This window comes from Pan troglodytes, chromosome 1 (genome assembly GCF_028858775.2).
Source record: "Pan troglodytes isolate AG18354 chromosome 1, NHGRI_mPanTro3-v2.0_pri, whole genome shotgun sequence".
In the NCBI taxonomy this organism is placed as follows: domain Eukaryota; kingdom Metazoa; phylum Chordata; class Mammalia; order Primates; family Hominidae; genus Pan; species Pan troglodytes.
The window spans coordinates 14,676,539-14,820,717 of record NC_072398.2 but is presented as its reverse complement, the minus strand read 5'-3'; the positions used below and the strand labels follow the sequence as shown (position 1 = coordinate 14,820,717).

The 144,179-nt window shown below is 42.0% G+C and overlaps 2 protein-coding genes and 1 long non-coding RNA gene across 9 annotated transcripts; 1 reads left to right on the top strand and 2 right to left on the bottom strand.

The window, feature by feature from the left end:
• Positions 1-12,922: 12,922 nt before the first annotated feature.
• Positions 12,923-13,496, bottom strand: LOC104004790 (uncharacterized). Its single transcript, XR_677829.2, has 2 exons — positions 13,374-13,496; positions 12,923-13,166 (listed from the first exon to the last, which is right to left on the bottom strand). It is a non-coding gene; the product is annotated as an uncharacterized LOC104004790 (long non-coding RNA).
• Positions 13,418-22,276, top strand: COA6 (cytochrome c oxidase assembly factor 6). Of its 2 annotated transcripts, none has more exons than XM_001152917.5 (3): positions 13,418-13,629; positions 14,178-14,337; positions 21,954-22,276. In XM_001152917.5, the coding sequence occupies exons 1-3, from the start codon at positions 13,418-13,420 to the stop codon at positions 22,047-22,049; spliced, it is 468 nt and encodes a 155-aa protein (XP_001152917.1). In that variant the 3' UTR covers positions 22,050-22,276. The 2 variants fall into 2 exon arrangements, with proteins under 2 accessions (XP_001152917.1, XP_001152790.1); XM_001152790.3 differs by lacking the exon at positions 13,418-13,629 and adding an exon at positions 13,637-13,800.
• Positions 22,277-29,540: 7,264 nt separating this feature from the next.
• Positions 29,541-120,945, bottom strand: TARBP1 (TAR (HIV-1) RNA binding protein 1). 6 transcript variants are annotated; one of them, XM_514281.8, is made up of 30 exons: positions 119,939-120,945; positions 114,433-114,530; positions 112,919-112,988; positions 109,240-109,388; positions 107,389-107,441; positions 105,583-105,680; positions 102,012-102,147; positions 100,984-101,080; positions 99,468-99,557; positions 92,588-92,726; positions 90,643-90,742; positions 88,969-89,141; positions 79,469-79,566; positions 72,712-72,873; positions 69,397-69,611; positions 68,729-68,990; positions 68,448-68,636; positions 66,890-67,080; positions 66,631-66,702; positions 64,986-65,106; positions 60,005-60,115; positions 57,384-57,533; positions 49,734-49,820; positions 45,174-45,370; positions 40,489-40,570; positions 37,705-37,876; positions 31,853-32,044; positions 31,569-31,693; positions 30,633-30,769; positions 29,541-29,963 (listed from the first exon to the last, which is right to left on the bottom strand). In XM_514281.8, exons 1-30 carry the CDS (start codon positions 120,867-120,869, stop codon positions 29,795-29,797), a joined length of 4,866 nt encoding a protein of 1,621 aa, XP_514281.5. In that variant the 5' UTR covers positions 120,870-120,945; the 3' UTR covers positions 29,541-29,794. The 6 variants fall into 6 exon arrangements, 3 of the variants coding, with proteins under 3 accessions (XP_514281.5, XP_009439951.4, XP_016796636.3); XM_009441676.5 differs by having other exon boundaries at positions 90,643-90,739; positions 119,939-120,924; XR_010149726.1 differs by lacking the exon at positions 37,705-37,876 and having other exon boundaries at positions 119,939-120,928.
• Positions 120,946-144,179: the final 23,234 nt, after the last annotated feature.

The window sequence follows — 144,179 nt, the reverse complement described above, 5'->3', positions numbered from 1 at the left end:
GTATTTCTTAAAGTGTTTTGGAAAAGTAAGGAAAGAGGCCGGGCACAATGGCTCACGCCTATAATCCCAGCACTTTGGGAGGCTGAGGCAGGTGGATCACTTGAGGTCAGGAGTTCGAGACCACCTGGCCAACATAGTAAAACCTCATCTCTACTAAACATACTAAAATTAGCCGGGTGTGGTGGCACACGCCTGTAGTCCCAGCTACTCAGGAGGCTGAGGCAGGAGAATCCTTTGAACCCGGTGGGTGGAGGTTGCAGTGAGCCGAGATAGCACCATTGCACTCCAGCATGGGTGACAGAGTGAGACTCTATCTCAAAAAAAAAGAAAAGAAAAGGAAAGAGATTAGATTAAGATTAAGTACCTACTTCCTCTCCCACTTCAAGTCCTGGAAATAGAGGATCAGAAATGTTGAGGAATTCTTTAGGATAGAAAGGAGATGGGATTTTACTTATGGGAAGACAGCAAATAAAGACTGCAACTTAACACATACACAGGTGAAAGTGTTAGCAAGAGTAGGAACCATTTGCTCTACATAACTCCAGAAAAAACTCATACTAAAATGAAAACATAAAGCAGGCAGTTCTGAGCAATTCCCATCCTTTCTCTATAAAAAGAGACACGGTACTAAATAAAACATAATTTAGCAATCACAAGCATGAACAGATAGACCACAAAATTTACCGAGCATTTAAGCAAGATCAACACTATGAATGAAGACATTAAACCAAAAAGTCAGAGGCACTACCATCTAAGGAAAAGGAATAAATTATAAATTAAAAGAACATAAGAGAACTAAAATAAGGTGTAATTAATGTTTTCAAAAGATAGCATAAAACAAGAGCAAGAACAAATTGCGTTATCATATGGGATCTAGCCTTCAGCTCTGAATGGGGGATCCTATTACTGACAAAGTCTGTCTTTCCAAAATGGGGTCTTTCTCTGTTCAGTTCAGAAGCCAATACACAAAAACAAAAGTGAGCATCAGGCAGTTCAGGTTTCGTTCGATGGCCATAGAATTGAGAAGTGGGAGCTTGGCTCACAAATCAATTTCATAGCTCTTGCAAGTGAGTATATCACAAATATAGGGCATCTTTAATGAAGGGGTTAAGCACTAAGAGCAAGAGGAGGAATATTCATGTCTTTTCTGGGAATGGGCAGAGAACCGCTCAAAACCAGAGTGCGCTTTCCTTTTTGTCCTTTCATGGTTTCCTCTGGCTGTTGTCAGGGTGATTGTCAACTGTCATGGCACTGGTGGGAGAGTCATTTAGCATGGACATTAGACTATAATGAAGTTAGAGGTTCTTCAGAGGTCAAGTGAGCTGCCATCTTGGATCCCACCAGTCTTAGTAAGTTAGATCACAAGGGGGAAATTCAGACCTCAGGCATCCTGTTTCCTAAAGATAAGCAGGGTTAAGACAGGATAGAAATTCACCTAGGTCATGTAGGCATTACAATGTGTAACAATCCTAAATATCAACTCTCATGACTGGCCTAGGACCTTGAAACAACAGGAACTATGTCCAAATACCATGAAAGTTTCATGTAGTATCAGTGTTAATGTCAGTATGTAGATTCTTTGGCTTGCAGGGAGGACTTGCGTGGCAGAAGTGCTTTGGTAACAGAAAAGAAAATTTAACTTGTTAGCTCTTTCTTCTCAGGTAGCACGAATGTAACAGACTCCTGTATGACAAAATATATTTTCCCAGGAATGGCAAGCACCCATTTTTGTCCAATTCATGGTTCTGGAGGTACTTACAAATTAGTGTGATGTTCATAATAGTTGCTCTCAGAAATTGCAGAACAGTTTGCAATTTTTTTTTTTTAAAGGGGTCTCGCTCTCTTGCCCAGGGTGGAGTGCAGTGGCGTGATCTCGGCTCACTGCAACCTCCGCCTCCCAGGTTCAAGAGATTCTCCCACTTCAGCCTCCTGATTTGCTGGGACAACAGACATGCACGACCACGCCCAGCTAATTTTTGTATTCTTTTGGTAGAGACAGGGCTTCACCATGTTGGTCAGGCTGGTCTCAAACTCCTGACCTCAAGTGACCTGCCCGCCTTGACCTCCCAAAGCGCTGGGATTAGAGGCATGAGCCACAGTGCCCAACCACATTTTTATTATTAAACAATTCATAATACTCTTAAAGATGTATGCTTAAAGGTCTAGAGTGAGACATGTTACCAATTTGTTATACTGACAGCCAAACTTTGTACACTAAACTTGTAAATATTTTTTACAAACACATTTAGTAAGTATGTAATTAAATGTTTAGAAAATTAAATAAAAACTCAACTCATTATAATAATAATGATTTATTGTTTCATAGACCTTGATTATCACTGGTTTTGCCTTATAGATTTTAATAGATAAGTTTGAATACTTTAGCATAACCACATCATGAAAATATGTAAAAATAACTTTTTAAAAATTCTTTACATTTACTTTAATTTACACTTTTTATAAATATATATTTGGTGTAATTTGAACACAATTATATTTACTTCTTAATTCTTTTAGATCTGTATACAAATTATGTGAAACTCCTTCTGTTTTTTATATTTTATTTTTTGCCTAAGTTCTACCTCAGGATCTAGAAACTCTTTCTTTTAACAACGTAATTAACAATTTTGCTGAAACAAAGGCAAGAAAGATACATTTTACAGAATACATACTTTTGAATAGATTATTTTGTTGCTGAATCAAATATTGCTGATTCATCAACAGGACTGTAATAATAATTAAATTCAGCCATCTTTGACATTTTGGCAACTTTATAAAAACCATACCTTTATACATCTTTTTAAATGTTGCTGTTATGAAGGTACACTTGTCAAGGTACAGGAAAAATCATTTTATTTTCAGCTTGATTCATAACTTTTAAGTACCAAGCATATGAGGCATGGGTTCTCATTTATACTCTTTTCCCTCCTACCAGAAACAGGCCTGGTCAGACTGGAATAATTTCGGATGCAACTGTAATCCTTGTAAATGAAAATAGGTTACAATCATCCATTAAGAACAGAGATTCTCAGCTGGGCGAGGTGGCTCACGCCTGTAATCTCAGCACTTTGGGAGGCCAAGGTGGGCGGATCACGAGGTCAGGAGATCGAGACCATTTTGGCCAACATGTTGAAACTCCGTGTCTACTAAAATACAAAATAAAAATTAGCCGGGCATGGTGGCGTGTGCCTGTAGGCCTAGCTACTTGGGAGGCTGAGGCTGGGGAATCACCTGAACTCCGGAGGTTGCAGTGAGCCAAGATTGTGCCACTGCACTCCAGCCCGGCAACAGAGTAAGACTCTGTCTCAAAAAAAAAAAAAAACAGAGATTCTCACCGAAGAATTTTCAGTGTCACCGTATGCTCTGTACAAGAGGTGAAACTAAAACTAAAACAAAATGACCCAAAAAAGGATGCAAATACATGATTTTTAAAAGATACGCTAAGGAAATGCTACAAAAATGAAAGGAAATGAGGTAATATTAATATCAGTTAATAAAATTCAAGGCCAGAAATGTTAAATGAGTAAATAAGAAATGTATGTTGATGGTATATATAATCATATATACCTAACAAGATAGCTGTAAGCTATAACTGTTAGAAATATAAACAGAGACAAATATATAATAATTGTGACATATTTTAATATACTTCTTTCAGTGATTAAGAAAGCATTTAATAACAGCAACAGCAATAAAAATGTGTGGGTTTTGAGTGAATAGCACAATGCAAGCTTAGCTGTATAGATGGATGATGGATGGGTGGATGAATACATACATACGGCTGGGCGCGGTGGCTCACGTCTGCAATCCTAGCACTTTGGGAGGCCGAGGCGGGTGGATCATCTGAGGTCGGGAGTTCGAGACCAGCCTGGCCAATATGGTGAAACCCCATCTCTACTGAAAATACAAAAAATTAGCCGGGCGTAGTGGCGCATGTCTGTAATCCCAGCTACTCGGGAGGCTGAGGCATGAGAATCGCTTGAACCCAGGAGGCAGAGATTGTGGTGAGCCGAGATCGCGCCACTGCACTCCAGCCTAGGCGACAGAGCAAGACTCTGTCTCAAAAAAAAAAGAATATATACATACAAACATATAGGTTGATAGCTAACTAGGTAGATATATAGATATACAGATACATATATAGTTGATAAATAGATTTGCTCAGCTATAATATTATAAACTATAAATATTACAAGCTCTCATGGATGAAACTGATATCTTAAATCAACGGGGAAAGAATGGAATATTCAAAACTGGTGTTGGCATATTGGACAATGGACGTGCGAGCAGGTTTTAATTTAAATAGGGAGAATTGCTTAGGACTTGATGAGCCAAGACTTGGAGGCGAAGAAGTGGTTGGAGAAACCACCCCAGGCAGAGGAACCCCAGGGGTCAGCCAATGCAAGGCTCTAAATTAGGAAGTACTCAGTGAGGCTGAGAACAATAAGGCACTAAGTTCTTTTAGGTTCTCAGGCCTTTGCACTTATCTCTGCTTCAAATGCCTCCTTTTCCCTTCCTATCTGGGAAACATTCACTCTTTCTTCAGTGTAGCCTCCAAGTTCACTTGCTCAGTGAAGGCCCCTCTGATTCTCCCAGAAAGGATGTGCTACCCCATCCTCCATGCTCACAAGCCTCAGCCCACAGCTCAGGATTAGTTTTTATTACAGTGTGACTTTAGGTTTTCATATCTGACTTCCCCACCAGACTATGAACAAATCAAAGGCAAAGACTGCATTTCATTGAGCTGTGCTTCCCCGAACATCAGGCATAGTGCATAAGACACACTCACTCCATAAACCTTTGTATGTCAAATGAGAGATATTATGTATTCAGCAGTCCAATTCCTCTTTTCACTGTGCATTCTTCATGCAAATGGCAGCTGTGTCTTAGGTGTTTCCCATATGTAGCGACAAGGTATTATGTACTATAGGGAATAAATGGGAAATTACCAAACCCCTTCTCTAAACAGAACTGAGGGCAGGGATTTCACATCAAACAGACCATGAAATAAATGGAGAGGGCTAATTTGTATTTATTTATATATTTATTTATTTTTATTTATTTATTTATTGAGAGAAAGTCTCGCTCTGTCGCCCAGGCTGGAGTGCAGCGGTGCGATCTCAGCTCACTGCAACCTCTGCCTCCCGGGTTCAAACGATTCTCATGCCTCAGCCTCCCAAGTAGCTGAGATTACAGGTGTGCGCCACCACACCCAGTTAATTTTTTGTATTTTTTAGTAGAGACAGGGTTTCACCATGTTGACCAGGCTTGTCTCGAACTCCTGACCTCAAATGATCTGCCTGCCTCAGCCTCCCAAATTGCTGGGATTACAGGCATGAGCCACCGTGCCTGGCTGCGGAGTGGGCTAATTACAGAACATGTTGTACTGGCTAGGAATACAAAAGCCATCAGGAAAAGGCCAAATGAGTGTGCTCTCCTGTCACTGAAGGCTTCTGAAAGGATATGGGCCAGTGCATCAGATTTTGTTGCTGAGCAGGTTGGAGAAGAGCATCAAAGGTGAGAGCAAAGGTAAGAACCAGCATAGATGTGGGAATGAATGGGTGGGTGCACCGGCCAAGAAGGGGCCTGACCGAAGGACCAGGGAACAACCAATAGGTTATGGAAGGCTGGAGTCAGATTGCAGAGACTAGAGACTCCTAATATCAGGCTGAGAAATCAAATAGCTGTTCATCATTTGTGCCTGAGGATGGATCAGAGCAACGTGATGAAAGTGGCGCTTGTGTAAGACTTGCCCAGCAGAGTAGGGCAAGGATGGATGCAAGGGAAAGAATCTGGAGCCTCAGGCCAAGAAGAATCAGGATCTGTTATACAAGGACCCAGGTATGGGGGCTTGAAAGCAACTTGGGGGCTAGGACTGTGTCTGGACCACCATGTGGCCCCATATTGGTGGTAGGGACTGAGTGTCTGTTGAATACGTGAATGTTGTGAATTAAGAAGAAAAGAGTTGAGAGTTGTTTTTAATCAAGGAACAGTAGGCTCTAATGATAGAGAGACCTCCTCACCTCTTTCCCACAAACCCCCATCCTGCACCCTATGTTCCAGGGATAGTAAGCTGTTCACTGTTCTCAAGAGACTGGTTCTGCCCTATCTCTGGACATTCGTATTACTGCTTGCTTTGCCTGGAAGGGAAGGGAAGACATTTCTGACTGAATCAAAAAGTGATTTAGAGGACTAAATATAAAGAAGTTTTAGGAATACCTTAATCAATTTCTGCTTTTATTTTCATTTTAATGTATTTAAAAGTATAATACAATGAAAATAATCCATGCCTAAATATGTCTAAATAGGTTTTAATGTTTAAGATAAAAATCTTAGGTAGGGCTGGGCTCACGTCTGTAATCCCAGCATTTCGGGAAGCTGAGGCAGGTGGATCACTCGAGGTCAGGAATTCGAGACCAGTCTGGCCAACATGGAGAAACCCCACCTCTACTAAAAATACAAAAATTAGCTGGGTGTGGTAGTGGGCACCTGTAATCCCAGCTACCTGGGAGGCTGAGGCATGAGAATAGCTTGAATCCGGGAGGCGGAGGTTGCAGTGAGCTGAGATCATGCCACTGCACTCCAGCCTGGGCAACAAAGCAAGACTCTGTCTCAAAAACAAAAAGAAAAATCCTCGGTAATAAAAAGCATTGTGTTATACTCAATTTGGCAATGTTTTTTCTTTTCTTAGTCGTATATAAAATAATGGTGCAGGCCGGGTGCGGTGACTCACGCCTGTAATCCCAGCACTTTGGGAGGCCAAGGCGGGCGAATCACAAGGTCAGGAGATCAAGACCATCCTGGCTAATACGGTGAAACCCCGTCTCTACTAAAAATTCAAAAAATTAGCCCGGCGTGGTGATACGCGCCTGTAGTCCCAGCTACTCGGGAGGCTGGGCAGGAGAATGACTTGAACCCGGGAGGAAGAGGTTGCAGTGAGCTGAGATCGGGCCACTGCACTCCAGCCTGGGGGACAGAGTGACACTCTGTCTCAAAAAGAAGAAGAAGGAGAAGGAGAAGGATAAGAGTGCAACTTATGATGAATGCATCTTAGATGAGATGAAACATTATTCTGTTTATAAGACTTCTCTTCCTTTAAGTCTAAGATAAAGTGACTTCTATAATACAGTAATATTAATAATTAACATTTTCTTTTTTCTTTTTCCTATAACACTTACCTAACATATTACATATACTTTATTTGTTATGTCTATTGCTTATTGTCTCCCTGCTAAAATGCACATTCCATGAGGGTAGGAATTTTTATCTATATGTTCTCTGATGTCTCCTAAGCCCCTAAAACAGCACATAGTAAGTGCTCTCTCTCTCTCTCTCTCTGTCTCTCTCTCTCTCTCTATATATATGTATGTATGTTGAATGAATGAAATTTTTTAATGTGCTAGACACTCTTCTAAGTGCTTTGCATGGCTTGTTTCATTTAACTTTCACAAGAAACCTAAGGTCTATATTACCACCCACATTTTCAGTCGAGGGAACCAATGTATATAAAGATTCAGTAACCTGACCAAGGTTGCACAGCTTGACACTGGAGGAAATAGAATTCAAGTGTAGTCTGCCTCTGAACACAATACTCTTCTCCATTCCACTGTGCTGTTTCTAATACCACCTGTGTTCCCCTTTTTGAGGTCTCTTGGCAAACTCTTGTTCTGGACACCCATTGCATTGGATGCCTGCCTCTATCATAGCTCTTATTGCCCTTTATTAGAGGATAATATGGTCCATGTCCTCCACTAGACTGAGCTTCTCAAAGGCTGAGACCTACCTTATTTGTCTTTTTTTTTCTTTTTGAGACGGAGTCTCGCTCTGTTGCCCAGGCTGGAGTGCAGTGGCACGATCTCAGCTCACTGCAACCTCCGCCTCCCGGGTTCATGCCATTCTCCTGCCTTAACCTCCTGAGTAGCTGGGACTACAGGCACCCGCCATCACGCCTGGCTAATTTTTTGTATTTTTAGTAGAGACGGTGTTTCACCCTGTTAGCCAGGATGGTCTCAATCTCCTGACCTCATGATCCACCCGCCTCGGCCTCCCAAAGTGCTGGGATTACAGGCATGGGCCACTGGCCTCTTATTTGTCTTTATCCCCAAGGCCTACCATGGAGGCTGGCACTGCACAGATGCATAATGTCTGTGAAATGAATTGGCTATGTAAATACAGAGCAGGGAGCATAAAAGAGAACTGGAAGGCTTCTAACGGGAAGACAAAGGACTTGTGGAACTGATGAAAAAGAACAGCTTAAGAAGAGCAGCGCTTCTAGAGAGAAAACATCGAGTCCAGTTCTGAACGTCTCGGAATGATGGAAAGATAAACAAGTGAAGATATCCAGTAGGGACGTGGAACAAGAAAACTGTCACAAAGGTTCTTTTAAGGACCAAAACATAGTCTTGCAAGTCTTTGTGACAGAAGTGCTAACTGAAACTATCAGAGTGAATTGACTCACCAACTAAAACAATGCAGAGAGAGAGAGAGGAGAGCGAGAGAGACAGAGAGAGAAATGAAGGGACAGCATCTTGGCGTATACCTATAGTTAAGGGGGTTGAGGAAGGCAAGGAGACAGCACAGAGATCTAGAAGAAATTCGGAAGATCGCTGTAGCAACACTGAAGTCAAGGGAATCGTTCTCCGGTCTGTGCCCGTGAGTAGGTGTCTGTGATAACTGCTTTGTAACAGTACAGATTATAAATAAAAGTCTGTGGGCAGCAACAGAAAAACAACACATACATTTTCAGTGCGACTGGGTCTGTCTGGCCCTGCCCACCAGTGGTTTGGGGATCTACTTCGTTCCGACTAGAGAGCACCCACTCAAAATTTCCTCTGGATGGCAACCCAGTACAACACGTCTTCCACCTCTTCACACTGACTCCTCCTCGCCTCCTCTCTCCTCCAAACATAGGCTGGGTGATTACACCCTCTTTGTGTCAAAACAGCACACTTGAAATCATTTTATGGCACCCACATTCTTCCATTTTAATCTTTAAGATTTTGTAAGGTGAAATGGTCTTTGCAATTGTTATCCTGTGTTAATTTTCTTTTTCTTGTCGACACCCCAAAATTCCTCTCTTCTAGTTTGTTTTTGCTCTGTTAGTGAAACCAGCATTTCCCAACTGGCGAACTAGACTTCTTCAGGGGTAGGGTGGGGAATGTTATTGCAACTCACTACATCTCTCTGGTAATAAGTTCCTTGTCTATCCCTTAAGCTTACCACAGACCACTAGGAATTGCTTAGGTGCACGGTGGCATTTAGCACTAGAGACCACTAACTTTTGACCTCGAAGAGCACTTAAGATACTAAATTCATTAAAAATTTAGTAATAACACTACAAATATTCTGTGTGACCACTATTTTTGCCTTTCTGTAAATCAAATTTATTAAAGATGACCTTCCTCAGGTCAATTACTCATTTTATTTGTTTAGAAATTGTGAGATATACATTCCTATGGAAAAGTGAATAAAACATATATGTACAGTTTATTTAAAGAATAATTATCAAGCGAACACTCAGGTCCATAAACAAAACATTCTCCACATCCCAGGAGCCCCACCATGTGCCCCTCCCTGATCATATCTCCTTTCTTACCCTAGAGAGGAACATTTGTGATAATCATTCCTTAGCTTTTCTGTATCGTTTTACTACTTATGACTGTTATTTTAAACAATACAGTAGAGTTCTGCCCATTTTTGAACTTTATGTAAGTGGAAACATTCTGTATTCGTTGGTTGTCTCAGTATGGCAATTCACCATGTTATTGTAAATAATCGTTTGTTTCTCTTTGTTGCTGTATTATATTTCACAGTATGACTATACCATAATTTATCCATTCTATTGTTGATACAAGTTTGAGTTGCATAATGGTTTCAGCTATTTAAAAAATGCATATGTACAGGAAATTCTGTAGAGTTGCTGAGTCACAGTGAATGTGTATCTTCAATGTTACTAGATAATTCAATCTTACTAGATAATGCCACACTGTTTTCCCTGATTGTATCAACTTATGCTACCACAGTGTATGAGGATATTCCTTGCTTCTTCCTTAAAACTTGTTTCTGTCAGACTTTTAAATTATTTTTTGATCTGCTGGGTGTCTAATAGTACTGCATTGTTATTTTCATGTTCCTTTCTATAGTTACTAATGAGAATGTTGGTCCTTTCATATATTAGTCATTTGCATTTGGTGCTGTGCCTATTTAAGCTTTTTGCCCATTTTCAAAATGGGCAAGTCTATTTCTTATTGATTTGTGTTATTTGTATATTCTGAATACTAATCCTTTTTCACTTGCTTCACGGTATTGTTTGGTAAACAAAAGTCCATTACTTTTATGTAGCCCAATATTTTTATGTATGTAATACATCTTTTTTTTTTTTTTTTTTGACGGAGTCTCTCCCTGTTGCCCAGGCTGGAGTGCAATGGCACGATCTCAGCTCACTGCAACCTCCGCCTCCTGAGTTCAAGCAATTCTCCTGCATCAGCCTCCTGAGTAGCTGGGATTACAGGCACACACCACCACATCCGGCTAATTTTTTGTATCTTTATTAGAGACGGGGTTTCACCATGTTGGCCAGGCTGGTCTCGAACTCCTTACCTCATGATCCGTCTGCCTCAGCTTCCCAAAGTGCTGGGACTACAGGCGTGAGCCACCGCGCCTGGCCACATCATTTGATAATTACTGAGGCTTTCCTTTATGGCTAAAAATTCCTCTTAACCTAAGTCATAAAGATTTTTTCTTATATAGGTCCACATAACTTACCTGAAATCCCTGGAGCCAGATGTTTGAAATATAGACTATTTTAAATATTAGAAGGGTAGTATGAAACATACAACATATATTGTATAATATTCTCAACAAGAACTGGGACAGTACCCATAATGAAATACATTAATATTTCTACAGAAAAGCATATGCAGTCACCTAAGTGATAATGTTAATAACAACTATAAAGAGCCTCATGTTACTTTAAGTCGTATTTTTCACCAAATGAGTTCCAAAGTGTGTGGTGTTTCAGAGGTTTGGGGATTTTATAATTAGTACAAAAGTTATGGTAGCCTTATTCAGTAAGAATGGAATTATTTCAAAGTTTGTAGGAACTTACTGGTGGAGCCACGTACCTGGGATTTGTATGAAGATTCTTCACTACTCATTCAAATTATGTAATAATTTCTCTACTTTTGAGTTACTTGTTTTTCTTGAAATTTGTACGGTCATCTAAATCTTATTTGCACTAAATTGTTTACAAGATTACCTAACTTTTTTGATGTCTATAGTATTTCTAGTTTCCATTCTTGATAAAGATTGTTGCCATCCCTCCTTTTATAGCTATTAGATGTTTGCCAATTTTAATTTGTTCTTTTCCAAAAAAAAATCAACTTTTGGTTTCTTTCAACCTATTCTATGCTGTGATGTGCTAGTGAGTTAGCTCCAAACATAAAATCCTGGCTTGTTTGTTGATTTCCATAGTGTAAACAGTCCCATCATGGTTGACTTCAAGCTACTTATTTGAATTGGCCCCAAACATAAAACAAAATCCTGGCTTGTTTGTTGAGTTCCATAGTGTAAACAGTCCCATCGTGGGTGACTTCAAGCTACTTATTTGATGTTATTGATCATGGAGTTGCCAAGAGGTGTGCACAATTGGCTCTCCCATGCCAGTACAGGCTGGCTCTGGTACACCACTGCTTTTATTTTTCATTTCGTTAATTTCTGCTCTTAACATTATTTCTGTCCTTCTATTTTCTGTCTTATTTTGCTGTCCTTTTTCTAACTTCTTGAAAAGGGATTTTCAGCTCAAGACTTTTCAGACTCTTCTAATACACTTAATTATGGCTATAAATGTCCCTGTAAGTGCTGCTTCAGTTTCATCCCACAGGTGTTGCTATTGTATTTTATGGTTCAGTTCAAAATATTTTCTCAATACCATTGACTCTGTCTCTGTTATTCAGACTTGTTTTTACAGTTCTTTATTGATTTCTATCTTAAATGCACTGTAGTAAAAAATGACAATTATTTCAATTTTCAAAATTTCTTGAGTTGCTTTATAACTAAGTATGTGGTTGACTGTGGTGATGTGTCTGCTTTCAAAAAACTGTACATTCTGATTTTGGTCGTGTTGTTCTGTACATATTAATTGCGTCATTTTTACATCATGTTATTCACGTTTCCTATATCCTTAATTTCTCTCTTGCTAGTCTTAACAATTAGTGAGAAAGCCCTGTTAAAATTACCCAATATGACCAGGCATTTTTTTCTTTGTAATTCTGTCGCTTCACTTTGTTTCATATGTATTTTTCATTAGGTACTTATAAATTTTAAATTTAAAACACATTTCCTTTTTAGACTCAGAAGTCATCTAAGACTCTTTCCTTTCATTCCTTTTATATCCCATCAGTCATATTTAAAAGATATCTATATGTAAACTGACGTCAATAGACATGATGTAAAAGAAGGGGGTGGCTCTGGTAAAGCTAAAGTAACTCCACTATGAGAGTGCATTAACTATGGGGGAAATACTTTCTATATTGCAGAACACATATTTGGTGGTACTTAGCCTCACATCGCCACCCGGAAAAGTCTGCATATATTGAATTTGGAATGGATCAAACTACACTGAGTGCAAAATTGTAAATTGCATCTTATATAAATGTTTTAGAACTAGATGATGGAGCAGATGGGATCTATTAAGAGAACGGGGTGCCAGATGACTGACCATAAACATGCTTTTTAATAAAGATTCTGCTGAGAGATTAACTCATATATATTTTCTAAAATTTTTATTTCTTGTTCATTTTGTTTCTAAGATATTCACTCACATATTAAAAATAACAACGTCTCAAAACATTTGAAGCAACTCTCTTCATCCCTTTTAAAAATACCTTGCTGTTTCGGGGGTTAAAAAAAGCCACAAGGGAGATTAAAACAATACAAATATTTATTTTCCCAACTCCCCTGCCAAGGGTTCTGGGACGTCACCGCCTCTTTCTGGGGCCCGTTTCATCCTTTTCTTTTAATCCAAGAAGCGATGGTGTTGTGCGCCTGTAGTCCCAGCTACCTGGGAGGCAGGCTGAGGTGGGAGGATCTTTTGGGTCCAGGATTTTGAGGCTGCAGTAAGCCGTGTTCTCACCACTGCACTCGAGACTGGGCGGAAGAGCGAGACCCTGTATCAAAAACAAAACAAAACGAGAAGGCATCGCGGCTCTGTAACACTCCGTCCAGCTCTCGCACTCTCAGATGCAAACTTCCACACAAACTCCTCGGCTCGCCTTGTCCCGCGGGACTAGCATATCAAGCCTTCCGGGACACACCGTGCGATGATATATACGTATATACCCTTCTTGCCCTTGAAGGCCGGAAGTCGGTCTTACAGATAAAAGCGAAACAGGAAGTCCCGCCCTTCTATGGAAAGTAAATGGTAGCTCGGAAGGGTCAAAAGAGTCCGCGGTTTCGCCGCGTGAATTGCTTTTTGCGGCTGGGGAGGTCTACGCTTCTAGAGCTCGAGCCAGCGGGGCGACCCTGCAGTGGCAGGACTCGGCACCGCGCCCTCCACCGCCGGTTGGTGGCCTGCGTGACCGTTTCCTCCCGTCGACATCGAAAGGAAGCCGGACGTGGGCGGGCAGAGAGGTCGGCTTGCTGATGGGTCCGGGTGGGGCGCGCGTGGACTATGGGCCCGGGAGGTCCCTTACTGTCCCCGAGCCGCGGGTTCCTCTTGTGCAAAACGGGGTGGCACTCCAATCGCCTGCTTGGTGATTGTGGCCCCCACACACCTGTTTCTACAGCGCTTAGTTTCGAACAGTAACCCTGTAAACTAGGCACTGCTGTCCCCGCTTTACTGGTGGGAAACGGGCTCGGAGAGAATAAATGAGCTGCCCTAAGCGACTGGGACAGAACCACAGTTCTCAGCCGGGCTTTCTGAGCCCACGCTGCCGCCCCAGCAGGGATCAAATCACACAGTGTGAGATAAGCCTCAAGAGCGGGTGGCCTTATGCTGCCACTGAGAACTGATTGGGTTCAGTTGCCTCATCAAAATCCCTAAGCATGGTTTTGTTTTTTGTTTTTTGTTTTTTTTTTTAGTTTTAAAGGAAGAGGAAATTGACAGTTTTCCTCTTTCCTTACCTTCTCTTCAGATTACAAAGTTCATTGTTAATCTCAAATATGATTTTGGCCAACAGCTTCATCGCAGTAGGAATGGCAGCCCCATCTATGAAGGAAAGACAGGTCTGCTGGGGGGCCCGGGATGAGTACTGGAAGTGTTTAGATGAGAACTTAGAGGATGCTTCTCAATGCAAGAAGTTAAGAAGCTCTTTCGAATCAAGTTGTCCCCAACAGTGGGTAAGTCACACTTTGATGTGTTTCTCTTCCCTGTTAAGATACATCGAGCTTATACTGTGAGTGGTAGGCTGACATGAAGCACTCTCTGAGGCATGTCAATTAACAGTTTCTTTGAGGCGCAGAGAAAACCTTGCCTGGTAATTCAGCCTTATTTGATGCACTTACATCAGCTAGATCTTTGGAGAATGTCAACTGACACATTAAAGAGCATCGAAAAACACAACAAACATATGAACAGTAACCAAAAAATTCCAGTTCATTTCACTGGTAGACTTTTCCAGGATCTTCTGAAGGGGTAGTATTTAATCTTGGGCAGGAGTTGGCAAAATTATTGACCTAGAGCTACTATCAGAAATAAAGCATTCCCAGTTGCTCACCCAAAATCCTATAAGTCATCATATACCCAAAATATAAAGAAAGGAGTTTGGTAAGCAGAAGAAAGAAAAGGTTCATATGGTGGATTCTGTCTCCCTGACAGGCATTCAAGCGCTGTATCCCCATCCTTAGTATAAGGGGGGATTGCAAAGAGGACTATTACTGAGGTTAGTAAGTGGCTGTGTGTGCTAAGTGCTTGACATTTTCATCTTCACCAGTACCTGTTAAGATAGGTGTTGTTGGCTGGGTGCGGTGGCTCACGCCTGTAATCCCAGTGCTTTGGGAGGCTGAGGCGGGCAGATCACGAGGTCAGGAGTTCAAGACCAGCCTGGCCGACATAGTGAAACCCCATCTCTACTAAAAATACAAAAAAAAAAAAAAATAGATGGGCATGGTGGCACATGCCTCTAATCCCAGCTACTCAGGAGGCTGAGGCAGGAGAATTGCTTGAACCAGGACCTGGGAGGTGGAGGTTGCAGTGAGCCAAGATCACGCCACTGCATTCCAGCCTGGGCCACAGAGTGAGACGTTGTTATTCTCCATCTCCAGAGGAGGCAGCTGAAGCTCAGAGCATTGAAGTAACTCGCTTGTTATTACTCAGCAAGTGGCAAAACTGTAATTTTAAGGCAGGCCTAACTGGCTGGTGTGGGATTTGAACTTGGATTTGCCTGTGCTTTTTCACTGTCTTATGCTGCTCCAAAATATACCATGTAGTTGGAAAACAGATACTTTTAGAGTTGAAGTGGTTTTAGGGGTTTTACCCTCTCATACCTCAAACCTTTAAAAGGCTCTGAAGGAGGCCACAAGAAGGCTGTGATGCAGGGAGGGGTCGTATTGGTGGCTGAGCTGGGGATGAACACAGTGAACAGAAATTACTTTATTTTTCTTTCTTTAATTTTTAGAGACAGGTTCTCAATCTGTCACCCTGGCTTGAGTGTAGTGGCGTGATCATAGCTCACTGCAGCCTTGACCTCCTGGCCTCAAGCGATCTTCCCGCCTAAACCTCCTGAGAAGCTGGCACTATAGGCATTTGCCACCATGCCTGGCTAATTTTTAAAATTATTTTGTAAAGACAGGATCTCACTATGTTGCCCAGGCTGGGCTCGAACTCCTGGGCTCAAGTGATCTTCCCACCTCGACCTCCCAAAGCACTGGGATTAACAGGCGTGAGTCACCACGCCTGGCCAGGCATTGCTTTAGATGAACTCTTCATCTGTAAAACCAGCCTGTTACAACCTATCTCATGGGATTGTTATGACAACAAAATGCATAACTTGACATGTAAACTGAAAACTGATCAGTGTGGGACTCTATGATTGAATTAGATAATGACTCCAGAAGGAAATATTATACATCTGTAGTTTTCCCATTAGGCAGATGCATTGAGAGGAACTCCAGGCTTAAGGAGTTCCCCTTCGATCCCACTTTTATCCTCTCTCTCCTCCTGCAACCCACTGCTTTTTCTCCAGCCTGATGGCTCCCACTCCCACACTTCCGGGGCAGCTTCCAGTCTGTGTGTCAGAAAGGGTTTTTACAACCAGCCATTTGGTTCTTGATTGTATGTACATCTCTCTCACTCAAGCAGACTGGGTGCCATCCCCTGAGGCCCCAACCTCTCTCCAGGTCACTGCGTCCTAGTCACCGCTAACATGAATTGAGCACATCCTCTACACTCTACACTCTACACACTTGAAATGTGTCATCTATCTTATTTATCCCTCGTGGAACTCTCTTAGCGGTTTTATAGGTAAGGGCACATTGACATGAAGTCACTTGTAGTAACAGAGCCTGGATTTGAACTCAGTAGTCTGATTCCAGACCCCATATACTTCTTCCTATGCCTACCATGCAAGAAAAGGATCCATGAAAATAGCTTGCACAAGTCTCATGTAGTTCTAGAAACTGAGTTATCATTCAAGTCTACTTGAATACAAAAGCCCTGTCTCCTTGGGTCCCTTTACGGTTCTCTCACCCAGTTTCTTCATTCGTGTCTGGCAGCCACCGCTCTTTGGAATGCCTTGCTGTGAGTCTGTTAAATGCCCGTGTTCATTAGAGCTCCCTTCTCTGCTACTCACTCGTCCAAGGCAATCCTGTTTACAGCCATGGCTTGAAGTCCCAGCTTATGTGTTGATGCCTATCTTAGCCCAGGCTGTCATAACAAAATACCTTACAGAAATTTATTTCTCACAGTTTTGGAGGCTGGAGGTCTGAGATCAGCATGCCAGCATGGTCAGTTTGTGATGAGGGCCCTCCTCCTGGCTTGTAGACAGCTACCTTCTTGCTGTGTTGCCACCCAACAGAGAGAGAGAGAGAGAGGTCCAGTCTCTTTCTCCTCTTTTTTTTGTTGTTGTTGTTGTTGTTGTTGAGACAGAGTCTCACTCTGTCACCCAGGCTGGGGTGCAGTGGTGTGATCTCAGCTCACTGCAACCTCTGCTGCCCAGGTTCAAGCAGTTCTCCTGCCTCAGCCTCCTGAGTAGCTGGGATTACAAGCACCCGCCACCACACCCAGTGACTTTTTGTAGTTTTAGTAGAGATGGGGTTTCACCATCTTGGCCAGGCTGGTCTTGAACTCCTGACCTCTTGTTCCACCCGCCTCGGCCTCCCAAAGTGCTGGGATTACAGGCGTGAGCCACTGCACCCGGCTCTTCCTCTTCTTATAAGGACATTAATCCCATCAGGTTAGCAGGGCCCACACTCATGACCTGCACCCAGTAGGCCTCTCCTCCCATGCTTCCAGCTTCAGTGAAAGACACCAGCATCAACTTAGGACCCGGGACCTGCGTGTCAGCCTTGACTGAATTATTGGAGTGTTCTCGGGAGGGAGACTAGATAAGTTAGGGCTGTGAGCTCAGCTGCTGTCCAGCTTCACTCTGATCCTTCTGGAAGCTCTGGAGTGTAAATTGCACCATAATTCATGGCTTTTGTGCCTGCCAGTCATTGGCATTGGCTGAGGGGCAGGTCTCTGGAGAAGGGGGCAGCCATCTGGTGTTAGCCACTGCCCAGCACAGCGGGGAGTGGGTGCATGGGTCTGCAGAGGGAATCTGGACAGAGGCCCAATAGTGGCCATTACCTCACCTGTCCAGATGCAGGCAGCATGAAGCTACCACAGCACCCCCACATGGGGTGTGTACCTATAAAACTCACCCGTAGAACCGCAGAGCTGAGTGCAAGCTCTCTGTAGCCAGTCTTGCTGCCAGGGGGTGAAGGAGAGGAATGACTGTGTTCATCATCAGTTAAAGCACTTGTGTTGTCCGGGGAAGGAGTATTACAGTTAATGGATCTAGAGCGGAGACTCAGTGTTCCCCTTCTGACAAGAAAAGTACATTCACGTGTTTTGTAAAAAGAGTATTTATTAAAGTTCAAGAACACATAACCTGCCCATTTTAATGGAATGATAGAGAAAAAAAATCTCCCAAATATAGATGATGGCCCTACTTCAGCTCCATAGTCATTTTTTTGGTGCATATCCTGTTCATTTAGTCATTCCACAAATATCTATTGAGCACCTCCTATGTGCCATAGGAAAATACAGCAAGGAAAAATAGACAAAGTGCTCAGCCCTCATGTAGCATACATTCTAGTATGGGGAGAGAGACAAGTAGTAGAATTAAAAGGATGTTATATGGTGATAAGTGATAGGATGAAAAATCAAACAAGGGTACAGGTTTAAGTAAGATGGTCAAGAAAGGTTTTATTTATACAGTAACTGTTTTCACAAAGTTATGAAAAAAGTTAGGGAACAGATAGGCAGATACCTGGTGAAGACGATTCCAGGCAGAGAGAATGAAACAGCCAGAAACCTGCACTGATGGGCCAGGCGCAGTTGCTCATGCCTGTAATCCCAGCACTTTGGGAGGCCGAGGTGGGCGGATCACCTGAGGTCAGGATTTGAGACCAGCCTGGCCAACATGGCAAAACCCAGTCTCTACTAAAAATACAAAAATTAGCTGGGTGTGATGGTGGGCACCTGTAATCCCAACTATTTGGGAGGCTGAGGCAGGAGAATTGCTTGAACCCGGGAGGTGGAGTTTCCAGTAAGCTGAGATCATGCCACTGCACTCCAGCCTGGGTGAGTACAAGACTCTGGTTTTTTTTTTTTTTTTTTTGAAAAAAACAAAACAAACAAAAAAAGCAACAAAAACCTGCACCGATGTGTTTAAGGGACAGTAAGAAGAAAATAGCATAAGTTAGAGCCAAGAGACGGGAGGCCAGGGAGGTAATTTTTTAATTTTTTTTTTTTTTTCCCCAGACAGTCTCACTCTGTTGCCCAGGCTGGAGTGCAGTGGTGTGATCTTTGCCACTCCCAAGGCAGGTGGATCACCTGAGGTCAGGAGTTCGAGACCAGCCTGGCCAACATGGCGAAACCCTATCTCTACTAAAAATACAAAAATTAGCCAGGCGCGGTGGCACGCGCCTGTAGTCCCAGCTACTCGGGAGGCTGAGGCAGGAGAATCACTGGAACCTGGTAGGCAGAGGTTGCAGTGAGCCAAGATCACGCCACTGCACTCCAGCTTGGGTGACAGAGTAAGACTCTGTCTCAAAAATAAAATAAAATAAAAGGCTCCTATTGTTCCTAACTTAGGAGCAGGGATCAGGCCTATCATTCTAGCATCATCTAACAAAGTTCCACAAACAGAGCAACCAGATATCCAAGATCTTTGATCTTAATATCAAATTCATATATTGTCTTTTTTCTATAAAACTTTGAAATGTCTCAGAAATCCCAGTATTTTGGCATTCACACTACTGTCCTGGGTCTTATTCAGTGGTTTAGAGACCACTCGCGTATGTGTATACAGTATTTCTCAATGAATCCTTGTTGATTCATTAGCCTTTTAGAGAAAGGACCGTGTGTTGAGGGTTTAGGCTGTTGGTTGAAAGAGAAGGTGAGGGCTAGGGAGGAGAGCTTTCCAGGCAGAATGTGGTAATATGCAAAGGCGTGGAATCAAGACACACAGGAAATGAGCATGGGGTAGCTCTGTAGGACAAACAGTTCAGGGACTGCTGGTAGATTCAGAGAGGATGGACAGGGGCGCAGGGATGAAGCCATCAGTGGCCTTCTTTGTCTTACAAACCTTAAAGGCAATATGGATACCTTGAAAGATCTTCAAACAAGCAAGTGACCTGATCAAATTTGGGTTTCAGAAAGATTATACTCTGGCAGCCTGGGACAGGTGAATTAAGGATGGTTGAGCCTAGAAACAGAGAAGCCAGTGAAAGAGCTGTTACAGCAACCCAAGTGAGAAATGATGAGGGTTTGTGCTGTGGCAGTGAAGAAGGGAAAAGAGATGTAAGTGTCTAGGTGGATGTGATGCGTTCATTGAAATAGGTATTGGAGGAGAAACATGTTTGGAGAGGAGCAAAGTTCTGGACAAGTTGGGACTGCAACGTCAGTAGGACCTCTAAATGGAGTTGTCTTAGGCAGTTGGAGATGTGACAGGAGATGCAAACATCTATTAATTTGTCACAAAAATGTTAAGGGCAATGTCCACTTCTTCCTTTGGTATCCTTATATAACATCCATCCTAGCCCAATCAGCCTGAGACCACCAGGGATGAATGTATAGTCTGATTTGTGAATGCTTATAACCAGGAAGACCACACACCAGAGAACTGTGGGCATCTCACCAACAAAGAAAAAGAGAGTTATTAGAAGTTTAGGGGAAGAATGGAGTTTAGGTAAAATTTAAATGAAATGGTGTTTTGACAACCTCAGTACAAAGCATAGGTGTCGTCGTCAGCTCTGGATCGAAAAGTGGACCAGGGTTTTCTTTCTTTGAAGTTAAAAGATTGAGTGTCATGTTCATGTTGAGAAATGTTATTTGACATCCTGGAGCTGGGTTGGAGATCAAGGCTGCTTCTGTGTTAGGGCGCCGTAGATTTTCTAGACAAAAGTGGGATGTTTCCTTCTTACAGATCAGACTTCAAACAGCAAGTTTCTGGTAGTTTTTGATTTTAGAGAACAAGATTTCCCAATGAATAAGAAAGCAGTAATCACTCAAATAACGGATCTATTAGCACACTCCGTGGCTGTCGTACACCCTCGGGAGACATGTTTCCTTTCAGCTGACTTTGTGTGTGTCTGTTATCCTAGCTTGATTGATACAGCGCAGGGCAGATTTTTACATTTGCAGTCCAAGATAATTTTTACTTACAAGCACCACTGAAATATTTAAGAATTAAATCCGAAGAAAGGCTTTTAACAAAAGAACTAGTGTTTTCTGGTCTGACAATGAAGATGAATTTAGAGTTGATAAGAAAAATGGTCCAGGCTCAGTGTGGTGGCTCACGCCTGCCAGCGCTTTGGGAGGCCAAGGCAGGTGGATCACTTGAGGTCAGGAGTTCGAGACCAGCCTGGCCAAGATGGCAAAACCCCATCGCTACTAAAAATACAAAAAAAGTAGCCGGGCATGGTAGCAGGTGCCTGTAATTGCAGCTACTTGGGAGGCTGAGGCCAGAGAATAGCTTGAACCTGGGAGGCGGACGTTGCAGTGAGCCGAGATTGCTCCACTGCACTCCAGCCTGGGTGACAGAGCGAGACTCTCTGTCAAGAAAGAAAGAAAGAGAGAGAGAAGGAAGGAAGGGAGGGAGGGAGGGAAGGGAATGGAAGGAAGGGAAGGGAAGTAAGAAAAATGGTCCAATGTGTTCTCATTTGAAGCCTTCTGACCTACCTGAGAGCTCTGTGGACTCTGAACTCGCCAGCAAGCCTGACCTGTGTGCACATGGGTCCATTTCTTGAGAAGGTTCCTGAGTTATTCAAATTCTCAATATGGTCTATAATCCAAAAAGGATTAGGATTCACTGGTCTGTACTCTCCTCAGAGACTTATTCATCAAATGCCTCAATTCAAAATGGTTCTAGACAATGAGAACACATCACAGGAAAGGGAACATCACACACCGGGGCCTGTTGTGGGGTGGGGGGAAGGGGGGACAGATAGCATTAGGAGGTATACCTAATGTTAAATGGCGAGTTACTGGGTACAGCACACCAACATGGCACATGTATACATATGTAACTAACCTGCACGTTGTGCACGTGTACCCTAAAACTTAAAGTATAATAAAAAAAAAGAAAAACATCATTCATAGTTACAACTGACACACACACACACACACAATGGTTCTAGAATATAAATCACATAAATTTATGTTGAATAATATGTTACATTTAAATCTGTGCTTTTGCTTATCTAAGCTGCATAACTTGCCCTTATTTCAAATCCTTTTTTTTTTCCAACAGATAAAATATTTTGATAAAAGAAGAGACTACTTAAAATTCAAAGAAAAATTTGAAGCAGGACAATTTGAGCCTTCAGAAACAACTGCAAAATCCTAGACTGTTCATAAAGATTGAAAGTATTCTTTCTGGACATTGAAAAAGCTCCACTGACTATGGAACCGTAATAGTTTGAATCATAGTGAACATCAATACTTGTTCCCTATATACGACACTTGATAATTAAGATGATCAAGAACCAGAAGATCTGTGAAGAAATGAAATAAAATGGTATTTAGTAAGAAATCTCTATTTTAAGAAAAAAAGTAAAACCTGTTATAAACACATGCACTTTTGTTTTGTTTTGTTTTTAATTAGAGGATGGGTAGTAGGCAGATAAAATTTATAATATACATAGAAGTGAAATAAATGGGAGTTAGCATTTTAATACAGGCAAGAGCTATTACAACAACCCAAGTGAGAAATGATGAGGGTTTATGGAAGGTTTATAAGGAAGAAGGGTGAACTTAAAATATCCAAGTAAAATAATAAAAGCCATCTATAAAAAAGCCCATAGCTAATATCAACACTTAATGTTGGGACAGTAACTGGATGTCTAGCTAGTCCAGTGAGACAAAAAAGAAAAAGCATACACACTGGGAAGGAAGAAAGAAAACTAGCTCTACTCACATATAATAAATACTATCATCTTGTAGAATGTACCAATGGATGCACAAAAAGAGCTCCTAGAACTATAAGTCAATCATAGAAAGGTTGCAGGAAACAAGGTCAATATACACAAGGAAAATTATATTCCTATATATATCAGCAATAAACAACTGGAATTTAAAACTTAAAAATACCATTTGTGAATAGCACCAAAAAAAATTAAAGGAATACTTTTAGGTATAAATCTAATATATGGAGGCCTCTATGCTGAGAACTAGAAAACACTTGGAAGCAGACTACATCAGATTAAATGGAGAGGTACACAGTTGGCCCTCTGTGGGTTCTGCATCCATGGATTCAACCCCGAAGAGAAAATTTTTGGGAAAAGGAAAAACAAAACAGTAAAAATAATAAAAATTTAAAAATCCAGTATAACACCTATTTACATTGTATTAGGTATTGTAAGTCATTGAGATGATTTAAAGTATAGGCATACCTCAAAGATACTGCAGGTTTGGTTACAGACCACTGCATTAAAGTGAATATCACAATAGAGTGGGTTACACAAATGTTTTGGTTTTCCAGTACACATAGAAGTTATGTTTATACTGTTGTCTAGTAAGTGCAATAGCATTATGTCTACTCAGTGTATATGCCTTAATTTTAAAATACTTTTTGTTACTAAAAAATGCTAAAGATTCTCTGAGTCTTCAGCGAGTTGTCATCCTTCTGCTGGTAGAGGGTCTTGCCTCGATGTTGATGGCTGCGGACTGATCAAGGTGGTGGGTGGTTGCTGAAGTTTGGGGTGGCTGTGGCAATTTCTTAAGACAATTAAGTTTGCTGTATTGATTGACTCTTCATTTCACAAAAGATTTCTCTGTAGTGTGCAATGCTGTTTGATAGTATTTTACGTATAGTAGAACTACTTCCAAAATTGGAGTCAATCCTCTTAAACCCTGCTGCTGCTTTATCACCTGAGTTGATGTCATATTCTAAATGCTTTGTTATTCCAACAGTATTCACAGCATCTTCACCAGGAATGGGTTCCATCTCAAGAAATCATTTTCTTTGCTCATCCATAAGAAGCAACTTCTCATCCATTCAAGATCATGGGATTGCAGCAATTGTCACATCAGGCTTTTTTTTTTTTTTTTTTTTTTTTTGAGACAGGGTCTCACTCTGTCACTCAGGCTGGAGTGCAATGGTGCGATCTTGGCTCACTGCAACCTCTGCTTCCCGGGTTCAAACGATTCTCCCACCACAGCCTCCCAAGTAGCTGGGATTATAGAGGCGTACCACACCTAGCTAATTTTTGTATTTTTTGGTAGAGATGGGGTTTCACCATGTTGGCCAGGCTGGTCTCAAACTCCTCACCTCAAGTGATCTTCCCACCTCGGCCTCCCAATGCTAGGATTACAGGCATGAGCCACCACACCCGGCCAGGCTTCACTTCTAATTCTAGTTCTCTTGTTATTTCTACCACATCTGCAGTTCCTTCCTCCAACCTGAAGTCACCTGCTGCATTATTAGCCCCTAACAAGTTGCCTGTCCTTTAAAACTTTGAAGCCAGGCATTGACTTCTCTCTAGCTCTGAAAGTCCTAGATGGCATCCTCTTCCAAATGAAGGCTGTTTCATCAACGTTGAAAATCTGTGTAGTGTGGCCACCTTCATCAGTGATCTTGGCTAGATCTGGATGATTTGCTGCAGCTTCTGCATGAGCACTTGCTTCTTCACCTTGCTCTTTTTTGGAGGTAGTTTCCTCACGCTTCATTAACCAATGTCTGCTAGCTTCACAGTTTTCTGCTGTAGCTTCCTCACCTCTCAGCCTTTATAAAATTGAAGACAACTAGGGCTTTGCTCTGGATAAGGCTTTGGTTTAAGGGAATATTGTGGCTGGTTTGATCGTCTATCCAGAAAACTCAAACTTTCTCCATATCAGCAATAAGACTTTCACTTTCTTATTTATGTGTTCACTGGAGTCGCACTTTTAATTTCAAGAACTTTTCCTTTGCATTCACAACTTGGCTAAGCATTTGGTGCAAGAGGCCTAGCTTTTGGCCTGTGTCAGCTTTTGACATTGGCTTCCTCACTAAGCTCTTTCATTTCTAGCTTTTGATTTAAAGCGAGAGACGTGCCACTTTTCCTTTCATTTGAACACTTTAGAGGCCATCAATAGTGTTATTAATTGGCCTAATTTCAATATTGTCTCAGGGAATAGGGAGTCCTGAGGAGAAGAGAGAGATGGCAGCCAGTGAGAGGGGCAGTCAGAACACACAATTTTTTTTTTTTTTGAGATGAGTCTTGCTCTGTCACCAGGCTGCAGTGCAGTGGCATGATCTCGGCTCACTGCAACCTCTGCCTCCTGGGTTCAAGCGATTCTCCTGCCTCAGCTTCCTGAGTAGCTGGGACTACAGGCGCGTGCCACCATGCCCAGTTAATTTTTGTATTTTTAGTAGAGACGGTGTTTCACCATGTTGGCCAGGCTGGTCTCAAACTCCTGACCTCAAGGAATCCACCCGCCTCAGCCTCCCAAAGTGCTGGGATTACAGGAGTGAGCCACCGCACCCAGCCAGAACACACACATTTATCAGTTAAGTTCACCATCTTACATGGGTACAGTTTGTGGCACCCCAAAGCAATTATAAAAGTAACATCAAAGATCACTGATCACAGATCACCATAATAGATGAAGCAATGAAAACATTTGAAATACTGTGAGAATTAGCAAAACTAACAGAGACACATGCTGTTGGGAAAATGGCACAGATAGATATGGTTGACACAAGGTTGCCACAAACCTTCAATTTGTAAAAAATGCATTATCTGTGAAGCACAATAAATCAAGTGCAATAAAATGAGGTATGCCTGTATAAGGGAGGATATGTATAGATTATATGCAAATACTATACCATTTTATATAAGAAACTTGAGCATCTGCAGATTTTGGTATCTGCAGAGGGTCTTGGAGCCAATGCATCATGGATACTGAGGGACGACTACACTGTGTTCATGGATTAGAAGACTCGCTATTGTTAAGATATGGTTAAATTCTCTCCAATTTGATCTATAGGTTCAATACAACCCCAATCAAAATCTCAATAAGCTTTTTTGTAGATATTGACAAGCTGATTCTAAACTTTATATGGAAAAGTGAAGGAACTAAAATAGTCAATTCTAAAAGGAAGAACAAAGTTGGAGGATTCACATTACTTGATTTCAAGACATATTTGGAAGGTAAAGTAATCAACACAGTACGGTATGGGCAAAACGAAAGATATAGTTTAATGGAACAATAGAGACCCATATAATAGTCAACTGTGTTTGGACAGAAGTACAAAGGCATTTCAACAGAGAAAGGATAATCTTTTCAACAAATAGTGCTAGAAAAATTGGATATCCAAACACACCAAAAAATAAACTTTAACATCCTTACGCTTGGTACAAAAATTAACTCAAAATGGATCATAGAGCTAAATGTAAAACGTAAAACTATAAAACTTGAAGAAAATATGAAGAAGTTCTGCATGATCTTGTGTCTGGAAATGAATTTTCAGATAAAGCATCAAAAGCACAATCCATACAAGTAAAAGCTAAATTGGACTTTATCAAAACTAAAAACTTTTGCTCTGCGAAAGATACTCTTAAAATAATGAAGATAAATTACAGACTGAGAGACAATGTTTGCAAATCATATATTTTATGAGGACTTGCATCCAGAATAAATCTTGTAATTCTCAAAATAAGAAAAACAATCCAGTTTAAAAAATAAGATTTTGTACATACTTCTTAGAAGGTATACTCTGAAAAATATATGAAAAGATGCTCCATGTTACTAAACATTAGAGTAATGCAAATTAATACCACAATGACATAATCACTACACACCTATTAGAGTGGCTTAAATTAAAAAGTTGACAACACCAAGTGCTGCCGACGATGCAGAGCAACAGTCACTCACTGCTGCTGGCTATGGAAAAAATAAAACCCCGTTGGAAAACAGCTTTTTTACGCAGTTAAACATACACTTACCTTATGACCCGGTAATCACACTCCTAGGTATTTCACCAAATGAACTGAAAACAAAACCTGTATATGAATATTTATTCAAAGCAGCTTTATTCATAATCACCAAAACCTTGAAACAACCCAGATGCCTACAACAGAGGAATGGATAAACTGCGATACATCTATGAATGGGATACCACTCAGCACTAAGGAAAAATGAACTTCTGATTCACACAACATAGATGAGCTTTAAATGCACTTTCCTATGTGAAGAAGCCAGATCCAAAAGGCTACATATTATATGCTGCCATTTATAAGATTCTGGAAAAGGTGAAACTAAAGAATAGAGAACAGATCAGTGGTTACCAATGGTTGGGATGAGGAAAGGGGTTGACTATGAAGGGGTTACCCAAGTAAACTTTGGGTGACAAAACTATGGCACTGTGGTGACAGATTCATGAGTTCACACTTGTCAAAATCGAGACTGTTCACTATAAAGAGTGACCTGAATGCACAAATAAAATCAACCAGGATATTGGGGGGATTACAAGATGGAATGCAGGTTGTGATGAGTCTAGTTGTATTATAAAATATATGACATAACCCTTTTCAAAGAGGTGGGTAAGAAAGGGACTGACCTAGGTAACTGGAAAATGGTGTTTTGACCAGATACTGTAAGGCTACGGACAAAAAGAACTGTACACAGTTGCTAAATCTGCAATTCTGAAACTACATTTATATTAGGATTGAACAAATAAGTAAATATAGATAATGAGAACCAGGTCTAGGTCAGAAAAAGCAGTTAAAAGAGGTGAATGTTAGAATGAATCCTGTGGTGCTGGATTGTGTCAGAGATGTCAGTACGAAGTCACGTTTATGTTCACCTATCTAGACTGATAAAGGCAGAAACATCTATAGATATGACATACATGGGTTGGTAGACATACACAGATCCCCTAGTTCCATCCACTGACAGGGCTTGTAATTTGCATAGCATCCACATATTCCCCTAAATATTAATTACTGTGGTAATTTTAACAGGTGCCCCTGAATTCTTTGATACTCCTCCCTCCCACAGAGTTTACATTCCCTACCCTTTAGTATAGACTGGGCTTAGTCATTCACTTTTTTTTTTTTTTTTTTTTTTTTTGAGACAGAGTGTCACTCTGTCACCCAGGCTGGAGTGTGGTGGCACGATCTTGGCTCACTGCAAGCTCTGCCTCCCGGGTTCACACCATTCTCCTGCCTCAGCTTCCTGAGTAGCTGGGACTACAGGGAGCCACCACCATGCCTGGCTAATTTTTTGTATTTTTAGTAGAGACAGGGTTTCACCGTGTTAGCCAGGATGGTCTCGATCTCCTGACCTCGTGATCTGCCTGCCCCGGCCTCCCAAAGTGCTGGGATTACAGGCGTGAGCCACCGCGCCCACCCTAGTCACTCACTTTTAGCAGACTAAGAGGACAGGTAGCAACTTCACAGAGAAGAATGTGGCAAGCGCAGCCTTCATCCACTGATGGGGGTAGTCCATCCTGCTGGTGCCATGAGCCACCTAACACGATGTGATGGGAAGGCACCTGACCACTGGCATGTTCTTCCTTAAAACCCACAACCTCAGTCTAATGAGAAAACACCAGACAAACCCAAATTATGGGACATTCACAGAATACTTGGCCAGTACTCTTCAAAAGTGTCCAGGTCATGGAAAGACTGAAGATCTGTCAGAGATATGAGGAGACTAAGGGGACATACAATGTGGTATCCTGGGTTGGCTCCTGGGGCAGAAAACAGAGTGGAAAATGGGAGATCTGAATAAAGCCTATAGTCTAGTGAAGAGAACCACTATCAATGGTTACTTTCTCAGCTTTGATGAAGGTTACCATGGTTATTAAGATCACATTAGAGGCATGTGGGTGAAGGGTGTATGAAAACTTTGTGTACTCTCTTTGCAACCCTTCTACAAAAGTTATTTCTAAAGAAAACTACAGAAGAAAATATTTACAGGTAATGGGCTCAAATTTAAATATTATTTAAAAGGACCCAGATATAATTGAAGTTCATTGCTGGGTAGTGATAAATAGTTACTCATAAATAATTAAGTAATAAATGCCAGAGGAAAAAAATCGAAAGAACAGAAACAGTCATTCAACACTTACAGGTTCCATTCTGTTGCGATAAAGATATACAGGAGTAATTCAACTCCTTTAGGTCCATGTTCATAGTTGTCAGAATATAGACTATTTCTAACCACTATTTGATCTCTGTGTGCAAAGGTGATATGAAAAACTTCATATAACCTTTTTTTTTTTTTTTTTTTTTTGAGATGGAGTCTCATTCTCTCATTCAGGCTGGAGTGCACTGGCGCAATCTCAGCTCACTGCAGCCTCTGCCTCCCAGGTTCAAGCAATTCTCCTGCCTCAGCCTCCCAGGTTCAAGCAATTCTGCCTCAGCCTCCCAAGTAGCTGGGATTACAGGTGCATGTCACCACACCCAGCTAATTTTTGTATTTTTAGTAGAGACAGGGTTTCACCATGTTGGCCAGGCTGGTCTCAAATTCCTGAGCTCAAGTGATCCACCCGCTTTGGCCTCCCAAAGTGTGGGAGGCATGAGCCACAGCACCTGGCCATAAACTTACTGTAAATGATTATGGCCTAGTTCATGGCTTTAAAAATAAATTAAAGCCTATTACCTGAGCATTCTGAGCCTCACAGGGACGCTGGCTCTGCATCCTGCCAAACGTGCTTCCCGAGGGGAGTACAGAGACGGAAAGCGGCACAGAGGCTGACGACCCCTCTTCATTCGGAACCTTTGCCTCAACCTCCCCGGTCTCCGTGTGACTCAAGGGTATGAGTGTTCACAGATGATTGCTGCTTTAACTCTGCTTTATCATAGTCCACACTTCCGACAACAGGCGTTTCTAGGAAATAAATTACCTCTTAAAAAATCCATTGTTTTATTTCCACAATTGCTTAAAATATTTTATTAAAGGAAGAATACAATTTAACAAAAAGTGTTTATTAAAGGGGAAAATATATAGTAATATGTTTAAGGCACATGGCAAACTTTTGGCATTAAATTGCAAGAAAAAAGAAATACAAATTATCACAATAAATTTCAGAATCTGTTTCTTTAGTCCAAATAGTTTTTTTAAAAAAAGTCTGAACAGCAGCAGCAGTTCACTGAGGAAGGCACATCATGGCTTGGTATCTCCGTGCGAGAGCAGCTGCTGCCTGGTGTACTCCCAGATCAGCAGGGCTCCACTCACGTGGACGTTCAGGGAGCGGATAATGCCCTGTTGAGGAATTTCCACACAAACGTCCAACTGTTGGATCAGATTTGCTGGAATTCCCTCACGTTCATTTCTGAGGAAGAAAATGGAAGAAAGGTTAGTTTTCCTGTAACAAACAATTTTTCTCTTTGATATTCTTTTTATTTTTTGTTTATTCACTTATTTTTCTCTTTGATATTCTGAATGTTACTAAAAGAAACATTAACAAATGAAGTTAAGTCTGTAGTACCGGGAAATAAATAAGAGTGTAAAAAAAAAGACTGATGGGTCAATTCCATGTTCAGCTGGCCATGCCAGAGAGATGAAATAAAAGGAAAGCCCAGGGAGCTTCTTATAAATGTTACAAATCAAAGAAAAGTGCAGGTATGAGCAGGAGTCAGGGTAAACTGTAAAACAGAAAAGTAACATCTTCTAGCCAGGCACGGTGGCTCACGCCTGTAATCCCACCATGGAGGCCAAGGCCGGAGGATCACTTGAGGTCAGGAGTTCGAGACTAGCCTGGCCAACATGGTGAAACCCTGGGTCTGGTGGAGCATGCCTGTAATCCCAGCTACTTGGGAGGCTGAGGCCTGAGAATTGCTTGAGCTGATGAGGCAGAGGTTGTAGTGAGCCGAGATTGTGCCACTACGCCCCAGCCTGGGCTACAGAGTGAGACTCCGTCTCAAAAACAAAAAAAACAAGGTAACATCTTCCAGTAGTCTGGGGCTCAGAGAATATACTATGGACACGAGAAGCTTCTTACCCCAACAAGAGTAGAGATTTCTCAGGAAAGCAATATTGGGTTAGGTCTAAACTTCTGGCAGTTTGTTCCACTCCAATGATGGTATAACCTTCTGTTTTCTTCTGCTGCAGATAGTCAATTAGCTGAGGTGGTTTTACCTGGATAGTAGTTTAAAAAGAACAGAATATTCATTCAGTTATAGCCCTGCTTGGAGTAAATTAGAGTTAAAAAACGTATTAACCTAAACTTAACTCTTTAAAAGGAGAGAATTATACATTATAAAAAATAACTCTCCCAACATGACATCAATTTCTTTTTTTTTTTGGAGGTGGAGTCTTGCTGTGTCGCCCAGGCTGGAGTGCAGTGGTGCGATCTCGGCTCACTGCAAGCTCCGCCTCCCGGGTTCACGCCATTCTCCTGCCTCAGCCTCCCAAGTAGCTGGGACTACAGGCGCCCACCACCACGCCCGGCTAATTTTTTTTATTTTTTATTTTTTAGTAGAGATGGGGTTTCGCTGTGTTAGCCAGGATGGTCTCGATCTCCTGAGCTCGTGATCCGCCCGCCTCGGCCTCCCAAAGTGCTGGGATTACAGGCGTGAGCCACCGCGCCCGGCCACCATGATATAAATTTCTAAGAATTATTCCTAAATCAAGAGTGGGCTGTAACAGGATATGTTTCACTGAACAGAATTCTACATTATTGATGATTTCTAAAACTGTGACCTATAAAAAAATAAGTAGAAAAACAGAAGTGAGCTGTATGATATTTTTAAACACTGTTCTTAAACGATTAAAGACTGCACTATTATAAATTATGCAAAAGGACTAATACACAAAGATAGAGCACTATAAAATATTTTTACAAATACAAACTTTTTTTTAAACTTTTATTTTAGGTTCACGGGTACATGTGCGGGCTTGTTTTAAGAACTTTAATAATAAATTACTTTCCACCCACCTCCACTAGAGGAAGCCACTGTTCTGCAGAGACACTGAGGTGCTGAAACTGTTTGTCGCTGATACACTGAAGGCTGCCAACAACGAGCACTGAAGCCCCAAATACCTCACAGGTCCTGCACAGTCCTGCACAGAACACCTGGAATCATTAAGATTGTTCCCAGCACAATGCTAAGCTCATCATGTCGCATACATTCCTTTGAAGCTCCCGTGGCAGTGGATTAATTAAAAAATGTTGAAGACCAAAAGCTTTCAGGCAAAGCTCCCGGAAAACTCCAACTTTACCTCCTAAATTGGTCGGTTTGTCGATGAGCGAGGCCACGACGATGAGCCTACTAATTGACTTTCCAAGTCTGGCAGCACGATCCTGAAACAGGAGCTCCAGGTCTAAGTCGGGAACACGACTGTTCCATGGGATAATCTTCTTCTGAACGTCGGTCCACTCCGCTTGGTTATCTGCTTCGACCAAATTAGTACCTGGGAAGGAAAAAGAAAACAATCCCACATATAAATAAATCTGAATTTCTATATATTTATGTATACATGTATATGTATTTTTAAGAATGTGAAGTAATTTAGAATGAGATAATTTAAAATGAGATTTAACAAAGCATTAAGTAAAAAACTTTAGTTGGATTCAGACACAATTCCCATTTGTAGTAGTAATTTTAAGTTTTCAAAATCAGCTTTATTAACCAATATATTATGATACTTCATGGAAACATGAGATACACGTTTTTTCACGTTTTAGCATATCTGAAATTGAGACACATCTTAGAGTCCAGAGTATCATAGTTTGGTAACCTTTTTTTCCTTGGAAGTACACAAAATAATGATGTATCTTACAAACAGCAGTATATTAGATTGGGATTTTCTATGGAAAGACTATTTCTGAAAACGACATAATAAAATATCTAAAATAATTTTAAAAGTGCTTGGAGTAACTTTTCTAAAATGAAGGATGTTGTATAAAGCAGTTATCTCTTGACAAAAGTGATGAGGACACAGAACATTACTAGCCTATCTGACTGCAGTGTTTTCATCTCTGTAGTACAGGACTGAGACTCTACCTCTCAGGCTCTTCCTCAACTCTGTCCTACTCCAAACTGCTTTCTGAGCAATCAAGTGGCACTTAGTTCACTTAGGATAGGACAGACATGCAAATAACTGTAACACAGTACAACAGTGAAGGTAATGCTCACACAGAAAGGGGTTACTAATGTCTAGGCGAGGGAGAAGCAAAGGGTAAGACCCCGGAAGGCTCACGGGAAGGAAGGTAAAAGTTTGCAAAGCAGACAGTAGATACAGCATGTGCACATGCATGGGATGTAGAAGCAACATGGTTCAGACAGCAGCAAGTACCTTGGTTTAGTGCACAGCCTGCAATGGAGTGGAGGGAGATGGCTCAAACCAAAGGGCTTTGCATACAATGATAAAGAATTTATTCTGTTGGCCAGGCATGGTGGCTCATGCCTGTAATCCCAGCACTTTGGGAGGCTAAGGTGGGAGGATCACCTGAGGTCAGGAGTTTGAGACCAGCCTGGCCAACATTGTGAAACCCGACTCTACTAAAAATACAAACATTACCCAGGCGTGGTGGTGGACGCCTATAATCCCAGCACTTTGGAAGGCCAAGGCGGGAGGATCACCTGAGGTCAGGAGTTTGAGGCCAGCTTGGCCAACATGGCGAAACCCCGTCTCTACTAAAAATACAAACATTAGCCAGGCGTGGTGGTGGATGCCTATAATCCTAGCACTTCGGGACGCCAAGGCGGGAGGATCACCTGAAGTCAGGAGTTTGAGGCCAGCCTGGCCAACATAGCGAAACCCCATCTCTACTAAAAATACAAACATTAGCCAGGCATGGTGGTGGACGCCTATAATCCCAGCTACTAGGGAGGCTGAGGCACAAGAATCGCTTGAACCCGTGAGGCAGAGGTTGCAGTGAGCTGAGATCGTGCCACTGCACTCCAGCCTGCAGCCTGAGAGACAGAGCGAGACTCCGTCTCAAAGAAAAAAAAAATTATTCCACAGTTAAAAGCCATTAAAAAATTTTAAGAAGGAGAGTAACAGTACTGCTGTGTGTTTTAGAAAAATCTCTTTTAATAGCTATGTGGAGGCTAGAAAACCATTAAGGGGCTTTTGTACTAGTCCAGGTAAAAACAATGCCAGTCTAAACGAAGACAAGGCAAGAGGGGCTAAAGAAGAGGCGGAGGAGGCAGCTTTGGGAAGTGAAATCGCCAAGACTGGGTAACGGATGTGGCAAGAGCAAAAACAGGACAAGAACGACTTCCACGATGATTGAACGATACCATTAATAGGGCATACAGAGCAGGCACTTTTGGGCAGAAAGGCAAACTGAATTTGGATATGGTGATATTTCAAGAGCTTAAGGAATATCCCGGTGCTAATGTCCAGTCTGTTCAGGACAGAGGCTGGGCAGCAGATAAGGATTTGAAAGTTATAGTTACACAGGCGGTGGTTTCAAGTTGGGGACATTAATAAATGTGTTCTGGGAGAGCATGAAGAGTGAGAAGAAGACCGGGCCCGTGAAAACCTTCAGTGGCAGGAGGAGAGGTTGGTCAGAAGATACAAAGTTAGTCAGTCAGGAATAAGCTCTTGTGTTCTAGTACACAGTAAGATGACTATAGGTAACAATAATGTATGTATACTTCCAAATAGCTAGAAGAGAGGATTTTCCATGTTCTCATCACAAACGTGAGAGGTGACAGATATGCTAATTATCCTGATTTGACCATTACACAATGTATATATGCATGAAAACATCACACTGTACCCCATAAATATGTACAATTATTATTTGTCAATTAAAAATGAAGTAAAACTTTTATAAAAAAGAAAAAAAATTAGGGGGATACTAACATTTAAGCCTCAGCATGGAAAGTCTATTACAACATGCCCCTTTACCAAAAACAGGCAGAACAGACAGACCTCATTAGCCATTCTGCCATTCCAGTAACACTGTATTTCCCTGCTCTGCTTTACGCAGAACTCGACAGCTGCCTACAACGCCATCTCTCTTCCCTCTCTCCCAGGCTCTACCCAACCACACTGGGAAGTGCCTCCTGTCACTGTCCTTTGCTTTAGAATCTTCACAGTTGCTCTTCCTTTTCCAGTAAAGCTCTCGCCGGGACAGACCTTGCCTTGCCTTGCCCGTACTTCCTTGGGGTCTCTGCTCAATGTCAACTCCTTAGAAAGGTCTTTCTCACCCTCCGTCCCTCTCTTCACCCTGCTTTGTTTTTTCACGGTACTTCTACTACCAGACACTGTGTTAGGTACGTGCTCCCTGTTGTCTCCTCTGTAAGAACGTGGGCTCTGTGAGGCAGGGACTGGGTCTCATGTCTAACATGCAGGAGACAATCAATCTTTGTTGAATGAATAAATTTAGGATAGTATGTCTTAAAACACATTAGTGAACCATCCAGAGGCCTGACAAAAATTGCATTTTCCCAGAACTCTCCTCCAGAGATACTGAATTAAACTAAGGGTGGTTCCAGACCCATAACTGTCCTTTAAAAAAAAAAGAAAAAAAAATCTAAGGGTGGGACATGGAATCTGAATTTTCAACAAGTCACATGAGTCCTGAAGACATGGAAAGTTTGGAGAAGCACCGATGTCAGGGGCATGTGGGGGACTCAGAATGAGAAGGGTCAGAGTGAGGAGGAAAGGCAGGATGGCCGGAGACTGGCAAACACGTGGCACAGAATGGGCAGGTGCAATCTGAGGGCAGCGTCCATCTGTCTACTCGGACTGTGTAAAAGAAACCGAAAGAAAATTTCTAATTTCCTGAAAGAAGTTTCAAAGGTGGTAATTGGTTGGGGAGAGTCAGAATGAGGCTAAAATGTGAGTGACAGACTGATAGGAAGATAGCCTACAGTCATTAAGACGGTCATTTTTAAATTGAGTTAGGGAACCTGATTCTTGGGTTTTTAGGACAGCTTGACTATGAAGGGGAAGAGGAGGAGGAGGGGGAGGAGGGGGGAAGGGGAGGGGATGGGAAAGTGGAGAGGGAGGGAAGGGAGTAGGGGAGGGAGAGGAGGGGGAAGGGGAGAAAGGGGAGTGGGAGGAGGGGAGGGGGAGGATGGGGAGGAGGGGTGAGGGGGAGGATGGGGATGGGGAGGAGGGGGAAGAGGGGGAGGGGAAGGAGGGGGGAGGGGGAAGAGGGGGAGGGAGGAAGGGGGATGGGGAAGGATGGGGAGGAGGGGGAAGAGGGAGGGGGAAGGGGGATGGGGAGGATGGGGAAGAGGGGGAGAAGGGGGAGGGGGAAGAGGGGGAGAAGGGGGAGGGGGAAGAGGGGGAGAAGGGGGAGGGGGAAGAGGGGGAGAAGGGGGAGGGGGAAGAGGGGGAGGGGAAGGAGGGGGGAGGGGGAAGAGGGGGAGGGAGGAAGGGGGATGGGGAAGGATGGGGAGGAGGGAGGGGGAAGGGGGATGGGGAGGATGGGGAAGAGGGGGAGAAGGGGGAGGGGGAAGAGGGGGAGGGGAAGGAGGGGGGAGGGGGAAGAGGGGGAGGGAGGAAGGGGGATGGGGAAGGATGGGGAGGAGGGAGGGGGAAGGGGGATGGGGAGGATGGGGAAGAGGGGGAGAAGGGGGAGGGGGAAGAGGGGGAGAAGGGGGAGGGGGAAGAGGGGGAGAAGGGGGAGGGGGAAGAGGGGGAGAAGGGGGAGGGGGAAGAGGGGGAGAAGGGGGAGGGGGAAGAGGGGGAGAAGGGGGAGGGGGAAGAGGGGGAGAAGGGGGAGGGGGAAGAGGGGGAGAAGGGGGAGGGGAAGAGGGGGAGAAGGGGGAGGGGAAGAGGGGGAGGAGGGGGAGAAGGGGGAGGGGGAGGAGGTGGAAGAGGGGGAGGGGGGAAGAGGGGAAGAAGGGGGAGGGGGAGGAGGGGGAGGGGGAAGAAGGGGAAGAGGGAGGGGACGGGAGGAGGGAGGGGAGGGGAAGATGGAGGGGATGGGAGGAGGGAGGGGAGGAGGGAGGGGAGGGGGAAGAGGGGGAGGAGGGGGAGGAGGGGGAGGAGGGGGAGGGGGAAGAGGGAGGGGAGGGGGAGGATGGGGAAGAGGGGGAGAAGGGGGAGGGGGAAGAGGGGGGGAAGAGGGGGAGAAGGGGGAGGGGGAAGAGGGGGAGAAGGGGGAGGGGGAAGAGGGGAAGGGGGGAGGGGGAAGAGGGGAAGGGGGAGGGGGAAGAGGGGGAGAAGGGGGGGGAGGGGGAAGAGGGGAAGGGGGAGGGGGAAGAGGGGGAGAAGGGGGAGGGGGAAGAGGGGGAGAAGGGGGAGGGGGAGGAGGGGGAGGAGGGGGAGGGGGAGGAGGTGGGGCAAGAGGGGGAGGGGGGAAGAGGGGAAGGAGGGGGAGGAGGGGGAGGGGGAAGAAGGGGAAGAGGGAGGGGATGGGAGGAGGGAGGGGAGGGGAAGATGGAGGGGACGGGAGGAGGGAGGGGAGGGGAGGAGGGAGGGGAGGGGGAAGAGGGGGAGGAGGGGGAAGAGGGGGAGGAGGGGGAGGAGGGGGAGGAGGGGGAGGAGGGGGAGGAGGGGGAGGAGGGGGAGGGGGAGGAGGGGGAGGAGGGGGAGGGGGAGGAGGGGGAGGAGGGGGAGGGGGAAGAGGGAGGGGAGGGGGAGGAGAGGAATGTGGGTCCCAGAGGAAGCCGGTGGAAAGGAGTCATTGTACAGGGAAGGATGAGACAGAGGAGAAGGGATAACATGAAGCGGCGTCCAACCAACCAAGAGGGGACTAGAATCAAGAGCTCTGCTTTATTCCTATGAAGGACAAAAAAAGAGATTTCATCATTTGGTCCTTTTGGAAATGTTTATTTTTACAGAAATATATAGTAGAAAAGCAATGAGTGTTAATGAACAATACTACTTAAAAGGGAGGCCACTGGCCATCAGCTTTATATAAAGCAGATCAGGCTTTCTTTGGCTTTTTTTTTTTTAAATAGCTTTAAAGCTAAGTTTCACTAAAAGTGTTAGTCAAAGTTATACCACACTTTTTCACTGTCTTTTCCCTAAGTGGAAAGGCAGAGTTCACCATGTCAATGAAAGTGATATTATTATTAACTACCTGTCCTTAGTAACTTAAATCAAAAAAACTAACCAGATCAACAAGGGGAAAAAATAAAATGAAAATTATTTTTTACCTATGTCTTGCTGAGACCAGTCACCTGGTTTTAGTTTACTAAGTTGAGTTTGAGAAAGGTACCACTGAAATCCCGCAGCTAAAGGAACATCAGTGAATCTGGTAAATTTATCAATGGTGATCCATTCATCTTCAATAAGGCCTGAAAGGCGTGGAAGGATGTAAAATATGGTCTGAAAAGAGAATTATAAAATCTAAATTTCTTCCCTTAAAAATAACAAAGAAATATATAACATTTAAAATACAACTTAATTATTAATGATATATTCTCCAAACTATTACATCTGATCAAACTATATACTTTCATTTATATCTTATAGCAACTGTCTATATATATTTCTCATCTTCTCAGAAATTAGGGGATTAATTTAGGGAATCCCTGAGAGGAGGCAGAACTTGTACTCTGGTACTTCTAACTGTGTGTAATAAACCAGTATGTGCCTAATAAAAACAATGTTTCAGAAGTAATCAGTTCTAATGATGGACAGTATTTGGATAAGTGCAATTTACTGACAACTAAATACCTCCAAAGGCAATCAAGTTCAAGCTCTTTTCATGACAAGTCTTTTACTCTCGTACCCATTAGATAAATTTAGAATCTGAATTCTGGTTTGACTAATATAATTAGTTGTGTGACGTTAGGCAAGTGATTCAGCCTTTCTTGGCTTAAACTTCCTCATTTGTAAGACGAGGATAAAATCAGATTACAACAGCATATTAAAGCGTTCGTGAAAACGGCATAGTCTGACACCACTGTAAACAGTCATCGCATAAGCAATCCTCCTTTGCTTTTCTTACCTACTAAAAGAACTGCACCATAAAAATGACCAACAGTGAAAAAAGTACATAGGAAGCAGAGGCACAGGCAACTTAAAAATGAAACAATACTCTTAGCAGCAATGCACATGTCTTCATGAAAGGTTTTAGAATGAATATGGTTTTCTTCACACTAGCTATATCTGTGCAAACTTAAACTGGCACAATGATCACGACTACATGTTGATTAAGGGGGCACCAAGTAGGGGGCACCAAGTACAGCTCCAAATACATGAAGACTAAACTAGTTCAACCATTGTGGAAGTCAGTGTGGCGATTCCTCAGGGATCTAGAACTAGAAATACCATTTGACCCAGCCATCCCATTACCGGGTATATACCCAAAGGACTATAAATCATGCTGCTATAAAGACACATGCACACATATGTTTATTGCGGCACTATTCACAATAGCAAAGACTTGGAACCAACCCAAATGTCCAACAATGATAGACTGGATTAAGAAAATGTGGCACATATACACCATGGAATACTATGAGGCCATAAAAAATGATGAGTTCATGTCCTTTGTAGGGACGTGGATGAAATTGGAAATCATCATTCTCAGTAAACTATCGCAAGAACGAAAAACCAAACACCGCATATTCTCACTCATAGGTGGAAATTGAACAATGAGAACACACGGACACAGGGAGGGGAACATTACACTCTGGGGAGAGGGGAGGGATAGCTTTAGGAGATATACCTAATGCTAGATGACGAGTTGGTGGGTGCAGCACATGACCATGGCACATGTATACATATGTAACTAACCTGCACATTGTGCACATGTAACCTAAAACTTAAAGTATAATAATAATAAAATAAAAACAAACAAAAACAAAAAAACCAAATACATGAAGAGATACAGTTCCTGTGAACAATTAAGCCCCATTATTTTATTTACACATACACCTTTAATTCATTTCATGACTGGAGAATAAATCATAAAACATATGAGAGTGAGGTGGTCAAAGGTAAGGATGAGGGAGGGCAGGAGGGAGGCAAAGGACTTACTCCTGTTGGAGGACTGAATAGAAAAAGGTTGACTTAACACTAGAGTGACTAGAGGAGTCCTGCAGAAAGATGCCGGACAAAGCATTCTGGGCGCTAAAGAACACAGAGCAGAGCATATTAAAATCTTTGAAAAATCCTAAATGATATTTGCAGTGAAGCAGCAGAAAATACACATTAGTGTTCTAGGATGCATATCTTGCAATATATAGATCTATATTTTTTTAAAGATCAGTTTATCAATAATCTTAGTAATCCACCAACAAAATTGCTTATGCACAGCAGCCTAAGTTACCAATAACTTATAAGTTCTTCAGAGGAAAAGCCCTAGGTCAGTGATTTAAATTCAAGGGCAGCACATTATAATTACAGTTGAAAAAGGGAGAAGGTATCATAATTTATGCAATGTCTAATGATTTACATATTGAATTAATTTACATGTTAATCATAATAAGCATGTTTATGGTTCTTAAAATTATATAAGCACATTTTGTTACAGTCAGTGAGGTGATGTATCATTTCCTATACAATTCTCATTACCCAGAACCTAAAAATTGCCATTAACAAAAAAGTATATCTTTTTGTTCTTTCATTAACAATGGGCTTCAGTACAATGAAATCTCACCTGCACAAATGTTCTCACTCATTTCCTTTTAATGTCAGAACAGATTTCTGTTTAGAGTTAAATATTCCCTTCCATTGTTTACAAGCCAGACACTGCCTGAGAAATAGAAAGTGAAAATGACTAGCCAATTTTCACTGCTTAAGAGTGAAATGAAAGCAAGTCATCTGCATAAAGTGACAAAGTTAAACTTAGAACTTTAAAATGTTAAGGTGATGTTTGTAAGCAAGAAAAAAACTTTACCCTAATCACAACCCTTCAACAAAAGCAGAAAGGAAGCATCAGGATTAAAGATACAATAGAGAATTTACAAATGATATTATTCTCTACTCACCTCTAGACAATAATCCTTGAGTGGGTGAAATGCTGCAAAAAAGAAATGCTCTTGAATGCGTTGCCAATTCTTCTTGGCATTCCTAAGGATTAAAAATATGGTATGAGCCACAGACAAATGAAACAACTCTGGTGAGGGGAGAATCAATTCAGTATCTTAAAGGGTGGCTGCAGAGTTGAGAAGGAACAGAAAATTTTATGAACTTTATCCTAAGATTTATACACACCTCTCCAAGATCAATACATACTTTAAAAACTGACACTTACTAAATTTCACATTTTGAAATGGAACCTTAAACCTATGTCTGGCAGAAAACTCTTTTTTCCAGGAGAGAAAACCATTACATAAAAGTCACCTTTTCTACTCCAAAGACTCATACCATGCAGCCAAGTTGTACCTACTTTCACAAACGAAACAAATTTACTATGAGCAGCGTTTAAATTTTTAAAACATCTGTTGTCAAGTTTATGTTTTAAAAGGCAAAAAAGGTAGGGATAAAAGTTATACAATATGGCAGGCAGGTTTCAGATAAAATTCATGATCATCAACCCATAAACTAAGCAGCAATTTCAAGACACTTTTCTGGCAAGATCACGCTCCTGCCCTGACCAATGTGTCTTCTTCACTCCCTGGAGTTCCTATGCCCTCCCCGACCCTCTCACTATCAGCAGACAGCCATGCCTCACACATCACAGCAGACAGGAGTGAGAGATCTTTCTTCTTCCTGCCACCTCCTTACCCACTTGTCCTCTTTTCTCCTTCACTGTCAAGAGTCTCTCTTCAAAGGGCAATACCCTGCCCCGCAACAGATCCCATTCCCCTGGGTTGTGCCCTATCTCCCCCAACTTCCGCATCTCCCCTCTTCTCTATTCTAGCCTTTCCTTCAGCCTTTTCAAAAGGGCTTTTGTATCTAGTCTTAAAAAACAAAACAAAACCTTATTAAAGTGTCCATCAGTAATGGACTCAAGCGATATCCTAAGGCAAATGGAATATTAGGTAGCTGTTAAAAGAAAAGCAAGTTTACTGGAGTTTCACCTTTGGTGGGAGAAGGAAGGAGACTGTCTCGTTTTCATTCGATGCCTTTCCGCACTGTTCAACTTCCTGACTATGAGTATCACTTAAAAACAACTAATGTTACCGAAAATGAAACAGAAGCCCTCTTTTGACAGCACCCCCACCACTAGCTGTTGAACTTCCTAATATACTATTTTTTGAGAGAATTTTCTAAATAAGTTGACTCTGTCTCACCTTCATCACCCATTTTTTGAAAAGTTAAAGACATGAAATATTTTAAATATTCCGAATATTCAGGTAAAGAAAATTATAGACACCAGTAAACCTACCACTCTGATGTAATATATGTTAATGTATCATCCTATCCACATTTGGACTTTGTTTGTTTGTTGTTGTTTTTTTTTGAGACAGGGTCTCACTCGGTTGCCAGGCTGGAGTGCAGTGGTGCGATCTCCGCTCGCTGCAGCCTCAACTTCTTGGGCTCAGGTGATTCTCTCACCTCAGCCTCCCGAGGTGCTGGGACTACAGGTGCATGCCACCATACCCTGCTAACTTTTTATTATTATTATTATTATTTTATAGAGAACGGGGTTTTGCCATGTTGCCCAGGCTGATCTTGAACTCCTGGGCTCAAGCAATCCACTCACCTCAGCCTCGCAAAGTGCTGGGATTACAGGCGAGAGCCACTGCACCTGGCCCCCTCTTGTACCTATTTTAATTTGGTTTCAATCCCCTAATTATGCTATCGAATGGCTCTTGATAAATCCAGTAAGTACTTTAGGCCCTTGTTTACCTTACCTCAAAGCCTGTCCATTTTTCTGTCCCTCTACTAATCTCACACTAATCTAAATCGCAATTTTCCTCCCACTCTCTCTTGCTCACCTCCGATCTGCTCTTCACACTTTAATGCAAAAGAAAACTGGATGACGTCATTCTCAAGTTTAACTTTTTGCTGGCTTCCCCATTCACTCAACATCAACCCAAGCCCGGCCCTGGCTCCCTCCATCTTGGGACTGCTCTGTTGCCTCCCTCAGCCAGACCAAGCTTGCTTTAGTTAAAGCTCCGGGCAAATCAAGTGGGGCTGGCCGTTCCCAAACACAGTGTCTTCTGCACAGAAATCTCTTTCCTGCAGTCTTCATTGACCTAGCTCCTATTCATGCTTTAGATTTTAATGTAAACATCATGTTACTTAGAAAGGCTTTCCCTAAACCACCCAGACTGAATAGTCTGTATTTCCTCATCACCACATTTACTTTTCTGTGATTTATTTTAAAACTTTAAAAAATCGCTCTGATTACTTGATGTCTATTCCCATTTGACTGTGAGTCACATGAAGAAAGAGGCTCATCTACCTGGCTAACCCCCAGCACCTGGCCTTGTGCCTGTCACAAGCCGATCCCAAGGAGGTATGCAATCACAGAACAGAGGTGGCTTAATGCCCAGGGTGCCTTATTTGTTTATTTATTTTTGAGACAGAGTCTTGCTCTGTTGCCGAGGCTGGAGTGCAGTGGCGCAATCTCGGCTCACTGCAACCTCCACCTCCCGGGTTCAAGAGATTCTCCTGCCTCAGCCTCCCGAGTAGCTGAGATTACAGGCGCCTGCCACCACACCCAGCTAATTTTTGTATTTTTAGTAGAGACAGACAGGGTTTCACCATGTTGGTCAGGCTGGTCTCAAACTCCTGACCTCAGGCGATCCACCTACCTTGGCCTCCCAAAGTGCTGGGATTATAGGCATGAGCCACTGCACCCAGCCGGATGCCTTATTTTGATTGGCTATATCTCCTACCTGGTACTGAGATTTTTAAAGTTATTTTTTAAAAGTGCATTTTATTGCTTAATAAAAAATATGACTGGAGCCAATTGCTTTTAGAAATCAAAACACAGCTACCAACAAACTTAGAATAGGATCAACAACCAGGATCGAAATGTCTCAATACCAAATAATCACTCACCATCGAATCATAGAGACAGCTACAAGCTGACAAATGCCTATCTGCGTGTTAAATTAGGGCAATTCCCTCAAACTCCCTTCCATTAAGGAAGGGCTGAAAGTCTATGGGGTAACTATACCCTCTGTCCCCTGGTTACCTATCTCTAACCATCAAACACAAGCAGCACGTAAGTTCATTAAATTACATAATAAAATATGATTAGCAGCAACTTTGGTAGCTTGAGTTTGGATTATTGCATGATAATGCAAATGCGATCCTGAGAAATATTAATGTTCAAATCTACACATGTAAACTCAGCCATGTATTCACCAAATAATATAGGAAATACACCATACACCAAGGAGAAATAAGACATTTAAGGTCCCTTGAAAAGATCAAGATTTTTAGTTTTCAGAGGACAGTTGGAATTGTAGGGGTCCCTGGCAATGCTACAGTGAATGACTAATTTTGATGACCAGCCTTTGCTGGGCCAGGCACAGGCAGGTCATTCTCCAGTACACAGAACTGTGCATGATGTACCAGGAATCCATTCCCGCCTCTGCTCTCTGTCCCTCCTCTGGAACCCATCTCCCCACAGCTAACTCTCTTTTTCTCCTGCTACTCCCCTGTTTTATCTCATGCTATTTACTTTTTTCTCCATTTTAGTATTTATTTGTATTTATCAAATATCTTTCTCCCAAGCCCCTAAAACCTCCCTTACCCACTTAATGCCCAAATGCCTCTTTTCAACAAATGCATCGAAAGTGAAGGGAGGTAGAAAGGTACATTGCAGCCAGGGAGGTACCCTCGCCCCAGCCCCATATGAAGCTACACAATGACTCAGTCTTATTTGTACCATGTACAAATAACTTAATGGTCACGACCAAGACTTCTACATGTTACTGGTTTTCCAAATGCTATTTCATTTGCCTATTATGCTGCTTCCAACACTTAACCATTTGTGTATATAAATTAGTGGGTGCTTTTTCAGCTTTTAAGATGAAAATTCTTTTATGTTGGTTGATATTGCCTGTGTCTCTAAAATTAAAAAAAAAAATCCAGAATTCCTGGATGGCAATAATCTATGATAATAATAAAAAGGCAAAACAGCACCACCTCAGAGATAAGGAAACAAGCGCAGAGACCTGGAGATGCTTATGACACTGCAGCCTGCTTCTGCGCCGTGACAGGTGCGGGGAAAGAGAGGCAGAGACATGGGAACCACCGTGGGGGCTTCACAGACACTGGGTCCTGCACCGCTCCCTCACCCCATCCACGTCACTTGCTTGATACTGAGCTTCCATGTATGATTTTGTCTGAGGAATAGGAGAGTTCTCTTAGAAAAGAAAAAAGCCTTTAGCTATAACTAGTATAGCTGAGAGATTAAGAGTATGTCTTTAAAGTCAGGTCGTGCCACTTCTAAGCAGTTCTCAAACAACAAAAGATGACATTTAGCTATACTGAAGAGAAACATGTACAAGTATGTAGAAGATTATTTGTACAATAAAGGACTGAGGATAAAAGGGCAGTAAGAGGTCAAGGTGGAGCTGACAATGAACTGTAATTAACTACACCCCAAAGTGAGCTGCTTAGGCCTGGCCCAGTCCAAGCCCTTGATGCTCCAGGACGGCAGCATGAGGATGTGGAAGGAGCAGCTGACACGGCATGGGCACTGCCCCCTCCCTGTGGGCCCTGCTGGAGGAGAGTGAGGGCGATGAGGTTGACGAGGGCTCCTTACCCTGCTCCGTGCATGCTTTCCACTTGATGGAGGCTGGATTCAATCACAGGAGTCAGGGCATCAAATTCTTCAACACTTAACACTTTACACACAGTCCAGAGTTTCTTAAGAGCAACTAAAGCATACAGTCGAACACTAAAATTGTGATTGAAACACCACTGCAGCACAACAATAAGGGCTTGCTTCAGAATTAGTTTCTGAAAAGAAAGGCAAAAAATTCCTCAAAACACAGACATGGACCATTTCACTCTCACTTGTATGACACAAAAAAAGTACACGAATGATACAACTGCTCCTAGTAAAACTTCTTCCACTGGCTTTGCTACCAGGGCCTCTCATTCTTCCCTCCTGGTCAAATGCGGTGCACTGGCATTTGCAATTTACTCAAGGAAAAACACATTCTCCCAGCTCTAGTTTTCATTAATGCTGCAGTACATTTCCCCCCGCCCCCCATACTCTAGTACCTGAGTTAACTTGAAAAAAGTATGTTTTATGCTAACCATTATACAACCACAATGTTTTTCAAATGGAGCCTCCATCTCCTATTATCTTAATTTGTGCTGAGAAAGTCAGAAATAGTCTTCAAGAGTCCCATTTCTGATGGCTTGAAAATGCTCCTAGAGCAAGATACCACACAAAGTGCTGTCCTCCTCCTCACTACTGATTTCTGAGCTACTCTGTCTTCCCTAATTGTGATCCTGGACCCACACAGTACTGAGTAGTGGCAGGAAAATTAAGAAATGAGGGGGAAAATAATAAAACTGTTTAAATTTCCTTGTAGTCTTTTCCTGTGAACTTTAGTCTTCACAGCCTGGAGATGTCAAGCAATCCCTTGCTTTCTAAAATCACATGGTTCAATAGACACTGAAGGTCAAAGGAAGTGACATATACTAATGAAGGAACCAGACGAACCCAAACTTTTAATGAAATATCAGAAGCTATTTTGATGCTCCTACCAAATGCACTTCTCCCCTAAGGCTCACATGGAAATGCTTACCGGCTGCGCCTGGCAGCCCAGTTTCTACTGACCAATTCAAAACAACCGTATTCACACAATAGTTTACCAAAGGCATCAGCATGGCTGATAACACACTTCAGTTACCCAAAGTTTCTCTGAGAAGGATAAAAACAGAGATAAACAATCCTCTTTCTCTCATTCCTTTACTCAACATGTCATCAACATTTATCAAAGGTCAGTGACTGTACTGCCAACATTACAAGGTGTGATGTTATGATATACACTGGTTTTTGTCCACAATTCCTGTCTTATAACTCCCATAGCCTTTGTTACAGTCTTTTGTTATAACGATCCCATATGGAAGGAAGTCACTTGTGCAGCCCACACTAAAGGAGTGAGAAGTCACGCTCCCCCTCCCTCAGGGCAGAGCTTCTATAAAAATTACTTGTAATTTTTTTTACAAGAGATTTGTCTTGTCCATCCCTCTTTTTTTTTTTTTTTTTTTTTTTTTGAGATGGAGTCTTACTCTGTCGCCTAGGCTGGAGTGCAGTCCTGCGATCTTGGCTCATTGCAATTTCTGCCTCCCGGGTTCAAGTGATTCTCCTGCCTCACCTCCTGAGTAGCTGGGATTATAGGCATGTGCCACCATGCCTGGCTAATTTTTGTATTTTTAGTAGAGACGGGGTTTCACCATGTTTGCCAGGCTGGTCTCGAACTCCTGACCTCAAGTGATCCGCCCGCCTTGGCCTCCCAAAGTGCAGGATTACAGGCATGAGCCACAGTGCCTGGACTCATTTATTGATTCAATCATTTATTTATATCGGTGTGGGCTCGAGGATATTTATTTTATTCTTTGGGTTGTGATCCAACACTGCTTTATTTTGTTGCTCACACTGTTTCAGCTTCAGCCACTGGGAACATCTTCCCTCTGCATGCCCATCTCACATCACTGTATGTATAAAGTTCTGCATTGCTCTCTGACTCTACAAGATGCTCCAGGCTCATCTTGTATACTTTCTGCCCTAGTTTTAGAATCAGCTATTTCTCCAGCAATCCCTGGTTCGTTTTATTGGAGAATGGTGTTAGCAACCAAGATCTTGGAGCTAGGTATACATTACTCGTAAATGAAAAAAACCCACTATAATTCTCAATAGGGAAAACAGTGCTTCCTATGGAGCCCACACTCAAAAATGTTGGCACTGCCAGTGATCGCTCGGCTGGAGCTTTCAGGACGTAAATGATGCTTTCATACATATCAGTGTAAAAAGCTCTGCTCGTGAATTCTCAAGTCCGCTCATTTTACATAACGAGCAAGCTGACAGGACAATACACAACTATGAGCATAATTAAGAAAGGTTTTTTTTTTTTCCTTTTATAGGAACACTTAGTGCTCTGATTCTGAAACCGCCTTTGCAAAATTGTAACTGAGGTGGGGAAAGAGATCTGACCTAACCAACTCCATCTTGCTTCTAACCTCCACGCTGTCCTTGTTCATTCCTGGGTGTAGGCTCAACTAACTTTGGGAGAAACTTAGTTTAGTTTATAGTTTAAAACAAAGATGATAACAGCCCTTTCCCAAGACAAACCCCCTTCTTGTCTGGGGACTAGATTTCCTTTGTAGGACTAAGAAATTAGCCTCAAGATTAGAAATTATGGTTTAGGAGTCATGTAGCTGGAAGCTACAAGATTCTGACCCTCCCTAAACTGCTCCTATGTCGGTGCTCGAGATATTTTGCAGACCTGCACTCGACGGATCAGCTGGCACCACCCAGATCGATTAACTGGCTCATCTGATCTCATGGCCCCCACCCTGGAACTGACTTAGCACAAAAGGACACCTCAATTCCTTATGATTTCATCTCCAACCCAACCAATCAACACCCTTGACTCACTGGCCTTCCCCCTCCCACCAAATTATCCTTAAAAACTCTGATCCCCAAATGCTCAGGGAGATCGATTTGAGTAATAATAAGACTCCAGTCTCCTGCACAAGCAGCTCTGTGTACTCTTCCTCTATTGCAATTCCTGTCTCGATAAATCGGCTCTGTGTAGGCGGCGGAAAAGGTGAACCTGTTGGGCGGTTACAACCTCTGTCGTGTGTGACAGTTGTTTTGAATCTCTAATTGCTCAGTACAGATCCCACATGCAGGTTAAGTAAGATGCTTTGAAGAAAATGGAAAGTCTTAAGTGATTGCTTCCAAGAAATCAAACCTACATTTATCTAGGTAACAACGGACTTTACATATCACAAATGAAGAGACTGACAAAGTAAATCAACTTGGCCTTTTCTTAGGTATGTCAAGTCAGTTTTTTTTTTTTCCTAAGGTGTTGAAATGGAAATTATTCCATTTTACTAATTAGCATTCCTTTTTGGATGTTTGGAAAATAAAAAATAAATCTAAAATATGTAATAAACGGCAAGTACAAAAAGGGCTTGATGGAAAAATAACATGTTATTTTTCCCAGATCTAACATGAACATCTTCTAAGGTAAATTCATTTTCAGAATTTGTCTAAACTATTCTTAGGCTATTCATCTACCCTGCAACAGGACAATGTCTGCTCTGTTTTAGCTTTCTCAATAGATTGTAAGCAAATCTCTTTGCTGCACATATTTAAAACAGAAAGACAACATTTGATCTTATCTGATGCCAGAGGCTTCTTGATCTTACGGAAGACGTGAACGAGTTTTCCTGGAACTGTAACACACTGCCATCTGGCTGATACACACTGGAAGACACCACCAATTTAAGAGTGTTATCATGATTTTAGAGGTTAAAATGTGGTGTGGAGAAAGGCCTGTCTTTGAATGGATGAAATAGGTTAATAAAAAACATCACTGTTTAAAAACTAGAACACTGAAAAATTCTAGGAAAGCTTATTTTCCCTTATATTTTTAAGGTACTTTCAACACTTAATAACACTATTTCAATTAAGTTTTCTCCTAGAGTTTATAGTATATCAGTACATTCTTTTCTGTGGATGCAATAATATAGAATCTTATTCCAAATCTTACTGGCAGGTTCTCTTAAATTCTTCAATGGCTGCCATAGTGATTAACCAAAATTAGTTAAGATTTCTGCCTATCTGTCTGAGAACTTACTGGGGAAATTGTTCTAAACCTGAGGAACATAAAGTAACTGTACTGCACACTCCAAATGATGACAGTCATTTTATATCACCTTCAATTACCCAACAGCTTTTAATAGTCTGGCCATAAGTTTCTTTGCATGAGCATTTGTTAAATAACTACCATTCAGTCAAAGAAGGTAAGGGAAGTCCTGTTTAAAGAATCCTAAGTAATCCTAATCCTAAGAATTATAAATAATTATTAATTTTATACAAGTATCAACAAAAACTTACCCAGTAGTTTGTCTATAAATTTGGTATGTACTCAAGCACACCTCAGTGTGTATGCATGTAAATGGGTAATTCCCATTTACTGGGTATTTGTGTCTAATACATGTGCACATTAGCAGGGCAGTGGAAAGGAAAGGGAAAAATTGCAAACATTCACAGGAATGCTCTACATGTAAAAAATTGGTACAAATACATACAATTCTTTTTTTACAGTCAAGTTTAAATTCTTACAAACAAACTTACCTTTTCTGGAATATTTTGAGTAATAATGTCCAAATGTGATAAAACTGCTAAAAATGTACAAATGCTTGTTTTAAGATTTTCTTCACCCTGAAAAAAATAATCAGATAAACAAATATTGATTCAAAGCTTACTGTGAAACATGCACGTGAAAGCGCCGTGCTGGACTCTATGAGGGCCCAGGACATGAGGCAGCCTCTTCCCTGGAACAGCCCGGGGTCTGGGTGGGAAGGGGGCTGCGGCAACAGGCACAGGACTGAAAGCAAAGGAAATAATTTCCTAGAGCCAAATGCCAGTGCACACAAAAATCAGCAGGTCACATAAAGTACCGAATAACTCAGCTCTAAGTACAGCGGGGCACAGTGGCTCACGCCTATAATCCCAACACTTTGGGAGGCTGAGGCGGGTGGATCATTTCAGGCCAGGGGTTTGAGATCAGCCTGGCCAACATGGTGAAACCATGTCTACCAAAAAATACAAAAATTCGCTGGGCATGGTAGCGCACACCTGTAGTCCCAGCTACTGGGGAGGCTGAGGTAGAAGAATTGCCTGAACCCAGGGCAGGGTTTGCAGTTAGCTGAGATCGTGCCACTGCACTCCAGCATGGGCAACAGAGCAAGACCCTGTCTCAAAAAAAAACATAAAATAAAGTAAAGTACAGTGTGCCCTCTGTATGCACGAGTTCTGCATCTATGAGTTCAACCAACCGTGGATGAAAAATATTTAACAAAAAATTTTTAAAACACAATGCAATTAAAAAGTAATACAAATAAAATTTAAAACTGTATAACAGCGATTTACATAGCATGTACATTGTACTAGACATTATAAGTAATCTAAGATTATTAAAGTACATGGGAGGATACACATCAGTTATGTGCAACTACTATGCCATTCTAAACAAAAGACTTGAGCATCCTCAGGTTTTGGCATCCGTGGGGGGCCTGGAATCAATCCCCCATGGATACCAAGGGTTGATTATCTGTGGCAGAGCCAAGGGCATGCTCACTTCAGGAGAGGTGAGGCCTTCAGGATGGGAAGGACTGGCCTGGAGAAGGAGCAGGAAGGTTAGAGAACAGATAAGTGAACAAGAACAAAGACACAGAGGCAAACTTAAGGGAAAGGCAGCAAGAGGAGACAAAGCCAGTTTGGCAGAGAGTGATGGAGATAAGGCTCAAAAGTTAAATGGAATCATACTGTAGAGGCTTTAAAAAGCTATAGCGAAAAACCTATAGAAGACTTAATCAGCTATCTTAGGGAAAATTTTTAAAGAAAACTGTTCAACTGGAATCTGGAAACCTCTGATTCCAGTTGAAAAAGACTGTTCAACTGGAATCTGAAACTATTATTATTTCATAATCTTAGTGGTTTTGGAATAATACATTATTTTAGTGATAATAAACTGATAAATGCCAGACAGATTGGAAAGAAAAGAGCATATAAGCAGGAAGACCAGTTTGGAAACCAATCCAAGAGGCAAATAATTTATTATTATTTAATTCCTTTATTTAACAGTTACTGAATGTCTTCTACATGACAGTTACTATAGAAACAAGTTCCTGTAACTTAAAAATCTACTGGAGAAGATAAAAATCAAATCAGATTAAAATCCTAACTGTAAGCAGTACTATTTATGTGCTATGAAAACCTAAAATAAGGGGATCTAAATACTTGGGGAGGTAACTTCCTTTAAGAATGACAATATGGGCCTGGGCGCTGTGGCTCATGCCTGTAATCCCAGCACTTTGGGAGGCCGAGGCAGGTGGATCGCAATGTCAGGAGTTCGATACCAGCCTGGCCAATATGGTAAAACCATGTCTCTACTAAAAATACAAAAATTAGCTGGGCATGGTGGTGGGCACCTGTAATTCCAGTTACCTGGGAGGCTGAGGCAGGAGAATCACTTGAACCCAGGAGATGGAGGTTGCAGTGAGCCGAGATCACACCACTGCACTCCAGCCTGGGGGACAGAGACAGACGCCGTCTCAAAAAAAAAAAAAAGACAATATGGGCCAGGTGCAGTGGCTCATGACCAGCCCAGGCAACATAACAAGACCTCACCTCTATAAAAATTTAAAAATAAATTGGCCAGGCGTGGTGGCAGGTGCTTGTAGTCCCAGCTACTTAGAGGGCTGAGGCAGGAGGATCATTTGAGCCCAGTTGTTCAAAGCTGCAGTGATCTATAATTGCCGGGTGACAGAGCAAGACTCTGTCTCAAAAATAAATAAAGAAGACACATGAACTGAGATGTGAAGGGAGAGAGAGTTATCTAGATAAAGAGAAGAAAGAAGACCATTTTGTGTAAAGGGCACAACATGTGCAATAGCCTGAAACCAAAAGGACTGGTGATAAGCAGGAAAGACTGAAAAGGTCAGTGTGGTACTCAGTTATCTCGGGTGACCCCCGGTCAACCAACCCTCCCTACATATGCCCGATGCAGGCCCCTTCCACCCCAGCAGGGATGGTCATGTGATTTGCTTTGGCTGGTGAACATTAGCAAGCCTGATGCATCCAGAGGTTGGATGAGCACTTGCACGTCAGGACATGACCCGCCTGCGCCCCCTCGACCCCCGACCCGCCGGAATGCTCATTCTTGGAGAACTGAATATAAAGAGGTCCAGCTACCCTGCTGGAGACACAGAGTGGGAGCGATGCCTAGCCACCAGAGCTGCTCCTGCCATTGCAGCTGAGGTGACAAATATGTGAGCGAAGGAGCCATTTGGAAGTCCCAGCCCCAGCAGACACCACAAGGAGCAAAACTGCCCAGCCAGGCCCAGACAACACACACATCATGAAAAAAAAGTAGTGGCTCACCCCTGTAATCCCAGCACTTTGGGAGGCTGAGGTGACATGGTGAAACCCCATCTGTACTAAAAATACAAAAATTATTTAGCTGGGTGTGGTGGCATGCACCTGTAATCCCAGCTACTCGGGAGGCTGAAGCAGGAGAATCGCTTGAACCCGGGAGGCAGAGGTTGCAGTGAGCCGAGATTGTGCCATTGCACTCTAGCTTGGGCGACAAGAATGAAACTCCATTTCAAAAACAAAACAAAACAAAACACATTGTTTACACCGCTAAGCTTTGGAGAGTTCTAGCAACGGAAAACAGACAATCAGTGTGCCTAGCGTAGTGAATTGAGAATAGACCACACAGAGAGACAAGAGAGGAAAGAGGCCTAAGATCACGCAAGCCTTACGGGACACTCCGAGGAGCACAGTCTTCATCCTGAGACGACGTAAGACACTGTGTTCAGCAGGTGGGGTCACCTGTTGAAATTCTCACCATGGAAACCCTGCCTGGGCTTCAGGGTGGAAAGCAGATGGAAACAGAGCCAAGAGTGGATGTAGGCAGCCCAGTGAGGGAACCACTGCAAGGATGACAGTAGCGTCGACTGAGATACAATGGCAGGGACAGAAGAGGGAGAACTCAGAAATATTCAGGCAGAAAGATCAGGACCTGGTCACGAATCAGATACAGAGCATGGAAAGTGTCAAGGTTTCTGGTTTGTGCAACTGTATAGATGGTGGTGGTATTCACTAGAGTAGGAAGCAGATCAAGTTTGAGGGAAAAAATAAGGCACTCAGTGTTACACATCTACGTTTTAGGTGATTTAGTCTAAGGGAAAATCATCTACAAGGAAAACGTCTACAGCAAGGGTCAGAAAACTTGTTCTGTAAAGGGCCAAGCAATACACAAAAACATGGCTTTGTGGGCCACACAGTCTCTGCTGCAACTGTTCAACTCTGCCATGTTAGCTCAAACACAGCCACAGACAATGTGAAAATGCATGGACATGGCTGTGTTCCGATATAACTCTGCCAGGCCAAATTTGGCTGTAGCTTGCCAACTCCTGATCTAGAGTCAGGGGAAGATGTGTGGCATACAAATACTAATGAGTAAGTCATTCGCATTAGGTAATATGTGAATCCACAACACAGAGAAGACTGACTATAAAAATAAGAAAATAATAATTAAAAAAAAGCCTAGCTCTAGAGAAGCACCACCATTTAAGAGGTAGGCAGGGAAAGAAAAGCCTGGAAAGGACACAGAAAAGAGGGCAGGAGGAACCAGAGAAGTGTGTGTCACTAGAAGCAAGAATAAGAAAATGGTCAGCAGCATGCATGTGGCTGACAGAAGAAGACGAAGGCTGACCACTGACTCGTCAGTCAGTCACTCTTGACTCCTGCAACAGTGTCTTCTGAGAAGTAACTGAACTGGAAGCTGGTCTACCATGGATTCAAGAGTGGGTTGGGAAGGATGTGAAAAAATAAGGCTGGGCGCGGTGGCTCATGCCTGTAATCCCAGCACTTAGGGAGGCCGAAGCGGGCAGATCACCTGAGGTCAGGAGTTCAAGACCAGCCTGGCCAACATGGTAAAACCCATCTCTACTAAAAATACAAAAATTAGCCGGGCGTTGTGATGCACACCTGTAGTCCCAGCTACTCAGGAGGCTGAGGCAGGAGAATTGCTTAAAGCTGGGAGGCGGAGGTTGCAGTGAGCCGAGATCGCACCACTGCACTCCAGTCTGGGCGACAGAGCGAGACTCCGTCTCAAAAAAATAAATAAAATTAGTAAATTTAAAAAAAACTAAACCTCTGGAACACAGGCACCTCTTTCAGGAAGTCTGATGATGAAATAGTAGAGAGCCAGGGTGATTATAGGAGAGGGACGAGAAAACATCCAGTGTAAAGATCCACAGAAAATGGATGCAACTCGAGCCTGCTGAAAAGCCAATGGGACCATTTGGCTAAGGAGAGACTGAGGATAGAAGACAGGCTGATAGCAACAAACGCCTGAGAAGACAGGAGGGAAGAGGGCCAAAGACCTAGTGGAAGAATTACTCTGGCACTGGAGAAGATTCTACTCCTTTATGGTAAAAGGAAGAAATCTCAGATGGATACTGACATAGGCAGATTTGTCTGATTGCTCTAGAGAAGATATAGGTATTCCTAGGTGGCAACTGTTATTTTCTCTAAAAAAATAAAGGTTAAGGTAATTTGCTTTGAATAAAGGAGGAAAAGGGTGTAGTGGATAACTGCCCCTTTCTTTGATATCTATCCTGAATCCCCTTTCCAAGTTTAGGGAATTCTTCCATCTTATGAGTGTTGGGGGACACTGAAAAATGCCAGGTATTCATCTTCCCAACCTCCTTGCCACTAACAAGAAGGCACCTGACCTGGTTCCAAAGACCCCATTTCTGATTCCTAAATTGAGAACTTACAACTTAGAGAAGCCGAGCTCACAGAAAACCCTCCTCCACTGCAGGCAGCAGAGACAGTAGGTATAGAGCTGGCTATGGCAAAGCCCTGCTGAAGGCACCGTGTGTCCAGTGGGGTAATGTCCCCAGTGAACTAGCTCTCTCTGGCCTGCCTGTGGTTGCATTTCTGGAAGCCACTGAGCCTCCCCTGTTCCTACCAATTTTCCAGGTCTGATTCTGTAGCTTTCCCGGCGTTCTGTAAGCTACCTACTACTCCCCTCTTCCCCACTACCTTTTTTGAATCCCGTTTTGATTCCATCAGCAAAAGCTTCCTTTGCCTACATCAAAAACTCTGTCTGATGTCCACAGGTAAAATCAGATTCGAAGAGAATATACAAGGTCTAATGACGAGTGAGAGGCTGAGCTAAGCAAATAAAAGTAACAACTGGCACTACTGTGGATGGGAGCACCAGGAAGTTTTGGGGGTACACCAGAACCAACCTGCCCTTTGTGAGAATTCCTGGGGCAGTGCTAACCCATTTGAGAGGTGACATAAACAAACTACATTAATAAAGCTATGGATCTAAAAGGCAACTCAAGGAAAAATAACAGAATCTGTTTCTTCATTATAGGAACATGAAGATGAAAAAGAAGAGCCAGAGGAGCCTGGAAAGACATGAAAATTTTTGAGACGGAGTCTCACTTTGATGCCATCTGGAGTGCAGTGGCATGATCTTGGCTCATTGCAACCTCTGCCTCCCTGGGTTCAAGCTATTCTCCTGCCTCAGCCTCCCAAGTAGCTGGGACCACAGGCATGCACCACCCCACCTGGCTAATTTCTGTATTTTTAGTAGAGACGGGGTTTCACCATGTTGGCCAGGCTGGTCTCAAACTCCTGACCTCAAGTAATTCTCCCGCCTCAGCCTCTAAAACTGTTGGGATTACAGGCATGAGCCGCCACTCCTGGCCAAAGCATTGTCATTTCTTAGTGGTGTGATGACTCACTTAATCGTTGTTTTCTTCATAAGGGTAAAAACTCCAACCTGTCTTTGAGGATTATGGTGAGGCTGCTGTTTCTGCTGCTTATGGTGACACCCAGGTTTTAAGCTAGGAGACTGGGAGAATGAAAGACATCAGAAAGGGGAGCCAATTTCAGGGCCAGATGCTGTTACCAGTTTAGTTTAACACAGGGTGAAGTTTGAAGTGATTATGGAAAGGCCCTGCAGGTGGCTGGAGAAGCAGGGACCGGCTGAGATGGGCTTTACTATGCTAAGGAAGTGCAAAAAGAGAAGCAGACAGGCTAAACAGCGACTCTTCAGATAAAACCAAGCATAAGGGTTGGGAGAGAGAAGCAAATATGTGAAGGAAATAGAGAAGTTATCAGCACAATAGGAAGGGAATTATGAAGTTGACTGCAGTGTGAGGATCAGCTGTGGAGAAAGCCACTACCAATGCGAAGGTGTGAAATTAAAGTGGGGAGCATGGAGGAAAAGAGAAAGGCTGTCTGCAGCTCAGATAAAATCCTTGATGTATCACTGTTGAAAATGGAGTGGACCTCAGTGATTTGAGGAAGGCAAAGATCACACATTGAAGTTTAACAGTAAAGAAAGGAAGACACTGGATGATAGCTGGGTGGAGGAAAAGTCAACAGAACAAGCGTGAAGAATTCGGTGAGGTCCCAAAGGAGACACAAACAGGTCACCGGGGATAGATGTGAAAAAAAAGAATAAGGATATCTTTCCTGAAATAGGAAGAAATAGAGAAAGGATATTTTGAGGAATGCACCTCCATTTTCACACAAAGTAGAAGACAAGATCATCTATTATGAAAGGGAAAGGTGAATTTGGAAACCAAAAGAAAGCATTCCAGATTTAGAACTGATTCTTGGAAACAATTTGCTCTTTGTCAGGAAGCCAGCAATGATAAACTCTATCACTAATTTTAGTATCAATTCCTTAAAAATGATTTTCAATATATGAGAAAAGTTGGAAAGCGATTAGGGGAGTGTGTGAGGGTACAGATGAAACAAGAAAGGAAATGAACTGATATTACTTCTATTCTTTCTACGTTATGTTTGAAATCTCCCAAAACCTTTTTTTCAATTTTAAGGAATGCAATTAATTCCTCATCGTTCATATTTCTAAGATCAAACAAAGACATTGCTTGGTAAATAAGAATACGGAATGCACCTATTTCCCTTACTTCTTAATGACAAATGCCTTTTCCATCTTTATTTTGTTGAATAGAACAGCTCTCAAAAACTATGAAATATTCAAAATGAATGCCAGGGATTTCTGTCTTCTGAATTAATTCAGATCTTGCAAAACATAACTTATGATGTCAATACAATAGGGCAACTGAGAGTCAAAAACAACTATTTAAGTGAAACAAATCTCCCAGCATTATCAAAATCATGTCTTGGTTTAAAAATATATAAAAAATATTCTTTACTTACATAAGAAAAACAATCCCAGAACTTTGGAAGAAATTGAGGGAATTTATGAAGAATCAATATAATAATCCATTCTATAAAATATTTTATGGATGCTTGATTGTTGGTGAAACCAGCCTGGAAAATCCTGTCAATAATTCCATTCAAGAAATTCTGAGAAAAAAAGTTCACAATTAAACAGTTACAGTTATTCATTTTAATTTAAAAATAATCTCCATTTAAAATAAAATAGCTTAAAGTTTTTATCATAAGTAATTTATTGGATCTACAACTCTCCGAGCAAAGACTCTAAAAACTACTGATTAAAATATAATGATGAAGTACCTTCATTCAGTACTTTATAATTTACCTGGACATCAGTTCTATCTATAAGGAAGGTTATTCATCACCTGTATTTTTACAGGGAAAGGAAATGACTCAGAAAAGCTGAATAACCTTCCCAAAGTCACATACCTAGTAAGTGGAAGAATTCAGGTTCAAATCAAGCAAATCGAGATTTGCCAAGATGCCAGGGCTTAAACCTTGTAACAAGGGATGGTACAGAGACTGAAGTCAGCAGGCGGGAAACAGCATCCCAGAGGGGCAGGTCTTGGGCCACTGAGCCCTCTGTTCAGGCTCGTCGTCCTCCTGCCCTCATGGTCTGTGTTGGCCCACAACTACTGCACTGTTCTCTGGCTAAGACCTTGAGCTCCAAAATCATCTTTCCCTCTTCCAACCTCTCCTCTTCAAAACTGTATTTCCATCGGGGGACGGAACCTATCTAAGCAGCAGGTGAAAAACAATATCTACTTATATAAGCATATAAAAGTAATATGTATTGGCCGGGCACGGTGGCTCACGCCTGTAATCCCAGCACTTTGGGAGGCCGAGGTGGGCGGATCACAAGGTCAGGAGATCGAGACCAGCCTGGCTAACACGGTGAAACCCCGTCTCTACTAAAAATACAAAAAATTAGCCGGGCGAGGTGGTGGGCGCCTGTAGTCCCAGCTACGTGGGAGGCTGAGGCAGGAGAATGGCGTGAACCCTGGGAGGCGGAGCCTGCAGTGAGCCGAGATCGTGCCACTGCACTCCAGCCTGGGTAAAAGAGCAAGACTCCGTCTCAAAAAAAAAAAAAATAAATAAATAAAATAAAATAAAAGTAATATGTATTATGTACATGTCTTTATTTTAAAGAAGAAAAATCTATCTTACACGAATTTCTACTTAGTTGAAAAAGAGCAGAAGGGCTCATTTTAAGCCCTGAGATAGTGTCATAAAGTGGAGCATACATTTTGTAGTTAGGCTTGATTTTGAATTCCACCTCTATCTTTCGCCACTAGCTGTGTAACCTCTCAGGCAGGACACCTAACCTCTCTCAACTGCAGTGCTCTTAGAGGCAAAATGAGAATATGTATGGCCTACCTTGGAAGACTATTATGAAGGTTAAACAAAACCATAAGATATAACAGTTTACAACTCTGAGCTCCATAACAGACTGCTAGCTTTCCTTTTCCTTGCAGGTGTGCCCGCTCAGACATTTCCCCACCCTCTCCAACATTACCCTTCTCTCTAGGAGACCCTCTCCACCCTAAGAAAAAAATGCTCTCAGTAATCTAGTTGAGCATTTCTAAAATGTTTCCTTTTTTAATGCATCCTTATGTTTAATGACATACTTTAAATCAAATAATACTAAAAGACCTATGATGAAAAATAGCAACCTCCCCCACCCCCCACATCCATCAAAACTACTCCCCAGAAGCAATTCTTTTAGCTATTTCCTCTTAAATTATTCCAAATAGTTTTATTTGAATATACTGATATACTTACACTGTTACTATTTCTCTCTCACAGATATAAGACTTCATAAGATTGTAAAGAAAGAGGCTAGTATATATATTTGTAATTCTCTCACACATTTAAAAGAAGGTAGGGAGGACAGTAGGAAATTTTCATGTCTGAAAGATGTTTTTTGCATTGAAAACTGTTTTTAAAAATTGCATGAGTTATATACCATCACTTTCTCATAATGATGATCTATTTTCTCAACAGGAATATTAGGCAAAGATGGTTAGAAAAATCAGATCGTCCATTCAACTGTTTCTTGCCTCCTCAGGGAAGAAAAGGGAACTTTGGATAAAGATACTTTGTTGTAAGATACCTGGCCTTTCCTTAGCTAGTTTGTATGGTCACACTATTCATGAAGTTAAGGGCAAGGAAATCCACCATGTGAAACAATATTCCCATCCCAAATGATACAATTTGCCTGGTTTCTACAGTACAGATAATCCAAAACAGTGTAACACTCCAAAATAACGTAGCTACAGAAAATTAGGAGTTAAGTATTTGCATTTTCTAATCAAATGGCAAATCAGACTTTAAACAGTTAAAATGTCACATTAAAACACCAAAGGGAAAAAATATTAAATGGGGCCATGTAAACCCACTTCTAACTTATTTCTACAATACCTAATTGCCTTGGTATTCTCTCTGTTAATACAAACTTTTGAATAACTTCAATTTTAAGAACTGTAGAATTCTAAACATTATCTTTTTCAATTTTAAAATAGTATATGATAGTTTCTGCAAAATAGTTCAGTCATGAAATCATATGCTTCAAAGGTACAAATATAATAAAAATATGATACCTGATCAAGTCTAGGGAAAAGTACCAGCAGAGTCTGCCACACTCGGTTTTTCACTCTGTGCTGTAGAGAATTCACATAGTAGCGTTTTTTGGACTTGGACACTAATTCATCCTGGAAAGGAGAAGGGAGGGAGTCAACATTAAATTATCTATTGAATTTGTGATTAATGAAAAAATCAATGACAACTTGAAATGTAAGAGGCTTAAATTAGGCACAGGGTCTTTTTGTTCCCCCAAAAAGCAGTTAGGAGGATGAGAAAAAGAATGGCACCTTAAAATATTTCAAACATTGACATTTTGGGCTGCGTGATTAAGAAAAATAAAAAATTTTTTAAATAAAACACTTCAAACACTGAACTTAGTTGCTTTTAACTTACATGTTTTTTGTTTGTTTGTTTTCTTTTTTGAGATGGAGTCTCACTCTGTTGCCCAGGCTGGAGTGCAGTGGCGTGATCTCAGCTCACTGCAACCTCCGCCTCCCGGGTTCCAGCAATTCTCCTGCCTCAGCCTCCCGAGTAGCTGGGACTACAGGCGCCCGCCACCACACCTGGCTAACTTCTGTATTTTTAGTAGAGATGGGGTTTCACCATGTTGGCCAGGCTGGCCTCAAGCTCCTGATCTCAGGTGATCCACCCGCCTCAGCCTCCCAAAGTGCTAGGATTACAGGCATGAGCCATGGCGCCTGGCTAAGTGTTTTTAAAATTAGAAGAAGGCCAAAAAACTGGGAGCTATGGGTTCCAGGGGCGAAAAGAGATTGAGATACTGGACATATATTGCCACATACTACCATGTACCTCACAGGCACTTCTCACCTTGTGCCCCCGTGTCATATTCACATTTGGAATACTGGTATCTACAATCTGATGCAAACACCACTAAGAAGCCACCCCAGTACATGGACAGTGCAAGGCATCTCTACGCATGACGTGTCTCTAGACACAAGAAAATGGCAGCACTGAGCCTTTCCTAGTAACAGAGAGCTCTCTCTGGCTTTTCATGGCTTGTGCCGCCTAAATTCAGCCAGCTGCAAGGTTTGCTTTTATCACCATAACTATTAGTGCTTTGGCCATAAAGCAAGATGGCACTGAAGAGTATGTCAACATTCTCAAATGTCTTAAAGGTGAAAAGTCATTCACCACCTCCAAAACCATTTTCACATAGTGTAGATGATCCTCATCTACTTCATAACTTCTCTGACCTTTCTTCTTCCATAATCTCGTTCTCTGCATTTTAGTGTATATAAAGTTTCATGACAATAGCTAAATTAATATAGATTTTAATGACTCCAATGCTGTTTAAAATCTCATAATCTCTATATAATTTCTGTTAAGAATTTTCTTCTGATATAGGTGTGTTTAGGTTTCACATACTGCTCAACCTCAATGCAACTAAAAATGGAATCAGTAGAGTGGATCATTCATGCATTCAGAAGAAGCATCTTCATGTCAAGAAAGCTGCCCTTAGGACCTCACCAAGTCACCACCCTCAACTGGAAGTTGAGAATTCTAAAATTCCCTTTCAGCTCAAAATCTTCTTCTGTCTTTCTGCTTGTTCCACTCAGTGTGCTCCTTTACTCAGAATATCTTTTCTCTACTAGTCTGTTTAACTCATGGCCAGGTACTACTGAAGAAAATAAAAATCACCAGCCACAACTGACTTCATTAAAAATATGTATTCCACACAATGGAGTAGGAGTACTATTTGGCCATAAAAAAGAATGAGATCCTGTCATCTGCAACAACACGGATGGAACTGGAGGTCATTATGTTCAGTGAAATAAGCCAGGCACAAAAAGACAAACTTCGCATGTTTTCACTTATTTGTGGGAGCTAAAAAATAAAACAATTGAACTCATGGAGATAGAAAATAGAATGATGGTTGCCACAGAGGCTGGGAGGGGTAGTGGTGGTAGTGGGAGGGTGTGGGGATGGCTAATGAGTATAAAAATATACTTAGAATGAATAAGATCTAGTATTTGATAGTATAACAGGGTGGCTACAGTCTACAGTAAGTTATTGTACATTTTAAAATAACTAACAGTATAACTGGATTGTTTGTAACATAAAGCATAAATGCTTGAGGTGACATATCTCATTTACCTGATGTAATTAATACACATTGTATGCCTATATCAAAATATCTCATACACCCCATAAATGTATACACCTACTATAGACCCACAAAAATTAAACATTTAAAAATATGTATTCCAGCTGTATCTGGGCCTTCATTATTGCTAGACCAATAGTTCTTAAACTGTATCAGCTCCAGAATCACAAGGGCTCATTAAAACAGAGTGCTGGGCACCACCCGCAGAGCTTCTGATTCTGTAGACTGGGGGCAGGGCCTAGGAATATGCATTTCTAACAAGTTCCCAGGGATGCTGACGCTGCTGATCCAGAGACCACACTTTAAGAATTACTGCTCTAGACAAGAATTCTGCTTTTTCTAGTCCGTTTTCCAAAGCAGCTGCACCGTTCTGTATTCCCATTAGTGATGCAGGAGGGTTCCAATTTTGCTACATCCTCACCAATGCTCATTATTTTTAGTTTGTTTTCTTGATAGCCATCCCAGTGGGTATGACTGGCTAGTATTTTGCCTATGTGATTATTGCTGGCCTCTCCCTGTCATTTTTCCCTCTCTACTGCACCACTTCCTTCAACATACAAACATGCTCTAATTATCTCCCATCTTTAAAAAGCCCCTTCTTTAACTCCAGGTTCCCCTCCAGGAACGACCCCTTTTATTCCCCCTTTTCTAGGGCAAACTCCTAAGAGACTCTATACTCACTGTCTCCACTCACTAAACTCCCATTTTCTTCTGAACTGTTTCTACTTAGATTCTCATCCCACCATGAAACGCCTTTGTCGAGGTGACCAAGACAGCTGAATCCAACAGCCGGCCTGCAACCTCCTCGTCCTCCACGCAGCACTACCTTTCCTCGCTTGGTCTCCGGACAGCATCCTCTCCAGGTGTCCTCCTTAATTCATCCAGAGCTCGGCCCAAATGTCACCTGATTAGACCCTCCTGACCCCTCTCTCTTTTTTTCTGAATTTTTTTTTTTTTTTTTTTTTTTTAGAGACGTAGTCTCACTCACTGTGTTGCCCAGGCTGGTTTCAAACTACTGACCTCAAGCAATCCTCCTGCCTTGGCCTCCCAAAGTGCTAGGATTACAGGCGTGAGCCACCATGTCTAGCCCTGACCCCTTATCTAAATAGCTAAATATATATTATAACATGTATTTTTGTTCTGATAGAATACCCATACCCAGCTCCTATCACTTTAAACTCTACTCATCTTTTAGAAAACCAATAACATACTATTTCCTCTGGAACATCTTCCTTGACTCCAACACTACAGAGAGGGAATTGTTGCATAAAAAATATTTCCAAGGTTTTATATAATAAAGCTGACCTGCTACCTTCAGAAAATAAAAGTATGATGAATACTCCTGTTTTAACAGAGGGACTTCCATGAGTTCTGTAGTCATTCATACATCCACACCAAGGTCAGAAAGCAGACCAGGCACTCCGCTGACCTCGGCTTTAAATGACAGGTAACTGTATCTGTCATTTAAACATTACATGGGGAACAGAGCACCATGCTCAACTCTAACCCTTCCTATCTAACTTGTCCCCAGATTTATTAAACCTGTTCTTCAGACACTAGAGTGTTCATTTAGAAATGATTTTGCAGGCTCAAAAACAACCTAACTGCATTGTTTTTATCTGAATAAATAAGGAATTTTCATCAATCTTAGACAAACATCACACACCCAGATCTAGAAATAACAATATATTACAATGGAAGCAAATCCTGGGGTAATCTTTCACGGGCTCTCAAATCACAGCAATCAATTCCTAACATTTGATGCCATTTTCTCAGTTTTTACTTTTTCATTCCATTTCTTACAGAAAGCCATATATGAATATAGTACTCTAAACATAACTGGGGCCAAGCACAGTAGCTCACACCTCTAATCCCAGCACTTTGGGAGGCCAAGGCAAGAGGATCACTTGAGGCCAGGAGTTCGAGACCATTCTGGCCAACATGGTGAAACCCTGTCTCTGCTAAAAATACAAAAATTAGGCCAGGCACAGTGGCTCATGCCTGTAATCCCAGCACTCTGGGAGGCCAAGGAGGGTGGATCACCTGAGGTCGGGAGTTCGAGACCAGCCTGACCAACATGGAGAAACCCCATCTCTACTAAAAATACAAAATTAGCCGGGCATGGTGGCGCATGTCTGTAGTCCCAGCTACTCGGGAGGCTGAGGCAGGAGAATCACCTGAATCCGGGAGGCAGAGGTTGCAATGAGCCAAGATCGCACCTTCGCACTCCAGCCTGGACAACAAGAGCGAAACTCCGTCTCAAAAAAAAAAAAAAAATTCGCTGGGCATAGTGGTGGATGCCTGTAATCCCAGCTACTCGGGTGGCTGAGGCAGGAGAATCACTTAAACCTGGGAGGCGCAGGTTGCAGTGAGCCGAGATCTGAGATCATGCCATTGCACTCCAGCCTGGGCGACAGAGCAAGACTCTGTCTCAGAAAAAGAAAAAACAAACAAACAAAAAACGTAACCGGGTTTGACTGGCACTGGAAAATACAGAGTGAAGTACAGATGGTACACGAAAAAATTACCATTATTGTTCTCTAAAACCAAACTTGAGTTGGACAATTACTAACCAAGATTTTTTTTCTTTTTTTTCTTTTTGTAGAGACAAGGTCTCACTATGTTGCCCCAGCTGGTCACAAACTCCTGGCCTCAAGCAATTCTGCTGCCTCAGCCTCCCAAAGTGCTAGGATTACAGGCGTGAGCCACAGTGTGACCAGCCCTAATCAAGACTGAATTAAAAATACAGAACATAAATTTTGTGTTTTCTCCTGACAAAAGATATTTAGAAGTACATATTCTAGCAACATAAAGAGCAAATGTTGACCTCTGACTGTTGAAAACAAAGATAATTTAAAGTAAAATACACTTACTTTATCTAATAGCTTGATTGCAAGATCCTCCATAAACAACTTGTGGGACATATTGGAGCCATCTAATAAACACAGGAATTTGACAGCACAAATTCTCACATAATGGTCTTCTCTCTTAGTACTAAAAAAATTAAATGATAAATTATGTTAATACATTTTGAAAACAGAAAAATAACATCAAATATTAGTTTCAAATATCATTACATGATCAAAACCTCTCAAAGTTTTCTAAAATTAAGTAGGTCCATACTTAATGACAATACTTTTTAATTTAGAATAGATAACAGAAGATAACAAATGAATATATTACAAGGAGGGTCTATACAGAAAGTATGAATGAGCACAAATTCATTCAGATTTCTGGAGAATCAATGCACACGCTGCTGAACCTAGTTCAATAATACCTTATCTGTGGACAAAACAGATCACACAGCTCATGAGCCTATCCCTGAAAGAGGACCACAGATACCTCCATTCACTCAGGGGCATGATACACATCAAACACGTCAATGGCCTGTCTCTACCACGCACTATCGGTGCACATTCTCCAACTGAGGGGCAAACTCAGGAAGCACTGTGTGCTCTCAACACCCGGCATTTTCAGTAGCCAAATGTGGAAAGATAAATTAAGTGAAATCGTCACATTCCATTATAATTGTTCACATTCCATTATAATTGTTATAATGTGAATAAATATTTTAATTTAACAACAAAGTAACTGCCTAGTAGAAATCAAAATCAAATTATTTGGCAACCACCAACTAGAAAAATTGACTTTTATTGCCACACTAAGCCAGCCAAGAAAAAATAACTAAAAACAATGAAAAAAATGTATATCTTTCATGAGAAGTGACAGATGATTTACAACATGGTTAGGACTTTCAGAATAATAAATACTTTATGATAACTAAATATTATAATCATTTGATGTCCTAAACTCTAAAATTAGAGTGAATGATACAATGCTATTTTAATCATCTCTATAAACACACATACACATTTTTGAAAGCCATGTGAAAAAATAAAACTTGAAAAAAAGCTATTTGACAAGCTCCAAAAAAATTAATTCAGTGGTTAGATAAATAGTTTTATCCCAGAAATCAAAACTTTAGGGCCTATCCCCACACTCATCAAGTTGTACACATTAACTATGTACAGCTTTTTACATGTCAATCATACTTCAATAAAGAGTTTTTAAAAAACCAAAAACTTTAGAGTCTGTTCCAAGAGTAATTCTATTTTTGTGTGTAACATACCAACTTGTTAAATGGTGAATTTTAATTTCATATTAAACTTTACTGCCAAAAAAAAGGACTGGAGAATAAAGTGTCTGGGCTGATAATCATCCCATCCCCGCAAAAGAAAGACAGGGGCTTTCAGCTCTCCATAGTCATTTCTTTGTTTACGCTGGAGTCTGCACTAAAAACTTTTAAAATTTTATCAAATTCTAGTGAATACTGAAAGATGTAAAGACAATATATTAGCAAGGGACTATAATTTCTAACATACTTTTAAAGGCTCATCCCATCTTATTAATATTTTAGATGTCACTTATTAAATTTAGCAAGTACAGAATGTTTGTCATATGATGTTAAATTTTTAATATCTCATTTATGTGAAGACAGAGAAAATCTACCATACTTACTTTTCCATAACAATATTTGCCGCACAGTCATGTCCAAGGTTTTCTATGAAGGTCTGTACATCCTGAACAAGTCTTTCCATAAAAAACATTTGACAAAGAACAACAGGTTTTAAATAGAAAAAAAATTAAATCCCCAAGGTTAAAGTTAACTAATAATTTATATTCTTTTAATTGAAAGCCTCAAAACAAAGACATAATTCTATACCCAAGTAGGCACTTAATACAAGTTATGACCAGTTGAAATAATAGCATCTTTTACCTTTGATCACGCCTAAACACAGTTCCAAATATACAAGCCTCAAGGATAAGTTCGCTATAATTTTTAGCACTTGATAAAGATCCTTGGGACACATTTGAAGCAGACACTACCCAAGACTGACAGCAGTAACTTATCAGTGTATTGAAGACTCCAGTCTTTATAGCAGACATTTCAATTATCTTGTACATAATCTGGAATAAAATACAACGGTCATTTTATCCTTGATTTAGTTTTTAAAAAATCAGTGCTGCTAAAAACTGTTACTGAGTTTCAACATAATCATGAACAGTCTAAAAACTGTTAAATTCATTACTGTTAGAATAACTTTGCAAGATGATCAATAATCAGAGAATGCTATTTCATCTCTTGATAATAAAAATAAATAAAATTTTACTGATAGTGATATTCATCCAGGACTCTTCAAGAGAAACAACTGCCAAAGCAGTAGAATCAAAGAGGAAAAACACCTCACCCCACACACATTCAGCTTCCTTTGTTTGCATTTTGCCAGTGGCCTTCCTTTGGCTGAGGCAGCAAAGACCAGCGTCTCTAACTATGTACTGTGGGGCAGAAAAGGACCAAGAAAGGCAGCACAGGGCTGCAGAGAAATAACGGAATCTGACTCTCCCTGTTCCCCTGGGGATCAGGAGGTACACTGGAACTCCACCTTGGTATGTTCCTATCTCAGTGGCTGCAAATGAAAATACCTCCAGAAACCAGCAAGACCTTTTGATAAGGGTTACAGTCAGAAAAATATTTCTCTACACACACACAAAAAAAACCTCAGCCAAAGTGCAATGACAAATGGCGCCTGACATTTGCCTTCAAGTATCCGGGTGAAATGAGACTGATTGTGGAAAGAGCATGCCAACTCCTACTCAACCCAGCAATCAATTACATTGTCACGGAAGAATGACCAGTGTTGCTAGATTACCTCATTTCCAAGAAATCCAGTTTTTCATACAGATTTCCCAACTTTTTTTTTTTTTGAGATGGAGTCTTGCTCTGTTGCCCAGGCTGGAGTGCAGTGGCGTGATGTCAGCTCACTGCAACCACCGCCTCCTGGGTTCAAGCAATTCTCCTGCCTCAGCCTCCTGAGTAGCTGGGATTACAGGCGTGCGCCACCACACCTGGCTAATTTTTGTATTTTTAGTAAAGACGGGGTTTTGCCACGTTGGCCAGGCTTGTCTCGAGCTCCTGACCTCAGGTGATCCGCCCGCCTCGGCCTCTCAAAGTGGTGGGATCACAGGCATGAGCCACCCCGCCTGGCCAGATTTCCCAACAATTAAAAGTTGCCAGGTAATCAAAATTTTAAACACTGTATGAACCAAACAAACCGTTTCTGAGGCAGATGTGGCTCCAGGCTACCGTTTTGTACCTTCTCTTCTACATCTGTCAGATTTTCTCATTCTTACTCTTGATATTTAAGAAGGTTCAAAAATATTTTTGACTGAAGTAAAGAGCCAAAAATCTAATTGTGAATACAACTCTCATGTTCCTCATGTGCTGAAGCTCACATACATGAAAAGAAAAGCAAAAAGAAAAGAAAGTTAGTTACCTCTTTTATTTTGAAATATGCCTGGCCCTTGATTTTGGCAGCAATGGTAAGAACTTTGTTATCAAAAACAAACTGAACAAAAGCTTTTAAATTAGGCCAGAATATCAGCTGAGTGTTGCTTAAAGAAGATATAATTTTCCAAGCCATGTCAAAAGACTCTATGCAGAGTGATTCAGAGGAAGTCAGAAGCTGGTAGGAAAAAAAAAAAATACATACTTATTTCAAAAACTTGATCGCCACTCCTATAGTTACTGCTCAATTCATGTTTCACTCTATCTTACCTTGGGAACCAACACTTTCAAGCAATGGAACACTGGTAAAACTTGATCAGAAGAAAGAACTGTGAGGGCTTCTAGTGCAGACTGCAAAGTCCTTATTGGCATCTGAACGGCAGGTAGAAACGGTTCCAGAATTTCACTCCCTGTGGTTGGTATAAGGGTGTGATATTTTTTCAACAGGAAAGAGAGGCACACCCATTGATCATGAATATATTGTGCAACTATTTTTCCCCATCCTTGGGAAGATGACGATTCTTCCAAAACACTGAAATAAAAAATAAAGTTACTAGGCCATACTTCCCCAATTTGCCTCCACGTCTTTTGCACGTAGCACACTATCCTTTCTAAAGGTGGGCGGGGGGCAGTGTACAGATATAAATGGTCATTATCAAACAGCCTATCTACGAAAAACTAAGGAAACCACATAAACCTTAACTTTCTAACTTCTCTGAAAGTAGGTACTTTTGCTCATCTTAAATGATTCAGTGAAAACTAGATGCAGAAAAGTCAGCAAGTCTCCAGTAACAGAGATGAATAATGTTATACCACACTTTCATCCTGAATGGAGCTTCAGCCCCAAAATTCTATAACTTTATAAGCCATGTTGGGCAATCATGAACTCACGATGACAACAACAGAAATGGATTTTTAAGCCTTAACCTTCCCTGTACCTGCTGCACTCCGAGGGGTGAGCATAACTGCTCTGCTCCTCTGCGTGGGGCTTCTGCAGCATCTGATTGAGCTGAAGAGAGGAAAGGAAGCTTTCCAGGGGCCCAGCATGGAGAGAGTCCAGCTGCAGCTCAGGCTTCTGGTCTATGGCCTCACACACCATGGCCAAGGCAGCCATGCTCACTACTCTCTGAATCTGACTTCCAACTGTTGGCTCCTGAAAAGGAAATGTGACAATGTTTTATTTAATATGCGCAAGTCTTAATCAGTAATGACCTCAGTTGCCAGTCTACGGAAAGCTCAAGCTCTCCTTTTCCCTCTTCCTGCCTGCTCCTGAATATCAGGAGAAATAAAAGGAAATCCAATACACATCATTCACTTCCTCTACTTCTCTACAGATTGGCAGTGAACAATTTTAAAGTAGCAATAAGAACTCAGCAATTTAGATTAAGACAACAATGGGATCTTTTCATCTGGTAAACAGGTACCTGGAACTAGTACATGACAGATTCGCTACGTACAGAACCCAAAGCTGTGTGTAAGTCCTTCTTGACCTTTCTCCTACTCGCATACACATCTGCATGCAGCATTCCTATGGGTGAGCCTTATTTTAACTGTCTGCTGAAACATGTTAAAAAAAAAAATAAAAGGCTCCAGGTTACAAATAATTCCTTCTATCAGCTGCACGCTACTTTTGGAGAAGTCACGTAGTCCAGCAGTTAAGAGCTGGACTCAGGAACCACAAAGTCCAGGTCTGAATCCTAGCTCTATGCTACTACCAGTATGAGTGTAGACATACTACACCTTAGTTTTCTCATCTGTAAAATGGGGACAGTAACAGAATCTACTTCACGGGGTTATTGTGAAGATTAAGCAAATGGGTTACTGCATGTAAAACACTTGGAACTCTACACATAGGAAAGGAGGGTAGCCAAGACAACCTGGTCTATACTTAAAGAGAAAATCGACAATCTCTCACCAAGCTAGGAGTGCAGGCAAGAAGTCAGACACAGAAAACAACAGCACTGAGAGATTACAGCAGTTCCCTCAAATACTGCCAACCAGTAATGTCTGTATCAGAAAGGAAATTTCTACTTATTCCATACCCCTCTCTCACTCTCCAAAAATAAATCAACCATCTCTACAGAAAAATTTTACATATCAACACTGCCAACATATGAAATAGAATTTAGTGTTACCTTTGAGCCAACTATCCTCCCTGCTAACCTTAATGTAATTCAGTGAATTACTAAAGGAAGCTGATTTTTAAGAATAAGAGTTACTGTGGCATGGTTCATGGTTTGGTTGTATATTTAGAACTCACAATGTTCTTTCATAACACTAACAGACTAATAGGTACTAGACAGGATGCTGAAATATTAATCATCGTCTTTATCATTTCCTCCTAGAATTAAATTATTAAAGCAATCGAGTATCTTCTTTGTTTTTCTTAGTAGCCTGGACTAGTTAGACTGATTGAGTTCAACTTATTAAACACTTACCACATGTTAAGTGAAAATGGCTAACTTTTATTGAGGACCGTCTATCTGCCAGGTACAGTTCTAAAGACTTAACATGAATGAGCTTTCTTTAATTCCCACATCAACTCTATAATCCCCATTTTGCAGGTGCAGTAAATGAGACACAGAGGGGTTAAATAATGTAGGTCACACAGCAAAAATAAAGCCAGAATTCAAACCCAGCAACTCTAACTCCAAAGCCTGTGCTCTTCATTACTAAGCCTTAGTGTACCATGTTTAAGAAATGCCTTGGCCAGACGTGGTGGCTCACGCCTGTAATCCCAGCACTTTGGGAGGCCGAGGTGGGTGGATCACCTAGGTCAGGAGTTCGAAACCAGCCTGGCCAATATGGTGAAACTCCATCTCTACTAAAAACACAAAAATTAGCCGGGCATGGTGGCGGGCACCTACAATCCCAGCTACTCGGGAGGCTGAGGCAGAAGAATCGCTTGAACCTGGGGGGGCGAGGTTGCAGTGAGCCAACTGCACGACTGCATTCCAGACTTGGCAAGAGAGCGAAACTCCGTCTCCAAAAAAAAAAAAAAAGCCTTGAGGCCAGGCGCGGTGGCTGACACCTACAATCCCAGAACTTCAGGAGGCTGAGGCAGGCAAATTGCTTGAAGTCAGGAGTTCGAGACCACCCTGGGCCAACATGGCAAAACCCCATCTCTACTAAAAATACAAAAATTAGCTGGGCATGGTGGCACACGCCTATAGTCCCAGCTACTCGGGAGGTTGAGATAGAATTGCTTGAACCCAGGAGGCTGAGACTGCAGTGAGCCAAGATCACGCCACTGCACTCGGTCTGGATGACAGAGCGAGACTCTGTTCGAAAATATATATATATAGGAAAAGATATATATGCATACATTACTCCAAAAACAAGAAAGATGGGAAATACACACTATGAATGAGGCATAAAGAGCAACAGGAAGATGAAAGAGAGTGAGATACTAATCGAAGAAGACCTCTAAGAGAAAAGAGATTCCAGTTGGTCCATAAAAGGGGAGACCAGATGCTGCCAAGTATATGCTGGAGGAGAGGGCACTCATTTTCCACGGAGGGACCAGACTGAATGACAGCCTCCATGAGGAAGATAGGACACATGCTTGTGATTTGTAAAACTCTAAGTAGCCTAGAGTGGCTGCAACGTCACGGCACTGTGGGAAGGAGGGGGAAAGACAGTGGACAGCTAGGCTGAAAAATGAGGTAGGAAGCCAAGCATGGAGGGCAATGATGTCAGACTATAAAATGTCCTTTACTGGACAGGTTTGGGCAAAAGACCTAGTACAGGTGAAATGTCTATATCTAAATGATTTTAAGATCGATGCCTCGTATATGTTTAATATTATATTAAGAGTATCACCTGTAATCCCAGCACTTTGGGAGGCCAAGGCGGGCGGATCACGAGGTCAGGAGTTCGAGACTAGCCTGGTTAACATGGTAAAACCCGTCTCCACTAAAAAATAGAAAAATTAGCCAGCCATGGTGGCACACACCTGTAATCCCAGTTACTCAGGAGGCTGAGGCAGGAGAATCACTTGAACCCAGGAGGTGGAGGTTTCAGTGAGCCAAGATGGTACCACTGCACCCCAGCCTGGGTGACAGAGCCAGACTCCATCTCCAAAAAACAAAAAGTATCAATCTTAACTACATCTTATCACTAGAGGGTACTACTTTAAAACTGAATTTTAGTTAACGCTTTGTATGGTATCAAAATAGTGTATAAGAACTGAATATGTATTCCCTGTATGCCTTATTCAAGATAACTACAAACCTTGAATCAAAGAGGCTTACCTGTCCACTGTCCATCTCTTGAAGATGCTGAATGGATGCATTTTTCAAAAGAGAAATAACTCTCCAAATAGGGTTACCCCTTTTCCACCCAACCTTCAAATGCAGATTTATAAGCTCAGTTAACACCATCAGGTATAAATGGCAACGATCCAGATCTGAAACCTAAGACAAGGATTAAAACACTTAAGGGTGAGAGAAGGACTGTGTGGTAGATAGAGCTCCCTCTCCCCTCTCCCCTCTCCCCTCTCCCCTCCCCTCTCCCCTCTCCCCTCTTTCCACGGTCTCCCTCTGATGCCGAGTCGAAGCTGGACGGTACTGCTGCCATCTCAGCTCACTGCAACCTCCCTGCCCGATTCTCCTGCCTCAGCCTGCCGAGTGCCTGCGATTGCAGGCGTGCGCCGCCACGCCTGACTGGTTTTCGTATTTTTTTGGTGGAGACGGGGTTTCGATGTGTCGGCTGGGCTGGTCTCCAGCTCCTAACCGCGAGTGATCCGCCAGCCTCGGCCTCCCGAGGTGCCGGGATTGCAGACGGAGTCTCGTTAACTCAGTGCTCAATGGCGCCCAGGCTGGAGTGCAGTGGCGTGATCTCGGCTCGCTACAACCACCTCCCAGCCGCCTGCCTTGGCCTCCCTAAGTGCCGAGATAGCAGCCTCTGCCTGGCAGCCACCCCGTCTGGGAAGTGAGGAGCGTCTCCGCCTGACTGCCCATCGTCTGGGATGTGAGGAGCCCCTCTGCCTGGCTGCCCAGTCTGGAAAGTGAGGAGCGTCTCTGCCCGGCCGCCATCCCATCTAGGAAGTGAGGAGCGCCTCTTCCCGGCCGCCATCACATCTGGGAAGTGAGGAGCGTCTCTGCCCGGCCGCCCATCGTCTGAGATGTGGGGAGCACCTCTGCCCTGCCGCCCCGTCCGGGATGTGAGGAGTGTCTCTGCCCGGCCGCCCTGTCTGAGAAGTGAGGAGACCCTCTGCCTGGCAACCGCCCCGTCTGAGAAGTGAGGAGCCCCTCCGGCCGGCAGCCACCCCGTCTGAGAAGTGAGGAGCGTCCTCCCTCCTCGTCTGGGAGGGAGGTGGGGGGGTCAGCCCCCCGCCCGGCCAGCCGCCCCGTCCGGGAGGTGAGGGGCACCTCTGCCCGGCCGCCCCTACCGGGAAGTGAGGAGCCCCTCTGCCCGGCCAGCCGCCTTGTCCGGGAGGGAGGTGGGGGGGTCAGCCCCCCGCCTGGCCAGCCGCCCCGTCCGGGAGGCGAGGGGTGCCTCTGCCCGGCCACCCCTACTGGGAAGTGAGGAGCCCCTCTGCCCGGCCAGCCGCCCCGTCCGGGAGGGAGGTGGGGGGGGTCAGCCCCCCTCCCGGCCAGCCGCCCCATCCGGGAGGGAGGTGGGGGGGTCAGCCCCCCGCCCGGCCAGCCGCCCCGTCCGGGAGGGAGGTGGGGGGATCAGCCCCCCGCCTGGCCAGCCGCCCCGTCCGGGAGGGAGGTGGGGGGATCAGCCCCCTGCCCGGCCAGCCGCCCTGTCCAGGAGGTGGGGGGGGCGCCTCTGCCCGGCCGCCCCTACTGGGAAGTGAGGAGCCCCTCTGCCCGGCCAGCCGCTCTGTCTGGGAGGGAGGTGGGGGGGTCAGCCCCCGGCCCGGCCAGCCGCCCCGTCCGGGAGGGAGGTGGGGGGGTTAGCCCCCCGCCTGGCCAGCCGCCCCATCCGGGAGGTGAGGGGCGCCTCTGCCCGGCCGCCCCTTCTGGGAAGTGAGGAGCCCCTCTGCCCGGCCAGCCGCCCCGTCCGGGAGGGAGGTGGGGGGGTCAGCCCCCCGCCCGGCCAGCCGCCCCGTCCGGGAGGGAGGTGGGGGGGTCAGCCCCCCGCCCGGCCAGCCGCCCCGTCCGGGAGGGAGGTGGGGGGTCAGCCCCCCGCCCGGCCAGCCGCCCCGTCCGGGAGGGAGGTGGGGGGGTCAGCCCCCCGCCCGGCCAGCCGCCCCGTCCGGGAGGGAGGTGGGGGGGTCAGCCCCCCGCCCGGCCAGCCGCCCCGTCCGGGAGGGAGGTGGGGGGGTCAGCCCCCCGCCCGGCCAGCCGCCCCGTCCGGGAGGGAGGTGGGGGGTCAGCCCCCCGCCCGGCCAGCCGCCCCGTCTGGGAGGGAGGTGGGGGGATCAGCCCCCCACCCGGCCAGCCGCCCTGTCCGGGAGGTGAGGGGTGCCTCTGCCCGGCCGCCCCTACCAGGAAGTGAGGAGCCCCTCTGCCCAGCCAGCCGCCCCCTCCGGGAGGGAGGTGGGGGGGTCAGCCCCCCGCCGGGCCAGCCGCCCCGTCGGGGAAGTGAGGGGCGCCTCTGCCCGGCCGCCCCTACTGGGAAGTGAGGAGCCCCTCTGCCCAGCCAGCCGCCCTGTCCGGGAGGGAGGTGGGGGGTCAGCCCCCCGCCCGGCCAGCCGCCCCGTCCGGGAGGGAGGTGGGGGGGGTCAGCCCCCCGCCCGGCCAGCCGCCCCGTCCGGGAGGTGAGGGGCGCTTCTGCCCGGCCGCCCCTACTGGGAAGTGAGGAGCTCCTCTGCCCGGCCACCACCCCATCTGGGAGGTGTACTCAACAGCTCATTGAGAACGGGCCATGAAGACAATGGCGGTTTTGTGGAATAGAAAGGGGGGAAAGGTGGGGAAAAGATTGAGAAATCGGATGGTTGCTGTGTCTGTGTAGAAAGAGGTAGACATGGGAGACCTTTCATTTTGTTCTGTACTAAGAAAAATTCTTCTGCCTTGGGATCCTGTTGATCTGTGACCTTACCCCCAACCCTGTGCTCTCTGAAACATGTGCTGTATCCACTCAGGGTTGAATGGATTAAGGGTGGTGCAAGATGTGCTTTGTTAAACAGATGCTTGAAGGCAGCATGTTCGTTAAGAGTCATCACCACTCCTTAATCTCAAGTACCCAGGGACACAAACACTGCGGAAGGCCGCAGGGTCCTCTGCCTAGGAAAACCAGAGAACTTTGTTCACTTGTTTATCTGCTGACCTTCCCTCCACTATTGTCCTGTGACCCTGCCAAATCCCCCTCTGCGAGAAACACCCAAGAATGATCAATAAAAAAGAAAAAACAAAAAACAAAACAAAAAAAAAACACTTAAGGGTACAAGCAAGGTCCATGATTTTCACAAAACCACAAGCCTTCAGGCAGGAGAAGTTTACTTAAAGGACCACAACAAGACACTGATGAGAAAATAAGTTCTTTTCTCCAAGCAGCCTTCCATAACCTCCCACGCAGAGCTAAGGACTTCCTTCTCTGTGCTTACACAGAGCCTGTGCATTCAGCACAATTATGGTGCATTTCACAGTTGAGTCATCTGTCTCCCTACCTATGAGGGAGACCTTAGATGGCAGAAATTACCATCTACCAATTCTTTTGTCCCTAGGGCTAGTACATCATAAATAATAATGATAATGGTAATAGCAATGACTACTTCCACTGTTTACAAAAATCACTTCTCACAAAAAAGATCACTGTCCCACTTTCATAAGACAACTAGGTTTCAGAGAGGTTAAACAACTTAAATGCAAATTTTTTGACTCATAAACCCAGAAAAAAATGGGTTCAGCTCTACCATGCGCCAGCCCTGTGACATAGGACAAGTTATTTAACTCTTTACTACTAAGCCTTATTGTGTTAAGATCTCATAATCCAGGTGGGGAGATGGATGACTCAATTGTGAAATGTGCCATAATTGTGCTGAATGCACAGTCACTGCCTAACCTTGTCCTTGTCCATAATATAGAGATAGTAATATTTATCCATCACAGGATTTCTGAAGGAATCAATGGGAGAAATTATTACTATATTAATATATCACTACTATACCAGAAGAGGCCTCCTATGGCACATAGAAAGCACACAGGAAGTAATTTAATCAGTTTTTACTGAGCAACCACTGGACACCAAGCACTTTGCCAGGTGCTGGGATACAGTGCAGACAGAAGGTAACGATTACAAGACTGAACAAAAGGGCAAGAGTGAGGGATGAAGGTGCCAGGAAGGATTCCTAAGTTTTTGGCTTAAGAAACTGGCAGGATGGTGGGACATTCACTGCGACAGTAACCTGGAGAACCTCCTGTAGGAATTATAATGAGGGAGTCAGTTTTGAACAGTGTGAGAAATTCGACTGACACCATCATAGAGCAAGCAACTATGGGCGTTAAGCTCAGAAGGGTGGTCTGAGGTAGAGACAGAGATTTGAGGGTCCCTGGCAGAACTGAAGCTGGGGATGTAGATGAGATCATCAAGTGACAGGGGAGAGAATGAGAAAAGAAGGGGTCAGGGACAAGCTTTAAAGAGCTCTGGCTTCAAAGGTTAGGGAGCAGAGAATGGACATTCAAAGAAGAAATGGAAATAATGGCCAGAAAGATGCAGGGGCTGGGGCAGGAGAAGCATGAGAGAATGACATCATAGAAGTTAAGCAGTGTTTCAAGGGGGAGGTGGTCACCAGTGTTCGCTGGAACTAAAGAATAAAGAAAAATACAGTTTGGAAAGTATCCATTAAGTTTATGAAAAAGAGTCGCTGACATCTTTAGTGAGAGTCATTTCTGTGTTGTAACAAAGATAAAAGTCAAATTAGAATTAAATTGAGTCTGCTTAAAGAGAAGGACATAGGGCGCTAGAAGGGAACATGAAATTGAGAGAGGGTTCTTTCAAAATGAGGGACCCTTGGCTGGGTGCAGTGGCTCACGCCTGTAATCCCAGCACTTTGGGAGGTCAAGGCAGGCAGATCACCTGAGGTCAGGGGTTCAAAACCAGCCTGACCAACATAGTGAAACTCCGTCTCTACTAGAAATACAAAAATACAAAAATCTACTAAAAATACAAAAATACAAAAATATTACAGGTGCGGTGGCGCACGCCTGTAATACCAGCTACTCGGGAGGCTGAGGCAGGAGATTGCTTGAACCCGGGAGGTGGAGGTTGCAGTGGGCCGACATCATGCCACTGCACCACAGCCTGGGTGACAAAGCTGCTTATTTATTTATTAAATAAATAAATAAAAGGATGCTTAAACCTGTTAAAATGCTCATGAAAAGAATTCAGGAGAAAAGTAGTAGTTGAAAACACAAGAAAGAAGACAATCAATAGTGTAAAATGCTTAAGAAAATAGAGATGGATGAAATCCCAATTTCCTTACTCTTTTGTAACAAAGGGAAGACAGGGAGGATGAATTCAGGTGTGGCTGAGCATATAGCGTAAGTCCATACATCTGGCAACTGGAAATTGAGAGCATTCCAGCCTGACAGCCACTATTTCCTCTGTGAACTAAGAGAGGCAGCGGCGTAGCAGCAGACCCAGCTAGCATCGCAAAAACCGAAGATCATATCTCTTTCCAACTCAGTGGCCTCACATTGGTAGGTTGAAATTGGCCGTGGGAATTGGTAAATACTACAGAGGCAGGCTCTTTTTTCCCTAGAGAGTCAGTCATTAAACACTGACCAGCACACTGCTGACAGGGGAAAGTGTGGGAAGAGGATTTTATTAAACTCTAAGCTACTAAACAAACGTTACTTAAGTGAGAATTCTAATTAATTTATTAAAGAATGGCTTTTTCAAAACAACTTAAAACTATCATATATGGAATTACTTTTTAAAATCTTTGCATCTAAAAGATAAAATAACATCAAGCTCTCCCTTTATTTTTAGCTTCAAAATCCAAACAAACAAAAACATGTCATATAATGGGTCATCATACAAGCATAAGGGAGGGTCATTAAACTTCTTTTGTATATGTTTGGAAATTTTCCATAAAAACAGGTAAAAATAATACTGAGGATAAAAAGTGGTATTGGAGCAAAACTTAAATTTTAAAGTTACTTAGATATTTAAATGACTTCTTGGTTAAATACATACACTGATTCTGTACCCACAAAAATTAAAAATAAATAAATGCCTTCCTAAAAATGTAGGTGTACTAGAATTCATATTAATGATTGCTTGATAAAAATTAAGGAAGATATAGATAAATATTCCCCACTCCAAAGAGATTTTCATAATAGCTTCCTTGCCTTTCTATAATAAAATCTCAAGTCTTTCAGTCGAATACTTGTATTTTTATATTTTCATACCTGTGTAAGCTGTCAAACAAATGTATTAATATTTAATTGGGTATTTAAATAAAAGTTCTTAAAGTAAGAATGCTTTCTCATTTTATTGGCAATGTAAGCATTCAAATCATTTCAACATTTGTCCCTAGAGATTTTAAACAAACAAACAAAAAATTAAGACATTCATATAAGAACTGGTATTTTCAAGGTATTCTTTAAGGGGAAAAGCTTGTTTAGATGTCCCAAAAGAACAAATTATACACAGTCTAGAGACAGAGAAGACAGCTACAGTCACAGAGCATCCTCTACACCTAAAACCTAATTGCATTTAAGAATCACTGATGGAGCTTTAACACACATGCACCCCCACTCAGGGTCCGGTCTCAAAGCTGCCACATCAGAATCTTGGGATTGGGCCCCAAAATGCATTGAATGTGTGTAGTACTTCAAATATGTTACATCATTTGAAACTCTCCAAATCCTTGGATATAAATGGGGTGAGGCTCAGAAGATCTATGTAACTTGCCCAAGGTCATAGCTAACAATACAGATGGAATTGGAACTAGGAGACCCCAAAGTCTAAGGTTTTTTTTGCTGCTTCCTAAGACCGCTTCTTGAGAAAATTAATTTTTCTTTTCAATTTAATACAGTGTCAGTAATCACTCCAATATTGGTGAAAAGAATGAAAGAAATGAAAAAGAAAGTTATTCCACTGAATACTTACACTATTTAGCTCATTCATAGTAAGTCTTCTGAGAATAAATTCAGAAATGCTCTCTGTAGTAGACATGAAAAAGTTCTGAAGAACAGTAGACACCTCATCTGTATGGGGGCAAAAAGCATGCAACTAAAATGACAGCAGTTCTTTGGTACAAAACACACCAGATATTCTAGTAAATGTACAACTGGGCTAAGCACGTGAATCACTTGCCAAAAATAAATTGCAATAATATAATAATCATTCACCCCATGGGGAAAGCTATACTTAATCTTAAGTCACTTAGGAGTTCCAGTTGTGGGTAGGATGGATCAGGGACACTCTTCCCTCCACCACTGAACACAGCTATAAAACCTAGACAGAATGCATGACGCAGCTATTTGAAAACTCTACAAGGAAAAAATAGCAGGTGGATTCAGAGAGAAGTAACACTGAACAGTGGTGAGTTTACTAATGTTTCTCCCTCTGGTCCTCCTCCCAATTGTAACCAGATGCAGAAGCAGTCAACAAGGTGGGCAGCAGAATGGGCGCCAGCTTTCTGGTCAGGGAACGAAACAGGAGAACTCCAGGAGAGCAGACAGTGAGTACTGGATTCCAGACAGGGAGGGATGCAGGAAAGTGGCCTCGGAAAGCTGTTTATGAACTCCTGGGCTCACCTCCAAGCTGCACATGCACGGATCTGATGCTAATCAGCACACCACAGACTTTCAGGACTGAATGAACAGAGTTGCCCACTGGCCAGTTCCCAGAGTGGCCAACAGATGGAATGCATGTGGCATGGGTCCAAAGAGCATGGCAAAGGAGGTGAAGACAAAACTGACAGCAGAAGCAGCACCCACAGAAGCTAAGTCAGAATGTGAGGCCTCAACCTAACCAGGTTGACTGTGTACTGGACAACAGTATCAACATTCTCCACAGGATTTAAACAAGATTCAGAGTTTCATATTATAATATTCAAAACAGCTAGGATATAATCCAAAATTACTAAACATATGAAGAACCAGGAAAACCCCAGCTGATATGGAAAAAAAAAATCTAGAGATAACACCAATAAGATGACTTGGGTGTTAGAACCGTTTGACAAAAATCATTAAAGCAGCTCTAATAAAAATGCTTTAGCAAGCAATCAATGACAATCTTGAAGGAAATGGAAACTAGAAATCCTCAGCAAAGAAACAGAAGATATATAGAAAAACCAAATAGAAATTTTATAATTGAAAAGTACAATAACTGAAATAAATTCACTGAATGGGATGAATAACAAAGGAGGTGCGAGAGGAGTCAGAACTTGAAAACAGATCAACAAAAATATGACATCTGAACAACGGAGAGAAAACTGGTTGAAAAAATAAGAAGCAGAACTAGACATCTGTGGGATAATAACAACGATCTTATTTTTTCATGCCATCACAGCCCCAGAAGGAAAAGAGAAAGACAGTGGGGCTGAAGAAGTATCTGAATAAAGACACGGCTGAAAACTTTCCAAATCTGATAAAGGGTATAAACCTACAGATTCAAGAAGTTTCAGGGAAATCTAAAAGGATACATCCAAAGAAATTTATGCCCAGACAAAGGGCAACCAAACTGCTAAAAACAAGCTTGATGAAAAAACAATCTTGAAAACAGAGAAAAATGACATTGCCAAAGAAAAACCTGACTACTATGGAGTTCTCACGAGAAACCAGAGGCAAATGGAACAGCATTTTTAAACTGATGAAAGATAAGATCTATCAAGCCAGGATTTTATATCCAGAAAAAATATCCTTCAGAAATGAAGGTGAAATAAAGATATTCTCAGATGAGGGAAACTAAGAGAACTCACTGCAACAAATGTGTTCCAAAAGAAATGCTAAAAGAAGTTTTTTTGAACAAAAAGGACATGATGCCATAGGGAAATTTGGAATATCAGGAACAAAGGAAGAGCAAAAGAGACCTGTAAACATCTAAGTAAATATAACAGGCCCTTTTCTCTTGAGTTCTTTAAAATTTGTTTGTTGGTTAAAAGCAAAAATTATAACGTTGTCTTGTAGGCTTTTCAACAAATGTAAATATAAGACAACTACCATAGACAGGGGAAAGGGGGAAGGGCCCTATCAGAAGGGAAGTTTCTATATTCACTTCAAGTGGTAAATATTAATTCCAAACAGACTGTACAAAGTATATGTACTGCAATCCTAAGGCAACCACACACACACAAAAAAAGGCTGAATTTAAATGGAATACTAAATAATGTTCAAACTGCCCAAAAGAGAGGAAAGAGAGAAATGAAAAACAAAGGCCCAGTGTGGTGGCTCATGCCTGTAATCTTAGCACTTTGGGAGGCCAAGGTGGTTGAATCACCTGAGGTCAAGAGTTCGAGACTAACATGGCCAACATGGTGAAACCTCATTTCTACTAAAAATACAAAAATTAGCCAGGCATGATGGCGGGCACCTATAATCCCAGCTACTCGGTAAACTGAGGCAGGAGAATCGCTTGAACCCGGGAGGCAGAGGTTGCAGTAAGCCAAGATCACACCATTGCACTCCAGCCTGGGCAACAGAGATTTCAAAGTTCCTCTCTCAGTAATAGATATAAGGAATAAATAGAAAATCAGCAAGGATATGGAACTAAAAAACACCATGAAAACTCTTGGATATAACTGACATTTATTGAACACGTCAGCCACTAGTAAAATAATATTCTTTTCCAGAGTACATGAAACATTCACCAAGATAGGCCATATCCCACATAAACTTAAAACAATTTTAAAAACTGAAATCATATGATATATGCTCTGCGACCACAATGTAATTAAATTAGAAAGCAGTAACTAGGAAAGTCTTCAAAGATGTTCTAAATAATTCATGGGTCAAAGAGAAAGCTTCAAGGAAAGTTAGAAAATATTTTGAGATGAAAATGCAACATGCCAAAATTTGTGGGATATAGTTAAAGCAACACTTGGAGGAAAATTAATAGCACTGTCATTTCAGAAAACAAGAAACGTCTAAAATCAACAATCTATGTTTCTGCCTTAACACTAAAAGGAAAAAAAGGCAAAATAAACCAAACCCAAGCAGAAAGAACCAAACAACAGAAATCAATGAAATTGACCAAAAAAAAAAATCTATAAAAAAAAAATCAATGAAACCAAAAGCTGGTTCTTTGAAAAGGTCAATAAAATGATAAACCACTAGCAAGCCAGAGACAGAGACAGAGAGAGAGTGCACGTGAGTAAGCACGCACACACACACACACACAAATTATCACTATTAGGAATAAAAAGACAGAGCTTACACTACAGACCCGACAGGCATTAAAAGGGTAAGGGAATACTACAGACAATTCTACTGCCCCTATTCACAGATGACATGATTGTCTACAAAGAAAATCCCAAGGAACCTTCAAACGAACAAACTCCTAGAATTACGTCCTTCAGCAAGGTTACAGGATACAAGGTCAACATACCAAAATCAATCATATTTCTATATACTAGTAACACACAGTTAAAAATTGAAATTTTTAAAACTATCATTTACAACAGCTTCCCCTCAAAAGAAATAGTTATAAATCTTACAAAACCTGTGTAAGATCTATATGCTGAAAACTGTAAAACTGATGAAAAAAATCACAGACAACCTAAGTAAATGCAGACAGGCCAGGCGTGGTGGCTCATACCTGTAATCCCAGCACTCTGGGAGGCTGAGGTGGGCAGATCACCTGAGGTCAGGAGTTTAGACCAGCCTGGACAACACGGCGAAACCCCATCTCTACTAAAAATACAAAGATTAACCAGGCATGGTGGTGAGCACCTGCAGTCCCAGCTACTTGGGGGGCTGAGGCAGCAGGATTGCTTGAACATGGGAGGTAGAGGCTGCAGTGAGCTGAGATTGCACCACTGTACTCCAGCCTGGGTGACAAAGTAAGACCCTGTCTCTAAATAAATAAATGTACGGAAATACCATATTCATGCATTAAAAGTTTCAGCATAAGAAAGCAATTCTCCACAAACTGATCTATGCATTTAATGCAATTCCAGTCAAGATCCCAGCAGGACTTTTTTTTTGTAGGTACATATAAGTTGATGATATAATTTATATGGAAAGGTAAAGGAACTAGAATAGCTAAAAATATTTTTGGACAAAAACCACACTACCTATTTTAAGACTTATTATAAAACTACAGTAACCAAAACCTTGTGGTATTGGCAAAGGAATAAACACTTAGATCAAAAGAACAGAACAGAGTCCAGAATTACATCAACACAAATACAGCCAAATTAATTATTTGTCAACAATTTTTTGAGATAGAATTCACAGAGCATTCAATTCCCCCTTTAAAGGTATCTAATTCAATAGTTTCTTGTACAGTCACAGATATGTGCAACTATCACCACAGTCAATATTAGAACATTTCATCACCTCAAAGAGAAACCTCATACCCTTTAAATCATCGGGCCCTTAACCCCTATTTTCTCCCTGCCCTAAGCAACCCCAATCTATTTTCTGTCTCTAGAGATTTGCCTATTCTGGACATTTCATTTAAATGAGATCATACAATATGTGGTCTTTAGTGATCACCTTTCCCTTGAGATAATGTTTTCAAGGTTTATCCACGTTGTAACATATATTACTACTTCATTCCTTTTTATGGCTGAGTATGTATAAACCACATATTATCCATTCATCTACCCATCTACTTTGGATTGTTTCCATCATGGCCAATTAATTTTTGACAAAAGTACAAAACAATTCAACAGAGAAAGGATACTCAGTCTCTCCAACAAATGGTGCTGGTGCAACTACACCAGCAAAGGCAAAAAAATTAACCTTGACCTAAACCTTACACCTTAGAAATTAACCCTAAAAATATCATAAGTCTAAAAGTAAAATAATAAACTAAGGAGAAAAATCCTGTATGACCTGGGGCTAAGGCAGAGTTCTCAGTCGTAATACCTACTGCATGATCCATAAAACAAAACAAAAATAAACTGGATTTCATCAGAATAAAAACTTTGGCTCTGCAAAAGACACTGTTGAGAAAATGAAAAGATAAGCTGCAGACAAAAGGAAAATATGTGCAAACCACATATCTGACAAAGGACTAACTTGGCAGAAGATTTAATAGACACTTCATAAAATGCTGTATCTATCACTCTGAGAAGTGTTCATTAAGAGATTACATACATTAAAAATTAATTTTAAATTTTCATGTTACCCAGGGGCTATATTATATAGCCTCTGGAGTATCTCATGAGTCACTTGCCAGGTCAAGAAGCCACCAGCAAATGATTGGAAAGTAAAAGCCTTTATTAAAAAATTAAAAACTATAACCAATGAATATGGGAAAAACAGAATACTCTTGTCTTGCATATTCCATACTACTCTTTCTGCCTTTTCTTTCTCCTATATACATAGTCAACTCCTTAAATATCAAACTTACATTAATAGCATAAAATAGATTTACTTTCCTCATATATAATCAAACCCATTCAATTAAAATAAATTTGAGATTTCAAGGGAAAGCTTAGGCCTTGGAGAAGAGAGAACAAAAAGACTTGAAGAAAAGTAGCTGCCTTCAAGGCATCCAATATTATCATCCCTACCCCAGTGGCTCCTCTTAATTACCGCAATACAGAACAGCCTCTATCTCACCCTCAAGGCACATTCCCTGGTCACTGCCACATCTCTGAATTTAACACCCTGTCACAATATACAAACTGTGGGCAAAAGTTCAAGCCAGAATAAAAATTATGGTTTGGGGCCGGGCACAATGGCTCATGCCTGTAATCCTAGCACTTTGGGAGGCCGAGGCAGGCGGATCAGCTAAGGTTGGGAGTTTGAGACCAGCCTGACCAACATGCAGAAACCCTGTTTCTAATAAAAATACAAAATTAGCCAGGCATGGTGGCGCATGCCTGTAATCTCAGCTACTCGGGAGGCTGAGGCAGGACAATCACTTGAACCCGGGAGGCAAAGGTTGCGGTGAGCCAAGATCGCACCATTGCACTCCAGCCTGGGAAACAAGAGCGAAACTCCGTCTCAAAAAAAAAAAAAAAAATTATGGTTTGGTTTCCTAGTCTATGCCTCATATAATTTATAGTAGTAAACTGAATCCCAAAAGAAGTGGTACCAGAATTAGTCAAAAAGCAATCACAGTCAAAATCATGATGAAGTAGCACTTTATACCCATTAGGATGGCTATTATTTTTAAAAGCCCATTAATGAGTGTTGGAGAGGATGTGGAAAAACTGGAACCCTTGTGCACTACTGGTGAAAATGTAAAATGGTACAGCCACTGTGGAAAAGTGTATGGCAGTTCCTCAAAAAATTAAACAGAATTACCATATGATGCAGAAATTCCACTTCCAAGAGAATTGAAAGCAGGGACTCAGACATTTGTACACCCACGTTCACAGCAGCATTATTCACAAAAGAGAAGGTGAAAAAAATCCAATTGTTCATCAACAGATGAATGGATAACCAATTATAATCTAGCCAAACAACAGAATATTATTTGGCCTTTAAAAGGAATCAAAGCATGATACATGCTACAACATGGATGGACCCAGAAGACACGATGTTCAGTGAAATAAAAATAAGTCAGACACAAAAGGACAAATGCTGTATGATTCCACTGCTAGGAGGTACCCAGAGGAGTCAAACTCATAGAGACAGAAAGTAGAATGGTGATTGCCAGGGCCTGGGGAAAGAGGAAAATGGGGAATTAGTGTTTCACAGGTACAGAGTTCCAGTTCAGGAAGAGGAAAATTGGAGATGGATGATGGTGATGGCTGCACAACAGTGTGAACGTACTTTCTATGTCACAGAACTGTACACTTAAATATAGTGAAAATGTAAATTTTACTTTATGTATAAAACTATCTATGCATAAAACTAACTATGTATAAAAACCTACGTCAGGAAGAAAAGTTCCAATAGACAAGAGATTACTCCCACAAAAAAAGCGAGACTCAGCAAAGAAGACCAGACCCACCAAAGTGACAAATTCAGCCAGTAGTGAGGACAGAAGCAGTAATAATTATTGAAGGCTCATATAACCCAGTGTAATGAAAGGGAAGCTATATTGTAACTAAAAGTATGTTTCCTCAAATTTAAAAGTAAACATTATACAGTTATTGCAGATTAAACATATAATCATGGAAACATCATTTTAGAAAAACTGTATCTGCAGAATGACAATCCCTGAATCTCATCTGATTAGGTACAGTAAAGTGGTATTGCACATCACAGGCTGGAGGAAAACACAGCCGTCTGGACTACCGTCACTGTGAATTCACGATCGCAACCTCAAGGGCGTGCTCAGCAAGCCCAGCAATCCTACAGCACTGCCTTAGAGCACTCACAAAGCCTCTTTCCCAGACAGATGCTTATACCCTGTCCTCACACTGCCAACACTTCCATCCCCACCCTCACTCTATCTCCTCTTTCCTTAAAAAAAACAGAATAAATTAGAAAAGAACTTCTACGACCTCCTATATCTACCCACCTACCTGCACCTACCTCTATCAGTGCTCCTTCTAGAACCTTCTAGAACCACTTGTGCCCTGGATTCCATACACTCTCACCTATGCTTGGATGCCAGTCAGCAAATACCACCCCTTTATGTCTTCAAATCTTCCCTCAATGAAATCATTTCCATCAGCACATAAACATGGTTATATTCACCTCTTAAGGAAACAAAAACAACTTCTCGTTCCTCACCACCAACGGCCCCATTTCTCTGCTGCTCTACATAAAAAACTTGCTATTTTACTCACTATTTTCATTTCTCTCCGAGTGGCCCCCACTACTGCCCCAAATTGCTTCCGTTGAGGTCGCCGCTGATTTCCATGTTGCTAAATTGGATGGTCAATTCCCAGTCCTTCTGTTAGGGCATCAACAGCCTCTGGTGTGGGATCCCACCCTCCTCCCGGAAACACGTTCTTCGCTGGCTTCCTGGTTTTCCTCTTCTCTGGCTATAAATTCCCCTAGGTACCCTCTGCTGTTCCTCTTCACCTCACTAACCTCTGGACATTGAAGTCCCCAAGGTACTTGGACCCCTTCTCTGTCTACACTTGCTCCCCTAACACTCTCATTCAGTCTCATGACTTTAAATATCACCTGTATGTTAATGGCTCCCAAATTTCTATCTCTAACTCATACTTGATAAGAGGGCAGATCTTAGGTTAAGTCTTCTTATTACAAATAGTAATAATAATAGGAGAGGGAGGAAACTTTGGGAGGTGAAGGATACGTCTATGGCCTTGATGGTGGTGATGGTTTCAGGGGTGTATACCTATCCCCAAACTCATCGAGTTGCATACATTAAATATGTAAAGCCTTTTAACATGTCAATTATACCTCAATAAAATAGTTAAAAAAAAATCTTCTTGAGGAATATCTATATATGAGCTAAAAATCCTTTTCTAAAATTCATGGATGTAATAAAATTCAAAATAGGAAGACAAAGAGTAACAGGAGGGCACTAAACAGGTAAATTCGTTCTTAGGTTGCATGTGAGCACACAGGTGTTTAATTACTTTGCATCCTAACTTTTATATAACTTACATATCACACATTCTTTTGTTTGTATCCAAAATTATGGCAATTTTTCAAGGGCACATGTGACCCAGTTCTACACTGAAAGCACTGAGCATAGGAGTAGTCAGGACAGCTCCAATGAATTCAAATGTATGCCCTTAAGGAGTTGAAAGTCTTATAAAAAGTTACTGTATTTTCATAGCATTTGGTTCTGCTACTATCATTATAAAAAAACAGGATATTTCATAAGCACATATTAAAATATAATCGTATCAATTTTATTCTCAGGTTCAACCTAATACTAATGTTCCTCTAGAATTTTTAAATATGAAATTTCTAAAACTGCAAGTGAGACTGGTCAGGAAGGACTGGGAGGTTCACCTGTCACTACTTTCATCTCTGATGTCTACGAGTTTTCAACTGCTGTTTTACATACCTTAGTTTAAGGAGAGAACAAAGAGCTCAATGCTTCTACTATTATCACTAACTTTCTCTGTGAAGTATTTTCTACTTAAAAGGTACTCGGAGATGAACATATTTAAAAACAAGTAATTATAAAATTACTGCCATTCTCATGCTTTAGCAGAGTGGCAAACAGAAATGGATCCTGCTTAAACATATACAAGACAGTGATCATTTTAAAAGGTCTAGAAATCAATAAGCATGCATAAATTTTTTAAAAAAGCAAATGAAATTACATTATAGTAACCAACACATGTAAACCACTAGAATGTTAACTCACGAGAACAGATGGTTGCTCCTTCACCACTGTATCCCCAGCACCACTGGGAGATACTCAATAAATATTTCTCTTAAATTATATAATTTCTTAATATATAATTATATAATTTCTTAAATATACATAATTTCTAAATTATATAAAAAGTTTTCTTTTTATTTTAAAAAGACGGAAGTTTCCTCTCTAGAACTCTAAATACCAATGCTATATCAAGCAAGATACCAAGAGAAACAACTTATCCTCACCATCTTGGGCACTGGAACCTTTCAACCTGCATGTGTTCAACAGCTTCAACAGCAACTGGAGGCATCTGTCAGTCTTCAGCAAGGGCATGTAGGCATTGGTACCAAACTTCATAAGCACATCCAGAAGAGGGTCTAAGAATATCCGCAATACATTCTCTGTTCTCTGCTTTCCGCTAGACATTAAAAGACATGCCAAAATCAACCATTTCAAAAGCATAAGCAAATTGCTTCCCACCTATAATTGGGTGAAAACTGGTTAGCTAATGGATCCAATTAGACAAAGTTACTCTCATGAAAGACCCAGACAACCAGCAGCTATGAGGACTCATCTTCTGGTCCATGCTTTCCCGTGAGGGTGGCGACTCACTAAAGAAAGCACAGGGAAGAACCACTGTCCTCGATGCCAGGCACCAGCAGGAAGGAAATCCTATACCCAATTAATGTGTAAATTAAATTAATGACACCCTGCTTCCATAATACAAAAATATAAAACCAAAACAAACATAAGCTAGTCAAGGAACTAGAACATGTTTTTAAAAATCCAAAAAAAAAAAAAAAAAAACCTAAGGATTTATTAAAAACTGTTAACCAACTTTTTTTTTTTTTTTTGAGATGGGTTCTCACTCTGTCGCCCAGGCTGGAGTGCTGTGGTGTGATCATAGCTCACTGTGGGCTCAACCTCCCAGGCTCAAGCGATCTTCCCACATCAGCCTCCTAAGTAGCTGGGACCACAGGTGTGAGCCACCATGTCCGGCTAATTTTTTAATTTTTGTAGAGACAGGGTCTCACTTATTTTCCCAGACTGGATAACCAACTTCGGTACAAAATCTTTGTCTAGAAAAGAGATTTGATGTAAATCAAATTAACTGTATGTCACGCAAATATCCTACCTGATCTACCTAATGATGCTGCTTATTGCAAAACAATAATCTAGTGAAAACTGACCTGCTTCCATTCTCACAAAATATAAATGAGTGTTTTATCTTTATTACCATTTTTTTAAATTATGTATTTTACAAAGGAGTCAAATCCAGTAAATCTCTTTACCTAAACTTATACTGGAATCTTGTAATCTACTTCTAATGTTCTGATATAAAACCAGTGACTATTGTATATGGTTTTTTAATCTTCTCTAATTTAACATTAAATGTTTTTCAGATGAAGTCTCACTCTGTGGTCCAGGCTGGAGTGCAATGGTGCAATCTTGGCTCACTGCAACCTCCGCCACCCAGTTCAAGTGATCTTCCCGCCTTAGCCTCTCTAGTAGTTGAGACTACAGACGTGCACCACCACGCCCGGCTGATTTTTGTATTTTTAGTAGAGACAGGGTTTCACCATGTTGGCCAGTCTGGCCTCAAACTCCTGACCTCAGGTGATCTGCCTGCCTTGGCCTCCCAAAGTGCTGGGATTACAGGCATGAGCTACTGTGCCTGGCCATCTAATTAACATTAAATTGTTAAGCTTAACATTTAATTTACCAATTTAAAAGCACTAATATGCCCCTATTCCTATTTGTTATTAACTTTAAACATTTCTTCAGTATACTGTTAATGTTCTAGTACCCTCCCTTGACACCTTGTGGTCAACTAAGTTCAATCATTCAAAAATCTGAATACACATCATAATTCTCATCAGGATTTTTAAAATAGGCTTTTCAATTACAGAAACAATTACCTATATTGAGTCTTCATTCCTTCCACATCCACAGCCAGCAAGACCATCAGAGAAACAAGCTTGGCTTCAAACCAATCAGGCATAAAGCAGTTTTCTCCTGCTTAAATAACAACAGTTAAGGTTTGCAAAGCATTAACAAAATCCTTCAAGGATGATGCTTCAAAAAAACCCACTAAATGATTATGCCTTATTAATATTAAATTATGAGAGAAATACAACCGAGATGAACTACAGCAGAACACCCTAGAGCATGGCTCATTATTATACATATCTATTTCAACAGGAACAAAAAAGAAATTTGTGTGCCTGCTACATGCCATGCAATTACCTGGATGCTGCAGACACAGTGTTTCCTGTGCTCATGTAATTTAGAGTACAGGAGAAAAGCATTATCAAAGAATACATAGAAAAATGCAATTATAGTGAGGGCTACGAATGAGAAGTACATGGTGCTAGTGGAGTCTACACTAGGGAGACGTGCCCTCATCCAGAGAGTAAGAGGAAGTTTCCCTGAAGAAATGACAATTGGGCTGAGTGTGACGACTCAAGAGGAAAGATGAAGGGACACAAGAACTTTCTAGACAGAAGGAAGAGCACATCAAAGGTCTTCTAGCAGAAGGCATACCATATTCCAGAAAATAGGAGGATGCTCATGTGTGCACTAAGTGACAGGGAGCAGCAAAAACTGAAGTGGCATAAACAGGCAGGGGAGAGACCAGGAAACCTTGCAGGCCATGCAGAGGACCTTTGTCTCTGCCCTAAAGGCAATAGGAAGCCACTGAAGGTTAAAGGGAATATATACAAAGAAGTGGAGGAAAAATGTCTAAAATCAAAATTTATATTTTGAAAAGATTTATCTAGGTACCATGTGGAAAAGATATTGTAGATGAAGCAAGAGTAGATGCAAGGTAACTCCATAAGAGGCACTTCTAGTATTTCAGCTGAGATGAGTGTTCCCTAAAATGTGACCAGAAATGAGATTAAATGAATGAAGCCACAAAGGCCATGGTCTCTCAGACCTCTATCTGACCTCCCAGTTTATGTCTACTTTAATAGAGACTAACATATTTACTTCAAATAATCTTCCAATGTAACAGCATAAGACATTTACTAGACACAGACAGACCAAAAAAGACTAAAAACACAAAAGAGAAATGTTCCAAGAAGAATAAACTCATGCATTTTGGAAGGATAATTATCTGATCATTTAAGACCTATTCCATGGTCAGATTAAAGAAATCAGGAGATGAAAATGACTTTGTGTGAGACAAAGCTAGGAAATTTAAGACATGTTAAATTTGAAGATGCAATTTTCCTAAATTATCACCAATGACTTTAATGAAAAGGAAGCATTAGGAATGTAAAAAGAATCCTAATTAATGTATCTGTTAAGAGTGCTTCTCTAATGTTGTCTTATATATTTCCTCAAAGAAAGGATCTTTGTAAAATTGATGTTGCAAAGTATCTGCTGAAAAAGAAACTAACAAAACTATCCTTTTAAACACAGCTTTTGTTTAAAATTGTTTTTCATAATCAGTTCATACTAAACGTGCTTTAAAAATGAAAAAGATAAACACGTATTTCCAATGCACATATTTCCACTACAGAGGCTCCAAAACCATATCTGCAGTATCTAGTTCACAAGGACCCAGTAATTGCAGAATAAATAAATAACTTTGCATCTACTTCTTAACTCTGGCAACTTATTAGTTTCCTTAAACATAAAATAATTTAGAATCTCAAGTCTCAGAACAGATAAAGTATTAATACAAGTTAGGAGACAGTATCTTTACTTTTTTTTCACATTATTTTACTGAAATACAAGTTTGGCATCAATAAATCATCATATATTTCGTAAAGCCTAACTCTCAGTCTGAAAAACTAGTTAAAAGTTCTTTGAAAATATTTTGGTTATATCAATCCATAAAAATGACTGCAGACTTACTTTCCCAAGCAGATGACTTAACATACTCTTGAACAATGCTCTTTACATAAGCATTTAAAGATGTCTTGTGAAGTCCAATGGAGCTACACGTAGGGGATGGCTTAAAATAGCTTTCATTAACACGTAGCCAGTCACACAGCTGGAAAAGAAAACAGTTATTACTTTATTTTAAAAACCTAACCAAACAAAGGATTTCTAATCTCCTTAAGCCACGTTTCTTTCTTTCACGATAAACCAAATTTAAATAATTGAATACAAAGTAATAAACCATTTACTATCATACTTGAGTTCCACAGACAGTAAAAACAAAAAAACTATGTGTGTATATATGTATGTATGTGTATATGTATGTGTGTGATATATATATGTGAGATATATATATATACACATATGTGTGTGTGTATGTGTGTGTGTGTTTTCTAATCTCCTTCAAAGAATGTATAAATTTCATTAACAGGCAAGAATTTCTAATGTACCTTATATAAAATGTACACTTTAATGAGGTAAAGATCTCTATAAAAAATAACGCATTACATAAAACAACTTACAACCTTCAACTAAAACTTCTTCCAGCTTCACATGCTAAAACGAGAAGTTTTATCTTTGAGAGAATGTAGAATTTGAAATTTAAGTTATAATCAAAGTTCCTACCCTCCTCACAAGTTTATTTTCTATCATACGTGCATATTAAACTACTGCATATTAATTTAAAAGAGAAACACTGTCCGAGGCCTTCTCCATTACATCTCTTAGAAGGTTTGCAAATAAAAGTCACATAATTTCACAACTCATCTTTGGTCACGTATAATGGTGAAACTTTTGTTTTAAAATCTAAATATGTTCTCAATTTCCTTTTTATAATATCTGTCTTAATAAGCAAATTCAATAACTGAGTTTAAATATGAAGAAAATAATTATGAAATGAGTCTAAAAAGTAAGCATTTTTGAAAAATTATTTTTTGTGTCCATTAGGGTTACCCAAAGTTTACTATAAGGAGGCAAAGGAAGAATACATCACCTGACCAAAGATAAAACTGATGAATGACTGGATCAACGAAGTGGTCAGGACTAAAAGACACCACACAGGTACAATGAGTGAGCAAGTCAATGACGCTAAAGGAGGTTGTTCTGTGTAGGTCTTTATCAAGTCGGATAATCTTAAGATATTATTGTCTAACAGTGAGGTCAGCTGGTATTTATCTTTTAACAGTATATACTTTTCTTTGCATGCCTCTAAAACTGGCCAGACTGCGTTGCCTAATTATTGCTACAAAATACGTGAGGCTTTTCGAATCTTGTATTTCCACAGGCATGATTCTGCTGTACCAAAATTATTTTTGACAACTAAACTCTAATTCATATTTGATTTTTTTCTTTCCCTCTATCAAATCTGTCACAAAATTCAGAATATTTTCCCTTCAAAGACTTTTCATGTCAGACTTATGGTTTAAAATGACATCTAAATGGCAGTCTCTGGGTAGGCAGGTTCCCTTGATTCCCCATTAAAATACAAGTCTCAAAAATCTATTTGGACACATAAAGAGAATGAGAGGACAAGCCACAGACTGGGAGAAAATATTTGCAAAACACATATCTGATAAAGGACTGGTATCCAAAGTATTCAAAGGACTTTTAAAACCTCACCATAAGAAAACACACAACCTAATACAAAAATGTGCAAAAGAACTGGATACCTCACCAAAGAAGACATACAGATGGTAAATAGCATATACAAAATGCTCAGTATCATCTATTTTCAGGGAATTTGGAATTACAACAATAAGACACCACTATATAGCTACTGGAGTGGCTAAAATCCAGAACGCTGACAAACCAAATGCTGAAGAGAATGTGGGGCAGTAAGAACTCTCATTCTTTGCTGGTGGGAATGCAAAATAGTATGGTTCGAAAGACAGCTTGGCAATTTCTCTAAAACTAAACATAATCTTACCACTCAATCTGGCAACTGTGCTCCTTGGTATTTACCCAAATGAGTTGAAAAGTTATGTCCACACAAAAACCTGCACAAAGATGTTTACAGTAGTCTTACAACTGCCAAAACCTGGAAGCAACCAAGATGTCCTTCAGTAGGTGAATGGATAAATAAACTGTGGTACATCCAGACAATGAAGTCTTAGTAAGCACTAAAAAAAAAAATGAGCTATGAAGCCATGAAAACACAGGAAGGAACCTTAAGTGCATATTACTAAGTGGAAGAGCCAATCTGAAAAGGCTGGGTCCTGTATGATTCCAACTATGTGGTATTATGGAAAAGACAAAACTATAGAGAGTAAAAAGATCAGCTGCCAAGGTCTGGGGGAAAGGAGGGATGAACAGGCAGAGCACAGAGAATTTTTGGGGGCAGTGAGACTATTCTGTACGACACGTCTGTCAAAGCCCATGGAATGTACAATGTGAAGAGTGAACCCCTAATGTAAACTATGACCTTTAGTTCATAGTAGTAATCAATATGGGGGTCATCAATTGTAACAAATGAACCACACTAATACCAAATGTTAACAACAGGGGAAACTGTGTAGGGATGGGAAGAGTGGTGTGGGAGTATGTGGAAACTCTCTGTACTTTTTCTGTGTGGTTTTTTTTTTTTTTTTACATTATTACTTTATTTTTAAAATATACTGAGACAGGGTCTCGCTATGTTACCGAGGCTGGTCTTGAACTCCTGAGCTCAAGTGATCTGCCCGCCTCGGCCTCCCAAAGTGCTGGGATTACAGGCATGAGCCACCATCACTTTGTTTAATTTTTCTGGAAACCAAATACTGTTTCAAAAAATAAAATCTATTAATTAAAAAACTATTTAGGGTGAGCTACATGAAAACGCCATTTCTATAGGTTTAAAATGACTGAATATCAATGATTTTACATGACTTAACATAACTAGATAATTAGATAATAATGAGAACACTACATAACAAAAGTTATAGGATACAGTCAAATTTACACTAAAATATATATATATACATATATGTAAGTGCTTTCAAACAAAAAAAGAATTGAAATCTGGATTCAGCTATAAACCACCAACTATAAGCCTCCTGAGGGTAGTCAACATGTTTCTCTCACTGACCACTGTATTACCAACACTCAGCACAGTGGCTGGCCTGTGGGAGATGTGCAATACATAGTTCTCAACAAATGACTCCAAGACATTAGGAGACAGGCAAAACAAACGAAAGGAGAGTCAGAGATGAAAACAGACACTGATGCATTACAGAACCGAAAAATTAAGGGGAACAGATGAAGAAATCTAAGAGCTGGCTCCTTAAAAACAAATAATACAACAGGCAAATACCTCACTCCTTAAACCAGGGTGAAAAGACATTAGTAATATTAGATATTTACATTAAATATGGGCTAACCCGTAGCCTAAAGCTTTTTTACATGAATTTTCTCTTTTAAACCTCACAACTCATACAACAAAATAAATTCCAGCTGGAATAGAGTCCACAATTTTAAAGCTATGCCTACTAGCTGCAGTGAATAGGCCTTATTTGAATACCTGAACAAGCAAAATTGGACATCTGACCAAACAGAAAGAAAATAAATTTTAAAAACATTTCTTAGTTTTTTTAGGTGTGATAAAGGCTTATTTTTTAAGCCCTTTAAACTCCTTATCTTTTAGCAGTACATATTCAAAAATTTATAGATGAAAAATAAGATTTGATAGGATTTGATTCAAAATAATTGGGACAGGAAGGGAGAGTAGGAGGTCCAGGTCAAAGAAGACCGGCCATGAGCAGCAATGGTAGATGATGGGTGATGGGTACATGAGAGTTCATTATACTCTTCTAAGAATTTTTAAAATTTTCATAAGTAAAAAGCTACCGGGAAAAAACTAAACAAAATCAAAAATCAAAATGAAACTGAAAAGATGCCTGAACTTACAAATTATAAGAGAATGATAAATTAAAATTATACTGAAATGCCCTTTCCCATCCTTCAGACTGGTAAAAAATCCCGCTTCACAACAGGCACTATCATACCCTGTGAAACTCCTGCAACCCTATGGTAGGCCCCAAAGATACCGAGGTCCTAATCCCGGAACCTGTGAATGTTACTTTATGCAGCAAAAGGAGCTTTGCAGATTTAAGTATTCTCAGATGGGGACATTATGCTGGATTATTTGAGGGGGCCCAATGTAATCCTAAGTGTCCTCATAAAAGGAAGGCAGAGGCAGATTTGGCCACAGAAACAGAAGAGAAGAATGTGATATGAAGATGAAGCAGAGATCTCGAAATGCCAGGCTGCTGGTTTTGAAGATAGAGAAAGGATCATGAGCCGAGAAATGCAAGCAATACAGCTCCAGAAGATGAGGCAGTGGACTCGCCCCTACAAGGAAGCACAGGCCAGCCAGAATCTTAATTGCAGACGAGTGAAACGGATTCCAGACTTCTGGCCTCCAGAACTGTAAGGGAATAAATGTATGTTATTTTAAGCCACCAAGCTGGTGGTAATTTATTACAGCAACCATAGGAAACTATGGAGGGAAACCGGGCAATCCCCAGAAAGATTACACGGCACCCAACCTCTGACCAGCAATCCCAATTCTAGGACTCCATTCTGCAGATGTACCTGCAGACTATTCATTTATTGTGGCATTGTCTGTAAAAGCCACAAGACTGGACAACTCAACAGTTCAGCAATGGGGAAACTGAATAAACAATGGTACAACCACCAGATGGAATACTATGCAAGCTTTACTTTACAAAAAAAGACTAAGAAGGGTCTTTGCCTACTGAGATAAAGAAATCACTATGAATATACATTTTAATGAAAACTTGCAAGGTAGTAAGCAGAGTCTATATCAAAAACACCTTTGTTTGGGGATGGGGTGGGGTACGATAAGGATCAAGGCAAGATAGAAGAGCAAAACAGAAATAAGACACTTCTGACCAATAGTTTTAATCTTCAAATCACGTAAATTCATTACCCATTCAGCAAGCAAAGCTAAATTTTTTAAAAAGGAACTAAAAAAAAATTATTTGCAGTAGGTATAACAACTTGTCAATACCCTTAATATAAAAAGAGCACTTACAAATCAAGTAAAAAAGAAAAAAAAAACACTAAAATCCCAAAACAAAATGGGGAAAGGACAATAATAGACAATTCACAAAATACTACAAAGACATGAAAAAAATGTTTTAAAAAACAGCGATCAGAGTAATGCAAATAAAGTCACCGAATGCTGTGTTTTATCTACCAAAGTGGCAAAGAATTTAACATGCTGATACATTTGGTATTGTATCACTGTAGATAAAGTGGATGTCCACTGTCATACTTTGAAACCTCTCTCAATCTGTATCAAGAACCTTAAAATTATTGAAATACAGCAAATTCAATTTTATGAATTTATCCTAAAAAACAGGTATAAATAAAAACATATAGAAATAAGTTCCTCCCAATGTTATTTACTTTTTGAGACAGGGTCTCACTCTGTCGTGCATGCTGGAGTGCAGTGGCACGATCTCAGCTCACTGCAACCTCCGCCTCCCGGATTCAAGCAATTCTCCTGTCTCAGCCTCCCAAGTAGCTGAGACTACAGGCACACACCACCATGCCCCGATAATTTTTGTACTTTCAGTAGAGACGGGGTTTCGCCATGCTGGCCAGGCTGGTCTCGAACTCCTGGCCTCAAGTGATCTGCCTGCCTCAGCCTCCCAAAGTGCCACTGTGCCCAGCCCAGTGTTATTTATAAAAGCAAAAACATTGAAACAAAGTCCAAGAAAAGGAACTAATTCAATAAATTTTAAAAGATACAATCAACTGCATTTTTACTACATCTTGAAAAATTACTTAGCAACATGCTAAAATGCTCATGTGAATACAAAAAAATAAAATTTAAAACAGTTTAATCTATATTTAGAAAGATCATATGTATTATTTTAAATACACATATATTTATCTATAATGAGAAAGCAAGTAAGAGAATACGTATATTCATAGGGAAAATGAATTAAAAACTAAACCAAAAAATATGAATTTAGTTTGACGGTAGGCATTACAGATTATTTTTATTTTCTTTATATGGTTCTATATTTTTCAAATTCCACAAAATTAGATGCATTGTGATCAAGAAAATAAAACAAAATTCTATTTTTTAAAGGCCACAATTTGCCCCTTCTTCATTTCTCAAAAACTATATAACCCAGAGGGGACAAAGATCAGAACTCAGCCACATAAATAACAAATAAGCACTGAAGTCAGTTGTATAAACTAAACCCTGTGGTTTACAAAAAGAGGGAGGAGGCTGGCCCTGAAGAGTCCTGAGGAAAAGGGTGGCACAGTAAGAGGTCTGGAGGCCAGGGACGCGACATCAACAAGACATCATCACAAGGGAAGAAGCTTCACATGAGGAGGGTCTGAGCTAGAGCCACAGTGCGGCATGGAGAAGAGGAAAGATGTTTATGAGACAGGAGGGTTTCATGATGAATTGGATGCAGAAAGTCAGGACAAACTCAGAATTACCAAAACATAAGGACTGGACAACTGGGTGGAGGAAGGGGCCATTCAATGACAGAAAAAAGAGAAAGAGGAGTTTGTGTCACTTACTGTGTTTGAGTCTAACATCGTCATTATTCCTAATGCATCTCATCCAGAGTTGAGATCTGCCCACTAGCAATATCTTTTCTTCTAAATAGGTCTATCTCTACTGCAAACATTTTCCTCTCTCCCACCTCTCCATAAGCATCTTAGCAGAATTAGTTAAGTCCACTCAAAGCAAATATACAATATTTCAAAGTCTCTGTTGACAGATAACAAAGCAATCATTATATTTTATATAAATGGCTACTAAGAAATTCATTAAGAAAACCATTTTTTATAGTTTTCAAAGACTTTATTAAATTATCTTCAGTCTCACCTCTGTCCACAATGAAGTTCCTCGTCCTAAGGATTCCTCTTGCCTCAGAGACATGAGAAAAGTTGAGACATCAGAAAGTGACACTTTCTCCTGGGCAGGGCAGGAAAGGTTTTAAAAATTACTCGTATTAAAATGTTTAATTGAATAAACTAAAACCACTGTGAAGGCAATCAATTCTACTACTTAAAGTAGGTTATCATTAGCTAAATCAAAAGAAAGCAAACATCATTAGCTAAATCAAAAGAAAGCAAATAAAAAGAAAATATTATTCAACTTTTAACATAAAGATACCATGTTAACTTAAAATTGAGGTTACTATCTTAAAGACAGTCACAATCTTAAAAAAAAAAAAAAAACACCATTCTATAAGAAGAAATTACTTTCAATCAAAATGTGAGGACAGGCGCGGTGGCTCATGCCTGTAATCCCAGCACATTGGGAGCCCGAGGTGGGTGGATCACCTGAGGTCAGGAGTTCGAGACCAGCCTGGCTAATATGGCAAAACCCCATCTCTACTAAAAATACAAAAATTAGCCAGGTGTGGTGGCAGATGCCTGTAATCCCAGCTACTTGGGAGGCTGAGGCAGGAGAATCACTTGAACCTGAGAGGTGGAGGTTGCAGTGAGCCAAGATCGTGCCATTGCACTCTAGTCTGGGAGACAAGAGCAAAACTCTGTCTCAAAAAAAAAAAAAAGTGATTATTTTCAATGCCATAAAAATGAGCCCCTGACTCAGAAAACCACCTAGGTCTTTCATTCCCTTAAGGTTGTACATCTTGAATTAAGATACCTTGCTCTATCTAGGCCAGGCATTGGCAAAAACTACTCACAGCCTGTTTTGTAAATAGTTTTTTTGGAACATAGCCAACGCCTGTTTATTTAGTTCAGAAGTTGCAACACAGATCATAAAGCCAGCGGCAAAGCTTTAAAAATGTTTGCTACCTGGCACTGCACAGAAAGAGTTTGCTGACCCCTGTAGTAAGCAATATTTACTGAGGCTTTGTAAAAAGCACAGGATACACACCATATATATTCCTTGAATGTCGATACAGGGGAAGATGAGGGGAAATGTATAGAGGGAACAAGGCATACGCTCCAAGAGTCCTCTCCCAGTGGGCCACCCAGGACACGCTTAGCTCCCCCAGCAACAAGCTGTGACAACACAGTGAAAGTCTGTCTACCAGGGAAGCTCAATGGAGACTCAGTGCCTCGGGCTTTTCCTGGGACGTGGTCATGCAGGCACCTTTTGCCTCATACATACTGAAATTCCAGACTCTCAGAAAGAAAGCAGGTTTTCAGCATAAACCACATTGAACAAACACTTTAGATACAATAAGCCACTCTTAGCAGTTAGGATAGTGTAAATCCTCCCAAAATCCAAGGTCCCAGTGCCAGCCAAGGACTAACCTTACAAGCAGGCCTTTCTAATGGCAGTATCATAGGTCTGCTATGTTAACTCATTTCTGTACACCCACTCACTAAGACTTGTAAATGGAAGTAACAAAAGAAAAACTTACCACATCTAGCAAATTCATAGCTGTTTGAAGAAGGTAGCATTGGGCTGCCCCTCTCAGGAGAATCTGATGTGTGATCATAGTGCAATGAATAACATCCCTGACATCGAAACACAAAAAATGCAGTTCCGTATTCCCAAAGACAATTCTGATAATTTGTGATTATCAACAAGTTGATTTATAACAACTACACTTCCTAATGCAGAAAGTCTGCAGAATTTCAAAGCTGTTATTTCCCATTATGGCCTCTATTAGAGCTCAATTTTACTATGAAACAAGTCTCTTTTAAAAATAAGACTATAGGCCGGGCACAGTGGCTCACGCCTCTAATCCCAGCACTTTGAGAGATTGAGGCGGGTAGGTCACCTGAGGTCAGGAGTTTGAGACCAGCCTGGCCAACATGGTGCAATCCTGTCTCTACTAAAAATACAAAAATCAGTCGGGAGTAATGGCGCACACCTGTAATCCCAGCTACTTAGGAGGCTAAGACACGAGAATCGCTTGAATCCAGAAGGCAGAGGTTGCAGTGAGCCGAGATCGCACCACTGCACTCCAGCCTGGGTGACAGAGCGAGACTCCAGCTCAAAAAAAAAAAACTATAAATGAAGACGCTTCTAAAGAAGTTTATATTTACTGAAATACTTTTTCTTTTTTTCATCTCCTCAAAATTCCTTTTTACCAAATATTTTTTAAATACTTTCTATTAAATATTATTGTTTGATATTTTATCTTTAGCTTTCTACTTACGAATGTAATTTTAAAAAAAACTTACTGGCCTTATTTAAAGAGGTCAAAATTCAACAGCACCTACTTCAGTACACATTTAAACTAGTAATTTGTAAAACAAAATAAGTTCAACTATATGAATAATATTTTTTAATTTTTTTCTTATGTAAAATTAACAGCCCAAACATCCCAATCCCAATATTAACTATATCCATTTACTGTAGATTAAAGCAGAGGAGAAAATATATATATTGATGGAAAGTCATGGCAAATAACCATACAAGTACATATACAGAGTAAATTACCTGAGAGCAAGAAGCCCATCTATACCCAGGGCCTTATGTCTTGGGACATGTGCCAAAGCCTTAGATAGAAACAAAATGGGAACGGCACACCAATGCCTACTTGTCATCTTCCGAATAAACTTCAATAGGAAGCTACCTGAAAGAAAAAGTTTTAAATTATCATTGTTGCCAATTAGCACATGAAAAGAAGCTCAATACCATTAGGTATTAGGGAAATACAAGTCAAAACCATAGTAAGGCTCCACTTCCCACACAGAAGGGTGGCTATAATCTAAAGGACAGACAATACTCAGAGTTGGGGAGGACGTGGAGAACCCAGAACCCTCACACAATGCTGCTGGGAATGTAAAACGGTGCAGCCGCTGTGGAAAAAAATATGGCAGTTCCTCCAAAACTTAAAACAGACAGACCACATGATCCGGTAATTCTACTTCCAGGTATATATCCAAGAGAATTGAAGATGTGTTCATACAGAAACTTGTACATGAACATTCATAACAGCATTACTCAAATAGTCAAAAGTGAAAACAATCCAAATGCCTACCAATGAATGAATGAACAAAATGTGAAATATCTATACAGTGAAATACTATTCAGCCACAAAAAGGAATGAAATGCTGATACGTGCCATATCAAGGATAAACCTTGAAAATACTATGCTAGTGAAAGAAGCCAGACACAAAAAGCCACGTATTGTATGATTCCACTGACATGAAATGTTGAGAATATGCAAATCTATAGAGACAAAGAGGATCAGTGGCTGCCAGGAGCTATGGGTAGAAGAGAATGAGAAGCGACTATTAACACACCTGAGGTTTCTTTTTGAGGGTGATCAAAATATTCAGGAATTAGACAGTGGTAACAGCTGTACAACTTTGTGAATACACTAAACACCACTAAACCAAATGGTTTAAAAGGGTGAATTCTATCTCAATAAAGCTGTTGTAAAAAAAAAGTTAATTTAATTCCTAATTTAGTAAGATAAGTATTCTACTGTACTATAGGGATTCTGATACCCATGAAGCTGTATTTTTTTAAAAGGTAATTTTTTGTTTGTTTGTTTGTTTTGAGACAGAGTCTCACTCTGTTGCCCAGGCTGAAGTGCAGTGGCTTGATCTTGGCTTACTACTACAACCTCCGCCTCCTGGGTTCAAGTGATTCTCCTGCCTCAGCCTCCTGAGTAGCTGGGATTACAGGCACGCACCACCACGCCCGGCTAATTTTTGTATTTTTAGTAGAGACGGGGTTTGGCCATGTTGGCTGGCTGGTCTCAAACTCCCAACCTCAGGTGATCTGCCCACCTCAGCCTCCCAAAGTGCTGAGATTACAGGCGTCAGCCACCACACCCAGCCAGTAAAAGATAAAATTGTTTATGATTAGAAGCCATTCTTCTATTTGAGATGTGAAGGAAAAGCAGGACAGGAAGTATTGATGGTTAGTGGCCTCTAGTATCTGCAAACAGTAACATCTTTCTCATAGGCTGTTTCTTGACTACCTTGGATTTAATTACGATTATTTATATTTCTATTTTGAGATACAAAGGGATAGTGCTTCATTCTGTCCTCTCTGCTAATCTGTGATTTCTTAAGGACCCTCATCTCATGCAGTTAGTGAAAATGTCTGTTTTCTCACATAGTTGTAGAATGACTTTCAAGAAATCCTCAGAAGCTCCTAAAAGGATATTATGTGGATTTTGTGTCTTTTGAAATACCTAGCACAAAAGACATTCAGAATACCCAGAAGATATTCAATGGAAACTGGTGACTGAAAAATGACTAAATAACTGTGAATGAATGTTTTCATTGCTCTTTTTGAACTCCTGGCCTCAATTTTTCTTTCTTCCATTTGCACTAACTAAATTCAGTAAATCCCATCTTTTGCCTAACGCTTCACTCATGACACTAGGAAGATGGCAATGGCCAAGTTTCTATTTCACATTGATTCAACATATTTACCAAGCATCTGTGATATGCCTGGTCTTGGACCACAAACACCTGGCTCTCAAATTCTAGGAAGCCCTGACCGACATCACTTCACTCACGTGTGCTACTGACATGTAAGGCAGCAATGTGGCTGACAAATTCATCCCCATATGGCTGCAGCCCAGATGCTTAATTAAACTCCTGAAATCTACCAAACTAAAGAATGACTCTAGGCTGTGTGTGGTGGCTCACGCCTGTAATCCCAGCATTTTGGGAGGCCGAGGCAGGCAGATCACGAGGTCAAAAGATCGAGACCATACTGGCCAACACGGTGAAACCCTGTCTCTACTAAGAATACAAAAATTAGCTGGGCATGGTGGCGCATGCCTGTAGTCCTAGCTACTCGGGAGGCTGAGGCAGGAGAATCACTTGAACCCGGGAGGCGGAGGTTGCAGTGAGCTGAGATCGCACCACTGCACTCCAGCCTAACGACAGAGCAAGACTCCATCTCAAAAAAAAAAAAAAAAAAAAAAGAATGACTCTAACAGTTATCTTCCCCATTAACACATTTTTTTAAAGAAAAAGTAATCAAAACAATCAATTTTCTATAAATTTAAAGTCATGATATACAGACCATATTTTCCCTTTTTTCTGACGTTTGAATAGACATTACCATTAGCCATCTTGTCATCCTATTTGCCAGATTAAATACAAAAGAAAAAAATACGTATTTCATACCTAGGCTCACTTTACAAATCACAAAGGTGGGAGTAACACAAGGACTCACAAAGCAGAGTAGGTCCTGCTGCTGCTCAGCAAACAAAAATCACAGTGCTTTTGTGCTGTGCTTTCCAACCTACCTCATTAGAATGAACACCACATCTCCAACCTGAAGATGAGGGAATGGTTCTAGGACAAGGTCTTACATAAAACAAGTGTTTTTTTTTTTTTTTTTGAGACAGTCTTGCTCTGTCACCCAGGCTAGAGTACAGTGGCACAATCTTGGCTCACTGCAACCACTGCCTCTTGGGTTCAAGTGATTCTCCTGCCTCAGCCTCCCAAGTAGCTGGGACTACAGGTACACACCATCATGCCCGGATAATTTTTGTATTTTTAGTGGAGACAGAGTTTCGCTGTGTTGGCCAGGTTGGTCTCGAACTCCTGACCTCAGGTGATCTGCCTGCCTCGGCTTCCCAAAGTGCTGGGATTCCAGGTGGGAGCCATTGCACCTGGCTTATTTTTTCTTTCTTATCTTTCTAAGTTAATATCTATAAAGGGACAACTTGCCACAGTGAGTATTCTGTTTACAACTTTTTCCTAAAACCAAGTTCCGTATTTCTTGAATATATTTTACCAATTCTTGAAACTGAATAGTAGACAATTAGAAACGATGGCTAAACTGCAGCACACCTTCTAAAATTACCTCCATGCTACTCATGCCAATACTGGTAGTATGTCATACACAATGACTAAAGTGTGTACTCAAAAAAGATACTGTATAATTCTGAGAAAATATGCATATCCTGGAAAAGGAAACCATTTTGAAAATATTTATTATAGTAGTTGATGGTGCTTTATAACCAATTTGCTAAAAAAAAAGAAACTGTAAGCTAAAGCATTTAAAAAAAAAACCCTTTACTGACACATACTCTTTATTTCTTCTGGAAGAAGAGAAAAATAAGTGACTAAAAACTTCTGTAATTTCAGTCCCAATGGAGAACAGCTTCCTATCGGCTGGCCTGGGGACCTACAAACAGAGAGTGGGGAAACAAATATTTAACATTTATTTACAAGTGATTACACTAAAACTAGCCTAAATGGACCATGGCCCAAAAGTCTTTCAACAATAAAACAATCCGACAGTTTTATTTTTCTGAACCTGCATTTCATTTTTCAGTAAAATTCTGAGAATTTTTCTGATTACAGAAACATCAGGACCTTGTAGGAAAATGGACATGAGTTAATAACCTACTTTACTAAGGATTTCCTTTTTGTGACTTTCCCTTCCACATATATGAATCTTGCTAAACAGTATCATAAAAAGTAAGAGCCTGAAATGATCATTTTAAATTATATTTTATTGTTCCCAACATGTAATCCAATGACTTTAAATTTTTAGGTCTAAAACAAAAGAAGTAACATTCATAGCAAAGACATATATTAGTAATAAATTACTTTTGCAAGAGCATTTAATTGTTAACATCTATTAAAGTCACATTTTTTCTGCTATATGCTTCTTCCAGGAACGTTATCTGCTAATTGAACACATTAGAGTGCTAGAAAACTGAAGGCATTTCATAATAAATGTGTTTGTCAACTCTTAGAAAACACCAAGATCTTTTCATTGGTTTTACTGCTCTCCAGCTGTCTAATTGCTTCAGAAAACTATTCAGTAGTAATGAGTTATTTGAAAACTAAAAATAATTGGCAAATCAAGTGTTGCTATGCTCTTTCAATATTATTAAACAGGACTAAATATTAATATAACGTGGCACAGACTAATTAAAAATGTTTCAAGAAATTGGCTGGTGGGGGGAGGTAGTTCTGTTTAGAGGGCATACTGAACAGCAAGACACAACTATAAATTTAGTTAATATTAGAAAGATAACACAATTTCAAGAGCAAGGGAAATTTTTGAAGACAGAATTCAAGAGTCATAAATGATGCTCAAAAAAATGAGGCTAAGGTACAATCCTGACAAACTTCTCACTGTCAACCTTTTCAAAACTTTAACTGTGGCCTATAAGTAGAGACAGGATGAATAACAGCAGCCACTGTCAGATACAGAAAGGAAAAGGTTAGAATGAACCTTGCAGTACTGAACTAAAACTGGACGTCCTGGTGTGAATTCACGGTTCTTAATATGGATGGATGGATGAACGGATGGATGGATGGATGGATGGCGGACAGACAGGCACTCAAGCAGATATAAATGAGTAAGTCTGGTCAGTAGACAAAGCTAAGAAAGATGCACACACAGGGAGAGGCAACGATCAAGCAAATGCTGTAAAACCTTAACATTCAGGGAATATGGGTGAAAGGGAAATGAGAATTCTTTGGATTATTCTCAAGACTTTTCTGTAAGTGTAAAACTAAGTTAAAAGAAAAAGGAAAATAAGTTTAAAGTGTTGGTTAGTCAAAATCATTACAACTTCCAAGAGAGCAGGAAGCAGCAGTAGGGAGAAGAAAGTGTGCTGTAGAAGACATAGTTTCCAACAGCCCAAGAATAGAGGAGCTCAAGGCAGAAAAAGGAAACAAGAAAAAACAAAGGAGAAACACTTGATGCAAATCAGAATGCAAGAAGAATAACAAATAGAAAAAGGACCACATGATAAGAAAAACTCAACTGTCTATTCAGCAACATACTGTATGTGTCAAATGCATGAAACAATCTGGTCATGTCTCTTAACATGAAATGTATGTATCAAATACATCATAACATAATGTCTCTTTACCTGCTATACAGAGAGCTCTCTGAAAGCGCATCCATTAATGGTCCAATAATAAACTAAAAAAAAAAAAAAAAAAAAAAGACACGTAATTGAAACTTAGTTGTAAATGCAATTTTGAAGTCAGTTTCCCTGACTGAACATCCTACACAGGCTTACAGAAGACCTGCTATAAGCAAAGCTGATCTCTTAGGCTGCAGGCTAAATTTAGTGCTGTTCCTGGAGGGGAAGCTTAATTCTACCAGAAAAACAAAGTAAGTACAGAATTTTCCCACCTGATTAAAATTTATGCCATACTAAAAAGAGAGTTCATGTGTTGGGTCAAGAAAGAAGGAAGGAAGCCAAAGAAGAAACATATGCTAGAAAATAAAGGTTATGACAGGAAAACCAAAAAGATACTCAAGAGAAAATTTAAGCCGCTATGCCTAGAGGATAAAGAGGAAAAAATTATACTCAAAAATTACTATTAGATACTGGTCAGAAAAGCAAGCTTACATGAAGTGCAGAAATAATAGAATGTAGAAACATGATGCATATCAATATACCATAGCATATATTAAAATAATTAGAAAAAACTGACTTAGGCTGGTGCAGTGGCTCACACCTATAATCCCAGCACTTTGGGAGGCTGAGGTGGGCAGATCCCTTGAGGCCAGGATTTTGAGACCAGCCTGGCCAACATGGCAAAACCCTGTCTCTACTAAAATTACAAAACTGAGCCAGGCATGGTGGCATGCACCTGTAGTCCCAGCTACTTGGGAGGCTGAGGCATAAGAATCCCTTAAATCTGGGAAGCAGAGGTTGCAGTGAGCTGAGATCACGATACTGCACTCCAGCCTCGGCAACAGAGTGAGACTCTGTCTCAAAAACAAAAAAATTATATCACTATCTGAGAAATATATTCAATCATTCTTTTAAAAAAGAAGAAGAAGAAGAAGCCAGGCACAGTGGTTCACACCTGTAATCCCAGCACTTTGGGAGGCCAAGGCAGGTGGATCACTTGAGGCCAGGAGTTCGAGACCAGCCCAGCCAAGATGGTGGAACCCCATCTCCACTAAAAATACAAAAATTAGCCAGGTGTGGTGGCACCCACCTGTAATCCCAGCTACTCAGGAGGCTGAGGCAGGGGGATCACTTGAACCTGGGAAGCGGAGGTTGCAGTGAGCCGAGATCACGCCACTGCACTCCAGCCTGGGTGACAGGCATGAGACACCATCTCAAAAAAAAAACAGCTATTGAAAGAAAAAGAAGAATAAAATTGACTTAGGTCACCTCTAAATGAGAGGTAGATTACTCTACCTAAGGAAGTCATCATGGGACTCACATGGCACCATAATATAAAACTTAAAATCACAGCTATAACTCCCACTGTCTCTGCCTCACATAGTTCCTGACAAATGGAAGTATAGATTCTAATAAATATTGCTTAGAAGGCAATCCCTATTTCATATAGTAGACAACAGCAATTCATTGAGTCAGAACTGGGGCAGTAGCATCACTAAACAAATAACAGTCATCAGTGGCTCAGAACAGTGAGAACAGCATCACCTGATAGCTTCTATACCAGTTTTCATATAGTGAAAACTTGACTTATGCTTACGATTCTTGACTTAAGGCTGTTCTGAATATCGATAATATACAACTACTTTTTCACAATGGTAATAATACAGGCAGTTCTACCGTTTGGCTTGTTGAGAAACAACATAAGCTTTTTCCAAATAGGAAAGCTGGGTTTAGAGAAATATGATTTGTTGGATGCAAATCTCCAAAATGTTACTTGCTGATACAGAATCCTAGTGTATTTTTACCTCTCATCTTTCAACAATGGGAGCAAGGAAGGGGACAGGGTGTCATTACCTCAGAAAATTCTGGTGAAAATGGAAGAATCTTTGTTTCATACAGCTCCAAAAAATGGATAACACCTTCTTTGGTCAGGATTTTGTTTTCACTTTCAAACATTCTTTTATAAATACACATATGCCAGGATGGGTGAAAGAGCCAACATCCTGTGGAAACAAACATCAAATGTTGACATCTGATTCTGTCTTCATTTCACCATCAAGACTACATACTCATAAATAATGTACAAACACACACAATAACTTCATTATAACACTACAAAAAAGTTTTTGTTACTGTTTTTTGAGAGACAGGTTCTCACTATGTCACCCAGACTGCAGTGCAATTGCAAAATTCTAGCTCACTGCAGCCTCAAACTCCAGGGCTCAAGCGATCCTCCTGCCTCAGCTTCCTGAGTAGTTTCCTAGCAGGACTACAAGTATGCAAACCACGCCTAGACAATTTTTAAAATATTTTTTAGAAACATGGTCTCAGAATGTTGCCTAGGTTGGTCTCAAACTCCTGAGTTCAAGTGATCCTCCATCCTCGGCCTGCCAAAGCAATGGGATTACAGGTATGAGCTACCGCACCCAGACTGTTTTTAGTCACATCTGAGTATGTCAACCAAAAAAATTTTGGTATTCAGTATTCCGTATTCAGGCAGCTTAATTTTGAAAGACTGTAAATGGGCCAGGCGTGGTGGCTCATGCCTGTAATCCAAGCACTTTGGGAGGCCGAGGCAGATGGATCACATGAGGCCAGGAGTTTGAGACCAGCCTGGCCAACACGGCAAAACTCCATCTCTACTAAAAAACACAGAAATCAGCCAGGCATGGTGGTGTATGCCTGTAATCCCAGCTACTGGTGGGGGAGGGGCTGAGACACGAGAATCGCTTGAACCCTTGAACTTGGGAGGCGGAGGTTAGAGTGAGCCCAGACCCCGCCACTGCACTCCAGCTTGGGCAACAGAGTGAGACTCTGTCTTGAAAAAATAAGAAAGACTGTAAACGAATGCTGTAACTGCTACAGTGTACAAAAATTAAATATTATCCCATGCATGCAGGTTGGAACTTCAGATTTGGAATAGTTTCAACCAATTCTTCTCTTATCCCACTTCAATCCATTTTTCACACAGAAATATGAAATTGTCACGCCTCTGCTTAAAATCCTTCAACATCTCCTCATTGTTCTTAGAATAAAGTCCAAACAAGGCATGAACTGACCTTGACTGCCACTCCAACCTCATCCCCCACTCCACACACCAACTCTGCTGCAGCCCTGCTGGTCCTTCTGTTCTGCCTCCTACAGCTGCTCCCATCTCAGGGCTTGTGTCCCAGGTGGTGCCTTCTCAGCCTGGACTCTTAGCTTAGATGTCATCATAAGACAGGCCTTCCCTGACTACCCCACTCACCCTTGAGTCCATTTCATCAGCCCCTTGTCTGTTCCCCTCATATATCTTACAATCAAAACTATTTTTTCATGGAAAACACAAAAGTCAGGTGAAAAATACCACATCTCTCTCACCATTTTACCCCCAATAATTACTAGGTTGGTGCAAAAGTCGTTGCGGGTTTTGCCTAAAAAAAAAAAAAAAAAAAGACAAAAACCACAATGACTTTCACACCAACCTAATAGCATGTACTGGACACTAAGTAAATATTTATTCAGTAAATATATAAATGAGTGAGCAAATCAAAACCATGGAATAAATAAATATCTTAGAGATATTTTTCTAACTCTTTTGAAATATCTTTTACTTCTATTAGAGAAAAATACTCAGCATTTTTAACTCATGACATTCTATAAATAAATTAATCCATTATTTGTAATTTACACCAAGATGCTTGTTCAACTCTTTGGCAATGGTAATTTTTCAAAATCAGTCACTGCTATTTGATTTGGTTTCTCAAGAGCTGTGGGCAAAATGTGGTAATAAGAGTATCATTTTAATGGTAAATGTATAAGTGAAGTCATAACAAGATTCAATTAAATTCTAGCCCCAGGTGCAACTACAGATGCTTATGGTCTGTGAAAAATCCCAGTGTATCAGAAAACAACTACAGCAATCAGCTGAATAAAGCTCAATTCCTAAGGGGTCAAACTATTAAACCGTAATTATCTAGAGTAGGCACTAAAAACCATTTACCTAGGTTAACTCTCATGTGTAAACACAATAATGTGGCATTTTATCATTCATATGAACACAGGCCAAAACACTATTGGGCTGCATTTAGCTATTTCATTAAACTTAATTTTATAAAATACATTTAGGAAGCTCCAGCTTCATTGTGTATCTCCTAAAAAGCTCTCATAATATAGTGATCAAGGGCTTATAAACACATTTGAAATTATATCCCGGAATTTTCTCTTCCTAAGAAGTACAAGATACAGAACAATAACTGAAAACTTAAGAAACACTGGAAAAGATATACTAAGTGAATAAGAATGGAAACCAGTTAAAAAGATATATTCATACCAAACAGTGATTATTGGCCAGGCACGGTGGCTCACGCCTGTAATCCCAGCACTTTGGGAGGCTGAGGCAGGTGGATCACCTGAGGTTAGGAGTTTGAGACCAGCCTGGCCAACATGGCAAAACCCCGTCTCTACTAAAAATACAAAAATTAGCCAGGTGTGGTGGCGCATGCCTGTAATCTCAGCTGCTTGGGAGGCCGAGGCAAAAAAATTGCTTGAACCCGGGAAGCAGAGGTTGCAGCGAGCCGAGATCATCCCACTGCACTCCAGCCTGGGCAACAGATTGCAAGACTCCACATCTCAAAAACAAAAAAAAAGAGCAATTATTAAAACCACAGACTATGTCATCATTGAAACCCTATCGACGAGTCCTTATCTTTTAAAGAAATGTGCTGAAATATTCACAGATAAAATGATAGGATATCTAGGGATGTGCTTCAAAACCATTTAGCAAGAAGGGCACAGGGAAGGCTACATAGGATACGCTAAGCAAGGCTGGCCGTGAGAGGATCGTTATTAAAGAGGGTGGTAGGTGCGTCACACACACTCTTCTCATTCTATAAATGTTTGAAATTCTCCATCATCAACGGTTTACAAAATTAACCATATCTCTTAACTGTAGAAAATTCTGTGGCTATTTTAAATTGTGTTCTTTTTTTTTTTTTTTTTGAGACGGAGTCTTGCTCTGTCACCAGCCTGGAGTGCAGCGGTGTGATCTTGGCTCACTGCAACCTCCGCCTCCTGGATTCGAGTGATTCTCCTGCCTCAGCCTCTCGAGTAGCTGGGACTACAGGCACGCACCACCATGCCTGGCTAATTTTTGTATTTTTAGTAGAGACGGAGTTTCACTATGTTGGCCAGGCTGGTCTTGAACTCCTGACCTCAGGTGATCCGCCCACCTCTGCCTCCCAAAGTGCTGGGATTACAGGCATGAGCCACCACGCCTGGCCCAAAATTGTGCTTTTAAAGACGATTTAAGGATATGAGTAGATGGATATAGTTATTATGCTAAGTGAGATAAACATGAACAACATGATCCAGAAGGTGTGTATCTGGAATGGTAACAACTGTTATCTCTTGGTGGCAGCATTACAAGATGATTATATTTTCTTCTGTACACTATTATAGTTTTTCAAAATTCTCTACAATGAACAGGAATTAGTTACAAAATCAGGGGAAAACCATAAATGTTATTAAAAAATAAAATAAAAGTAATCGTTACCATTTTCCTCTGACACCACATATTCAAACAGATTGTTTAGCTTTGGTAAAACTGGCTTTATAACATGTATCTAAAAATAAGAGCAAAAAAATCATATGAAATGAAAATGCATCTTGAAAAATGTCAGGCAATTTTCATCTCTTTATTTCACAGTAGCTCTTCTGTTTCTATAAAACATATGTAGAAAGAGCCTGATTTATCCAGTTTTTCAAACAATAGTATGATTCAGGTATGTAAGACTGAGTATGGCAAAGCTAATGAATATAACCACATTATAGCTACATTAAAGTCTACCATTTATACAGTGATTATCATAAATCATGTCATAGAATCCTCAACTGTCCTGGCAGGCAGGTAGGACTGCCAATACTAAGATATTACAAAGAGAAAAAAGACACTGAAATATTTTCTCTAGTCACTCAAGTTGTTCATGGCTGCACACGCTTAGAACGGCCAATTCGGAGTTCCATGTTCTTCATACCACATAGCCAAAGTTGCTGACACGTTTGCTTGAGATTAATTTACATATCCTTCAAAATATGGATAAATTTGGGTTTCTAAATAAATAATGGGGGTTTTATGGATCTACTGATTAAAGAAAACCATAAAAGTTAATTTGAATTTAGAAACGCTTTCTCTTTACTCCTCATCCTTGCATCTATATATATTTAGCACATATAAGTAATTATTTAAGTCCACAAACAAGGTTTGGTGCACACTTGGATTGACACCTCACAATGACTCCACAGATGGCTGGCACCTCTGTGGTCCCCAACTTGCAGAATGGAAACCATGGTTCTCAAAGTGTAGTTCCCAGAACAGCAGCATACATATCACCTGGGAACTTGTAAAAAACTCAAAGTCCTGGCCGGGTGTGGTGGCTCACGCCTGTAATCCCAGCACTTTGGGAGGCCGAGGTGGGTGGATTACTTGAGGTCAGGAGTGCAAGACCAGCCTGGCCAACATGGTGGAACCCCATCTCTACTAAAAATACAAAAATTAGCCAGTGTCGTGGCTGTAGTCCCAGCTACTTGGGAGGCTGAGGCAGGAGAATCACTTGAACCCAGGAGGTGGATGTTGCAGTGAGCTGAGATCGTGCCACTGAACCCCAGCCTGGGCGAGAGAGCAAGACTCTGTCTCAAAAAAAAAAAAAAAACTCAAAAGTCCCAGGCCCCACCCCGACCTACTGAACCAGAAAGTCTGAGGACAAGGCATGGCAATTTATACTTTATCATAAGCCATTTGGGTGATACTGATACTGATAAACGTTAAAGTTTTAGAATGGCAAGGGAAGATCAAATTTTTGAATAATTTAAGTCAACTGAAAGTATTCTTTAACTTCCTGAAACAACTTATACTCTAAGTTGCATTTATGCCAGAAAACAAAGTATACTTGGATTCTATCATCACCAGCTATATCTGAGTTAGTCTCTTTGTATCGCTTTTAATGAATGTTTTTAAAAAAGAAAAATTGTTATCTACTGTAGGATTTGCTAAAATAGAAAAACACTTACCTGATTTCCTTCTAAAGTCTCCATAATTAAAATATAATTTTCCCAAAACTTTAGAAGCTCATCTTTTTTCTCCTCAGACCACCAAAACAGACTTGGGCCTGATATGGTTTAAAAAAGAAAATTAGTTCTTCCTTTTGCAAATTTCATAAGTTTCTCAATGACAGCAGTTCTTAAAATAATGCCACTATTACCAAATGGATTCTCTAATAATGGAGGTGCCCCTGTATCAGAGCCTGGATAGGGGGCTTCGGAATCTCAGAGGGAGATTTTTTTTTTTTTTTTGCACTAAGATTACTGTTTTGGAGTTCTGGGTAAAAATGGCAGATTTGCACATATAAACTCTACTTTCTCTCCCTAAGAATCTCACTATAACAGTAAAGGATTTTTCAAGGGCAAAACCCCAAAAGAATGGAGAACACTGGGGGCAGACAGCAACAATAAAATACAGAATCTGAAAATCAGATGAAAACCAAGTTGACTCAAGTCATGAGAATTTTAAGTTGACAAAGGGAAAGCCAGGCAACAATTTGATTTACGCTGCAAAATCCCCCGGAACGAAAGGAAGTGGCTGCAAAAGTTACTCTGGTAAGTGGAGTGAAAAGTGAGGCTTAACCAAAGAGGACGTGTTCAGTGTTTAAGAAACAGTCACATCCCCAGGCCCCTTTCCTATGTCCTGAACAGGAAAAGACTAGAACTGCTTTTCTGGAGAAGGTAAAATAGTCCTGAACAGGAAAAGACTAGAACTGCTTTTCTGGAGAAGGTAAAATAGTGTGTCTCTGAATTGGGAGGCACAGGACACAGCAGACACTAGTCCTACTGACAAAGGGGATTCAGCGAACATGTGTGCACCCTGGGTGCTGAGACTCCTCTCTACCTGCCCCCTCAGGTCCCAGAATGCTGGCCAGGCCCTCACTATGCATCAGACAACTGGAAGATGTTCTCTGCAGAATCTGGCCAGCCCAGGAGGAAAGATCTGAAAATATATCAGAGATTCCCTAATGAAATGGCTTGGCCAAATCACCTTATGGTGGAGTTCAGTCAACAGCACCACTCATGGGCTTAGAGCTTTAAACCCAATTTTGATTTCTTATCCTTAAACATAAATAGGGATCTAAGAATCATCAGACAGTTGGGGAAACCTCTACACTAAAGATCAAGACCAAAACAAATGGAGTGGGAGGAGGAAACTGGAGAAGACAAAATTACACAGGTAGAAGAAAACTTTTAAAAGAGCTTTCAGTAATATCTTAAGAAGATAGTAGTATTATAAGAACAGGATATTATTAAAAAGGGGACATTCTGACCAGGCATGGTGGCTCATGCCTGTAATCCCAACACTTTGGGAGGCTGAGGCAGGAGGATGGCTTGAGGCCAGGAGCTTGAGACCAGCCTGGTACGACATAGCAAGACCCTGTCTCTACAAGGAAATTTAAAAAATTATCAGGGCATGGTGGTGCACACCTATCGTCCCAGCTTCTCCGGAGGCTGAGATGAGAGGATCACTTGAGCCCAGTATTTTGAAGTTATAGTGAGCTATAATCACGCCACTGCACCCTAGCCTGGGCAAGAGCGAGGATTTGTCTCTAAAAACACACACACACACACACACACACAAAGGGGACATTTAAAAAAAAAAAAACTAAATCCAAAATCATAGAAAATCCTTAGGACAGAAAAGATGCTTTCAATAAAGTCCAGGAAGTTCAATATCTAAAAAAAGAACAGAAAACAGAAAGGGACGAAATAATCCACAGAATATTCTAGAAAATTTCCCAGAACTGAAGAACATGATTTCCAGATTGCACAGGAGGTCCAGCAAATGCCCAGCACAAGGATGAAAATAGACTCCTATCAAAACTGTGAAATTTCAGAATGCTAGAGCCACTGATCCTACACACTTCCATAGAGAGAAACAGTTCCTGTATAAATAAACAGGATTCAGAATGGTTTCAGATTTCTCAACAGCAATAATGGAAGCTCTAGCTTCTGGGACAATAGACAGATACCTTTAAAATTTTGAATGGAAATATCTTCCAGGCTCGAATTCTACCCTCAGTCAAACCATCAATGAAATATGAGGACAAAATAAAGGCATTTAGATATGTATGGTTTCAGTTGCTGATTAGGATATAGAAAACCATAGGAGATCGTTACTGTCATACAAAGAGGAAAGGCTGAAAAATCTACAAAATCCTAAACTGTTGTGCGGTGGGTGGGGGGAGCATCAGAACTGAGGTCACAATGCAACCAGGTGGTCTGAATTCTAAAAGGAAGGAAGGTGCTCCAAGAATGGAAAGGCCACTTATCTGTTCTACTTCTGGCACAGGAGCAAGACATGGTCACCCAAAAAGCAGTTTTAAAAATGGCATTTTGACAAGTTTTTAAAGACCAAGGTGGGCTAGCCTCACAGCTTGCTGAGGGAGTCCACATCCATTCACCAGCTCTTTTCTTCAAGCCTGCCCCGGTGCTCTCGAGAGAGACTGTGGCCAGGGCAGGAGATCTTCAGAGGCGCAGGCAAACAGGGCAGCAGGACTAACTAGAGAGGCCCAGCCATGCCCTGCAGGAGTACAAGATGGTGATCAACTGCCAAAACGTGCCTGTCCCCCTGGACCCTTCTCCGACAGGAGGCCAAAGCTGTCTGCCCCTCCCACACTCCTACCCTTGTCCCTGCCTTGATACAAGCAAAAGTTGGCTGCCTCTAGCGCAGGGACAGAACCTGCTCCCTTCACTCGGCACTGACACTAGGCGAATGCATCTTATTCTGTGGAAGGGGAAGCAAACCCCCTACTGCCAGATATCCTGCACTGATACAAAGCTGGTCTGCAGGTACTGGAGGAGGGCAGGATGCTACACCCAAGACCTACCACAGACACTCACACAGAATGCAGCTGCCACAGGTTAGGGGCAGGAAACTAAACGCACCCCTAAGTTGGAGGCAACGATTATTGCCACTGGAGAGGGAGCACAGACAGCGAAAGAGCAGGAATGCTGACGCTCAGACACATGGGGCCTAATACAAGGCTGCAGTGGAAGAAACGAAAAGCCCCTGCCTCATCTCTTGCACCAGGGAACAAGCATCAGCAGTCTACCCCTGAGGGAGAGATGAAGCCTTGCCTGAAGACCTCCATCGGTGGCACAGGCCTCCCAGGCTGGAGAAAAACCTTTCGAGACTCCAGGCTTCAGCTAAGCAAGTAGCCACAAAATCTGGGAAAAGTTTGTAAAGTGCACTGAAAACAAATATAGCAACCAACGCCAAACCCAGCTCAACTACAAACTAGACTAACTCAATGCCACAAAGTAACGGTGCCTATCCCAGGCAGAAATATTTACTTCCATCTCTACTGTTATTATAGTAAGACATAAAAAAAAGCGACTCCATAGCCAAACACTACAACAGAAAACAAAGCCAAACTTAGATGGTCCAGGTATCGAACTCGCAGATAACTATAACTGATATGCTAAAGGATCTTGTGGAAAAGGTAAACAATATGCATAAACAGATGAGCAGATGGGGATTTTCAGGAGAGAAACTCCAAAAGCGTCAAATGGAAATGAGAGAAAAACATGATGGCAGACATAAAGGAGCATTTGATGGAATTATCAGACAAACAAGACCTTAGAAAAATCCTATTTCAGGAAACTGCTAGAGAATGCACTGCACTGACACAAGTGAGTAAAGCAAAAAAGAGGAAGATATGAACTACAGGAAATGAGACTCAACAGAACACCCAGGTGAAGGGAATCCTGGGGTAAGCGTGAGGTCTGTGCACCAGGCACAGGGAGAAACCTGCCACATCTGGGCATGTAAGGGGACTCTGGGAGAAACTTCTTCAGGAAAACCTCTGATAATCTGATTTTGTAGAGGAAAGATTTAGTCAACTGGTTAAGAATTTAAGGAGGAATTCGTGGTAAGTATAGAAAGAACCGAACACATTTTAAAACGTCAAAATCATATGAAAAACCTGCAGGAAGAGAAAAATGATTTGTTTCCTACATAGATCACCTGCAAGCAGCATTTACAGTCATAATTTTATAAATGCTGAACACACATTTAACCAAAATTTTAACTGTGACAATATATGTTATGATATAACTAAGATATACTATGTCAAGACATAGGGGTAAATCCCCTAATATTCCGTTAAGAGGCCACAGGATTTGCTTTCTGTAACAGAGGAAATGGGAGTTGCAGGAAGCATGGAAGCACCATTGCTTATCCCTAAAACTGCAAAATAACTGGCCAGGCGCGGTGGCTCACGCCTGTAATCCCAGCGCTTTGGGAGGCCAAGGCGGGCAGATCACCTGAGGTGGGGAGTTTGAGGCCAGCCTGACCAACATGGTGAAACCCCGTCTCTACTAAAAATACAAAATTAGTCGGGCGTGGTGGCGCATGCCTGTAATCCCAGCTACTCGGGAGGCTGAAGCAGGAGAACCGCTTGAACCCGGGAAGTGCAGCTTGCGGTGAGCGGAGATTGTGCCATTGCATTCCAGCCTGGGCAACAAGACCGAAACTCCATAAAACAAACAAACAAACAAACAAACTGCAAAATAACTGACTCATGCAAATAAATGAATGTTTTAACTTTTGATGGTTTTAAAAATGTTTTCCAGTGAAAACTCTCAGGGATGATCACACCTATCTGTGGACTGTTCACATACTTACTATCTAATGTTTTAAAATTACTTGAAAATATAACCTCACAACTTCAGCCAAACAAAAATCCTTTACCTGTAATAAATGGTCAGCTACCGTTGAAAAAGTAGAAATATTCTATTGAGACAATTTTGAGTCAATCTACTTTGTACTTGACAGTTTAAACCCAAATTTAACATGAGTGAAGTCAAACCAATCAACAGTAACATAACAACCTGAAGGGAGGCCTTGCTGTTTCATTACTCTTGCACATAGTAGGGAGCACAGCTCAAAAAATTAAAAAATAAAATCTGATTCATTCTATTAAATCAATGGCAAAAATACACTCAAAAGGTCGACTTAAGAAACATGTTTAACAAATATTAGTAAATCCTGTTCCTAATTACCAGGGGAAATTTCAAAAGAGTGTGATGGCCTCTATGACGCTTAATTCTAACACTCGAGACTCAATTCACTAATTCACTGGTCAGTACAGATAAATAACAAATAATTTTTCTTTCAACTTGATAGATATCAACCGTTTCTATTGGGTTGAATCTACCATGATATAGTGCAGCTTTGGGTCTGTAAAATCTTGCACGGGCTCCATTATCTTCCTAAACTATTCCACGGGTGCTGTATTCCACCGGCTTTGGGTCAGAACGTTCCCAACCGCAGTGATTTGTGACTTCAAAGAACACCCTCGAGAAGGGGTTCCAAAGGTTTTCAGGCTTTAGGGGAGCAACGCGGAATAACCAAATTCTGCATGGATCGGAGTGACGACCCCGATAAGCTAGTTTTCAGAAGCAGGAAGGCTCCCCTCTGGGGCAGCCAAGTAGGTAGCACTAGGCTGGGGGGCAAAGAGGCAGGTACCGTTTCCTTCCTGGGGCCCGCAGGTGCAGTCGGCCCCCAGCTCCGCCGACACCTCTACCGCCCTCTGCAGCAGGTAGCGCGCTCGCTTGCGCGTCAGGGCGTCCGCCTGGCCCAGCCCCGCCTGCACCGTCCTCCAGAAGCGCCAGCAGCGCCGGGCGTCCGGGCCCGCCTCGCGCGCGCCGCGGGTGCGGTCGCCGCCGGGCTCGGGCAACAGCTTCTCGGCCAGGGCGCTCAGGACCAGCAGCTTCTCCTCTACGCGGCCGGACCCCGGGGACGCCCCGGGCGCGGCCAGCCCGCCCCACACGGCCCGCAGCGCCGCCCCGCCACATTGGACCAGCACTGGCAGCAGTCGCCCGGCCACCAGCGCCGCCGCGTCCTCTGCAGGCCCGGCCTCATCCCCGTCCCCGCCCCCGCCCAGCGCCAGGGCGACGGCGGCCCCCGCCACGCGCTCCAGTAGCGGCCCGTCCTCGCGGGGCCGCAAACAGGGCCCGACGGCTGCTAGCACCTCCACGGCAGCCTCGGCGTCAGGCGCGCGCCACCCGGCGAGCAGATCGCGCAGCGCCTCCTCAGCCAGCGCGGCCGCCAGCTGCGGACGCCCGGCCAGGCGGACGCACGAGCGCAGGGCCGCGCCCGCCGCCCTCAGCAAGCGCCGGCGGTGGCGAGGCTGCAGACTGGGGTCCGGGCCGCCCGCGGGGCGTCCGCGCAGGCTCCGCAGCAGTGGCACGAGGTACCCTGCAGCCACCTCGCGCGCCGCCTCCGGGAGCGCGCCTGCGCCCCCGCTGCCGCGCGCCTCCTCGTCCTCGAGCCGCTGCAGAAGGAAGCGCAGCGTCTCCACGCGCTCCGCGGATGCCTCCCCTTGGCACAGCGCCCCAAGCAGGGCCCGGGGGTCCCGGCTCTGCGAGAGCAGCGCTTCCGCGAGCACCCACTCCATTTGCCGAGCGCCCGCGCCACCGGCCCGGGCTCCCAAAGGAAGGCGCCGGCGTGCGCGATGCGTGCGCACAGGACCGGCCGGCCCCTGCGTGCGCGTGCGCCGACGGAGCCGGGCGCGCGGCCGCAGAGAGGGGGATCCGAGCCCGGCTTGGTGCAGCTCAGCTTCCCTTGGGTTCCTGCCACCAACCCTGCCTAGATAGAACCCACCTGGTCTCTTATTTTTAGGAGAAACGAGGCCTTCGTTAAAAGTTAATGTAGTATCTACACCAGCTTCATCGATTCCTGATTGGAGGTTGGTCTGCCCAGGACCCTAAATCAGGCGTGCCTGTGAGCATAAACCAGTTCACAGAAGGTGCACAGCAGAATCACTTTAGATTATTTTCCAAACGTTGCATGATGGGCACCATCCACAAAGAGACTGACACAGTAGGTCTGAAATTGGTTCTGGACATCTGCGTTAAAAATAAGTCATGAAAACACAAGAATGATTTAGACGTAAGGCCAGGAGTGAGAAGTGTTACCGGTGGAGGGTGTCCAGGTCCAAGAATTGGACAAAACGCACAAACAAAGCAAAGACAGAATGAAGCCACAAAAGCAGAGATTTATTGCAAAAGTACACTCCACAGGGTGGGGGCAGACCCAAGCAAGCCGCTCAAGGGGGGCTGGTTACAGAATTTTCTGGGGTTTAAATACCTATAGAGGTTTCAATTGGTTACTTGGTGTACACACTATGTAACTAAAGAGGATAAAATGAAGTTACAAAGTTATTTACTTGGTGTACTCCCTATGTAAATGAAGAGGATATTTCCTGTCATAGCTGAAGTGTTTCTATCTGATTTGGTTCTAGGGAGTTTTTAGGTTCCCTGCCTCCAGGCCCTATTCTCCTGCCTTAGAGGTACCTATAGCAATGTGCTAGGATTCAGCTAAAACCAAGAGGCCCACGCCAGCCCTCACAGCCAAGTGCCCAAGATGACTCCAGGATGCAGAGCCTCCTGCACAATGCATGTGCTCCCATGTGCAAACTCAAAAATAGTCCCTGTGTCTGTCTTTTCTGTATTTCTGACAGCATCCATTGCTAAATAGAGAAACAGAAAACCTCACCTCAGCATGCATGGTGTGGATTTGGTTCCTGGCTCAATTTGAGACAAACTAGATCAGTGACATGGGGTTTTCTTCACTACTAAACACAAAGATCTGCCTCTTAGTCAATAGAGAAAACAGGGTCCCAACTTCAAAGAGCTTGACATATAATAACATAATGGATAAGACAAAAATTAGTTATTTAAATTTACAGTTATTTTTATATAAAGTTATCTGACTTTAAGGTTATCTGACATTACACAGGCAAGACTTTTTTCATATTTCAGTCATTCCGTTTTTCATTGACAAAATGCATAAATGTTTCTATTTTAAGCCCTTTTAACATGTGTCAGTAAATATCAATTACCTTCAACATAAAATGTGCAGAAAACTATTGTTTCTGTCAACATATATCTAACATATAAATGGGTAAATGTCTTGAGCACTTAACAAATGAAGATACACAAATGATAAGCACTTGGAAAAGTGTTCAACATCATTAGTCATCAGAGAAATGCAAATTAAACCCACAATGAGGTACCACTTCATACTGATGAGAATGGCTAACATGTAAAAGCTCGAAAACACTAAACGGCAAAGACCAAGGGTGTGGAGCAACTGGAATTCTCATACATTACTGGTGGGCATGAAAATGGTACAGTCACTTTAGAAACTGTTTCTCGTAAAGTTATAATATAGCTGCTTTATGATTCAGCGATTTCACCCCCAGGTAATTACCTAAAATAAATGAAAACATGTTTCAAAAAAAAAAAGCTTGCAGAAGAATGTTTTTGACAACATTATTCGTTATAGCCAAGAGCTTATAACAACCTAGTAGGTGTTAGGTAACAACCTACATGTGCATCAAATAGAAGAATGAATAAAAAATTGTGATCTATCTATATAATAATGCTCCCAGCAATAAGACAATGAATTGCTAATCCGCTTTACATGGATAAGTCTCAGAAACAATATGTTAAACAAAGGAAGCCAGTCACAAAGTTTACATCCTCGTGATTTCATTTATATGAAATCCAAGAAGAGACAAAAGTAACCTGAAGGATAGAAATGAGAACAGTAGTTGCATATAGGGAGTAGAGATTTGACTAGAATTGGGCACAAGGAAACTTTCTGGGGTGATGAAAATATTTTATGTTGATCAGGGTATTGTTACACATTTGTCAAGACTCCTTGAACTGAACCCTTAAGATCTATGCATTTCGCTCTGCAGAAAGTTTACCTCAATCAGCCGGGCGCAGTGGCTCACACCTGCAATCCCAGCACTTTGGGAGGCCGAGGCCGGTGGATCACGAGGTCAGGAGATTGAGACCATCCTGGCCAACATGGTGAAACCCCATCTCTACTGAAATACAAAAAAATTAGCCAGGCATGGTGGTGCACGCCTGTAATCCCAGCTACTCGGGAGGCTGAGGCAGGAGAATCGCTTGAACCCAGGAGGCAGAGGTTGCAGTGAGCCAAGATCACACCACTGCACTCCAGCCTAGCGACAGAGTGAGACTTGGTCTCAAAAAAAAAAAAAGAAAAGAAAAGAAAAAGAAAGTTTACCTCAATCTTGAAAAATGACTTATACCAAAAAACAAAACAAAACAAAACAAAAAAACAAGTTGGCCTATGTGTTTTATTCTCTGTTGCCTTCAGAGTAAAGCCCAACTGCAGAGCATGGCATTGAAGGCTTATTGGGATTGGGGAAAAGCCAGCTGGCCTCACAGCCTGACTCCCCCTTCTCTGCCCCAGGTCAGGCACGTGGAACTCTCCTCCTTACCCACAACATGTTTGCACTGTCTTCTCTCCCGGAATATTTCCCGCAACACCACTTTTCTGATTCACCAATGTGGGCAGCGATTCCTAATTGCTAGAGCTGCCCTTTTTCGTTCTTACCTGAATGGACTCTGTGGAGTACTTCCTATTTCTTGAAACACTATCTCACTCTGGTTTTCATCGATGACTTTGTCCTGTTCTTTCTTTTCTCTGCTTCCTCAGCTGTTTCTTCTCCCTTTCTTTCAGCATCTTATTTTTCCTCCTGACCTGTCCATAGTGATATTTCCAGGGTTTTATCTTCAGGTCTCTCTTCTCCTCACTCTGTAAATTTTCTCTGAATAACTTCATTAACACTATAGATCTGATTACCATTTACATGCTAATGATGAAAAAGTCTATATCTCCAGCCTAGGTCTCTCTCCTGAGACTTATCCTTAGGAGATAGCTCGAAACCTATTTCTCCAACTGCCTACCACACGTCTTCATTTGAATATTATTCAGGACATCATTCTCAATCTCCACTTTTACAAATCTAACCTCATTCCCTTCATCCCTTCACCCAGCATCATTACTCCCCACCAATGTTCTTCTTCCCAGGAATTCCCTGTTTAGGGAAATGGCCATCATTCCCAAGTTGCCCAAGTCAAAAACCTGGGAACCAATACACTTCCTACTTGATTCTCACATGCAATCACTCCTCAAAGTTTCCATGCAACTTTCTAAATCTCTCGGTGATCCCTCCTCTCTGTGCCCCACTAATACCTTACTTAGTTTTAGACCCTCCTAATTTTTTGCCAAGATAATAGCAATCACCACCTACCCCACTCCCAGCTATATCACATTTAAGTAACGCTTATCGAGTGAATAGCCATCTCCTACTCCTTTATGAAGACCCAAATTTCAAGGCATCTCTCTAAGAAGCCATTCCCAGTGCCCCTGGTCATGTAATACATACTCCGTATTGGTACTAGGATGATCTTCCTAAAATTACATCATTGGCTACCCAGAGCCCTCAGAATCATGGTTGAGTTTCTTAGCATATCATCCAGGATGCCTCAAGATGGAATGCCTGCCTAATTCTCCATCTTCACACTCCTGACAAGCCCCATTTACACCTTAATTTTGAAGTCCCTAAAACATGTGTGCTCTCACTTTTCTTTGTGTTTTTTCAAAAAAAGCCCTTCTCTCTTTTGGAAAGCACTTACCCCTTCTCCACCTGACTTTTTTTTTCTTTCAAGACAAAGTTCAAATGTTATCTCTCCAGAAAGTCATTTCTTAATACCTTTCTCCTGCCGCTAACACCCCAGTTAAATTAGGTGACCCTCTTTCAAATTCCCCAAACATCCTGGCATGTCACCAACACAGAAATGGTAACACTGTGTTGCAATTGCAGGTTATTTCTCTGCCCCCCACTCCTCCCCTCTAAGCAATTTGAGGGCTAGGCATGGGGTATGAGGTTTTGTCTGCTATTATACTCATGCCAGTACCTCATCTCAGACATATCACACTTCAGTAAAGCTTTTTTTTTTTTGTAGATGGAGTCTCGCCCTGTCACCCAGGCTAGAGTGCAATGGCGCAATCTCAGCTCACTGCAACCTCCGCCTCCAGGGTTCAAGTGATTCTCCTGCCTCAGCCCCCAGGGTAGCTGGGATTACAGGCACCCACCACCACGCCCAGCTAATTTTTGTATTTTTAGTAGAGACGGAGTTTCACCAGGTTTGCCAGGCTGGTCTCAAACTCCTGACCTCAGGAGATCCACCTGCCTCGCCCTCCCAAAGTGCTGGGATTACAGGCGTGAGCCACTGTGCCCAGCCCAGTAACACTTACTGAGTGAATAGCCATCTCCTCCTCTATGAAGACCCAAATTTTAAGGCATCTCTATAAGCAGCCATTCGTAATGCCCCTGGTCATAACTTACTTCTATTTCTGTATTCTCCAAACTTTTTTTTTTTTTTTTTTTTTTTTGAGACGAAGTCTCACTCTGTTGCCCAAGCTACAGGACAGTGGCACGATCTCGGCTCACTGCAACCTCTGCCTCCCAGATTCAAGCAATTCTCCTGCCTCAGCCTCCTGAGTAGCTGGGATTACAGGCGTGCACAACCACACCCAGCTAATTTTTGTATTTTTAGTAGAGATGGGGTTTCACCATGTTGGCCAGGCTGGTCTTGAACTCCTGACTTCAAGTGATCCGCCCACCTCAGCCTCCCAAAGTGTTATAGGTGTAAGCCACTGCGCCCAGCCTTCCTCAAACTTTTAATTGTAGTAATAATAATGGCTAATCGTTACCACACTTATTAAAGACCAGACATGGTAATATCTATCTGTATATATATTATTGCACTTCACCCTCAAAACAACTCATAAACGAAGTGTTTTTACTTTTCTTATTTTACAGATGAGGAAACTGAAAATAGGAGAGGTTGAGTTACTTGCCCCGATATCACAGGATGAAAAAAGCAGCAGAGCTGTCTGACTCAAAGGCTGTGGGTTTTTCTGCAATACCTCCAAAACATCCAGAAAGAAAAATATACAATTGCCATGTCCAGTGTACTGCCTGTAGAAATTCTAGATCATAGATGTCTAGCACATAGTAGGTACTCAGTGAATTATGGTTGTATGAATGGATGGAGGTGTAGTTTCTGCAACTACTTATGTGCCCCTTAAGAACTGGGATTTTGGCTGGGCGCGGTGGCTCATGCTTGTAATCCCAGCACTTTGGGAAGCCAAGGTGGGTGGATCATTTGAGGTCAAGAGTTCGAGACCAGCCTGCCCAACATGGTGAAACCCCGTCTCTACTAAAAGTACAAAAACTTAGCCAGGCATGGTGGCATGCGCCTGTAGTCCCAGCTACTCTGGAAGCTGAGGCAGGAGAATCCCTTGGACCTGGAGGCGGAGGTTGCAGTGAGCTGAGATTACCCCACTGCACTCCAGCCTGGGCGACAGAGTGAGACTCCATCTCAAAAAAAAAAAAAAAAAAAAAAAAAAATGCCCCCCCCCCCCCCCCCCCGCAAAAAAATTGGGATTTGGCTTTAATTCATTTGTATACTAAATGTCAACATTATTACCAGAAGCATGTTAGTTACTCAATAAGTACTTAACCTGGCTGAATAAAAATTCAGCATTTTACAGTGATAGAATTCTAAGTTAATCAGCTGGAAAATTTCTAGTGACATAATTACCCTTGAAACATGAACATTTGCAAGCTGAAATCGTTGTGGCTTGGTTCAACATGAAACAATACGCAGCTTTGATACACAGAGGCGATCCAGCGTGTGAACAGCCAGCTACCCCTCCGCATCCTCATGGAGATGAATAGTTGCATTGGAAGCCATATGTGAATAGGATTTAGAATAGTTTTCTTTCCTCATTCCTTGCAATTTTCCTGCTTCATCCATAGATGAATTAGGGTCGTGACTGTTATTTTAACATGAAAAGCAGGTGTACTATGGACGAGTGTCTGAGTTTTCCTCCCTTTAAAGTAGTAGAGTTTAGTTACTTCAGTCTAGCTCACGTATCCCTTACACCAGGGGTCCCTAACCCCTGGGCCACGAACCGCTACCCCTCCGTGACCTGTTAGGAACCAGGCTGCACAGGAGAAGGTGAGTTGCAGGCGAGTGGGCATTACCACCTGAGCTCCGCCTCCTATCAAATCAGCAGCGGCCTTAGATTCTCTTACCACCTGAGCTCCGCCTCCTATCAAATCAGCAGCGGCCTTAGATTCTCTTACCACCTGAGCTCCGCCTCCTATCAAATCAGCAGTGGCCTTAGATTCTCTTACCACCTGAGCTCCGCCTCCTATCAAATCAGCAGTGGCCTTAGATTCTCTTACCACCTGAGCTCCGCCTCCTATCAAATCAGCAGCCACCCCCACCTTCCCGGCTCCATGGAAAAATTGTCTTCCACGAAACCTGGTCCCTGGCGCCAAAAAGGTTGAGGACTGCTGCCGTACACCCAAAGTCAGCCGCATCCTCTGTTTCCTCCGGCAACAAATATGTACAGTTTTTAAAAAGAGGCCTGTGCTCCGGGCACGGTGGCTCATGCCTGTAATCCCAGCATTTTGGGAGGCCGAGGCATGCGGATCACCTGAGGTCAGGAGTTCGAGATCAGCCTGACCAATATAATGAAACCCCGTCTCTACTAAAAATACAAAAATTAGCCGTTCATGGTGGCATGCGCCTGTAATCCCAGCTACTCAGGAGGCTGAGACAGGAGACTCGCTTGAACCCAGGAGGCGGAGGTTGCAGGGAGCCAAGATCGCGCCATTGCACTTCAGCCTGGGCAACAAGAGCAAAACTCCGTCTCAAAAATAAAAATCAAATCAAATCAAATAAAAAAGAAGCCTGTGCTTTTGTCATCCTGGATGGGAACGTCCAGCAGGGGCCTCCGAGGAGTCATTTTCTGCCCTGAGATCCCTCCTCCACCTCTGGATCCCACAGCTCTGACTACACTGGTTCCAACAAACTTAGAATGTAGAGGTGTTATTGACTACACCTTATATTTTAAAACTCACCATAAGGTGTCTAAAAATGGCTTTTTATTTCCTTCTGATCTGAAATGGTGCACCTATAGATGTGATTGCTCTGCTGCATCTCTGACTTTAATTCTGACTCTTCTCACTTTCCCAACTTGAAATGGACACTGCTTCCTTCTTAGTAAGGGTAATGGAGAAAGGAGCAAGAGTAAAAGGGAAATAGAAAGCATAAGTCAGGGAAGCTGATCCAGATAAATGTTCTTTCAAATGTCTCCTTCCTTCACGAGTGTTTGCATGGGGCCAGCCATGGTGGCTCTTGCCTGTAATCCCAGCACTGTGAGGCAGAAGCAGGAAGATCCCTTGAGGCCAGGAATTTGAGGCCAGCCTGGGCAACATAGGGAGACCCTGTCTCTACCCCAAAAAAAGAAAGCTGGGTGTGGTGGTATGTGCCCGTAGTCCCAGCTACTTGGGAGCCTGAGGCAAAAGGATCACTTGAGCCCAGGAGATTGAGGCTGCAGTGAGCTGTGATTACACCACTGCATTCCAGCCTGGGTAACAGAGTGAGACCCTGTCTCTACAAAAAAGAAAAAGAGCATTTGCACGGACTCACTGTTTGGGATTTTCAAGGCACACACTGCAGGTGCTTAACAGTCTTTTGTAATACCACGAGGGAAGCACTGGGCAAGGGCGCCATGGCACTGTGAGGGCTATAGGACTACGTAATGAATGATAACAATGTTGACCTGAGAGAGGTACACAGAGCTCCAACCCCACTGAAAAGATGCTTCTTAAATGCACAAATCTTGCATGCGTTCATGGTCCGGAATGCACAGGCAGTTGCATAACCAAAAACTAGCATCTGTTCAGAAGCTGACATTTCTCTGGACATTAGATGGTGCTGTTGTCAGCGCAGTGTGCTTTTTCCATCCTTTCAACTAAATGTTCATAGTTGCAAAGTGGAAAACAAGTATAAAAAGAAAGGAAATAGCAATTACATAGCAAGACTTCAGCTATAGCTTTCAGCTGTTTACGTCTAAGGCTCTAAGAAAGGGAAGGAGATTCTTGATAGGCTCTGTCTGAAATTTTTGCCTTCTGATGTTCCCCCTGAAAGCCCTCAGAGAACCTCCGTGGAAAAATGCAGCTGCAGAATCATTAACACGTTTATGTTAAGTGCGATATCTAGAAAACTCAAATTCCCAGTGAGGATCTGTGGCAGACACCATTCATTATTAACCCCACAACCATCCTCCCTTCTCCCTCGCTGTCAAACCCTCATTTTTCTCAGGATGGCAACATACTGGCCCTTGGCCAATGGCTTATGTTTAGGCAGCAAACAGGACAAGCCTGTTCCCTGCTTCTCCAACCATCATTACAAGTCGGGCAATGGGTGCTCTCTGTGTCCTAGTCTTGGACAATGAGACATAAGCAGCAGTCTGCTAGGGATGTGTCTGGGAAAGCTTTTGCTTCTGATAAAAGGAAAGAAACCATTGTTGCCACAGTTCTCCTCTGTTCCTTCCTGCCTGATCACAGAGTGCTCTCTGGACCTATAGCTGCCAACCTGAACCCATGAGAGAACAAGCACGAGATGACAAACACCACAAGAAAAGTCGCCGGTGAGAAAACGCAGAGGGAACCTGGGTTCCTTGAAGCCATTCAACCAATGCTAGCAAATATCTATTTCTTGATAGTCTATAATATGAGAAAAATAAGTCCCTGTTTGTTCAAGCTTCCCTTGTTGAGTTTTCTATATTTCTGTCTGGTACAGGACTCCCACCCAGTTGCTTATCGTTTAGTCCTGCTAGCTCCATTAGTTTTGACCACCTCCCGCTTTCCAGGGTTAGGGGCCTCTTCCTAACGGATTGCCACCATCATTTCTGCCTTGAAACTGACATTCACTGTTGCCCAGACTTGATCGTTTAGACCTATAAGGAAACAGAAAGCAACAAGTAGAATCACCAGAAATCTTTAATCACTGGGAGACACATGTTCATACTGAATGCCTGGGCCTCACCCCAGACCAATTCATCTAGAAACTCTGAGTACAGGGCACAATCATCTATACATTTTTTTAAGGTTCCACAAGTGGATTGAGAACTGCTGGTCTTACTCATACGTTCCCCACTCACATGGCAGATATGCATAATAAATTGCCAAGGAAAGGAGGGAAAATACTTAAGTATTGGGATAAGCCATCCTTTCAACATTCAGCAAATCATTCCATTATATATAGATACTGTCTCACCTTGGCTTGGTCGGCCTTGATCTTTGGCTGATGGACATAAAGAGAAGCACGAACTACTTAGAGGTTCACTGGACTAACCAAAGGGAGGAAAGGGTGGCCCGCCCAATCTCATGGTGTCTCCAAGACCATGTTCATATCATACTGACTGCTTCTGTGTGTGTCGCCTGAGACTCCAATAAAACTGCTATGAACAATTGGAGTCACCAAATTTCCCATCAGTTTGTCTTTTAAACACAATCTAAAAGCATTTTAAAAAGAAAAAAAAGTTCTTATTTCTGCTACTAGCTACTTTCATTTCCTTTTTTTTTTTTTTTTTTTTTTTGCTTTTCTGCAAACAAACCAAAAAAAAGCCTATGCTGCTTAAGTGGGCTGCACCGTGTCAGTATCTGTAAGGTAATCCATGGAGGCTCCTTCTGGTCCTGGGTCTGGCTTCTTTAGTCTTCAGTCAAATCCATAAGGGTTTGGCAGGCAGAGAATGCAGGATTAAGCCTGCCCATCCAGCCTGCTTCTGAGGCAAAATCAGAATTCTCAGGCTCTCTGCCACTGTCAGAATCGCTCACTCTTCTGCTTCTGACAGAGGAAAGGATGGCAATAGATTCAGTCACACAAGGATTCCTGTTAAATGATGAATTGTGATGCCATAGAAGGCCGCACATCACTGCGGGGAGAAGTCAAAGCCCAGGGAGTTCTAGCCAGTGTGAGCACGCCAGAGGGGCCTTTAATAGCTGCATTTGCAATAAAGAAGGAGGTGAAATCCATTACCGGCTGTCTTTATTTTGCTAGCCCACTGATAAGTGATTGAAGTCTAGAGAAAGCGCTTCCAAGCACGTTTTACCTGCTCCATTTAGCCAGAGACTTGGACATATCAGGCCAATCAAATCATCACCAATAGCAGGAGCTACGGAGGTACTGACAGCTTTTCCTGGAATACTGGGAATTCCCTTTCCCTACTTTGTAAGTAGGTATCCTTAGAGAGGGTCTGGCAGAGAGTTTTAAATTTTTGTACCAGGACTCAGAGCCAGAGGGCACTGACTGCCTATTAAGTAGATGTTGCTGATTCCTCAGGAGGGTGTGACAGGCTCTTAAGGTGAGCTACTGAAACAGTTTTCAAGGTTTCCCACTTGAGGTAGTGTATGGGTTTTTTTTTTTTTTTCTACTTAGGGCAAAAATGGCTTACACCTCACAAAACAGATGCCATTGGCATCAGTCCCCTCTGCAAGGCAGTTTGCAGGCTTTGTCCTAGTTCTCCTGCAGTGTGGCATCTATGTTTTCTTCCCACTTAAACATGTTGTCTGCTGGGTTCTTTCTTTGTAAATGAGGATGTTTTAGGATGACAGTAACACTATACTGGTGAACTCTTAAGTAAGACAGATTGCCCCCCATAGCATGGGTGGGCCTCATGCAATCAGTTGAAAATGTGAATAGAACAGAAAGATCAGCCTCCCGAGCAAAGGGGAATTCCACCAACGGACAGCCTTCAAACTTCATCTGCACCATCAGCTCTCCTGGGTCTCCAGGCTGCCAGCCAATAGTGCACATTTGGACTTGCCAGCCTCTATAATCGCATGAGCCAATTCCCTGTAATAAATCTCTTTCTATATATGCATACATCTTATTGGTTCTGTTTCTCTGAAGAATTCTACTACACAAGAGTTCCCAAACTCTTACGTTCTTCTGAAGGCATTGTTTATAGAATGTCATAAAGTAAAAAGGAAAAGACATCTTTGCTGAAAGTGTTGAGATGTTCAGTTTAAAGATTGATGTGTTTTTATTTTTTCATTTTTATATATTATTGTTACTATTATTATTATTTTGAGACGGAGTTTTGCTCTTGTTGCCCAGGCTGGAGTGCAATGGCACAATCTTGGCTCACCGCAACCTCTGCCTCCCGGATTCAAGCGATTCTCCTACCTCAGCCTCCTAAGTAGCTGGGATTATAGGCATGCGCCACCACACCCAGCTAATTTTTTTTTTTTTTTTTTTTGTATTTTTAGTAGAGATGGGGTTTCTCCATGTTGGTCAGCCTGGTCTCGAACTCCCAACCTCAGGTGACCCACCTGCCTCAGCCTCCCAAAGTGCTGGGATTACAGGCATAAGCCACCTCGCCTGGCCAGATTGGTGTGTTTTTAAGCTGGTTTTGAGATGGAGTCTCGCTCTGTTGACCAGGCTGGAGTGCAGTGACGCGATCTCGGCTCACCGCAACCTCTGGCTCCCAGGTTCAAGCGGGTAATCTCATATCTTACTAATGATGAGTGGTTTTATTTTTTAAGTTCAATGTTGCTCCCATCAGCTAATAAATACTTCAATGTTTCTGAGTCTGTAGGAAATAGGTGCTATTTAACTATTTAACTTTTCTCGATCTAGCAGTCAATTAGTCAAGATGGATTTCCGCCTCTGTCTGCTATATACTCCCTGTGCATTTCACAAAAGCCCCTGTGACAGGGCAGGTTTATCTTCCTCCCCTTTTCCCTGTGCCAGCACCTACCCAGGCTAAGGAAAAAGAAGGGAGCTTGTCATGTGAGCCAGGCATGGGAAGGAGACAGCCAGGTGCATAGCATAAAGCCATAAAGGAGATATACCAGCAGGAGGTAGGTTTTTTCAGTGTGAAAGGATGACTTGTTTTTTAGATACTTTACCCAGAGACTAAACCTTGGAAGAAACCTCTTCCTGTTTCCCTCCTCCATCCTCAAAATTGAAGACCTCCTCCCCACTCCTTTACACACACACACACACACACACAGAGAGAGAGAGAGAGAGAGAGAGAGAGAGAGAGAGAGAGAGAGAGATACACACAGAGCATCCCACCCCTTATCTGGCAGCAGATAAGAATACAAAAAGCCTGAGCGTCTTATCAGCAGGAGACCTGAAACTAGACCAAGAAGACTTTGGGGGTAGGTGGAGTGAGGGAGGGGGGCTGTGTAAGCAAAAGTGTTAAAGCACAAAGAAACAGTGAGAGAATGATAACAGTAAGTTATTGCAAAATGTACTGCCCCATCGTCCCCACCCAATTCCTTTTGCTAGGAGGAGCAAAATGCTGGGTTTGGCTGTAAAGGAAGTAAAAGAAATAGTCCTTGATCTTATTTGCATTCAGTTTGAAAATCTAGGTATCAGTACACTAGCACGAAATCTAGTATTCTTTGGGCAATTTCTTTTCGTAGCTAGAGATGACACTACGAAAAATATTAATGTCTATATGAATGAGCAGGGCTGTGCAGTTTAGCACTCGACCACAGTTCTCTATAAATACTGATGCCCACCAGTTGGGAACTATAGTGGTGGGTTTGTTTGTTTGTTTGTTTGTTTGTTTTGTGATGGAGTTTTGCTCTTATTGCCCAAGCTGGAGTGCAATGGTACAATCTCGGCTCACCGCAACCTCTGCCTCCCGGGTTCAAGCGATTCTCCTGCCTCAGTCTCCTGAGTAGCTGGGATTACAGGCATGCACCACCATGCCTGGCTAATTTTGTATTTTTAATAGAGACAGGGTTTCTCCATATTGGTCAGGCTGGTCTCGAACTCCTGACCTCAGGTGATCCACCCGCCTTGGCTTCCCAAAGTGCTGAGATTACAGGCATGAGCCACCACACCCGGCCAGTGGTGGTTTTTGAAGAGCTTGTTGCTGCTAATAACTTTGCCCCCTTTTTTTGTGCCAGGGGCCATCTAATGGCTACACTCAAATGAATTTACGTTGCCTAGGTTCTTAGCAGTTTTCATGCCCCTGAAGATGTAAAAAAGTGTCAAGATCGGTAAGAACAATGTGAGATCCAGCAGATATTGGCATGCCTGTGATGCTCCAGGCACTGTACTGGGGCAGTCACTATCCCTGGCCTCTCCAGGGAGCTTACAGTCTACTTTATTTTTGTCTGTTTGGCTGCTAGAAGACAATGTCATAGACTGGGTCACTTATAAATAACAGAAATTTATTTTCCACCGTTCTGGAGGATGGGAAATCCTAGATCAGTGCAGTGACACATTTGGTGTCTGGTGAGGCCCCTCTTTTAGGTTGTAGAGGGCTGACTTTTCAGTGTATTCTCACACAACAGAAGGGGCAAGGCAGCTTTCTGGGTTTTTTTTTATAAGGGCACTAATCCCATTTATGAGGGCTCTGCCCTCATGACCTGATTACCTCCCAAAGGCCCCACTTTCTAATACCATCACCTTGAGGGTTAAGATTTTGACATCTGAATGTGAGGGGACACAACATTCAGTCTGTAGAATAGTCCAAATAGTTTTATGGAAAATTAATAATTTTATTTTTATTTATTTATTTGAGACACAGGGAGACTCTGTCACCCAGGCTGGAGGGCAGTGGAGCAATCTCGGCTCACTGCAACCTCCACCTCTGGAGTTCAAGCAATTCTCCTGCCTCAGCCTCCCAAATAACTGGGATTACATGCACCTGTCACTATAGCTGGTTAATTTTTGCATTTTTAGTAGAGACAGGGTTTCGCCATATTGGCCAGGCTGGTCTCGAACTCCTGACTTCAGGTGATCTGCCCACCTCAGCCTCCCAAAGTCCTGGGATTACAGGCATGAGCCACTGTGCCTGGCCAAATTAATGATTTTATAACAACCACTATGCAAAAGAAGCAAAGAACATGCTGAGAGCCTATGATGAGATGCTTCACCCCAGTCTGTGCAGTAGGACTGGCTTTTCTGATCAATGGTGTTGTCAGAGGTGTTTGAAACAGAGCAACTTTATCTCGAGTAGGGGCTCGGTAAAATGAGGCTGAGACCTACTGGGCTGCGTTCCCAGATGGTTAAGGCATTCTAAGTCACAGGGTGAGACAGGAGGTCAGCACAAGATACAGGTGATAAAGACCTTGCTGATAAAACAGGTTGCAGTAAATAAGCTGGCCAAAACCAAGAGGGCGACGAGAGTGACCTCTGGTCGTCCTCACTAATACACTCCCACCAGTGCCATGACAGTTTACAAATGCCATGGCAATGTCAGGAAGTTACCCTATATCGTCTAAAAAGGGGATCCATGAATACTCCACCCCTTGTTTAGCATATCATCAAGAAATAACCATAAAAATGGGCAGCCAGGAACCCTCAGGTCTGCTCTGTCTACGGAGTAGCAATTCTTTATTCCTTCACTTTTCTAATAAACGTGCTTTCACTTTATGGACGTGCCCTGAATTCTTTCTTGTGCGAAACCCAAGAACCCTCTCTTGGGGTCTGGATCGGGACCCGTTTCCTGTAATAGTATGTCAGCTGATATCTACAGAAAGAGGGAGTCAACTAGACTAGAATTGAGTAAAAAGCTTCCCCCACCCCCAGGGGAAACTATGTGGAAACCCCAAGGCAGGTGGGAGCAGGGAAGAAGGTGAGTGGGGAAGGCCAAACGAATGGAGTTGACAGAGGAGGCAGGACAGGTGGGCACCCCAGGCCAGGTAGGACAATCAGCCATGAATATCAGACTCATTCTAGGTGGGAAGCGACTGTAGCGTTGTTTGAGGAGAAGAGGGAATGGTGACTGCTTTGATTTGCATGTTCAAAAGTATAACCATTAGGTTGAAAGAGCAGGATCCCAAATGTGTAGGAGAAATCACTCACCAACTCCTTGATTCAACATTCCAGGGTTATTCCTTCTTTTCTTCTTAAAAAAAATTAGTAGAATACACGTAACTTAAAATTTACCATCTTAACCGTGTTTAAGGGAACAGGTCAGTGGCATTAAGTACATTCATATTGTTGTGCAACCATCTTGCAAAATTGAAACTCTCTGCCTATTAAAAACTAACTTCTGATTCCCCACTTCCCCAGCCCCTGGTGACCACTTTCTCTCTCCTCTATGAATATGACTCCCCTAGGTACCTCATATTAGCAGAATCACACAGTATTTGCCCTTTCGTGACTGGCTTATTTCACTTAATATAATGTCCTCAAGGTTCATCCATTTTGCAGCATGCATCCGAACTTCCTTTCTTCCTAAGGCTGAATGATATTTCATTGTATGTGTGCCATGTTTTGTGTATCCATTCATCCATCAGTGAACTCTTGAATTGCTTCCACCTTTTGACTATTATGAATAATGCTGCTATGGACACGGGTGTACAGACAGACAAGGCCCTGCCTGCAATTATTTTGTAAATATACCCTCAAAGGCTTTTTCTTGAATCCTGATTCTGGGAATTACACTATACTGAACACTATGGGGGTTTAGAAACCTAACTATGACAGTCTCTGACACCCCAAAGAGACAGGAAAATGCCCCCCACCCCTCTCTCTGCAGCTTTCAGTGGAGTAAATAAATAAGTGGTGACTGATGTGATTAAAAAGACAGAACTAGTTAACAGGACTGGGTAAGATGCTTAGGTCAAGTCAATAAAAGATGAAGAACCACTGGAGGGTTTTTGTTTGCTTGCTTGGTAAATTGGTTGGTTAGTTGGTTGTCTGATTTGTTAAAAAATTAAGTTAAACATAGACAGAAGCACCTGAACTAAATTAGGCTACAGAAAAATCCCACCAGAGTCCATATGTAGGGTGAATTGGAGAAGGAGGGGAAACTGGAGACAGAGGGCCTAGAGAGGAGGCTGTGGCAATAGCCCAGACAAGAAAAAATCAGGGTCTTAAATGACACCGTATCAGTGGCCATGGAAAGAAAGGACTCTTTCTTTGAGGTTAGTGCCCATTTGCGATTGGTTGACCCTGATTTCAGCAAGATCTGGTCTCTGAGCCCACAATGTGCCTCTACCTTCTGGACTGTCAGCCTCTGTCAGAGGTAGAACATTTCTTCCCCTAGGGGATCCTTCCATGAAGAAACATCTCCATCTGCTTCATCTCCTGCTTCCTTGTGACCAAATGAAATCCACCCAGGAGAGCTCTGCATCACACACCAACGGTCTCAGGGCTGTTTCCAGCAGCAGCTTTGAAGGACAGCTTCTCCGAGCGGGAACTCCCACTGGGCAACTCAAGAAGCCTCTAGGCGACTCAGTCCCTTTAGCTATTTTTAGTGTGCCTTTTACATTCAGAAACAGGAAGCATTCTGTACAAACTCATTTTTTTTCTGCTTCCCTCAGGCAGAAAGTTTCAATCTTAAACCTTCATGCTAAATGACACAATGTTTGAGAATTCAGCTTACTTTCTTTCCTCATTGTTACCGCACTATTCATACCTCTAAGTATGCAAAGAGCTCTGAATCTTACAGTTCCGGCTCAAGCAGCAGTCAAATTGCAATGAATGAGGTCTCTAACTGTATTAAAACCATGATGTCAAGCTGGCGGTGGGGTGGGGAGGGTGTGCAAAACTATACAGTCATTGAGGGACACAAACTTTAACCTCCACCTCCACCCCAAACACACTACAAAAAGTAATGCCTTAAGCTTGAACATGAGCACCGTGTAAGAGGTCCTCACGTCCAGAGTTTGTCCTAAAAGATCTTTCTTTTCTTTCCTTTCCTTTCCTTTCCTTTTCTTTCTTTCTTTTTCTTTCTTTCTTTCTTTCTTTCTTTCTTTTTCTTTCTTTATTTTTCTTTCTTTCTTTCTTTCCTCTCTCTCTCTTTTCTTTTCTTGTTTTTTTTTTTTTTTTTTTTTTTTTTGAGATGGAGTCACACTCTGTCACCCAGGCTGGAGTGCAGTGGCATGATCTCAGCTCACTGCAACCTCCTCCTCCCGGGTTCCAGCGATTCCTCTGCCTCAGCCTCCTGAGTAGCTGGGACTACAGGCACCCGCTACCACACCTGGCTAATTTTTGTATTTTTAAAGTAGAGGCAGGGTTTCACCATATTGGCCAGGTTGGTCTTGAACTCCTGGCCTCAGGTGAGCCGCCAGCCTAGGCCTCCCAAAGTGCTGGGATTACAGGTGTGAACCACCACACCCGGCCGTAAAATTTTATTTTTTAAAGAGCATTCTTTAGGAATAGGGTATAACTAGCTTAAAAAAAAAATCTACTTTAACATCTTATTTGCTTGGTACTATTAAGAATTCTAGAAGAAATTGAGCCATGTGACAGTAGAAACATTAATGTTTCATGTTTCATTTACTTTTTTTTTTTTTTTTTTTTTTGAGACATGCTGGAGTGCAGTCGCATGATCACAGCTCACTGCAGCCTCGATCTCCTGGGCTCAAGCCATCCACCCACCTCAGCCTCCCTAGTAGCTGGGACTACAAGCATATGCCACCATACCCAGCTGATTTTTTTTTTTTTTTTCATAGACCTGAGGTTTCTCCATGTTGCCTAGGCTGGTCTCAAACTCCTGGACTCAAGCAATTGGCCAGCCTCAGCCTCCCAATCGTTTACTTTTTCTTACTTGCAGTACCCACTGCAGAAAGTCAGACTACTAACAAACGTCTATAATTGGGTAATCTCTGAAGTACTGGAAAAACATCCAGAAGAATAGGACATGAAGCTGACAACACGCTTCATGAGGAATATGACTTTGAAAATTGTCAAACATATGGAAAAGTTCAATGAATAGTACACCATTCAAGGGCACCATACTTCACCTAGATTCACTAGTTGTTTATAGTTTACCAATTTTCCTTCTCTTCCTCCGTCTTTCCTCCTATATATGTGATGTATGTGTGAGTATTTACAGACACACACACATTTATATTCATATACGCCAAACCATTTGAAAACAAATTGTAAGCATGATGCCACTTCACCTTGTCACACGAACAGCCTTGCTGCTCACACAAAGCCTGTTCGTGGACTCTCTTCACGTGGACGCGCGTGACACACCTTAAGTGCTTTAATATGTAGTCCTAAGAGCAAAAACATTGTCTTTTATAATCCCAGTGCCATTATTACACTCAAGAAACCTAACATTGATATTTTAAGGGACACTTTTTAAAAAAAAAAGGTAAAATTATGACTCGTACAGATACTAAAAAAAAAAGTTAAAGATTTATTCAATTCATTAATAATGAGGAAACTGCAAGATGCTACAGCCAGTTCAAAAGATAATCCAAAGAAGACACACATTTATTGATAAGGATACTGAAAGGAATAAGCAAACTGAGGCAAAACTGGCTGCTTCTTGTCTGTGGTCAAGGATTGTTTTGCATTGTTATCCATGATCTACAATTTATTGAGTTGTAAAATAGCTCAAAGGCCGTGAAAGGTGCAGAGCCCCTATAGGATCAAAATTAGATAACCCTGAAGGGTGGGTGGGTGGGTTCTAGACCTTTTCCTATAAAGGGCTAGATTGTAAATGTTTTTGGTTTTGCAAGCCATATGGTTTTTGTACAGATACTCAACTGTCAGTGAACATGCAAGTAATCTTAGACAATATGTGAAGGGTGAATGCTGCTGTGTGCCAATAAACTTTATTTACAAACACAGGTGGCCAGCTGGATCTGGCTCACTGGTTGTAGTTTGCCAACCCTGCTCTAAACAATGCATAATTTTCCATTGAAGCATACATTTTACCCTACAGATACAACAATAAGATGTTGTTACGGGCTGAACTGTGGCTCCCCAAAATTCCTTTGTTAAAGTCCTAACCCCTAGTACCTCTGAATGTAACTGTAGTTGGACATAGGGACATTAAAAGGGTGGTTAAGGTAAAATGAGGTCATGTTGGTGGGTCCTAACCCAATATAACCGATGTCCTTATAAGAAGAGAAAATTAGGACTGGGCACAGTGGCTCATTCCTGTAATCTCAGCACTTTGGGAGGCTGAGGCAGAAGGATCACTTGAGCTCAGGAGTTTGAGACCAGCCTGGGCAACATAGTGAGACCCCCATCTCAAAAAAAAAAAAAAAAAAAAGAAGAAGAAGAAGAAATAATGAAGAAAAGAGAAGGCAACTAGGACACAGATAGGCACAGAGGGAAGACCATGTGGTAACACAGAGAGAAGACGACCATCTATAAGCCAAGGAGAGGGGCCTCAGAAGAAACCAACCCTGCCAACACATTGGCCTTGGATCTTCAGCATCCACAACTGTGAGGCAATATAATAGCCCTAGCAAACGAATGCAGATGTCTTCCAGTTTTAAAAAGATAGCTACATAATCTTGGGTCAAGTGAACAGGATGCTATTTTTCCTTAAAATTGTTTTATTAGATGCAATATTTGCAAGATACATTTCAAAGGTGGAGATAGGAGGAAGGTTTTGATGTCAAACAAGTTTAGAAACTATAGCAAACTGTAGTTCCTTCTTAGAAATCCACTACATTCTCAGTATGTGTCATGCTCCTGAGATATCCTGCAATCAGGTCTGTTTAACCTTTGCGTAACCCTGACTTTCCCAAACTTTGAATGCCTTTTCAAAAAGAGATACAATTCTGATTAATAACACCATCATTCTTGGAACACACTTTGGAAACACTAGTATGAACAAAATATGAGGCAAATATTCTAAGGATATAAAGATGCCTGTGGACTGAGCCTTGAGAACTGTGGGATTCACAAGGCTGGAAGGGAATACACGCGTTCCAGGTAGGGGCAAAGGGAAGACTCCTGTGGCCCGTCATGTGGCGTCATGATGTGGAAAGCAAGGCACAGAGGGGCCACACTGCCCAGAGCCGAGTGCTTATGTTGCTGTGTGATAGGAAGGCTGGTCCTGAAGGAATGATCAGTGCCCCCTTGTCAAAGAGAACCTGAGGCTTTCAGTATCCAGTTGTAGAATAAGGAGTGGAATTCGGAACATCTGGCCCTTGGTGTCTTCCTTTGGGGGCCCTGGTGATCACTTCCAGCAGAACTTAATCGCCCGCAATGGGTTCCTTCTATGAGGTCTGTCAACCGGGTAAAAGACCGGATGGTGCGCCCAATGTCAGCCCGAAGCCACCAGATGGCGCGCGGAACCCACAATGCACGTGCGCCAGCCTCGCGTTTGTCCCCGCACTGGCCCCAGGCCTTGGGAAATGTGTCTTTCCCCAGCCTTTTTACACTTTAGGAAGCTCATCTTTAGAGAAGCATGTGAAACACCCCCCTGCACAACTGTGCTCCTCCTGCCCTTCCCCTCCTGGGGACACATCAGCAGCCCTTCCCTGGTTTGAAGAGTTTCCAAGCCGAGGAGTCTCTTGCACGTTTGTTCTACTGGAACTCGAAGCAGGAAGCACTGAGCTTCCATTTTGTAACCCACGATCCTGGTGAAGTACAATCGTTAGGGAAAAAACATCTTAAAGATTGTGTGTTAGGGCAACCTCATTTCTGGCGTGAAAACAAGCCCCGCAAACACCCTGTTGTTACTCTGGTGTTCTGACTGCAAACACAGGGGGATGTAAGATTTTTACCTAATCCCAAGCCTCGGCCCTGAAGAGTTAATGATGTTACTCATGCCACTGGGGCACGAAAGAAAGACTTGCATGTTCGGGTGGTTATGGCTTGCCCAGAGCGGTGGAATGAGCCATAAGGCTGAAGGCCAAGGGACTCGGGCCACCCATGCAGTGAAATAATCCCCCAGAAATGCGGTGCCGGGAGTGGAAATGAAAGTAAAGAGAACAGTCATTCCAGGGCATTGGCTAAACCTGACTAAACCTGACTGATCATCAAGCCTAAAGGTCTCTCGACTCCCAAAACTGCAAATCTCAGATTTTGGGAGGTACTGCGTAGATACCAGGAAATGACAGAAATCAAGCAGTTGGAACACTGTTCTTGTCCAACTCTGGGTCTTAAGCTCTGTTCTCATTTTCAGTTCCAAAAGCAATGAATAATTAATAAGGTAGTTTTTGAAAGGAAAGCACATTTCAATGGATGGGTGATGATTTCCGAAGGGCCTCTGACAGTTTCTGTTTATTTCCTTCCTTCTTTCTCTTTTTGAAATAAAACCGTGGAAGTGAAGACTGAAGCAATATTCAAATATACAACAGCCTGCATGTTTGACCCATCAGAAACTTGCACCAATAATGAAAAGCAGGATCTAATATCTACCTTGGCACCTGCTGTATGCCTCACACTCTGTTCCATGTTTTTATGGAAGTAATGTCTCATTTAATCCTCACAGTCATGGCTTGGTAGTTGGCACTGGCCCAGGTTTTTAGATGAAGACTCTAGGCTCCTATGAGGTTAAGCAGCTCACCCAAAGTCGCACAACTAGTAAACTTGAGAACTGGGAATTGGAACTAGGTATATCTGATTTCAAAGCCTCAGTTCCTCTTCCTTTGCCCATGCATTTCACAGACTCATGGGACCTCATGGAGTTAGAAGGGATCTGGGAGGGCATTTAGACGAATGCTCTAAATAATGCATGAATCTCTTTTCCAGCATTCTCTGTAAGTTGAAAGCTAAACAAGTGTGAATGTGCCTGAAATCAAAAGCTGAAGCTGAAAAAGAAGTCAGAGAAAGACTTCAGAATTCAGATAGAGGGCCTAAAATACATGTAATAGATTTTGTTCCTATTTTCTCTAAAAGTGGGACAGATGTATATATTTAAGTCTGTGAGAAGGCCAACAATGCACCTAAGGAATGAGTCCAGACTGTTGTTCTCTTAGCCCAGCTCAAACGGGAATAGTTGAAGAAAAATGACTAGGAAAAGAAGGCACGTGCTGGTATGGATGGGATGTCTCTGATATCCTGAAGATATGTGCACTGTAATTCAAAGAGATTCAGAGAAATGCTACTGTTTCAGCATACACATCCTCAGGTCCTGGAATGATAAGGTAAAAAGCTCTGCTCTCCCCCAATACTAGGGAAAGGTAACTAAGTGAGAGCAGGTGACCAGCCTCGGGCCACATAGCAAGGAGGTGGCAGAGCTAGAAATAGAACCAAGTGCTGAGTGTCTTGGTTGTGCCGTGGTGCTGCTCACCCTTGCTACCTCACACATCTTCCGTCATGACTGGCTCTGTGTGAATTTGGAAACTCAAAACCAGGTTTCAGTTTTCATTACATACTGGAAACTTGGCCTTGGATCACAAGAAGTTCACTATGGGGGCCGGGCATGGTGACTCATGCCTGCAATCACAGCACTTTGGGAGACCAAGGTGGGTGGATCATGAGGTCAAGAGATGGAAACCATCCTGGCCAACATGGTGAAACCCCGTCTCTACTAAAACTACAAAAATTAGCTGGGCGAGGTGGCACGCGCCTGTAGTCCCAGCTACTTGGGAGGCTGAGGCAACAGAATCGCTTGAACCCAGGAGGCAGAGGTTGCAGTGAGCCGAGATTGCGCCACTGTATTCCAGGCTGGCGACAGAGCCAAACAAAACAAAACCAAACAAAAAATAATTCACTATGGTTTGTGAACCTTTCAAGCAAATGGAGCCAGGTTTCTGTCATGCGTCGACCCCCACCAATGCCAGGAGGGATGGATGGATTTGAGTGGGAATCAGGCACAATTCCATCAACGTGGTATTGACATGTCCCGGAGTGCATGCTGGCCTGGAAGGACACCTGGAAACGGGGGGCCTCTACAAATCCCAGGTGCCGTGGAGTCTTTCAGAGCCAGTCAGGGAATAACTTGGGGAGAGAGAGAGAGAAAAGGAGGGAATGATTTAGGAGGTGTGCATATTCATTTGCAAATGAAGTTATGGAAGTTGCTAGTGAGATTTTTATTGGTAATTAAGTGATAATGCCTGTGTAAAGCTGCTAGAGTTGGAATTCCTGTAAAATACTGAAGGGACTGAGGCCCTTTGGAGAAATGTCTTATTGTTTAGCATTTTCAGAAACAATTTAGGTTTCTGTAGTATCTTATATCCTGTAACTAGTAACTCCTCAAAGCATTCTTGCGAGGCAGGTCACTGGGCTAACCTATTTGTGCACCTCCAAAGATTGTTCATTTACATGTAGAGGGTATGTTAGATGACACCTCTCTCTCTCTCTGTGACACACACACACAGACACACATACACACA

Bases quoted from the DNA above. Each gene is read 5' to 3' on its own strand.
- COA6 (XM_001152917.5), top strand. From the start codon at position 13,418: ATGGTAGCTCGGAAGGGTCAAAAGAGTCCGCGGTTTCGCCGCGTGAAT. The intron at 13,630-14,177 runs GTCGGCTTGCTG...TTTGGCCAACAG, and splicing joins GGACGTGGGCGGGCAGAGAG to CTTCATCGCAGTAGGAATGG. The intron at 14,338-21,953 runs GTAAGTCACACT...TTTTTCCAACAG, and splicing joins CAAGTTGTCCCCAACAGTGG to ATAAAATATTTTGATAAAAG.
- TARBP1 (XM_514281.8), bottom strand. From the start codon at position 120,869: ATGGAGTGGGTGCTCGCGGAAGCGCTGCTCTCGCAGAGCCGGGACCCC. The intron at 65,107-66,630 runs GTAAGTATGGTA...TAATTTTTTTAG, and splicing joins GCAAATATTGTTATGGAAAA to TACTAAGAGAGAAGACCATT. The intron at 29,964-30,632 runs GTAAGAAGCTTC...TTTCTTCCTCAG, and splicing joins AAATCTCTACTCTTGTTGGG to AAATGAACGTGAGGGAATTC.